We start from the raw sequence: 144,179 nt of genomic DNA on the forward strand, positions 1-144,179 counted from the left end.
TGCATTAACCACTAGGCTACTCCACTGCCCCATATTAATCATGCTGGGATCTATTTCACAGGAACTGTAAAAAAAAAACCATCTTGTGCAATCTATTTCAGAACCATTGCGACATAAAATCCTGATATCAGGTTTCAAGTTCCTGCTTCTATGCTTTTATGTTATATTTTGAGTAATATTCATTGAAGAATGAAAGCTAGAAAGACACAAATCTAACCTCCAATATTTACAAGTGCAGCTACAAGAACAACAATTAACTCATTAATGGCACTTGGAACTTCTAACAAGAGAGAACTAGACCAATACTATATTATGTAGGGGTGAAACGGTACACTGAAATATTAGAACCACGGTATATTGCATTCAGTTCAGTAGATCGTAATGCAATCCAAATGTCTGTATTTCTGTTTTATGTTATGTCATTTCTGTCTAGTCATAAAATGACCGTTATGTTCATTCAAAAATATTAAGGTTATTATTTTCCATTTTATTAAACATTGTAAAGTGTGGCTCTGGCTGTCAATTTTCTGCATTACGATATCTCAAATACTGAACCCAAACTGACCAAATCAAAGGTCTTGTACCTCAACATGTACCATACCATGATAAGGCCATACCATTTCAACCCCAATATTACTTTGGGGCAATAAATAAGCATCTACATACTGATGACTCTCCATCTCCACACACAATTATCTGTCAATATCATAAATAAATAAAACCATCATGCCCATTATAGGGAGATTTTTCTCCCACATATATTGTAGCAGTAAAAATAATGTGTTTAGGTCTCAGTGCTTTACCAACTGATCACACCATGAGTGTAGATATGTTGCTGACATGCAAAAATCTGAACATGAGACCAAGGATCCTGGTATAACTAAGAAACGTAACTGCACATTTATTCCAGTCGTCACTTATTCCAGTCGTCAGTGTATTTTGACATTAGCACTGTTATTTAAGATCTTACATACCTTGATTACCACTAGACATGATACACATTGAACACATGAGCTTCTAGTCCTACAATAAGTAAACACATCTTGCCTCTTTCAGCTTTAGCCTTGTGGTCATATCATAAGTATCAAGTGAAACCCCTTTGTAACATATTGCCCCTTAGCCGATAATAGTGTACATTTGACCAGCACCCTGCAATATACCCTATAACACTACCCTAATCCTCCAATTCACCATTACCCAGTTCATCCCTTCCTACACCATGACATCTCACTATCTACATACTAAATCTTCTTTTATAATAACAGCTTATTTGTTCCCATCCTACCACATGTAAACCTATCTTAAATCTACAGTATCTAGTAGACCTACTATCTACCTACCCTAACCTGAAACACCCCACCTTACCTCATACTAAAACTACTGTAGTTCCCTACCCAAAACAAAATGTGTCATACTTTACCAAATCTTAAGTCTACATTGTCCTCCTATCAATCTCTACCACTGGTACCAATCCTCCATAACAAATACCTCCTCTAGAGAGATGCCAACCCTAAATTAACCAAATTTTGACCCAAATAAAATTATGCAAACCTTTTGGGGCTAAATTTAGCATTACCTTTTACAAAGAATTTTCATATTAAATAAAAAATTTAAAACTACAGTCTAAGACCTTGTTATTAACACAGTACAAATGTACTCATATTCAACAGTAGTAAGTATGCACACATATACCGTGAATAGAAAGTTAAGCGCCACCCAGTATACATGTATTTTGCAAAAATATAGGATGGCACATAGGAAATCTTTCAGAAAATCATAATATGGTTTAGTACTTTTAATTTAAAAACAAAGCCATAATGGAAATTATCTTTTATTTCAAACAGGATGCATGTGCTTTTGGAAAACATGCATTTTGTTTTCAACAAAAAAGTTACCTTCTTTTGAAAAGGGAACATCAGAAATGACTGTGATATGATCACATGATTGTCACTTTTAACAAGTGAAACGTAAATTTAATAATCTTGTTTAAGCACAACAGGAATAGTTATTTTGCATTTTAAAAAGCAGTGTCCTCACATCTGTCACAATATTTCCTTTAATTGTAAATACAAATGACAGTGTATGAAATAGTGTCTGCCCGGCGGCCCGCTGCTTGCTAGTTACGTGGCGAGCTTACAACTTTGTTTCATAGCCAGCCCTATGGGCCAATACTTTTCCCAAGGATATATATTTGATTACATCACTGACTACGGGAAATATCTAGAAAATGATTTTCATCTGTGGTAGGGCTAGTTATATGTCAACATGGCCAGCAAACATTTTTCAGTTATCTGCCCCGCGAGCTTCTTTTTTTATTTAGGAGTTTCATACACTGCAAATGATTAAGACATCCCTAAAACAGTTACCAGATGAACCTTCTCTAAATGTGGATTGGTCTTCCCAATTAATTCAGCATAAAATTTCCGCAGCTTCACATCTTAGTTTTGAAATAGGATGGCGCTTAACTTTATATTCTCGGCATAGCTTGATGCTGAACAAAATGAGGTTGAAATTGATTATGTATGGTATGTATGCTAATTAATAATTTAACTTTACATAATTATTTTTTTTTAATTTCATATATTTTTACTGCTATCATACACAAATGACCCACACCATTAGACAATTCTCAATGCTATCCAACCCTTGTTCAATCCCACACAATGTCAACAAGTACCCGTTGTCTTCAAACAAACACAGTGTCAATTACTGACAAATTGGTTCCATAATGTGTAAGGCCATCAATGAAAGGTGTAACGCATAGTTAACATCAAGGTGTAATCAATAAATACAATGGCAGTAAAGAATAACAGCAGCCATGCGTAGAGCAGCGTCTCCAGAAACTTCTACCTGTAGCATTAGTTGATAAAATTTGTTTAACATTAACACTTGTTTTTATACAGTTTCCCTTAAAGTAATTCCTGGGAGGGAATGGTTACATATCAACTTGGCATAAGTTGGTAGTTCTTCAAAATGTCAATGAAAATATTGCAAATCATGTCAACTGCTGAGACAACTTGCCAAGCCTAGCATTTCCCACAGCTCATGAAACAATGAACAGGGGTCAAATGCCTTATTAGTTGTTTCTGGTATGACTTTCCGCCCTAACATTCTGTACTAACACACATCTACAGCAACATTTCATTGAAATCCTAGGGATACTCTGGAACAAAATACAGAATTCAAATGAAAAAAGTTACAGAAATATTACATATGCTTAAAACATATTGATCTTGTCATAATGATCACTGAGTAAAGCAGGAATGCATTTGGCTGACTATGTTCTGCCCCATAAATCTTAGGCTGATCATATAAAACAGCATAATGAATTCCTTCCATAAGATAAACATACAGTAGTATAGCTATAAGTGAAAAATATGCTTTCTGATTAAATAGTTGGCTCCTTTGCACAAACCAGCAAATTTCAATGATGGTCTGTGCTGAGCTCAAATTCAGAAGGGACACTTTCATATAGGTTGTTGATTTCAAGGTCAGGAAAAAAGTACAAAAAAATCTGTGATTTGAGGAAATATCATTTCAAACAAAACTCTGGTGAATTTGGGCTTTTCTCTCAATACTACCCATCAAAAGTTACACCTTACATAAAGCACTCACTACATGTTATGTGTATACATATATGGACACATCGAAAATGAATTTTTCCTTTAACTTTCCTACAAACGTTACGAGGATCATGCATCAAACTGCTAAAGGGCATGTGCAAATATTGTGCATGTGAAGAGCTCCATTTTGGTGTAAAGTTTGGTAGAGAATTTGCCTTTTTTCTCTGATTTTTATCATTTACTGAACAGCATTTTTTTCAACACTGAAACTTTTCAACATTTTCATGTGTAAAGAGTGCCTTTAAACAGAATGGAATATTTTGCAAAATCTTGTTTAGAACAGTTGACTGAAGTAAGTGGCTACACTTACAAAGGTAGGTCTATACTTTTGATGGGTAGGATAGACTGGCATCTAACACTGGAGAAACAAGAAGTGGCTATCAACAATGTAGCTCAGTACTGGAGACGACTGCAAGCCATTGCCTGTATGAATGTGACCTGACTTGTTTGTGGGATGGATGGATGGACATGGAATAGAGGATTCTGACTGACCAGTGCACAAGAGACACAGGACCACACCTTAAGGCACTGTGACACGGTAAATGCTTCTCAACACAAAAGAGTATTGGTAGTTCCATATTGCATAACTGCGTATTTCATTCAGCTTAACACTTGGCATGTGTCTATTTGTTCCTTTCTCAACCAACCATAAACAACAACTGTACACCTCATTCAAAATACAACATTTTCCTGATTTCTACAAAATTTAACTCCATGTTTATTTCAACGGCCCTCAGGAAAGTTGGCATATGGTTGTATTTCAAGAAAACATGGATTTATATCTTAACTGGGATATCATTTGTGTTTTATTGTGGATTTAGCAAAGGGCATTATATGCAACAGTTTTAAATTAGAGGATCCTAGGGTCACCAGGGTGTACTCTAGGCAATCCAGGTACTCCCTTGACTTTAAGACTTTACAATCATGGTCTTGTTACAAGGGACTGACAATCTGCTAATAATCACCTGGGTATGAACTCTTGTGATAATTCTCCACTATACTCGGGAGGTATCTATTGCCTCATCTACGGTGAACTAATACCAACTCACTTTTGCTTTTTTTAAACCAAAGAAACTTGTCAATAAAATAATATATTGCTGTTCTCATCACATAGGATTCAAGATCCATATTATTTTGGATGACTAGAAATTTTAACATTATTTTCAAAAGTGATGTTTTTGAGACTTACTAAAGCATAACCTCATGGAGAAACTGTTGTAAGAGTTAATGACTGATATCTGACTTACATGATGAGCATGTGTTTAACATTTCTACGTGAATTGAAGTCGATGGTTTAATAAAGTCAACAATAACAGATGCAGGGACCTATCTAAAGCCTGTCAGAGGCTGACAGTCAGCTCCAAGCAGAGATGCCAACCCCAAATTGGTGCAAGTAGGGATCTGAGCTCCCTAACATTTTTCAAACAAATTAGGGATCCCAATAGATTGCTGTACTCAAGGAACAAAACTTTTCATTACCAGTGCACAAAGTGATCCTTATACAACTGAAACCAGTTTGCAGTACTCACAGCAGCGTTTGTGAATGTTAAGTAAATAAAATAAACAGTGAGTGGAATTTATCAGGTAGCCTTCCAAAGTTCAGGATTACTTTCTTGTGTAAACAATTTGAGAACTTCTGTAATTAAAGCATAATATTTTTTTAAGTATCACTATTTATTGTCAAAGATGATCCTAGCCCTCTAGTAATTAAGACTATCTAAAACTTTGTTCTATTTTGAAAAACACATCTAAATGAATTTGGATCTATGGGAATGGTGGCACAGCCATGCAACTGTCTGGATGATTCTGATAAATTTGAGAGGGTTGGCATCTCTGTCCAAGTCAGCAGTACATGTCAGTTAAAATCCTGACATTGAAAACAGACATTCCTGGGCCATGATGCTGAGGCACTGTTGTCTTGTACATTCCTTGTAGAATCAATATTGAGAGAGAAACTTGATTACAGCAATGTTAAAACAGAATTTAAGAAATATCTTATATTATATTATATCAAAAAAATGAAATTTGAACAAAATAATGACTTTCCAGATTTGCCTTCTAAGGCTACTAAACTTAAAATCCTACATAAATCCCTGAGATAATCACAATACATATATACTTATTTATACGTTTGAGACAGTGAACAGAGACACCTTAAGATCAATACTGAGATTAGTCATCCTCAGTCCTCTACCAGTCCTGGGGCCCGTTTCACAAAACTCTCGTAAGCCTAAGGTCTCGTAACTTTTCTCGTAGCAATGGCACCTCCTATACTGAAACATAGAAAGCAGGAATGCTACGAGGAAAGTTACGAGATCTTAGGCTTACGAGAGTTTTGTGAAACGGGCCCCAGATGTGCAGTTTATTGGCTTTTAGTGAGTCATTGAGTTTAGTTTTATGCTGCTTTTAGCAATATTCCATCAATACCATGGCATGGGACACCAAACATGGTATTCGCATATTGTACCCATGTGGGAATCAAACCCACGTGAGAAGCAACTGATTTAACCCTTTGGCTACCCCACCACCCGTATTGGCTTTGAAATATTATCTTAAACTCTCAACCCATAAAATGAATCTGAAAACAACTTAGAACCCACTTGTTCACTTGTTCAAGGTAGACTAGCAGTAAACAGGTATATGCTTGTAATTGAAACATGGATTTTGATGCCGAGAAAACAATTTTTTTCCACAATCTTTTTAAATATAAGTATCTTTCCATATCATTACTATCAAGCTAAAGTAAATCATCTTTCTCTTCAACAAATTATTCACAAAAATAAAAGTGAAGCTGTTCACTAAGTCTGCTGTTTGCCATAAAAAATTTGGCAAATGTTTGGTTCCAAATAAACACATCCCAATGAATAAAGTTGATATCTTTGTAATAAGCTCATGTTCATCATATGACAATTTCATTCAAAACTTCAGTCACAAACAAACATAAATAATCCTACAATTCTATTGCCACAGAACAAAGATTGTCCAATATTTACTAAATGAATGCATTATGTAGCAGTAAACTGCTAGCCCAAAAGATGGTAACACATACACAAGCAAAATAAATAATTTGGTTTATATATTTAATGTGAAGTGTCAAAAGACTTATTGCTCATGGTAAGTCTACCAAGGCTGATTGGAAAATAATATACAATCTGCTGGTAAAATGTGAAGCTCATCTTCCAAAACTGCCCCTTTCATTCACATACAATTTGCCATGAAAATAAAACTCAAATATTTCAAGCATCCAAAAAACTTGCTATTAAAATATTGTTAAGAATGTTTATAATAAGTAAAATAATTATCATACAGGTTCGTTTCACATTATCAAGTTCACAAACTCATCTGAACAAGTAGGAATTACAATGATTAAAACTGACCACTTCAGTAGTTCTCAAAAATCAAGTTCCAATTGTTGCTAAATTTGGTCAAATTTCTCTACAAACCAATGAGATATATGATCATAACTACACAACATTCACGCAGGTCTTGAGATCAAGACAATCACCTTGGCTGACTCTTTTAAGCACAGCTCACATCCTAGTTGTCTGATTTGAAAGACTTATATTTTCACTTGTTCTTGAATTCTCTTCAGAACTTTTGATATGTCCATTGCCTTCACGTATATTTTTAGTTTCTCTCTCTCTGCCTGTCTGTCGAGACTCTTCAGTTGATGCTGCACCCATTGGGGTAAGTGTCCTATCACTGGAGCGGGTTGTCGTGGTGTCACGCTGTGCGTGCTTATCACAGTCAGACTGTTGGGTAATTGTGGAAATGCCTGCATCCTCAGGCTGATGCTCAGCGGTATTAAGTGGCTTGCCTACATTGGAACTGCATATATGACTTTGTGTCTCTGTATGAAGGCTGTCACAATGCAGCTCTCTCTCAAAATCGTTACCACTGCCCATGGATTCCCCATTGCTTCCTTCCAGGGTGGACTCGCTGCGAGGGGTGTCGGAGCTGTCTGAGAGAGAATGGCTATCGATGTCATGATAGTCTGATTTCAGTTTCCCAGCACAGTTGCCATCACAGCAGGTTTGGAGAAGTTCTTCCATCAACATATCGCTAGGACGAGTATCTGTGGCACTTTCACAGCTCTCAGTTTTGCTTGCCTGACGAGACATCTCACAGACGACACTTTCAGTTGCGGAGATACCAGCTTCACTCTGAGAAAGTTCTTCCACAATTGGTTGTTCGTCTCCCATGAAGCCCCACGTCTCTGTGCGACATCGGCGCAGGCTGGACATATCGGACAGCAAGGCATCAGGAGAAGCATCAGCATTTAGGTTCTTCATCTCTCTAGCCTTCTGTTCATAGTATAGCTGGAAAAGAAATATCTTTTTCCTTACTGATCTGTTTTCTGGGTGAATTTGTTTTCAATAACTGAAGAGAAATTTTAATGCATGAACTTTAATATTCCAGCCAGATCATGGCACAGAATTCCAGAGAGAATATGCATTCATCATGTACACCGTTATTATACTGGCAGGAAAGGTGAGTGAGTTTAGTTATACACCTCACTCACTAATATTTTGGATGAATGGCAGCTATCTGTAAATAATCAAGTCTAGACAAGACAATCCAGTGATCAACAGCATGAGCATCAATCTACCCAAATGGGATACAGTGACATGTCTACCAAGTCAACAGGTCTGACCACCCAATCCTGATAGTGGCCACTTACAACAAACATGGGTTCATGAAGACCAATTCTAACCCGGATCTTTAGTTACAAAGGCTTTCTCATTACCTTCCGGCCTTGAAGCTGTTCCAGAGAGGTCGGGATTTCCACTAGACTGGATGGAGCATTCAGGGTCAGTGAGGAGAACTGACTGATCACTTGGGGGGTATGGGTCACTGGCCTGGTCTGAAACAAGTATATGTAATGGTAGTATTAGCACATACACTGTCTCAATAATTACTATTACTACTGTTATTGTTAGGTTTTGTTATGTACTGTGTTTTGACCACATTTAAATTCAGATTTGGCATATGGATAATGCTCTTCAAATACCAAAAAAGTTGAGGGGTTAATGGGATGGAGAATAGTTTTGTAATCTCATTCATTGAGAACCTATTTAATATATGTATATTATATTGTTATTATGTTGTTCTTATATTGATTGTCCCATCTGTATTACATGTTCCCTGTAAACAATGTCTGCATTATACTGCAGAAACCTCTTTTGAGCAAAGTAGGTTTTTGCTTTTGAAGAAAATAAACACAGATTATTTCAGCCATGCTTTAAATATTTATAAAACCTTGTGTGTGAAATATACTGACCATGGATAGCTTGCGGCTACGACGGCGGCTCTTACTGGTACGGCGACCAAGGGGAGGGAATTCTTCCTCGTCTGATCTCCGGAGAAGGCGATACCCATCCTCGTTCTCAAGTGCAGGGGCACATGCTGTAATGAAACATATCAGGGATCGAAATTAAGTTTTTCTCAAGTGTGCCTTACAGGCACTGTCATGATAAGTTAAGTGTGCCATTTCATTTTTAGGTGTGCCATAAATTCTTGGTCTATTAAATGAACTTCAAAACATTACATGGCTTGAAGTGAATGGTAAAGTTATAACATTCACCAATAAATTATGAGTAATAAAACAATGCCAGGTATGTATTTTTCTTTATTCACTGACCTCAATCTCTAAAAAAACATTGATGATTAGTTGGCAGTCAGACCTCTATACAGTATCATTAGTCATGGTTCATAATGTCATTTTATATCAAGAAAGATAAAATACTAGTAAAACATTCTTTAATGCACTTTCGAAAACAAATTAAGTGCGCAATAATGGCATGCAGATAAGAATTTAACCATGTCATTTCAATCTTTGCTGTGCCATATGTAAGATGGCACTAATAATTTTGATCCCTGAATACAAAAGATTAATTTCTCATGTGAACTTTTTTTTTAGATCTGGTACTCACAAAATGCTATGAATACCAATCTTTCAAAATTTCATGAACACTTGCCTCAAACATTCTTCAGTCATGGACACAGTGTAAAAGACTTCTCATCAGTTTCTGGTGGTTTGGTTTTATTTCAAACACTGCATGCTAAAATATTCCGTGTGCAACAGGGGTCTGAAAATGCACTCTGTACCCAACCTTTAAAGTCTACAAACTAGATTTTTAGCATCCCTTTCAGAAAAATGTAGCATTGTTGTTAATTAGCTGATTCTACAACATCTACTCTTTAGATTAAATCAGACTGGTCAAGTCTGTACCAGACAAACGAGAACTTTCTTTGAGAATGGCACACAGGTTCAACTGTTACTGAATCGGAAACAAAACACCACCAGTTCTCTGTTTTCGTGTAAAAGACACTTATTATCACAGTGTTATTGGGCAGACTAGGACAACATTAGCACTTCATGATTTCACTGTGGGATGTCGCACCTTGACTGCTGCTCGCTGCCTCATCTGTGGGATGTGGGGAGGCGGACGCATCGGTGGTGTCACCACTGGGACCTATCTTCTGGAGGTACTGTATAAGAGTATTACACAGGCTCTTTTCCTCCTCAAAGGGCTCCTTCAGTGCCTCCATCTCCTCTCTAAAACATCAAGTTCATGAGTTTACTGATGTCATTCAAAAATCTAGATCTGTTCATCATAGCTGGTAACATTCAAGAAGAACCTGTCACATTTACAGTCCATCTTACTCAAAAGTGGACGGTGAATTGCACTTGAATACTAATAAACGTATACCGGTCATACATATCAGTTTTCGATCATAATCAAAGCATCAGACCAACTCTGTGAGGTTCTTGTAGAATTGATACGTCCAAATTAAAAAGTTGTTTAACAAATTATCACTGAAACATTGACACAAGTCACTATTTGTTACGTGAGGGGAGTGCAGAGAAAGGTACAGCCAGATGTTTGAGAAAGGATGGAGACAGCACAACACAGGTTATTGAATCAAAAACTTTGTCGCCATTTGTGCACGTTTCTAAAACACCTGGCTGTCCTTTTCTGTGTGCCCCTCCCTCACAACAAATGGTGAACTGTGTCAATATTTTAATGAGTACAGTCATCCCGCGCAATAACGCGCTTCGCGATACCACAGATTCGGTTAAACCGCGGGGTAATCCGTGGCTCCCATAAAAAGGTGGTACTGCGATCACACCCCTTCATGAAATCGAAAATAGCTCATCAACAAATCCACTGCTGCGCTCTTATAACTTACGTAAACTAGTGAAATCCAGTGGCAACTTACAGTGTTTATCATACATATCCATTGTGTTTCACATGCTTAAAACATGCACAGTTTTCTCAATAATAATCGTACCAACACCGTAGTAGTAACTTATGAAAGACAAGACATGCTATCAGTCGAGTTACGATGAGTGCTTACAATGTTTGCTGTGATGCAACACACCGTGCTTTAACGCGGCAAGACAGTCATCCCAGGATGTATGGCGTAAGAAACCACATTTTATTTGATTGAATTCAATCCCAATTTTATTTATTAAAACTGTTGACACAAACAACAGAAATACTGTGAGAGCATTACCTCATTCCATACGTGTACAACTTCCGCTTACCTCATTTGTGAGGGTCCGTTTTTCGCGCCTACCCTGATAGCACCAATTTCACATTATTCTTAGTCACCAACAGATTACAGTCTCGTAATCCATGGACTCTGAGACCCGTGTTATTGACTCATTGAAGTCAGTTTCAACAATTAAATGGGCAAAATTTTGTTTTTTTACAATCAAAGTTGCAAGTATCGCGGAAAGTCAGAGGTGATTTGTAAAACTGTCTCCTACGTAAATTGTATCAAGACAGGTGACGGTCTGTGTTCATTGTTATGTTAAATATGTTTGCAGAAAACTTGCATTATTTACTACAGATAGCAATGTAAAGTAATCTATTACAATAACAGCTTAATATGTAAAATATTCTGATAATGGAATAGAAGCTCTTTGATGTCATATTATCGGATCATTTTTACCTGAATCACCAAAACATTGGACCAAAACATCTGTGCACAGCTGATCGCTATTGCCGGCTTAGTTGAATAACAACAAAGACATATATTCACGTGAATATATGTCTTTGATAACAGGTAGTATAACTGGTACAACAATCAAGTTATCATGTCTAGTGATTTCTGATTGCAAGTTTCCCGTTCATATATATATATTTTCCTTTTCAAAGTTTGTTTATTTTCACCTTCAACGATATGATATATGTTTTACCTGACCCAATTCACGAAATAGTTTTGTTATGTCCTTGGAATATACGATCTAACTCGGCCTTTGTTCCACATTATGTAATAGGTACTATAATGCGGATGTCTAATAACGCAGGGGGTCATCCATGGACCCCAAGACCTGCGTTATGGCGAGGGATGACTGTACTAACCTTTTTACTTTTGGGACATAAATTGTGCAAAAAACATAACACTTGGTCCGATGTTTTGATTATGCTCAGCATTTCCTTGAACATTTTAAGTTTAACAGACTTCAAGTTAGAAAACATTTGTCTGTTCACTCTTGAGCAAAAAGGACTGTACCTGTTGACTACCATTCTTACCTAAAAGTAGACACTAACTGACAAAAGTCAGAAACACAAAAAAGTGCCAACTGTATCTGGATATAATGTATGATATTAACATCAATATCACTCACACACTCAGTTATCTACAGTGTAAAATAATGTGACGTAATAGTATGGCAAGAATAGAAAATGAATAAGTACTCTGAAGTATTCTGCTGCCTTCAAATCCCCATAAATAAAGTTAAAGGTGTTAGAAAGAGGGCATCTCCTTACATTTCCTTCTGCTGAGCCTCTAACTGTGCTCGTCTCTCCTCCTCTCTTCTTCTGAAACTCTCTGCCCGCTGTCTCTTCATGGTATCTTGAAATACATCCCGCTGCTTTCGGAATTCAGCAACAATACTACGCTTTCTCTCATACAATTCATTGATTTCTGAAAAATTGAATATCAAGGTGATGTTCACCAATTTTCAAACAGTAAAAGGAACAAGCTGATGATGACATTATTATCAAGGGGAGGCAATTCCTCATGTACTAACAAGCATTAAAAAATTGTACAGTCTACAACATACAAGTAATGTCATTCAGGCACACAATATCATACTTCATGAATTGATTTAAAGCAGCCCCAGAATGTATTGTACTTCTCATGAATCTCACTTAATGATACAATACACATGTCATTATTCTTCATCCTAATTAATACTTCTTGCAAAGCAAGGAATCTGAAATTGAAATTCTAATATGAAGATTCTTCAAACAAAGAATGAAATCAACAACAGAGAGGGTTGGAAGACTTTGAGGTTGGTTCCGTATAAATTATCTCCCTTTACATTACATTTTCTCCCCTTAGACCATACCTCTCACATGACCACACCGAATGATTTTCAGTCGTTACCTTTCTTAAGTACTTCAGCCCTGGATTTGTTGGCAGAGCTTTTCTTTCTGATATCCTCTTCCTTGGCCTTCAATTGGTTGACAGTACGGAAGTAGTGCTGTGACAAATCAATGTCAAATGATTGGCCAGATGTCAACGACAGAGCACACGCAGAAAATTTCACAAAGAAATTAAGTCATCCTTTTAATCAGTTAAGAAGTGTCCCAGGCTGATATATTGAATATTTCACACATAGAAAATCACAATGCTAGTAAATGTTCACTTTCATTTAACATTTCAGGGTTTTCAGCAATACTGCTGGACACACCAGAAATAGGCTTCATACATGTCCCATTTGTGGAGGCAAACTCAGGCATTCAGAGTGAAAAGCAAACACAGTAACCACTAAACTATCCTAATGCCCCTCAAAACATGACAGAAATGCACTCACGTCACGCTCCTCCCTCATACGTCGCTGTCTGTCCCGACTCTCGTCAATCTCCTTCTTCATAGACAGGTAGGAACTGAAACACAACACAGAGTTGAAGCGTGAGAGAGTGATTAAGCCTCTGTGATGATGACAATATTTCAGTAACATGGGGTAAATAGATGAGGATTCTGCTGTAAACAATCAGCTTTCTGATCATCAATCATCAAATAATAACAAAAGCCATATTACAACTTGAAAGTACATTTCAAATTAAACATAGCCTTTTGTGTGCTCATCAAAAATAGGAGAATGTATTGTATCATTTGATCCTTTTCCATCCAAACAATATGATGCAAGACAACAAATTATTACTGTAGAAGACCTATAATATCTGACATATGTAGACACATCATTCAATGGCTGTAACAATATGGTTGAATGTATGCTCAAATCCTGACAAGTACAAACACCTGATATAACAAACCTCAGCATTTTCTTGGATCTCTTCAAGCTGTCTATCTCAGCAACAATCTTCTTTTCTTGGGACAGTTTGAAGTTCTGTACCTTCATATTCCATTCCAGTTTCCTACAATAAATACGTCATTCAACAGACATTATTCAAAGCTGAAGCATCATACAGGGTTCTGTTGTACTATTAGTTTGTGTGCCTTACAAAACAACAGTGATTAACATGCAGTGCCTTTCCTTATAGATTTTGGTGCACCATCAACAAGTAATCAATACTCCAGTTTTGTACCAGGATTGATGCAACCGGCAATGTGGTCAAGGTTACCCACACTTACGTAATTCATCAAGTTTGACAATGCACTTCATTGAAATTAACTGCTATGACAAGCAGTAAGTTGCCTGGGCTTCTGAGGACAAAATGTAACACAGAAAAGTGACAGAGTTGTTATGTGGTAGCATAGCTCTGATAACCATGACATTACCTGATGGCATCATTGTGCTTCTCCTCTGTTGTGTAGTGGAGGCTGGACTGCAGCTTGGATAGGGCATTCATCTGAAAACACAACAATCAGTACATAGTCGACATATGCTTTACACATTTTGACTTGCTCCTCAGTTTATATATTCCTCAATGTTTCTTTCAACACAACTGTGTTCAAAATGCTAACATGGTACAGTCAACCCAATGCAAGATGGCGCACACACGCACAAGGTATGAACACACTCTGTTAAAGATAAATACAAATCAGAACAGGACTAACCTTTGCTGCTAAATTGAGGAAGATTAATTATCTCAGCATTCCCATTAACACAGCAAGTTCTTACAACTTAACAGCTGTTTTATGAATTAATCACAACTTTTATAGGCTTATCTTGCATGTTAACCATAACATCAATCTGCTTAGGTGGTCATCCATTCAAAACATACTTAACAGCGAAAGAAACACAACTATGTTTTGCTTTTTTTTTTTGTTTTGTTTTTTTTGTCAAGGTTTTATAAAGAAGACAAAAACATGAATACATAATTTTATGAGATTTCATTTTTTAAAAACTTGCATTTCTTTTGCTGTTCAGCATATGTTTGTATTGTTCCAACTATATGACAGCAGCCTGTATGTAATCAAGTGGTTCCTAAGTGGATAAGGCAGCTTAGTCTGAAAGTGTGGGTTCAAATCCAAACCAAAGTACTACTAACAATGCTGCAGTCTTACCTTCTGCGTTATGGCCTGATTGAGGGTTTTAAGGTCAGAATCTACCTTCTTCCTCCGCTCAAAGGTAGCGTCCTTCTCTGCTCTTATATTTTTCAGTGAATCCTCACCTCGACCTCCAATTGATTTCTGCTTCCTGTCAAGGCATCTCTACTGATGAATTTAAGCTCTACATATACCAATATACCCAGCATAATATATTATCCTTCAAATAATGTTAAAAGCTGAGCTATTAAAAAACTCTCATAATGAACCTTGAAGTAATAATACACTCAGAGTTCTCACAGTGTTTCTTACTGATAGAGGCCTATATTGTTCACCACCTGAAGAAAAATGAGCAAGTTGAGTTTTATGCCTCACTCAGCAATATTCCAACAATAAAGCATCAGTCTACCGATAATCGAATCTGGACCAGACAATGCAGTGATCAACAGCAGGAGCCTTGATCTGCGCAAATGGGACCTGATAACATGTCAACCTAGTCAGCAAGCCTGACCACCCGATCCCACTTGTCGCCTCTTACAACAAACATGGGTTACTGAAGATCAATTCTACCTCAGATCTTCATGGGTCTCCCTGCAGACAAAAACCCATTCCACTGACAAAAATACCTTAATCAAACAAACTTCTAATCGTCTGTTAAATGGATCATTTAGTCAGCTGTAAGTCCAATTCCGATTGCAAGGATACGAGTTCTGCTTCCCTCTCACGGATCTCTACCATGAGAGCATCCACCTCATCATCCAATCGTTTTTTACTTGGTGGGCGTGTCCGCCGTAATGGCTCTGAGGAGAGATAATAAGGATGATATTCAGTAAAACTTTTACATGATTAAGATTAAGAACAAAGAAATATATAGTTCAATGCAGAGATGCTCACCTCAAAGATTTGAAGTGAGTGTAGAACTGTGTGGCTTTAGCCTAGTCTGTCTCCCTTTTCCCAACTAGTGGCCCACTGAGCAATGGTAAAGCCTTTAACCCACTGGGTCTCCATTTCAATTTAAGTGGGCTTATCGTAAATAACAAAATCATATATATTCAGCAACTAGTCTACCACCAGTCCAGTACCTCAGTCTCCTCAAATATCTTCGTTCTATAAATTTCCTATTTGGACATGGTACAGACTGCAGATATACTTATCCATACTGACAAGAATATCCCTGTTGATAAGCAGCGTAAACTTTCTTATATGAGAGGAAGGTAAGTATCTAAGCTTAGTTTAGAGCCACTTTGTCAGGTTAAATCATAGCATGTCTGCTTCATGTGTCAGAACATTCTGAAGTACTGCAGCTGCTAAGCTATTTACCACTTTGTGGAAACCCATGAGCAACTGACTAAAGAACCATGGTCTGGGTGAACCTGGATTTGAACCCACATAATATTTCTTCTATGGCAAAGGGATGCAATTCTGTACAGCAAGTAATGAGCCCTTGTATGTCTTGGCAAGTGTCGCAAGAAGATCAGACAACTTTCAAGTAATATCCATTAAATTGAACGAACATTCATTTTTGTATTTTTGTAGAATGAAAATTGATTGATTGATTTTATTTTAGAAATGTAGGCTATCCAGCCAATAATTCACAAAGAGTCATTTAATAAACTTGACGGAGTAATTCTTATAGAACATACGACATATGATAATGTTTCTTTGTTTTGTAAACAGCGTTTAAATGTTTACATTACACATTTAAAACATTTACAATTATTGGTTAGATTGATTTTACTTCAGAAATGTAGGCCATCCTGGCCATAATTCACAAACATAGTCATTTAATAAACTTAACAGAGTCATTCTTATATAAAATAGGACATATGATAATGTTTCTTTGTTTTGCCAACAACATTTAAATTTGATTACATTACATGTTTAAATCATTTACAGTTGTTTTCAATCCAGTTATGTATCAATTTAAAGCTATAAAACATAAAGGCACCTAACTTCAAAACATGCTGCTATACACTGAAAATTATGCTTTCACAGTTGTAACAACACACTGTGGATATGATGGCAAAGTTGCAGATAATGTTGAAAAAGAAATTGACTATCTGACAATTAATCACATCATCAATACAACTTGATCACTACTCTACTTTTTAATAGGGAAAGGGGCAATATTGATTTGATATGATGTTAGTCTCTGTATTCAACATGTTTCATGCAAGTGTAGGAAATTATTTTGCTTAATTGTCAGAAATATTCCAGTTACATCATGGTGGCCTATATGACTGAATGTTGAACTGGCAAATCAGAGAATGATGTAAGCAATTTACCACAAACAGTAAACACTATCCCCAAGCCTAACCTCAAACACCTCTTGGTCAACTCCTACAGGGAGGAAAAGAGGTCAAGCGAGCATCATCACTGGGTTTTCTTAACAGAAAAAAACAACCCAGAAGGATGAAACTCAAGGGTACTGCAGGGTTTGCATTCAATGCGGGTGCAACAATATAAATAGATGAATGACCAAGCAACAGCTCCACAAAGCCCAAGCAATATTACATCATTACTATAATTAGTGACAGCATGACCTAGTTCTGCCCATGTGGCAGCTTTCAGCATGTGCTTGGCCAAGAGCCAAGTCAGTGTTGTCAAGGTCCAGGGTCAACATTTCATCAGCAAAGAGGAGCTTATCATTGAGCTTTGGTGATGTCGTGGAGTGACATTCATATAATCTTATAGAAATCTAACTTGGATTTAAATAGTCACTCAGGTATCCATTTCATCAAAAGCTTACCATACACATTTTTTCAACATGCTGATATCTCCTGCACATATCGATGATGAGAAAGAAATGGTACCACCAAATAAATTCAACCTTTTGCTTGTTTTAAACATTTTAAAATTTTCATAACTAATAAATGCTCCCTTCAACAAATCAATACAAAAATACCCTGATTAATACCCACATACCCCCCAAGCTCACAATTATATACCTGACCACATACCTATTCCACATACCTATTTATTCAATTGATATTGTGCAGATTTGCATGTACACAAGTACATGGATACATTTAAAATTAACAGTGCTTACTTAGGCCTTCAGGCTTTTGACCCTTTAATTTAGACGACTCTCTTAACATTTCTTTCTCAAATTTCAAACATTTCAAAGACTCATCCAATGTACATCTGCTCAATGAGAACATGCCCATGTACATTTACTGAAGGTGATAACATAAAGAAATTTTACACTTAGTATTTGTCTGTTGACATGTTTGTATAATTTTGTCTGCACATTATATAATTATCATAAAAATACATTTATGAATATTATGTGTACAGTTGGATTTAAATAATGTTTGAAATAACTACTGTCAAATAAGGTCATAATCCATATTTCAAAGATTATTTTTAAAGTACTGATAGTAAGAAAACGCCCAAATACATTAAGAAATATTACATTTCCCAGTATTTTGTGTTAAACAATATGCATTAAGTGTACTTTGTCAGCCAATTACAATGTCATACAATACATTTATCAGAAATAAGTGTGTTCATCTGAATATGAATAATGCTTCAAATAGTTATAGTCAAATTTGGTTGCCATGAGGTCTACTTCCACAAATTATAAGAAATACTGCCACAAAAGAGCACAGGTTACCTGACAGTTTTTAAACAAAATGCTGACATACTGCGCCACAGCTATAGTCACACATCAGGCTTACTTGCAGATGATGAAAGGTTAACCTCATTGCACCTCACACACCCTTCAAGCCTCAACCAAAGGTAACAGGAAATCAACAGAGTTGCATACCTCTTGCAGAAAGCATTGTGATAATGCGTCTTCTTTAAAGTTGATTTCCATTTACAAAACCAACAGGAACCTTGTCAATGAACCACCACAATCTCCTGCAGCTGATCAACACCGAAAACACTGCCGAGGAAGACCATCAATTGGCTATTTTTAGCTCTCTTACTGCATGACTCAGGCTGTGTACAGCCAATCAGGTATGAACACATTCTATGGGGAAATCCAAGGTATAGGGCGTGAACTAAGGCAACTCAAATGATGAAACAGGTCAAGAATTATCTTTGACTGAGCCCAAGAGGCAATCTTCCCCTTAGTTATGTCAAGCCCATGTGTATTTCCAAGCCATTGCATTGTGTGAGCTTCCTGGGATATGCTGAATTAATACCTCCTTTTTATTTATCATAAACAATGATCCCTGGATAAACAGCCAAGATTTTAAGCACTGGAATGGGCAAAGAATTGATAATTTTCTTGAAATTAAACAGGCAAGAGGTAGTTTTACCTTGCTATGATGTGCAGTGTCATGAGAAAGTCTTGATTCTACATTTACAAAATCTAACACTGAAAATCAAACGTCACCCCTTCAATAGTCCAACATTACTTATTTTGTTAGACAGAAGCAGAAATTGAAGCACATCATGTTTCAATCTAAGACTCAGATACCATAAAAAATGAGCCTTTAGTCCATCAACGCAACTTTTGGAACATGTTTTGTTCTTGCAAGTTACGTTTAAACGACAAAAGGTATCCAACTTTAATTCGTTCAGTCAATAATGACATCTGACTATCTTACTGGCTGTTGAATTTGTAAACTTTATTCAGCTATTAAAGATTTCACTTAAGAAACTATCATGTAAAGTTTCTAAGAACAACATTTTCACACTGGAGTACTGGAATAGCTATCAATATATAATTTAGCTACTTTATCTCAATTTGTCAACATTGTCAGTTTCCTCCTTGTTGCAAAACCAAACATTATGCATCAGGTGTATTCCATGTACTGTCTATGAAACAATCGTTTTCACTAATAGTCACTTGGGATTTAATTAGGCCAGCATTTACATACCCATTCAGCAGTATATTCTGCAAACAATATGAAATACCCCTGGAACACAGTCAGGTATGTTTTTCATATCATAAGGAGTGCTTATGGAGATTACCTGCAGACTGACTTTGAAGAAAACGAAGAAGTGCTAAGGGAACATGTATCTATTACAGCAGGGCTCCAGAAAGGGGCCGTATCTGTTCTGTTACTTTGACTACTCAGGGATTGGGATAGAGAACTTTGACAATTGGCCATTTTCAGAATTATTAGCCTTTTTCTGAATTAAGAATGGTCACTGTCCTTGTATTAATGGTAAACTTCAAAATTTTAATGGGTCATTTTTTATTCTAATATGTAAAATAGCCCATGGTCCCTGCCTTTCCCAATCTCTGAACACAATTCATGAACACTGTTGTAGGTTCATTGTCAATCATTGGGTTGTTTGGCCTTATGGAGATTGTTTAAATACCAGCATCAACTGGCAAATTGCAGAGTGGGGTATGAAAGAACAAGCAAACCAAAACAACAAACACAGAACAAGCCCTTCTGAATATGAAATCCCTTACTTGCCACCTCCTTGACAACACATGTCAACACTTTGAAGCAACAGCATCACAAAAATATGCCAATCATTACAGCACAGAAGTATGTCCTTACGTTATTCATCATTCCAAATACATGTGACCTGTGTTCATGATGAAACAGTATGATGCCGATGTGCATCATTGTTTAATGAGTCATCAACACCAGGGAAACTGCATGAGAATACAGGAGGTTCGTAACCCCACATTCACTATTCGGAAGTACCATTGCCAACATGACCCAGATTTACATCAAACCAGGTCATGGCTATTGGCTACAGAACAGAAAAGGTTCCTGGTTTGGTGCATACAAGCAGGTCACAGTTGGACAGAGATGTAAGGCAGCAGGCTTACGTTCATACACAGGCAAACTGTAGTGATAATGGGTTGTGCAGCATAGAGAAAATGACCAGTCTTCTTCCCTCGTTTCGGATGGAAAAATATTTTTCATGTCAAAATATAATATATAAAAAGGTACACTACCATTTTTTCAATTGGTTGATCTCTCAGATTTCCTACACCATGTCTGATGAAATATGTTTTATTCAACATTTTAAGCACCACTGACATCAGGCTATTCCGAACAATGACACAGATACAGACACAGATACAAGTCCTACAACAGTATAGTTTAATAGTGTAACTATAACTCATACAGTATGTACATTATTATGTATTAGAACATACATATTGTTGCAAATAAGGGTCAAATACGTTATTGTTTGATGCGTTATCTCAACATCCAGTTAATGATGATAACATTCTCCCCTAAACAACTACTGACATGGATGCATCATATGAAATCATTTATGCCAGTATATTTACGCAATTTACCCATATGAGTCAAACACACTTCACGTGTTACAAAAGGTACTTGTCAGGTGTGGTGCTGAGCAACTGCATACCAGATGACAATTGTTTCATACGTGTACAACGAAGGAGATTTCTTGTTTCGTATGAAACAAAGTTGTCATTAACGATTCTTCACATGACAGTGCTATCTACACCTTTGAAAGACACAGGTTACAGCCACCTCAACCAAAGTTATGGCATGACGCTGGGAATTATGGGGACTTACGGTCACCGGTTATTGACAAATACAAAAATCCTTTCAGTATTGATCTTAACCACCTGACTGAAAAATACCGAAACATGAAACATACTAGCATGTGAGAGAGCAATATGAAAGAACTACAAACTCTGAATCAGACCATATCGAGTACTTAAAGAAATAAAGATAGTTAAACCAGGTAAATCATATCTGATTCAACTTACGTATAATTTAAGGATGTCAGTTAAATAATTTGAAAAACACTGAGCCCAAACGTAGAAGAAATATTTGTTCATTTTTGTTCAAAATGCAGCAATTTGAAGGTAAGTATTCACTATTCGAAACATCAGCAGAAGAAAATATTCAGTAAGAAAGTCCAAGAAGAAGAGTCTTGTATTAATTTTTAACACTATCGCTTGATTGATGCATTTCTTATATTCACTTGAAAATCATATAACTGCCAGGTATCAAACAGGTATTCCTGAACACTGCACAAATGTGTTCCAGTGTGTATCTATTTATCAGGTTTTTCAAATGTAGATCACTTATAGTATCCTTATTTAATGATCTTTATTTTCATTGAGTTGACATATTTCTGGTCGCTTTCTTATTGAATGATTATTTCATTAAACGTATATTATGGAGAAAAATTAACTGTTTTGAATGCAGAGCTAGTTAATCACATATTGGCATTAATTCAGTCAGCCTCAGTGACATTTTCTATAATTCCATGTCTGAATACAAAAAGAAACATGGGGCATGCGGAACATGGAAATGCAGAACATAATGCACTTGAAGTCTGACATGTAAATGCATGATTAGCATGTATGTATTTTAGGATATGTCCACATATTTTATGAGAGAAACAATTAACTGGCCATGGAAAGTAATAGAACTACATATTTCAACAGGGACAAGGGTGAAATTAATTAACTGACGGGCAAGGTGTCCGTCACTCAGTCTAAGGGAAACCACTCTCAACAAAATTGTAAAATTAACTGCCCCTGAGGTTCCTATGAGGTCACGGTCGAATATCCTGATGTAAAAATACGTAGTTCCACGAACTAATGTTTGGAGTTGACGTCTGATTTGGCTTGGGAGAACGCAATAGCTTGTACAGTAAATCTGATTCCTTTACGAAATAATCATCATGTTTTTTTCAGCATGGTACAGGACAAGTTAAATTGTACCACCTACGACTAGAGAATGGAAACTCGCATGATTACCATGTTTTTTGTGTTTGTCTTGACACTTTATAAAGCAGATGGAGTAATTAATGCCGTTTGTTTTAGTATCAACAAATAAGTGACACAAACCGTCACAAATATAAAGTAGAGTAGGGAAAATTGCTGAGGTCAATGGCGCTTAGACAACAGGGCTGCACAATGAAGGGGTAGTGTTGATCGGACGGTACAGTCCATATATGGCTAACAAAATTTTTTACTATGGTTTGGAACTGCGTAATGCACTTAAATAGACATGTTGGTATATTTAGAATGGGGTATCCCAGTACTGACCAAGACTTGTTGGCTTAGCCATCTCATCGATGATATACACACAAGGTTTAAGGATGTGATGCCAGTTGCTTATCTTCTTGTCAGTTTTCTTCTCTGCATCTTTTGAAATATATTTACGGAACAGACAATCGTTTTTCCGGTAGAGGAAGTTTCCATTTCATGGCATGCGCATAAAACTTGCTGTATCGATCGGCAAATTGAGTAAACAATACAGAAATGGAATTTTGTTCGGTAATAGCTGCTTGTTCGGTAATACCCGACACCGCTCTATTCAGATTGTTCCTCGCCTCCATTACCCCTCTTATCTTCTGGCTGAACGGACTTCAGTAAATACAGGATTGTGATTGGCTAATCAAAGTCAAGCAGAGGTATGTAATCATGCTACATACCTCTGATTTTCAACACAGTATGCATTTTTTTTTAACCTATAATAATGCTGTTAGGGCAGAATGGAAATACTTCCTCAGTTGGAAAACCAGAGGTATATAACAAAATTATAATAGCTCTAAATTTAATTTCAATCCGAACACGTAAGTTAAAACAAAATTATTGTTGAAACTGTGAGACATACATTCCAACCTCCCCCCCCCCCAACCCCCACCCAAACTTTTGCAGGTAAATTTTATATCCTGACTGATGGACAAAACTGATAATGCACTTATTAAAACCACATACCATATGTGTTACATTTATTGTCATCTATTGACTGGTAGGGGATCACATGAATGAAACATCCACGATCTTTCAAATAACTGAAGTAAAGATACCAGGGATGTTTAGATCACTTCAGCACCGTTGTGTTTTCTGTCAAACATGTGCAATGTACCCATGGAAATAGGTACAGTATGGTTCAAAATTATTGAGAATAGCTAAAGCATTTCATATTATTAAACGAGAACAAATCAGATAAAATTGAATGTATTGTGAAAGTGAACTGACCTTTTCATGTTGTGTAGGTAACAATTTAATATTTTATCAAGTCTCCTTGAGCTTCACGGCACAGTCTAAGACAGGTAGGCATAATTCCTATCAGAGAGGTTAGTGTCTCGTGAGTTATGCTGTCCCAGTATCGGACCACTTCTCTCTTCATGTCTTCAATTTTTGTCAACCCCTTTTGATTCACACATTCCTTCATCATCCCCCAAATGTTCTCAATGGGATTTAAGTCAGGACTATATGCAGGAAATGGTAATGCAGTCACATTTTTCTCCTGAAACCACTGCTTGGCATGTTTTGCGGTGTGTTTAGGTTCATTATCTTGCTGCAAAATCCAGTCATTTCCATAAAACACACGTGCACTTGGAAGGAGAAAATTATCTAATATGTTAGTGTAGCGTTGACTTGTCAGATTTCCCTCAAACACACACAGCGGGGTCGTTCCTAATAAGGATATCCCTCCCCATACATGAAACTTTGGGCTGTATTTAGGTCGTCGATACAACGGTGCTGACGCAGACTTTGTCCATATTTTCACATTATTGGGATATACCCATATTGAGCTTTCATCAGTAAAAATCACATTTTCCCAGTCAAAGTTTTCATGTGCCAAACACCACTCAACACGCCTGTCTTTATGTTCTTGTTTCATGAGAGGAGAAGGAATTCCAGTCTTTTTCTCACATCCAAGATCAATCAAATTTCTTCTAACTGTAGATTTTGATACAACTGTTGATCCCCTTTCTATCATTTCATACCTGATGTTGGAGATGCTTGCCCTTTGCTTTTTAGACGCTAAAATTCCCAGCCGGACGCGATCTGAGAAGTCCAATTTTCTGGGTCTCCCTGCTCCTTTCTGGTGCCCAAAATCCTTTCCCTCTTTAAAATTCTTCCTAATCCTATACACAGTAGAAAGAGGAGTTCCTGTTCTCTCTACCAATGTATTTACATCACCAATTCCTTGATTACACAACTAAAAAATCAACCTTCTTTTATCTTCAGCAGACATTGTTGACAGTGCTGAGGAAAATGACGTCTGCTACAAATTCAGGGGAGGTAACTCTAATTGTACTATACTCAGTAGGCCAAGATGAGCTACCTCCCTTATACCATTACTTAGTTTTAAGTATCAGTGAATCAGTTGAGGTGTTAGGATAGCTCAAAGTAAGAAGAAAAATTCTCAATAATTATGAACCAGACTATACATTTTGAAGCTTACTACTGCATGTAAAGTTATCATTTACAATCAGTGAATGTCCCATGTAATGAATCTATGTAAAACCCTTTGGTTGGTCCTTACATTCAAATACCATAGCAACAATCCTCAAGGATTACAAGGTACTAGTACTGACAGATTCCACAGACTGCCATTCATTAAATGAACACCAGTGTTCAGGGGGATTAAGATGTTTACACTAGTGTTGGAATAAATATATTTCCCATATTGGTGAGTGTAATGATTAGCGTGTTTAGTCATTACGGTCAACTATATCCTGATTTACTTCCTCGCATTAATAAATCAACGCATTTTCGTTTTGAGGTTTGCATTTGCATTATTTCATACAATCATTTGTTTGCTGACTTACAGTATCTTTTTACTTGGCATTTTAGGGGATTCCCCAATAACGAAGGGAAGGTATTTTATGAATTTCTTACATTAACATGTGACATTTCAGCACAGGTTCTCAACCCTCAATGGGCAATCTTTTTGAATTTATCTTCCCGTCACTAATTCGCTGGTGCGCTGATCCAGACGGTCCAACCTTAAACTGACATGTGTCGTATGCATGATGTGAGCCATACACGATGTGAGCCATACACGTTACTATTACCCTTTGAAACAGTATAGCCTTCACCTTCACTGAGAATGTTTATGCTGGTGCATGGACAGCATATCTTTTCCCTTTCACGATGATATATCAAGTGTTATGTCCTGAAATATTTATTCCATGATTCTATGAAACACCTAGGATAGTCATGACTGCTTATATTGCAGGAAGGAATCGCGAAATAGCAGTTTGAAGTGTGACAGTGGAATCAGCTGATCATTTTCAGGTCATGTTTTGTCACTTTGTTGTTTTGCAATCGGTAATTTATGTCTCGCACTAGATGTCTCGATATCACACATTTAAAACTGCAGTGTATTTTCATTGTATACATACTCAAATCGCTTTAGTATTACGGCCGATATGGCTGCATTCACGTAATTCACTGTAGTGGGAAACTGATGCAGTGTGCAGAATGTGAAACAGTGCAAGTCTTGTTATGTAAATTTCATAAGGTCGTACAAGATGGGACTGAGAATTTTGACAACACAAATATTTAGCAGGTACAGAGAGCAGTGAGAAACAATGGTGAAGCAATTGTAAAATAACAGCAATGGACAAATTATATCAATCATCACCTGCATGTAGCCATGCAATGTTGAAATACAATAAACAGGGCATAACTAAAATCTGCTTTTTATGTCCGTAATGTTTTTAGATGCATGAAATATAAAATCACTGTATATATACATAAGGCAGCATAAAAATAAATAAATGTTTATCGGGCAACTTTTTTTTCAAAAGTGATGAGGGCGGTAGGACTTTGTTTTTTTCTAAGTGACAAGGGAGGAACACATTTATTTTTTTTTCTCTCAGAAATACAGCTTGGGAAGTTTAGCATGTGTTAATCAGTTGTAGATTCAGTCAAACTCGTTTTTACAGACACTGATTCTAATAGTGGACAAATAGATAATCGGGACGCAGCAACGTCAAAATTTTTTTTTTTTAAATGGCAATAAATAATTGTTACATGCACAAATGAAAGTGATGCGCCGATGCCCAAGAAATATTTCACTTTTTATATTTGGCCTAATGCACTGCAGATTTCTACAATGACTGCACCCTAATTATCCTGAATTAAGGGTTCAAATTAAAACATGTTGGTTTTTCTTAATTTTTTAATAAAAGGGAATAATATTAAAATATTCATTTATTAAATATAATATGTCGGACACAGAAGAAGCAATACCACTACTACACAATACGTACATATTCAAAAGCACTTTCCAATTCTGTTCTTTATTAGATAACCAGAAAACACATATATTCATACTAATAACAAATTTCAATCTCTAGTATAATAAATGGCACTGTTAAGTGTTGTAAGTATCAAATGGTTTACAATTTACTGTAGTGTCTACATACAGCTTGCATTCACAATAATCAGATTATTATAATAGTCATGAAAAAGCTTAAACTGTATTTATTAGATTTAGCTCTTTATGTTTTGCTGCAATAAACTGATTTTTCAAATTCTAAAACAAACATATCAATAAAGTCACTATCTTTTCCCACTTTACATTACTGCTGCAGTAACCTAACCTAAAGTTTTCTTTAAGAACTGTTGAAAGAAAATCAGAATACAAAGTTAAAGTTAGATAATATATGGCTTGACATGGGAGATATTTGTCAATATAATGTTATGAAAACAAGAAACACCTATATAAATCATATATATCATACACATCCTCTTGGGATGTCAGAATTATACGTTGTTTGTTGAGTAAAATCTCTGTTGTTGACTATTTATATTAAGAGCTTTAAGTTATGTTAAACTTTTCAAGAAATGAATCAATAAATTCACATATATAAAACGACACACACTTACTGAAGGACTTATTGTACAAGGGGTACATATACTCATGGAAAAATTTAAGGGAACGCATGAAATAGCTGTGACTTTGAATCAGTAAGAGAAAAGTTCATACAGATGAAAAAGGATTATGTCAAGTGATGAAAATCAATATCGAGTGTGTCCTCCATGTCTCAGGAGAACTGCTTGGCATCGTCGTAACATGCTGCGAATGAGTGTACAGATGGTACCAATCGGAATTCTACGCCATTTTTCCTGGAGAGCCATGAAAAGTTCATCCAAATTGTTGGGTTGAACAGGTCTGTCCCGAACATTGCGGCCAAGAACATCCCAAAGAAGTTTCGATGGGGTTAAGGTCAGGACTTTTAGCCAGTCATTGCAACACCAGGACACCTACAGCCCTCAGTCTGTCCTAACAAAGATGAGCGATGTGAGGGCGGGCATTGTCATGCTGGAACTCGAACATTTGACCTGCTGTACGCGCAAAGTGGATCACAATCGGGTTCAAGATCTCGTCACGATATCGTACACCTGTTATCCTGCCATCAACACCCACAAGATCTGTTTTTTGGTTAAAGGTAAACACGCCCTACACCACAACGATCATGCTGTTTGATGGAGCAGGCACTGTGGCATTCCCCAACGCATCTCCAAACTTGAATTCAACCTTCATTACAGTCTAGTGTGTCCTGCTCTCATCACTAAACATTGTGTTTCTCCACTGACGTACGGTTCTTCCTCCATGGTTCCGTGCCTACTGCAGTCTCAAGCGCTTGTGTTGCTCAGTCATGTTGATTCCAACCAATGGACGGCAGCTTTTTAGACCAGCCAATTTAAGACGATTACGCACTGTACGTGAACAAATTCTGACGTTTGCTCTTCGTCTGAATTCTGTATTAATTTTGGAGGAGGATTTGAACCTGCCTGGAAGAGCAATAAGGCGTAGGGTCCGGTCATCCCGTGGAGTGTTTTTCTTTTTCCATCCCCAACCACGCCTCATTTTGACGTCACCAGTCGCTCTATAGAGACTCAAAAGTCTGGATATCACGCTAACAGACTTGTGAAAAGTTGTTGCAACCTGTCGTAATGAGCTTCCACCATTAACCATGCCAATTGTCTCCCATTTCTGTGCCAAAGTTAAGTACTCTCTCTCCATGTTAAAAATGTTTTTAACCGTTGTGTTTGATAGTGCACATACATGTAATGTGTAAATCTAAGTGCATGTAACTTCAGAAGCATGTAGTGCACGTGCATGGACAGCATTATGGTGAGATTGAGTGAAATGCTCTTCACGAAAACGATAATACACGGCGCTGACCTTAGTGAACAGAAATTTGAATTGCCCTAAGAAACATGCATTCCCTTAAATTTTTCCATGAGTATATTTTATTGCAAACTATGATGACTGGTGTTTCAATGACCTACTAACTGCATGGATACTAGGTGTATAGCACTTATGTAAATATACCTAAAAATATGTAGCGTCAGAATTTAAAACCAAAATGGATTCAGGTGAGTGAGGAACTGCTGCTCAAACGTAATGAATATATTTCTAACTAACTGTCACATTCTATGCAGAATTTCGTCAAATGTCAGGAATGTGTAATGATAAAAAATTGGAGATAAAGACCTTCCAGGGGATACCAGTTGGTTGGACATGTTTCTCCTATTTTTTACATTGAAATCAGTGATAGTATGGGAACTATTTGTAAGATGTTAATGTGGCAATAGTTAAAAAATTACCGTTGGAAATAACATAGGGGTTGATAACACATAAAAAGAATTTTCAAAATGCTACGACACCCAAGACTTGCCCTGCTTCGTTCTCTGTCGTAGAACATGAGGAAATGCTGTGACAATATACCAATTTTTCATTGCATTTATCCTTTTCATCTATATCATGTCAATTTGTACTGCACTTGGAAACTAAACAAACAATGCTTTTCTGAAGCTAAACATGTGTCAGTTAATGGCTTTTCATCATAAACGATATTTTTTTATCAATGAATGTGACAAGGGCAACGCATAAGCTGGGTTCTGTCTTTGCATGTTGCAAGTTGTAGCAGCACACATTGAGTCAGGAACCCGACCGGAAGCTACCAGTTGGACCGTCGCTTGTATCATTTGAAAAGGAGATTCTTTTTTGAATTTTTTTTTATTTCCACATTTTTTCAGGGTATAGGTCACATGTTATATGTTGTTATCGACTAAAGCGGGAGAGTATACAGGGCTGAATTCAGGATTGCTATCCTGCTTGCACCAGGCGGGTGAAGCCTATGACAAGAACCCAGCTGCACCATCCAAATTTCAAAACTGTATGCTTATAATGTTAGACTTATTGCTGATGTATTTCTCAAAGATTGACTTGAACCCTGTGCAGGTTAGATTCATAAGTATGTTCATTTGGTGAAATTAGTGCCAGTGCAAGCAACAAAGCATTAAATCAAGCCCTGATATGTATTCACTGGTATGTGATGGTGTTACTGTAATAAACATACAAGTATATTGCTCTACAGTCTTTTCTTAAGTTCAGTGTTAGATATGGACTATATCCAAGCAGGTAGCACATTACTAGGCAAATACAGTATGTAGTGATGACCAAAATTTTGTAAACTTATCATATGAACACGTTGTAAATGCTATACATTTTGAAACATAATAGTACTGGCAGCAGATTCTAAAGACATTCTTTTGGTCTGGTATTATTCCATATTTTCGGTTGCAAACAATTGTTTGTTTAGTAAGAAGCAAAATTATATTCAAAGGATCATTTCAATTTTTCTTTAATCCAAATAGTATGGCTTGTGGGGTAAGTTTAATTCTTCCAAAGTCTATTCATCACATTGCAGTCCCCAAAAAGGTGTTAAATAGTTTCATTGGACATTTTACAATAGCTAGCTATCTAAATATTTTCCATTTTTATCCAGTAGATCTTTGACTGACATTACTCCTTTCTTGTACCAATCTGAGTAGAAAGGTGTTTGATTAAAAATCATTAGTTTGTTGTTGAACCACAAAAGGAGAGAAAAGGAGAGTTATTGCCCCTCGCAACAAAAAGATCACTCATTGTCATAATTTCTTAGGCTTGACATTTCCAACTGTGGATACTACCATAAATTACAGAAATGAATCATTTACTTATCTGACTAGCCTAGATTTGTAGAATTTAAGTGTTCGTGCTTCAGTTTTATGGATGTTTTGAATGAAAATTAAGAAGAGAAAGAAGCAAAGGTGGATGAAGACTTGTTTCACCATTCCCATATATATGCTGATAATAATTCATATTGTCATGCATGGATGGGCATCAAACATCCACAACAGTGGCAGATGACATTTCAGAGTGTTTTTATGTTCAATGCACGTTACATCATCATCGTCATGTGTCCCCAGTCAGTGGTAGCAGCCTTGTTTGTTCAATGTGTCAGTTTCAGCTTCAACTGGTAATGATTGCGACCTACATAACTCTGAGCTCTGATATTACACAACCAAGTGTAGGAAGCAGCACAGCCAGTACTGCGTATGGAGAAACCAACCTAAGCCAGTACCAGTACACATTCTGACATCATCCAGGCACTGACATCTAAGCAGAGCTGTGATGATATATATCGTAGTATCGATAATCATGATACTTTATCGGACGATAAATATATCAACACTTTTCTTCATATTGTGATACATATCACTGACCTTAAAATAGTTAGAAACCAGAAACTGACGGTTATATCCAAATTTATACTGCTACTTGATATCAAAATATACGCTTTTATAAAAAATAACTAAAGATAGCATAACGTGATGTGCACCGAATCATATCATATCGTTCCAAGATATCATGATACATATCATATTGTGAATTTTTTCATTTAAGATTTTATGCATCTGTGTTTCACCTTTGATACATTTGATTTACTGGACTGGGTGCAAACTGAGTTTTCACATCACCATGCATCTGGTCCATATTTAAACAAAGTCTTTCAATTAAGCCCAAAACAACATCTATCACAGCAGTATTCGGACCAAGGCCATGAGCACCATGGATATAGTAGAAGAGTTAAGGTACCACTACCTTAATCGTATTTTAATTTGGAACACAATTAGTGTTGGCAATGTCTGGTACTGATATGTATCTTGCTACATCGAGTCAGCACATGCATCCCAGCCTCAGGTAATACATGGAGGATCAAAATCCTGTATTGATTGGTTCCTGTACCATGCCATCTAAATAGGTTACGCATATAACATGTGCACAACTTTTTTGTAGGATTTTTAAACATAACATTTCATCATGCAAAGGCTGAAATCATCTAAAAAATAAACAGAAATTTCTTTTCAGAATGTGCCATTTTCACCATCAGATCCCTTGTAAACCAAGCATGATCTGTTACCTTTTTGTGCCATTCTTACTTGGGAATGTTTTCATATGGTGCTGTTTTTTCAATAACAACCTGGATACTAGCTCCAACAAAGGTATAACAAAAGCATGAATTCTGTCTGGCAGTTGACAACCAATCCACATCTACGGTAAACCACTAACATGATCACAAGATCCATTTAGCATTCAAAAGAAGGGAAAGGTTTTCACTTGCAAATGGGCATGTTTACAAGACAGTTGAGAACAGGTTCTTATTTCTCAGGGTGCCTACATCACAACTGCTCTTAAGTTTTACCTACCATGTCTTAGACATTACATTTTACATTGGCAGTCTATACAATGTTTAAATGTTACAGTCATGTTAGAAATTTACTATAATTAAAAGCAGACCGTGTGTTCTTGTATTATTTTTCAAAATCATACAAATATGGCAATAAACTAATTAGGGTTATGAGACAAAATATAAAGATATACATTTGCTTTGTTACTTTTCTGACCTAAGAGTTTTTTACCATTTCTACCACTTTCAGATGACTACCGTTTAAAGTGTTTCATTTGTTTTCATAATACATTTGTAATGAAGTAAAAATGACTTCACCTTAGTTGATCTGTCGATAATTAAAGGGGCACTGATGCGGAGCGAATAATGTTTCTCGCCAACGGTCGAATTACGAAACCAAACTGCAAATTGGTCAGCGCCCGCTCCTTCAACCGTGACGGACAAAGGAACTGGGCTCCTGTCCATATTAGCAGAATTTCTTCACCTTAACAGTCAGGAGGCCGGATGCCCATCATATGCCATTTGTTTAAAAATATCCATGGTATTCCTTGTCTGATCTTAACCAAATATCCCAGCAGTGTAGTTCTTTTCGGATGCTTGGATGGTATAGTTACTGATCCAATTTGATCCTATTTCTGTGTTTTTAACCTCGATATTTAATCATGTTACATGAAAGTATGATGTCTACAGGCATGTAGCAAGCCATTTGTTTCAGTACAGAAGATTGCAAAGCTTTATATATATATAGGTAATTTTGAGTGTTGGTTCAGCTCTGATAGCAAATATCATACGTAAATTTTGGTAGCTATGGTAGCTACAATGGTTTATTATTTATGATAATAAAAACACACAGTTGATTTATTTGAATTCGTAAACAAAAAACGATGACTTTGCCTTTGGTAGAGAAATCTGAAAATTTCTTACGTAAAAAAACCCTTATTTCACCTATTTACCCAAGTACACACCAAATGCCTGTGTGTATTCCTTATGTAACGAAATTCCGTTGGTATCCGCAAAACAGTTTCAGCCCATAAGTGTTTTCAGGCTGCATGCGACACAGAGATTACATCTTCCTTGCTGTAACTCGCGTTTGATGGTGTAAACCTACACGTGTTATTTGTCATCATTCTCTGGATGGTCAATTAGTGAATATATAACAGGTATAATTAGTAGTAACACCACTTCGGTTACTCAACAAAGGTTCCCATTTGGCATTTCTCCTGTCTGGAATAAATACTCAACATTATAAATTAAGGTCTGTAATGGCAAATGTATTGTATGTTATGTAATATGTGCATGTAAGTGATGCAAGAGGGTTTATCAGCTGAGTTACAAAAACAAACATCGATCAAAGGATTAACTGATAACACACTGATTGATTAATTACTTTTATCTTCTAGCGGATTTGTCAAAAGGCAGAGTGTGTAGATGACTACACCCTGTCGTAAAGAGTGAGTGCAAAAACAACATCCTCCCTTCAAAGAATTAACCACCCTTGCGTTGATTGATTGATTGCTCATTATTGGTTAACTAAATTACTTAGAATAGTGGACATCATACAATTAGTTGCCGGTGTGCTATCTTGGGAGACCAATGAGAGGTTTATCTGGTTTTCACCAACGAAAGACGTGAAACGATGTGTTACTTTTTCGCAAATGAGACAGTTGTAAGACACGAGACACAGAGCAGGACTATTTACCAGCTGCAGATGAATGGAATGCGATTTCTTTTACGTGGATATTGATGGATACATTCCTGAACAAGGTAGTAGCCTGACATTGTTGCTATAAAATTAGTCTGTTTTACATTCATTATTTGCATTTTGTTTTAATTTATTTGTTGTAGCATTCAGCAGAATCTGTATGACAGAAAACACACACTTGATCGCGTATGTGTGTGAAATAGGATCCACATTGGCAATTTATACAATGTTTAAATGTTGCTGTTATGAAATTTACTATGAGTATAAGCAGATCGTGTGTTCTTTTATTAATTTTCGGAATCATACAAATATGACAATAAACCAATTAGGGTTATGAGACAAAATATAGAGACGTACATTGGCTTCGTTATTTTTCCGTCCTAATAGTTTTTTACCATTTCTACCACTGGCAGATGATTAACCTTCAAAGTGTTTCATTCGTTTTCATAATACATTTGTTATGAAGTAAAAATGACTTCACCTAAGTTGATCTGTCTATAATTAAACTATCAATTGCGCTTACGGAATGCGCAGCAGAGGTCACGAACCAGTCACGAATTCTGGGATATCATCCGGGTACGCACGGGAGAAAAACAATAACAAAAGTTTACACCAGTCCACGGAAATTGCGCCGCATCAGTGCCCCTTTAAACTCTCAATTACGTATACGGACTGCGCAGCAGAGGTCACAAACTAGTCACGAATTCTGAGATAACATCCAGGTACTCTCCGGAGAAAAACGATAACAAAAGGAACAACCAGTCCACGGAAATTGCTCCGCATCAGTGTCCCTTTAAGTTTTACCTACCATGTCTTAGACATTACATTTTAAGGTAGGTATGTGGTAATGGTTGTTTTGTCAGTCCATGCGTGCACAAATGGATGAAAACAATGAATAATTGGTTTTCATTAGTCTGTTACCATTTACTGTTTACTGCAGTCGATAGCCTCCTGATAAGGAGGATGATTTGAAAAAATCAAGAATTGTATATTAAATGGCTTATAGTTATACTTTATATGGCACTGAATATCTTGACAATATCTGCCATTTGTTATTTTTAAACCCATCACTGGAAAATGCTGTTTGTTGAAATATTTAACAGACTGTGCAATTTGTCTATTTGCAGCAACTGACTGTTGCTAATGCTTGTCAACACTTCCTGGTTACATAGGGGTGGATAACCAATGCACTCTCCTGTTTATCGTTTCTCTTTACACAAGACCCTGTAATTTAATGTACCAATGTGCATGTATTCTCAAAACGAATACATCCAATAGAATGGGATTCTTTCAAACTTATCAAAGCAACGCATTGTGTTTTCTAATTATTACCTGGATTACTGCAAGATTATTCCTCTGGTCAGATAAACTTGTCAATAAACAACGTATGCATGACGCCTTACAAACTCCAAAACAAATGTGTAGCTACAAATACATTAAGTTTCACTGCACATCAGTACTTTATTCTTTTGCCTTTTGACTTCTCAACACATACGACTGATACGTGCAGACCCACTTCACACGACTTTATCAACAGTCTGGAACATATTTCAACGAGGCAGACTATTAAAAAGGCGTTCTCACCAGAGTCCTCTTTTGCATTTTCGTCCTCCTGTGCATCAGTCATGCTTGATTAATCCTGATGGAGTGGTGGGATACACACATGCTGATGCATCACTTGATGACATAACAAGCATGCATATGACAGTCATGTACAGTTATTTCCGCGGCCATCTTAGGTCACGTGACTTGTCTCACGAGATGCGTTGCGGGCGAGGTTTCAAGGTCATCATAAGTAACGAAAGCCAACGACCTCCATCACAACTGCATCCAAATAGTAATAATTTGAACAAAACATAACATATTTTTCTTTAAAATATTTATTATAAACTCAAAGCGCAATGTATCTGTTCCTGATCAATGAATATCTGGGGCACCTGCATATTTTTGACTACGTGTATAAGTCCGCATTCTATAAATAATTATCAAATGTACAATTTTGTGTGTATCAGATGTATAAATGATAAGAGCGTTTCGCAACAGTGAACACTGTAAGATACATAAATTACTGGGACATTGCAGGCGCTTCTGTGAAAACAGTTGCAATGTCCCAATGGACTAATTTTCATTGCGCCTTAACTTTGTAGTGACTCAGCTCAATTCGAACAACTTGTTTGGGCGGGAAACAAAAGGGACGCCATCTTGTTAGTTTACTTCTGATGTGGATAATATGCGGAGTTTTTGTAGAAATTGTATAGATAGACCGCCTGATAGGCGATTTTATATCATTTGTAAGGACTAATACCATCGCTGGAATAATATTTCGGTAATTTGGAGGTAAGTAAGCCTTGATGCACGTTGTAAATTCAAAAAATGTCGTACAAGCTTGCACTCGCGGTATTTCTGAGTCCGTTCCGATTTGTGCACACTGTTGATTCCCATACACGGAAGCTACAGGCATATACCTCGTAATTTAGCGTTCGTTTGTTCGCTGCACATTTTGTTCGGCGTATTAAGCCACTTAACATTGTGGTTGATGCTACTGTTTGTAAATATGACACGTTGTTGATCGATGCAGCGTAGTATCATTTAGTAATATTTGGGACGTGAAACGATGCGATCATTATCGAAGCGTGCTTGTAGGACTCGATCAATGACCTACGTGTTTTCTGAATGAGGAAATAGATATTTCAGAAACAGACGAAATATGCTCGATGCAAGCTTTTGACTGAAGCGGGTGGCAAACAGGTTAGACTCGGCTCGTGTTTCTATTTCATTTTCGAAAGTTTGATTTTGACGAGACCCAGACCACTATACACGTAATAATGCTTCTTTCTGTGATTGAGCATTCGGTCATGCGCCGATATACTTCTACCCACAATGTCAGAATTGCTGAAAATATATTTAAACTATTATTTAAGGCTTAATGGTGATATAGTGTGTGTACAATCTGGAAAAAATGGATTCAGAAGGTGTCGGTTTTTTTCACCTTTGACCGTGTGCTTTATAGTCTTTCAGGTCATCATATTGTTTGTACAGTGTTCTTACTGACGTGTCTTAGAATAAGAGTTATCCACCTTGTGTGTTTTTTTTCGATTACTTTGCACATTACTTGTATCTTTCAAATCACATGATGAATTGTAAAACATATCACAAACTTATTGGTCAGCGTTTTCTTCATGGAATTCACACACCAACATTTGAGAATTTACACCACCTGCCCCAGTAAAACATGGGTACTTTTTGCAGAAATATTAAAAATATATCCAGACGATGACCTTGTCCACAAATTTTCAATGACCTGTGATCTGATGAAATTATGTCTTTCACCCTCCAGTGAGTGAAATATTACAATTGTGATGAATAATTATGCAATATGTCAGTGCCAGCACAATGCAAGATAGCTGGGCAGATGTCAATCCAACAATCAAATGTTTCTGTCATTGGTAGACCCCACCCACCCCCAATACTGTTATGTATAAGGTTGATGTGTTGTAGATTTTGAGCCTTATCACCATCAAGCAACTTGTATTCCTCCAAAATATTGATGCGGAAAACCTGCATATATGATGCAGTGTAAACTGAAAATGTGCTTTAAAAAATGTTGATTTTGATGCAATAAAATCACTGATCAAAACCACTCAACTCGGTGCAATCAAGTAGGTAATAAATGTAACTAACTTAAGTAATTTTCTGCATCACAGTTTCATCTCAGATCACTGGCAAGTCACAGGAACGTGCACAGCTGATAGCTATTTCTGTTTCTGAAAAGGAGTAAAATAAATAATCATAATCCCCACATATAATACAATGCAAAACAACTGAAATGGTAAACAGTCTTGTCTATTGATGTTTTATTGTATTTTACTGTCTTTGTTGACAAAGTCGTCATCTGTTGTTCATTAAATAAAGAGATATGTTATGTCGTTTTCTTGCACCCCCTTAAAAAAGCTTCATGAAAGTGAACTCGTAGGTAATGACTACATAGGGTTGGATCTAAGGGAGTTCCCTATGCTGCTGCACAATGCATTGTCATAACAGAATCAGCATGACAGTAAATACCTCTGCTTACTCAATATCTGAGCTTCTGCGTCACTTGCATGTTTCTTAATCAGTGGCCACATGGCTTTGGATAAATAGTCTAATAAGTAAGTTAAATCTTTCATTTTGTGTAACCTTTATTTAAAGGTCACATGCAACGCAAAACACAACTTTGCAGATTCTGATTCCATTTGGTATGGACTTGCAGTAACAAATTATCAAAAACGCCAGTTCAATTTATAATGTTGAAAAATAACGGGATTAACAACAGAAATATTGTAACTGGATTAACTGACTTCCAGTTGTGTATAATTGGTATGTGGTTACATTAGTTTTGATAGTGTGTGCGTGTGTGTGTATCATCAGAAGAGTTCGGAATTCCCAGCGGTGTACATTAAAAATAATACATCGCCTGTAAGCGGGGCACATTGAAAATAATAGAATAGCGCAAAGCCAGTCAGAAAATGACATTTATGTGTGAGGTAAGATAATTTACATAATTAGATTATTTTGGATATAATATTGGTTCCTAATTCCACCAATAAATATTAAAAGTGTGTACTGACTCTTCTTTTCCTGTTTCTTATTTTCGTAACAAAAATTTATGTATTTATTTTTTTCTGAATTTTTTTTTTCCCTGATGCTTATTTTCTTGGTTACTCGCCCGTAGTACATGAATAGTGATTTGGTTCAGACTGGTTGTACAGGGAAGGTAGCTAGGTAAAAACACAGCGAGTGATGCGTGCAAGGATTATCGCTACAGTCATAGTTGGAGAACAAGACATTGTTCCCATACCTGCAAATTTGCAAACCAAGTATTCAAGAAAGCGTAACATTAGAAATATTCATTTCATTCCTAAAATTGCTCAGCTTGAAAATTGAAATATTTAATACATGTCTTACAGAAACAGAAAATAATGTTGATTGTGACATGCTGTCTCTATTACAGACTAAACTCAGTGTCACCTATGTGTCAGCCTGCTTGTGTGCTAATAACAATATGCAAATACACAAGTTATATCATTGACCAACCCGTGAGGGTCTCGGGGTAGAATCCTTGCTTGCCATGAAAGGTGAATGCTTGTTGTTAGAGGCGACTAACAGGATCGGGTGGTCAGGCCCGCTAACTTGATTGACACATGTTATTGATTACCAATTGTGCAGATGGATGCGTGTGATGCTGATCACTGGATTGTCTGTTCCAGACACAATTATTTACAGACCGCTGCAATACAAGCTGTCCGTGAGGGCCTTCTCTTAAATATATGGGCAAACTGGGGTCATTTGTCATGTCATAGCTCATGTAATACTGGTTCATCAGTATGACTTTTATCATTATGTTTGCAAAACTCAGTTTGCAATATAGTACTTTAATCATTCTACATTAAAGGCTATGTATCATTTTATTTTATTTGTAAGCCATTAGCACTACAATGATCACAACTCTGATACTTTTAACATTGACTTGAGACAGTTGTAGCGCTACAATCGCTTTGAGGAACTGGGCCCAGATTACTTGCTGCCTGCTTGTCACAAATGCATTCACTGCACTGGCTCATCTAATACTTCTCAAGCAGTAGCATGATAAAACAATCATAACACAATTCGCAAAAAGAAATCAACCTTTTAGATGACAACCTGTTTCCCCCTTGTTTCAAATGGAATGTTCTGGAGGGTATTCCCATATGTGCAAATTGGGTCATTTGTCAGGTCGTGGCTCTCCTAATGCTTGTCAAGGAACCTGTGAAGGTCCTGGGGTAGAATAGGCCTTCAGCGACCCGTGCTTGCCATAAAAGGCGACTATGCTTGTTGTAAGAGGCGACTAACGGGATCGTGTGGTCAGACTCGCTGACTTGGTTGACACATGTCATCGGTTCCCATTTGCGCAGATCGATGTTCATGTTGTTGATCACTGAATTGTCTGGTCCAGACTATTATTTACAGACTACCGCCATATAGCTGGAATATTGCTAAGTGCGGCGTAAAACTAAACCCATTCACTCACTCACTCACTCACTTGTCAAGCAGTAGGTTCATCTTATTAAAAGACAGGTGTCTGTCAGATTTGGTGACCTCTACCTTCATTTCAAGGTCACAAGGGGACTTGAACCTTTTACCATTGTCTGCGAGATATCTCAAGAAACATTCCCAAAATTTTCTTCATATTCAGCACAAAGCTGATTCTTGGGAAGGTGCACAGTCGGTTTTGGTGACCTGCACATAATTTTAAGGTCATGGTGACACTTTGAAGATTGCAACATGTTCGCCTGCATGTTATGCTTGTCAAAACGATATCTCAAGAACTGGTCATTGGATTTTCTTTATCACCAAGCTTCATCTCGGGAAGGTGCATTTAGCTTGATCCTAAACTACTACCTTCATTTTAATTACTTCTAAGTTTATTTTGATACTTTGCGGCAGGGGGAGTATGTCATCTTATTGAAAATGCTTGTTATCTTCTACCGCACCATCCCACCCCCAAACATAAAATGTCTAAAAGGAATCCTGACTGTTAAAGGGGTTTTGTTTCATCAAATTTATATAAAAATCCTCCTAAAAAAGCCAGGAAGCCCACAGGGCTTACTAGAAAAATGTTGTTGACCCTGTTAACATGTAACCAGCCCTGTATTAAAAATAGGAAGTTAAGATATTAGTTAAAATAAAGTAATTATTGAATTACTTCTAGTGAGGTTAACTTTGCATGTGCAAAACCAAATTTAATAAGTGACCACTTGGTGGTCACTGTTGATTCATTTAGTGTTGGATAAATGGGAAGGTTGATTTGTTACTGCTTGTTCGATCATGAACTATACTGACATCTAGCTACCACAATGTGTAAATTATTTTCGAAATATTTCCTGTAGGCAATGGCAAGGTCAAATATGTATCCTTGGAAAATGTATTGGCACACAGAGCAGGCTATGAAGTAAAGTTTTGATTACTATCAAGCAGCGGGCCGCTGGACAGATACTATTTCATACACTCCTTTAAAGGTCACATGCAACGTAAAACACAACTTTGCAGATTCTGGTACCTTTCGGTATGCACTTACCGAAACAAATCATAAAAATTGCCAATTCAACCTATAAAGTTGAAAAAAACGCGATGAAAAAAAAGCCCGCGAAATCGGAGTTCAAACGTTTCACTAAATTCCCCCCAGCGCTGGGGGGAAAACTGGTTTCAACAGTTGTGCTGCGCTGCGTCCATAACGCATGCGCAGTGAATAGGTTCGCGGAGCTTGAAACAGTATGCATGCCCAGCGTCTGAGGTTGTGAGCAGTAGTCTAATGTTGGTTGTGTACACAAACAAGTAAATGATCTACTCGTTACGTAAAAAAAACTTGTTGATTGTGGTAAGCAGTCTCTGTCACAGAGCTCATTGTCTGGTTTATTCACACCTATATGTCTGCCTGCCTGTCTGCTAAAGACAACATGCAGTACACAGCTTCAATCATTGACCACGTGTAATTTGAACTTAACACCTATCAGAGTATACAACATAAAGAAAATAAGTTGATTTATGACTCGCGCCCCCGCGTCCCGTCTCTGCCACATTATGTAATTAGGCACGTGTGATACACATGACATGTTTTTATGTCAGTGGGTTGCAAACAAACTACATTCACTTTTTTCGGATGACTGGATCTGACGGAAACTGGCGCAAACTCTTGTCATTTTCAAGTCCTGCTTTGTACTTGGACGAATGACAGATTCCAGCCACGCAGTAGTTTACCATCTCTACTGATGTCATTTTTGATTGGATCGAGCGCAAATTCGGAGAACATGTATTTTCAAAATCCAACATCTCTATATACATTCTTCATGGATAACGACTTGTTTTAGTGTGTATGAGTTTGTTTGACAACAGTATATGAATCCATACTGAAACGACGCATCAAGTACACAAAAAGAAGTTGTTATCCATAAAGAATCTTACTTTCTTGTGACTCGCTATACTTCTAAAATGCCCATCAAACAGATCATCTGTCTGTACACACAATGAACCCTCAGCAGATCAGCAAATGAAACAGCCAATCAGAATCCGTCGTTACACTTGAGTGCACATCCAGGTGCTAAGACTGGGCTCGGTCTCCCGAGGGCTTCGTTTCGGGGGAAGTAAGCCCAAGTACAAAATATTGCACTTTTGAATCGCGATTGTACGCTTATAATTTTGTTTATTTGTTTTTTTAAAAGCAGCAATGTATATTATATGTCATGAATAAGTGATAAATGTGTTTTAATTATGTTTGATTTTTTGGTTGCATGTGACCTTTAAGTCCTGTTGCGAAAATTAAAATGTGATAAAGCAAAGCTTCGGGATAGAAGAATGAACATGTTTAGAAGTCCAGTTTGATCTGACGTAATGAGTAGAACGTTTAAATGCATGCTACAAGGAAAAGGTTTGTAGGACTGCTTTGGCAAGCATTTTAGTTCAATACAATCTGATACATACTTCTGTATTGCCATACATGCTGCTGTGTGTTGGAATGGAAAGTGTTCGACAGTGGGACACTGATTGTATATGCATATATATTTTACATGCCAAAATACAATGAAACCAAATGGCATTGTTTTGATGGGTCCTAGTCAAAATATATCTAGCAAAACTGTTTACAACACATTAACAAATATTTCTTCAACAAATAAGACATTGGCTGAAAACCAGGGTTTTCTGTGTCACTTCAACCTAATTTGGTGAGAATGCCCTCGAACTATTGAAATCTGATTTTCTTACCTCTTGCCTGTCCCAGCCCTACCTACAACCTCTACCAATAACCACTGCTTTTCAGCAGTGGAGCAGACAGACTTTGCCATGGCTGCTTCCTTGACCTGAAAGGTATATGAACAAATACAATAAAGTCAAAGGTTAACAATAAATTGATCAATTACAGCTAAATTAGTTAACAAGGAATTTCTGGATTCACATCTTAAGAGGTCACATGCAACAAAAAGACCAAACATAATTTAAAAACAGTCATTGCTTATTCATGATATATAAAATGTAATGCTGAATACAAAAGAAACAAACAAAATTATTAGGGTATAATCGCATATCAAAAGTGCAATATTTTGTACTTAGGTTTACCAGTGTTGGTTCAAGAGAGGGTTTTGGAGTGTTTTGACTCATCAAATTCAGTGAGGACCCCGCTATTTTACATCTGCCCATCTATTTAACAATGGAGGGGGTCCAGAAACATAATTTTCATGAATTTGGACCCACTCAAAATTTCATCCAAATCTAACACTCTAACATTGGTTTACCTTTCTAGAAATCAGACAGCAGCGATACTGAACCCAGTCAGAGCTGCTTGGTGTGCACTCAAGTGTAACAACTTTTTCATTGGTCTCTGGTTCATTTGCCGATACACTTAGCTGGCTCTTTGTTTATGGAGAGAATTGGCGTGAAAATAATGACCCAAAGGTTTTCATATGAAGGAACCTGATTGTCATTTATATGCAAGAACTGCAAATGTAAATCTGGATTTCACAATTTGAAAGCAACCATAGGATTGGTGTAAAAATATTTGATTGCTCTCACCAGTGTTCCAGTCACATGAAAATCTTCTGCAAAGAATTAAGTCTGTCCCAGACAGTTCACCTTAGTGGTTGTTATCTTGGGCAAAATTGAGAAATGGTTACGTCCATCAAACATGTAGGAAGTATTACCACCTAATGCCAATAGTTACCTCCTATCACAAGTGTGCTTTGCTGAAGGCAAGATCTTCGCAATTGTATTTTATGTAAAAGTCATTATTTGATTTAGATTTTCTTTAATTTTCAGACATCAAGTAGCAAGTCAAGATGTTTTACGCACACTTTGTGCTCAGCAAGAAAGGGCCTCTGGCCAGGATATGGCTTGCAGCTCACTGGGACAAAAAGCTTACGAAAGCTCATGTGTTTGAAACAAATATAGATAGCAGTGTCGAAGCTATTCTGCAGCCAAAGGTAACCTGATCTTTTCATCCAAGTAGTTGTTGCTAATTGTGTGTTGCTCCAGTATTTGACTTAGGCCAGGGGTCTACTGCAAATGTGAGGAAAGAAATAAGATTTCTTATTATTGTTTCTTCCAGCAAAACAAATAAATGCTAAATTAGTTTTTCACAATTAAGGAAAAGCAGACTTCTTGTTTGGTTTGGTTTTGCGGTATCTACGTTTTTTCCTAAAACTAGTGAAATTAGTATGCTGCTTTGTAATGACTTGTAATTTTCTCACCAGTGATGTTAAGACCACATTTCTGCACCAAAACATTATGTTGTATTTTCAGTAAATGCTAGTGTTTATATGGATTGGTTTAAGTTGATCAGAAGAGCTTGACCAAATTTTCAGATACTGAGGTTCAAAAAAACTTTTTAAAAAATGAAAGACAGATTACTGCAAAAATGTTTTTAATATTCTGTTTCAGGTGAAAATGGCATTGAGAACATCTGGTCATCTTTTGTTGGGCGTGGTTCGAATCTATTCAAGAAAAGCTAAATACTTGTTAGCTGATTGCAATGAAGCATTCGTGAAGATAAAGATGGCTTTCCGTCCTGGTGTTGTTGATTTGCCTGAAGAAAACAGGGAGGCTGCTGTGGCAGCCATTACTTTACAAGAAAATTTCCATGACTTTGAGACCACGTTAGCAGATTTAGAGTGAGCCCCTTGAATACTTATTACTTATCAACTATTTTAACTCATTTCATTTATGTTCAAAATTGCTCTTCCAGTTTTAAAATGTTAATTATTCACATCATCATACCAAGTGTTGCCACTGAACTGAGACAATTTTACTGATTTTAACTGTCAACAGTGACACAATGATCTTCATTACTGTAGAGTAATTGAATAATGTCTGGTGGGTGATAGAATTCCACCTTGATGGTAATTAAGACATTCTGTATTACAGGGATATTGATGTTCAAGCCCAATTCTCAGTGAATCAAAGTCGACCAGAGGAAATCACCATGAGAGAAGATTTGGGCAGTATTCAGTTAATGGGAGATGATGGTTTTGGTAAGCTTTTTTTCCTTAAGATGTTTGTGATTTGTATGCATTAAACACTGCAGGTTAACTGTTGCAGCATTTTGTTACTTCTAAGTGTGGTTTTGTTCATTGGGGTTTTTCTGCATGAAGAAATGTTACATTATTTAAATAGAAAGAAACGTTTATTTTGTATATTTTATGTTTACTAACAAAATGTTGCAAAGTGTTTGTATTTCTTCCAGTGATCTTGTTTCAGAGTGTGGAAAGCATCAATGTATGTTTCTCTATTCTGTTCTTGCCTTTTTATTATTAGGTGACATGTTTGAAGACGACTTTGGAGGGGAAATTTCTGAGGATGAAATTTGCCTCATTATTTATGGATTTAAGACAGATTTAACTAAACACCCTCTCGATTTTGATCTTCTTATGCAAACATTGGATATGACATTAGCTCGTTGTAAATCTCCTGTAAATAAGGACCTTAGCCCGGGGCTTCGTCACAGCGTGGACAGTGGTATTGAACTCGACGTAGAACAAGACAACTGTGATATTAGTGAAAGTCTTGAAACTGACAGTGGTATCCGCACACCTTCTGAAAGTGCTTCAAGTAAAAGTGCAGCTATTTCTTGCAAATCTAGTGCTACTTGTGACAGTGCTATTGCTCACTCAGGGAATTCTAGAAACTCTCAGGACAAAGTTTCCTTGGAAAAGCTGGACAGTGGAATAGGTCTGGACAGCGATCCAGGTTTCTATGACTGGGATGAATCCGAACATAATTCTGTGATAGAAGATGGAAACTCCCATTGGGATGACCCCCATGCTTCTCCGTGTTCAGCAGGACCGGGTAAGAAGTAATCCTTGTGGGGTCAAAGGTGAAATTTTCTCCATTCCAATTGGAGTTTGTATGATCGAATTTCCAGCATCTCAATTGTTCATTTGTGCCTAATAAGCAAATACGTGTATGTAAATCATTTCAAATATGGTCTTTTATATATTCTGAAGGCAGTGTTTTAGGAAGACTGCAAGGAATAGGGGAGTTAGCAGAAATAACAATCGATGCTGGAAGTCTTGATTTTTATGTTGAAACATTCTGTCGTGACCGTCCTTAATGTGCTGGCTGCATTTTTACTGTTTGTTCCTCTTGACCTTTGACCCCTCAAGGATGGCTTCTTGACCAATGGTCTGTGATACTTAAAGATTTACTAATGCTTCTGCTCATGTTTCAGAGCTTTACTCCAATTGGAATGTGTCTGCTTTATTTACAAGGCTTTTGATCCTACATGATAATTTCAAAGCACCAGTAGTTTGTACATCAAAAGTCTTGTAAATTCAAATAGAAATATGAAGTGGCATGGCGTGTATAGTAGAGAAAAAAAGAAACGAAATAATTTGATTTCATTATAAAAATATTAATATGGATTATATTTCAGGGAATTTGTTTAATGTAGTGCTGAAAAGAATTCACACTTGACTGAAAGGTCATTTAGTTTACAAGTTGTAAGTATTAAACACACTTTTCAATATTATTAGGTGATGTTGGGTTTGATGAACGGGAAATCCTCAGAGATGCATCAAATCTTGACGACACACTCTACAAGAATCAAGATATATCAGCTGCTCCTATTGATGACCATGAAAAAACTTTTGGAAATCACAGCACGTCTCTGGAAAAGTCTATGGATGTTGACATGGAGGCACCTATCACAGATGATGGATTTGGTGCAGTTGGCGATGGATTCATGGGTACGAATTTCAAATTTTGTTTAAGTTGCTGCTGTCGTTCTTATGTCTTTCATTTATCTTTAAAGTTTTGCCTTTCATGTTCAGTTGAATTTACCCTGTTTGTTTTTCAAGTTCATGTTTGTTCGTAATTTACAAAATTAACAGATGCAGATGACGACGACGATGATGATAATGGAGATTTTGGTGATGTTGGAGAGGTTGATCAGGCATTTTTTGGTGAGAATATGGATTATGATTTTATACTCTTGTCCGTATTGTTTGAGAAAAGTTGAATCATTGTAATAATGTGCTACAAGTCAAACCTTGCTCAATTTTGTATAACAGGTGATGTGAAGGAAATGTAAATGTGTTTCTGATAAGAACCTTTGTAACAGTTGCTTATCCAGTGTCTTATTGTGTGGGTATATGTTGTAATTAGGTCAAGAATTCATGGAACCTGCAGGTCTTTTTGAAGACACACCTATGCCAGAGGTTCCATTGCCAACCGAGGCTGAAGGAGAACCTGTACCTAAAGACAATGAAGGTGTGTGTGTGTTTAATGTATAAGTGTAAAATTTAAGTCAGTTATTTACATATTGAGGGTACTTCTGAATACATCTTTCACTTGACCCATGAAGGTCCCAGGGTAGAATAGGCCTGCAGCAACCCATGCTTGCCATAAAAGGCGACTATGCTTGTCTCAAAAGGCGACTAACGGGATCAGGTGGTCAGGCTCACTAACTTGGTTGACACATGTCATCGGTACCCAGATGTGCAGATTGATACTAATGTTGTCGATTACTGGATTGTCTGGTCCAGACTCAATTATTTACAGACTGCCGCCATGTAGCTGGAATATTGCTGAGTGCGGCGTAAAACTAAAAACTCACTCACATATTTCACTGACATGAAAACAATACCTACAATAGTTGTCTTTTCAGCTTAATGTGTGATTTTTGTATTTTCCAAAAGTAAATATAGACTGTAATGATGTTGATGTCTGTTAATTTGCTCCATATTTGGTCAGGTGGGAGTATGATACCTTCTTGTTAAAACTTTCGATATCGAACATAACAAGGTGGCATTGAAGGTTTATTTCACTGTTTTCAAGCTGTTCCCAATACGAGAGACGGTAAGATACGGTCATTGCATCTGAAAGTGCAGGTAAAAGACATTTATGATTTTTTGTAATTTCAGAAACACAGAAGGCAGTGGAGACATCACATAATGAGGCGGAGGTGACACAACCAACAAATACAACTAACAGCACAGCTGGTGAACAAACCACACTTGTACATAATGAAGAAGAAGCATTTGCCCTTGAACCTCTAGATGTCACTGCTGTACCAGGTACAAAATATCACCAGCTAGCAAAAAAACCCAAAAAACCCTGACACTCCTTCATGCTAAGTTTCTGTTAAGTAAAATGTTACTTGAGTCATGTAAGATAAACAAAGTAAATGCATCAGGACGGTGTTTCAAGAATAAGAGTGTAAACCAGTAACTATGGTGATGACTTACTTTGATATCTGAGAAAGATGTTAGGATATTTAATGTCCAGAATGATTCAGTTTGTATTCATACAATTCTTAGTGACTGCATAGTGCCAATTTCACCTTGTGTTGATACAGGTGCTGAAAAGAAAGCCAAGAGGAAAAGAAAACTAATTGTTGATGAACATAAGGGCATTCCTGGTGAGACAATGAAGCTCCAGCTGTCTGACACGAGTGATATCGTGACAACACTGGATCTTGCTCCTCCCACCAAGAAGCTCATGCATTGGAAGGAAACTGGTGGTGTTGAAAAACTTTTTGCCCTACCTGGAAGACCAATAGTCTCCAAGACGTTGTCAAAGGTAAGTTGGAGTGGGTTGTATAGCTTTTACTTACTACTGATTACTGGAAGTCTGAGATCTCAATCACTCTCTCTATCTCTATCTCTCGATCTCTCTATCTCTCTCTCCATATTTCAGTGTTCACGAATGGTGTTTTTAAGTAACAGGACATTGGGTCCTGTAAGTTTCAGATGTGTGTCTGACCCACTGAAAATTCACCGTACCCACAGAATAAAGTTAAACACACGTTTCAGATGTAACATTTGTCATGATTGGCATTGAAATTATTAACATTATATAATGAAAAACATTATAAACAAAAACTTATAAACAGTGAACAAGTGTCACATGCCATAAATAACAACTTCAGACAAAGTCATTGTGATATATTCAGTCAGACACTGGGGCCAGAAGGTTGGGGACTTCTGTCTGACCATTGGCAAGTCTACCAGATTTGTCAGAGGGTCAGACACTATCCGTGAACACTGATATTTTAGATTTCATTAGTTGTCATATTTAGATGCCTTTGTACACCTTGAATTTGCAGATGTTCTCGAAGAACCTGGTGACAAAACAAGTGAAGGAGGAGGAGGATTTTTGTGGAATAGAGAAACTGGTGCTTGAATCCCCTGAAGTGTCCCGAGAAGAGGATAAACAAGGTAAACAATACCTTCTTGAGGTCTGAGGTGTCATGGTAGCCAAAAAAATATTTAAAAAACAATTCCTTCAATCACTTTTTCAAGGTGTAGAGATTAAGACATAGGATTTGATATATTGATTCAGTAACCTGTCTATATTTAGATATTAGAATGCTATATGTGTATGATTTGTGCAAAACTATTGATTTTATTCTACAGTTGATAGATCAAGACAGTCAGACATGTCAACAATCATTGAAGAACCATCAATCAACTTGGACAACAGCAAAACTTTGTCACGTTCAAGGCGCAGCGAGAAGTCTTTTGTGGAAAAACCGAAAGAAGTTGCTCCTGAAGAGCCAACAAATAATGCACAAGATCTGTTTGCCCAGTCCTTCAACAATGGCATTGTTGATATGCCTCCTGATCCGACACTGGATCCAACACTAGATCCGACACTGGATCCAACACTTGAACCAAGTATATCTACTGTGGACCCAACTGCCATAGATCCCAACCTCATTGACCCCAACATGGAAGATGGGCCTCCATCAATTGCTCCTTTCTCTGTTCCTCCTCAGTCTGTTGGTCCACCATCTGTTGCACCCCCTTCTGTTGCACCAGTAAGTTCAGTAATGTTGGCATTTACGATAAGGAAACATGTCATTTTTATAAACAGCTTTTTACCTGAAACTTTTCTCAAGTAACAGACAGTTACCAAACCATTTTTTGCATCATTGTAGCGTTTCATGGATAAATACTACCAAATAGTAACAGAGTAGCCAAGTTCAAGTTACTATATGATTGGTGGTTGATGCTTATGCTGTTGATCATTGGTTTGTCTGGTGCAGACTTGATTGTTTACAGACCGCTGCTATATAGTTGGAATATTGCTGATTGCGGTGTAAACTAAACTCACTCACTACAATAATGTTTTCTCTCGTCGCAACACAGAACAGGGGAGGACTGTACTCAGCAGCATCTGTATGTACATGCATTCTGATTCTTGTTAACACGATGATATCTCATGAACAGGTGTACCCAGTGTCTTCAAATTTGCTGACAGCTTTCATTGGGGAATCATGCAGATACCAGTTGATTTTGGTGACCTACACCTTATCTTCAAGGTCACCATAACATTTTGACCTCTTTGCAATCTTTTTTAACATGATATCTCATGAACTGTTGACCCCATGTTCCCAAATTTTGTGACAGCCTACACTCTTCTTAGCGGTGAGGGGACATTGCCACATTAATGGCAAACACTTATCAGTTTTAGATGAGTCCTGTAGTGTTATTAATTTGTCTACTCTTTTCCACTCAGGCCTTTGACGACCTAGAAGCGGAGAATGAACCGATGCCGGAGAATTTGGAGCAAGAAGAGATCCGGTGGAGCAAGCGAACTCAGCAAATGCAGCACACATTTGATCTGGCTTTCAGATATTCAGACTCTTTAAGCTTCAAGGACATGGCCAGACGGCATAATCGTAAACAAGCATCATCTCGTTTCTACACTTTGTTAGTGTTAAAGAAGCACCAGTGTGTTGAGGTGCAGCAGGATGAACCTTATGGTGACATTATCATCAGCAAAGGACCTAATTTTGGAATGGCTTGCTGAGACAGACACTGTACAGAAGTGTAAATATTCATGACACAGTGGTCAAGTAAAATAACATGAACTTGACAGTGGATCATCAGATCATCCTCAACATTACCTGAACTGTGCTATCATTAGCAGTTATACCACTGACTGATATGCCAAGTCAAATCTGCATCTGTCACTCATCTGTTAAAGGTTACTTTGTTGTCGGTGGCTGTGTGTTTTTGTCCAGTATTGTATAATTGTTACCTGGGTGTGTGTTTCAATGCCAGTCTGAACATTAGTGCTGGGACCTTGTCTCATGAATCCTTAAAGGCTATCTTAAGTTAAAGTTCACATTAGATAAACTATCAAGCAGCTGTTTCCAATTTATGTCAGGACTGGTCCTAAAATATTTTACACATACAATGTCCATTGTATTGTCAGCAATTTCAGTGCAAGGCATTTTGATTGTTTGTGATGGAACATGGCATGTTTTAAGTCATCATAAAGATAACAAGTATTTAATGGATCTAGATACATCCAATAGGTAAGGCAAAAAGTTTTTAGTAATAATTTATGGTAGTATTTCGTCAGTGTCTCAAGTTTAAAATGTGCAATATTTCAAAGGAAGGTGTTTTTCAAAAAAGCAGAAGACAAAGTGTTTTTGTATGGTAGAAAGACTTTCTGTACCTAAGGCTCTGCATATGTTTGAAACAGATTTTTTTAATTAAGGTTATTGGTACTCTTCTCAGCTGTTCTTTTTGTATGTATTTAGAATGGATTAAGGTGGCATACTTCATTTTCTTTCATTCATTGTCATTAAACCTGATAAAATCCAGGCAGCATTCATACAAGATGCTGGCTCACAGCAATTTTAGAGAAACATTTATATTGAAATACTACAAGCTTGTGTTCATTGTTGAAGTTTGCAAAACTTTGCAAAAGAAACCATCATATGTTTATCCCATAATGTAAATTCATTGCCATTTGTCATCCTATCTAGTTCCTAGTATCATTATCATTGTATAAATTTTGTTCACTTGTTCCTGGTTTAAGACTAGCATCAATCTCAATAGTTGCACTTAGCCACGTTTTTACATCACATTTCATTGGTGACTCCTGGAGTCCACTCGTGGCTTGTAGCATTTATTTTGTACAAATAAAGTCATTGAATATAACAGTTGTGTTTGTCAAGTGAGTCATTGTATGACAAAGGACATTTTCATGATGTCTATGGAATCTTAAAAAAAATAGATACATTATATATAGTTGTTATCCTTTTTCTCATCAAGACACATTTTTTATTGAAGAAAAAAATACATACATCAGGCTAAACATTCTGATGGGTCTAAGAGCTGTTACTTTACCCATTTTGCCTTGGTGTGTTCTGTAAGCCATATCCAGTGATTAAGCACTTTCAGATGATTCATGATGCATGGTTTGGTAGGACAGTATTAAAGGTATTATGAATTCAGCCATTACCTTGAACCAATTCCCCAATAAAACATCGTTTGGTTGGAGGGACCATGTAGTCAGCAGCCTACATTCCTTATTCTTGTTGACGAGATAACATTAACTGTCATGCCCAATGTCTTTAGATTTGGTGACAGCCTTTTGGCACCAGTAAATTTTGTTAACCGTGGCCTTATTTTCAAGGCCACAAAGACACTGACCAATTTTCAAAGTCTTTGTTAAAGCAATACCTCATGGACTGTTGTACCCAGTGTCTTCAAATTTAATGACAACCTACATTAGGGGATTACGCAAACACCAGTTGAGTTAGGTGAAATTTGACCCTGTCTTAAGATCACCACAATCACTTAGATCACTTTTTCAAACTTGCATAAATACAATACCTAAAAAAATTGCACCCAATGTCTTCAATATTTCGACAGCCAATGACGGGTGGTCATGCAGACACCAGTCATTTCAAGCATCTATGTGACCAAATAATAAAAAGAAGGAAAGTTTGTTATAAATATTTCATTATTTTATAGTGGGGTGAGACATTGCCAAATTACTGGCTAACATTATTACGTCCATTCTTCATTTTGTCATAACAATTAAACAGGACTGTGCATAAGCATCCCCTGCCATTCAATTACACACTTGTATACAGATGGTTATACAGTCATGCACAGCATTTTAACAGTTCTGAGTACTTCCACCATTTCAGCACAAGACAATAATTGTGATCAGAACACTTAAACAGCTGGTCACCAGTTGTGGACAAGCCATGGCTTGCCTCTTTCATTATTCTGAGACATTTTGATTGTCAGGACCCACTAGTGAAAAACACAATGCATTGCATCAAGACTTAACGTACAATTTCACTTCTTCTGTCCCAGCTCTCTAGCTCGTAGTGTTGCCACTTCCACTGCATCTATCAAAGCCCCTCTAAACCCAGCCTTCTCAAGTTTATGCATAGCAGCAATGGTGGTTCCCCCAGGGGAGCAGACTTCATCTTTCAGTTGTCCAGGATGTTTTCCAGACTCCAGAACCATCTTGGCAGCTCCCTGAAAAGCAAAGACAAATCCGGTCCAATGAAGTTCCAACGGTTTATCACTCTGCAGCCCACAGCCACTGTTTTGGAAGGCTGTAGTAGAATAATGTTAAATCTTGTGGGCTGAAATAGTAGAAGTACAATAACAGGTAAGACTAAGTTTGCTCGAGCTATGTACTGAAATTCAGGTACATTTACATCAGTGTGTTATTGATATATTAGGTTTTTTTTCTATTTATTAACGCCTTAAAAGTGCATGAAAACGATATGGTTTATTTATGTGTTGCATGCTGTAATTCATGAGGTAAGACGTTACATTATTACAGCAATTTAAAAGTAGCTTCCAGCCATATGGCCTAAGAGAGAAATATCAGTTCAAAAAAACTTGGGTAATAAAATCACATGGAAATCAAGGAAACCTCAGGAAGATTTCTTAGAATATAAATTTAACAGCTTCATAAACATTGTTAAAGAAATAGGTATCAATAAAATTTAAAAGCATATTGCACTATTCCAATAAGTCAAAGTATAATTATATTTAACAACGGACACAAATTTATGGTCAATAAAAGTGTGAAGAGTTATCTCCCTTTTGTCAAGTTGCTGCTCAATGCCTGTTTAGAAAAGAAACTAAGCTAAAAAAAATTCCATATTTTCTTGGTAGGATTACAAGAATACAAGACAAAAAAAGAAGACAGAGTCGTCAATATCCCCCCACGACAGCAAAATATCCTTTCTTGCTAAAGAAAAAGTGAACAGGGTTAGAGTTCTGCTCAGGAAAAGAGCTCTACTACCAATTTCATTTTTTAAAAGTCAAAGCTGATGCCATGGAAATGCCAAAAATATTTTATTCAGAATACCCAAACTACCAAAAGGCACCAGTACACCAGCAGATCTAAGTTTGGTGAAGAAATAGTGAATGGCTTTAAAGTTCTGCACAGAAAAGATAAATGTGCAAGGACCGACAGAGGGCATTTCAATACCCACTTTCAGCAACCCATGCTTGCCATAAAAGGCGACTCACCTGAGGCGACTAACGGGATCGGGTGGTCAGGCTCGCTGACTTGGTTGACACATGTCATCGGTTCCCAATTGCGCAGATCGATGCTCATGTTGTTGATCACTGGATTGTCTGGTCCAGACTCGATTATTTACAGCCCGCCGTCATATAGCTGGAATATTGCTGAGTGCGGCGTAAAACTAAACTCACTCACTCACTCAATACCCACTGCAAAACGCGTTGCGGGGGATAAAAATAGGCAGTTTATTAATCCAAACAGACTTGCTTCCTGTGTGTATCCAAATAAAGCATCATATGTAAATTTAAATAAAGTTAATTTACATTGGTAATGCAGATAGAGGAAGTAAATCTTATTCATGCAACAAGTTTCCAAGTTTTGAGGCAAAAGTATTGATCCAAACTGCATCTGAAATAACTTTCCTTTCCAGTGAGTGTGATGGTCCAGTTACTCTGTATGTCACCGGACTCTTTTGACAGCTGCAGGCATGTGTTTGTGACTACATCCTGGAGATTTTTATCATTTATCTTAAGTGCAATTTTCTGTGCCTTTCAGGTGCAAGCTCAAAGTGTAAGCTCTTGCTCTCAGGAGCATTGTTTGTCTGTATGTTGATCTAACCCTGTCAGTGTCTTGATAAGTAGTGCAATTTTTCTGAGACTAATTTGGGCAGGCTGGTAGATTCCTTACATGAGTACAATCTGTGAAGCCTATTTCTTGTGTCCCTGCTGTGATATTGCTGGAATATTGCTAAAAGTGGTGTAAAACTAAACACACACTCTGAGACTGTTGAATGTTGGAATGAATTCCGACTGTAACAACAGTCTAACCAACTACAGAATACTGGGAGGCAACTGTTTCTGTCACCAATGTCATGTATGTTTTGTATGTCACTGTAAAATATGAAACTATCATTTCTCTGCAAATTACACTTGCATTAAATTATAATCAAACTATGGTCATGTTGCTATGTCAGGTCAAGTATACTCTCTCACCAACATGGTCTGAGCTGCAAGTTTCATGGCCAGGTCTCTAGGTAGCCCCATTTTCACACCTCCATCTGATAGGGCCTCAATTGCTGCAAATGCCTGCAAATGTCAAGATATGCTATTACTGGTAACAAGGGCAGTGGGGTAGACTAGTGGTTAAAGCGTTTGCTCGTCACACCGAAGACCCATGTTCGTTTTCCCACATGGGTAAAATGTGTGAGGCCCCTTTCTGGTGTCCTTTGCCATGACATTGCTGGAATATTGACAAGAGTATGTGTAATTACTGATTATAAAGATGGAAAGACTTCCATTCATATTCCCTCTTCTGATAACAGATAAAAAGCCTCACCATAATCATTTAAATGTGTTTACCTCACTTCAGTTAGTTAATATAAAATGAGTTTTCACTGCGTCATTTTTTTAAGTGGACCAGCAGAAAACAGCTTGGACCAGTAAGATTTTATGCCAACTGGACCGTAGACCTGTCTGAAAATATGGTTAATTTCTATCACTGCTATACTGGCTCTTAAAACATGACAGAACCTAACTTCAAAGAATGCAGAATACATCCTTAACCAAATTAGGCGTATTAAGTACAGTACCTCAAATTTCCTATCCCTAAGCTAAAAGGCAACAAGTTCATTTTAGCAAAAATGATAATACCCATTTCTGCTGAAAATAACCATTTCTTATACCAGCCATAACTTTCTACACCAGTTGATAGAAAATTGAACGGCAACCCCAGTGAGCTTGGACATTTGCACCTTAAGAATTCAGGACTTACTTCATATAGGGATTTTTCAGTGCAGAAAATGTTGAGTATAAGGGAAAATTAATGGTGTTGATTGACCATGAGACTGACTAATGCATACCACCTCCACCCTCTGTTAATAAGCTCCCTCCACTTACATATGCTGGTCCGCTGCCACTGACTCCTGTTACAACATCAAGCAGCATCTCCTGGCTCTCCTCACACAGCCCAACACTGTTCATCAGCGCTGTCACCAGTGATGTGTCCCCTTCCTCCACCGCTGACCCTCGTGACACCACTGCTGCACCAGCCCTCACCAAAGCTGGTGTGTTCGGCATCACACGTAGCACTCTGGTTCCTTTTGGCAGATTCTGAAATTGGAAAGATATTAATCACCACTGAGCTTACTCCACTTGGTAAATCAGCTGACTTTTCACAAATTCAATAAAATTGCCAAAGCAACCCATATCCAACATTGTAAACCTTCCCATCATTGTCCCTATTGAAGATACCATCCACTTCCCCTGCAACTGCATCACCAAGATAAGCACCAGCCTCTCCACAGATTCCATCATCACCATAACCTCTACCCACACATCACAACTTCTTACCTCACCTACGGAAATGACAACTACCGGTATGAACAGAACCATGTCCTGCTCATGGACTTCCCCTACCCAGTCATCCCTAGTCCTCATGGAAATCTAAATTATGATGTGGTATAGTGGTCAGAGCATCTGCCCAGAGGGTCCAAACCCCAGCACAATCATACCAAAAATTGCTAAAACATGGTACTTGTTGTTTCTTGCCTGGTGCTTTGCATTAATTGGTGAAACAAGGACTTGCCACTCTGATTCAGCATAATGTGTCTTGATTGGATAGAAATTCAGCCATGGGAGGTAATAAAATTATCAGGCTGAGACGTTGATGCAGCCAGAGTAAGGTGGAGATTTATCAGAATGTATACCCTGGAGGTATCGAGGATGTGCTAGTACAAGCAGCGATACATACACATACATGCACATCATCATATGAGCCAAATATTCTGAAACGCATTGTGTAACCCCATTTCACCTCCCCTCACCTAAATCACATTCTTGGAAAAGCAAGCCCTCAGCACCTCTTCTATCAAACCTATCTGCTGGTATAGGCACGTTGATAGACTAATATTTTGTCTCTGAGTATATAATTTTTATTGTAGCATATAAGTGTCAAGTTTAGCAAAGAAACAGGCAAAAATGGTTCAATTTCTAGTAACAAGATGAAAACAAATGTCAACAGAAAACCAACCCACTTGAACCAATCATACATTTCAAATCGAATCACCTTTTGAGAATGAAAACTGGCATAACATCCAATCTCACAAAAGCAGCCATCAACCTCTCCTCTACCACCTCTCTACAGAAATCCAGCACCTTCGCAAGGTTTTAATCCAGTTAAATTACTACATCATCAGTACCACCCTCCACCGAGCAAGTAAACTGACCAACAAATCCTAAAACAAGCACCAGCCCATATCCTCTCCCCTTCATAGGAAAGACCTCCCACCATGTAAGCAGCAGCTGTAGCCCCATAAACCCTCCAAAAAGACAATGGCAGGGAGACTTAAAATCATGTTTTTGTTAAATCCTCCCCTCTGTGTGTGTGTGTGTGTGTGTGTGTGTGTGTGTGTGTGTGTGTGTGTGTGTGTGAGAGAGAGAGAGAGAGAGAGAGTTCTGTACTCTCCTTCACTCTTGCTTGACAAGGATCTAACAATCTATTACAAAACATATCATAATATAATAATGAAGTTATAATATTAGAATTTATGGATGTCAAGTTCTTGTATTCCTGATTATAAAGAAGCTGATATCCATAAATTCCCACATTTTATGTTTATCACTTATAAATGCCATTCAAACACTTTATAAAGAAGGTATCCCCCAGGAAGTGTCCTACCTTTCTTACTTTTCAGTGCAAATGACACATATCAGACACCAACTTGTTCTAACACGGAGTTTCATCTCGAGGTGTTAAAGAACTACTGTGCCTTATGACAAAGAATAGAATTGTGTCAGAACAATGTATGGAGGGACAAGGATCATAATTGTGTTTTAGCCCGAGGTATAGCAGAAATCAATTGGTTCTGTAATAGATTCAATGTGATGACATTCTGGGTATGAACTAGTTTGGTAAAGTCAAACTCACTCAACACTCACCTGCTCTATGGTCCTCAGTGGAGTTCCTAGTTTAGAATTTCCACAATCACAAACTATTGAGTGTTTGAACAGTTTTTAGAAATAACAAACATATAGGCAAGAATTAATGGATGTCAACTCCTATATTTTGATGGACATGCATTTTGGAGTATATTCTTACTCCTGCATCAAATGAATGACAAAGGAGTAAGAATGTACTTAGAATTGTTGAGTCCATCAGTTCTCCAAACAAAGAAGTTGACATCCACAAATTCTTAACTTTAGCAAACTATTCTATCATGAATGAGCATTGTGTCATGAGGCATGTTGAGCATGTGATCATGCCCAGACAGTATCAATCATGGCTTACAGCACCAATCACTGGATTGTCTGGTCCAGAACTATGACAGTTAGTATATCATCCAGGGGTAAGGTAAGCAATAAACAAACCTGCTCTATTGTAGATATTGAGATTCCACTTGCTATGGACATGAACAGATTGTTCTGGGACACAACAGGTGAGACTTCTTTCAAAACGGGTTCCACGACTTGCGGCTTGACAGCGATGACAACCAAACTGCTATGACTGACAATCTCCTTGTTGTCTCTGGTAACAGACACGCCAAGCTCCTGTGACATAGAAACTGGTATTAGTAATTACTACACTTATATAAAAAAAAATACAAATTAATGCTGAAAAAATTAATGTTGGCACCAGCTCGTGCACAGATCTTTCATCTGTGAGGCAGTGTAAGTTTCTCATACTTTCTATTCTAATGTAACATGCACTGATACTTCCACCTAAATTTGCTCAGCAGATGCCCAGTAAGGTACTGCAGAGCTGCAGACCTTGAGCAATCCAGGACCCTGTGATTGGTTGTGATGCCAGTTCACACAATTGCATGTTTGCCAGGATCATACCTATGGCCAACATATCAGATTTTCACAGTCTAAGTAAACTTACGATCGTATCCTCAGTACTTTTCGTTACACTCCACCACTGAGTCTAACAAAACCTTATGGGAGGTCGCGTCAGGTAACCTTTGAGACTGACCAATCAGAACACAGCTTACCAAATCGCATAAGCGCACATTCACACATCCCTTATGAACTTTTCATCTTGAAAAGGTTCGTACCCGAACGATTCCAAATGCTATTTAGTGTGCGATCGCTTCCGGGTGATGCACATGGCATACGTACAGCCACGACAACAGTGAGAAAACAGTCACTGAAAATAGTGTTTTTGACATTATTCATGGATGTTATCTTGTGGAAATATTAGCTAATGGTAACCATGTCATCAGAAACCCTAAAGCGTATATACTGCAGGTCAAAAAACTGTGTTATATGCTAATTTTAGTTTGGGGAGAGATCTGTGTCGGTGACCTGAATATTTAGAAAGTACCTCTGATCCATAAATAGTAGCCATTGTCTGATTGGTTAAATCTATTTAACCGTCTCGCATTTGATTGGACTGTCATTGGTTGCTCATAGGTTACCTGACGCGACCTTCTACTAGGTTTTGTTAGACTCAGTGGTGGAGTGTAATGACATACACTGAGATGAAGTTTACTTAGACTGAGATTTTCATTTCTTTTTCACAACAATCTCACACATGGTGAATACTGCTCAAAGTGTTGCTAAAAGCACTTACTCTCACTCACTACCTATTGAAAAAAAAATGTAAAGCTGTGATTTGACTACGAGAGCCAGTGAAGCCAGCTCGTGTACCCCAACAACAGTGGCCATGATACTCTACAGGCCTGTGAAAATCCTGGGTCAAATTGGTTTTCATCAACTCATGCTTGTCGTAAGAGGCCTCTAAGAGGATCAGAGGGGGAGGCTCACTGACTTGGCTGACATGTCATTGTGCCACAAATGTTTCGATTAATGCTCATGATGTCGATCAGTGGATTGACTTGCATACTTACAGACCACTTCCCCCTAGCTTGAATATTCCTGAATGTGGTGTTAGACAGCAAACCAAGCAAAATAACACTCTATCTGCAACTTTCTGATCCAGACCTAACGTCTTCAGAATCACGACGGACAAGGTTTTGAAGCAACGGCACATGATCATGAGTTCTATTTCTGATGTGGGTGCAATGAATAATACCCAGTCTTGCTGTCGCCTTACATATGATACTAGCAGTGGTTCAAACTTCATCTCTCTCACCTTTATACGGTTGAGAGACTTCGGATCAGGGTCACTGGCTCTGATATTGGCAGCTCGAACCAACCCTGCAATGAAAGAGTCTCAAACTTTAGTTTCTAATACATGATTCCAAGTGGCACTGTATTTTAACAAATGTCCAGATTAATGATATCCTCCTTGAAAAGAGTGTATTATGTTATAGGGGCAGCATGGCTCAAAATCACCATCACAGACAGGAATCACAAAGAACAACTTTCCAAATCAACATGATCAAAGCAAAGCTCACAAAATCCAAGCCCTGCGACAAGTATGGATACATGAACTTCAGGATTCATGAAACAAGAAAATGGCAACTTGCCAATCAAAATCCAACTTCCATTTGCATGAGTGAGTGAGTGAGTAAGTTTAGTTTTACGCAGCACTCGGCAATATTCCAGCTATATGGCGGCAGTCTGTAAATAATCAAGTCTGGACCAGACAATCCAGTGATCAACAACATGAGGATCGATCTGCACAATTGGGAACCGATGACATGTGTCAACCAAGTCAGCGAGCCTGACCACCCAATCCCATTAGTCGCCTCTTACAAGCATAGTCACCTTTTGTGGCAAGCATGGGTTGCTGAAGGCCTATTCTACCCAGGGACCTTCACGAGTCCCATATGCATGAAGATCATACCAACTTTGAGGACCTGTACCCTGCAGGACCTAGACTAAAGCTTATACTCTGAATATTATATATAGTGAGTGAGAGAATTTAGTTTTATGCCACACACAGCAATATTCCAGCTATATGGCAGCAGTCCGTAAATAATGCAATCTGGACATGACAATCCAGTGATCAACAGCATGAGCATCGATCTGCACAATAGGTAACCGATGACGTGTCAACCAAGCCAGCAAGCCTGACCACCCAATCTCGTTAGTTACCTTTTACGATAAGGATAGTCGCCTTTTATGGCAAGCATGGGTTGCTGAAGGCCCATTCTACCCCTGACCTTCACGGGTCCTGAATATATATAAGTTTGACAGTACCAAAGAACCCCAATTACATTTAAAAGACATCCCAAAGAGATCAGAGATCCTGAACCTGAGGAAATCTAGACTTGCTTCATTTAAGGCTTTAACATTGCAGTGAGGGTAAATAATGAAATCTGTAGGGAAAATAATGTGGTTCAGGGTCTGTGAAATCCTTTGCTAGGTGATTGGAAGCCAGTTTGGTGGGTGAGAGGGGAGGATGAGGCTTCCTGAAGTGGCAGAAACTGAAGCGAAGTTGACCATTTGAATCCTTGTGTTCTAGAGCGAGTATTAGAGGCTGTCTCTTGCTGTATGCAATATTCCAGCAATACCATTATAGGGGCCCTCAGAAATGACCCACTTCCACTGTACCTATGTAGGAACCTCGACTCAAGTCTTTAGCATGACCCTCACGTACACAAGCAGAAACAACTACATGAAACTTCATTATGACTTCATTGTTCCGGTGGTGTCTGGGCTGATGAAGTACATCATACTGGGATGGTATATCATCCTGATAAAATTTACTTACAAATCATGAATTCAAAGTCAAAACATATATACATGTATAATGAATGAAACACTCAACAACCAAATGAAAAAAATCTTCTTTTCACTTCAACAGAAATTGTTCAGTAAGGCATAAATACATATCATTTAAAAATGTAAGGGATATTCCATTTTGCAAGCATACCACTAGCTAATGCTAATGCATATCCGGACAAGTATTATACATCTGCGCAGATGAAACATTTCCAAAGGAATGGAATAAATTGTGGCATCTCCCCTTAATTTCTCTTCATCATCTCCTTCCTCCTTGGCTTCATCATTTGCATTTTATTTTATCAAACTTGTAAATCCAATATCCCCTTTTTTTTAATGGTATACACATCAAATGGAACTACACAACTAAGTACTACATACCATATATCAGTCTGTTAACAGTCTATAACAAAATGTATACCACACATCACAGAATTTAATTGGCATGTTTATGTGTACCTGGCCAACATGATGTCACATGTTGTCCAGCTGGAGGAGGTTCTAGACATTAATTGTGTGTAAGGAGAACGTGTAGACAGACAATCAATATTTCCTGAAAGCCACCATTGTACACCATGTGCTCAACAGACTGTCAAAGGTTTCATCATCCAAGCGTCACGCAGCTGTCTGACCTTGAAAATGTCAAATTCCTTTTCAGAATCTTGTTATGATGCAATCTGTTTGGTGTGAATAACTGTGAATAATAAAATATAATGAAAAGGAGCCCTGAGACTTTCTTCATTTTCAGAAGCAATGGAAATCTTGACTTACCACATTTTCTAGACTTGCACAGGCTTTTTTTGGGGTAGGTGGGTGCGGTATGATTGCTTCAGGGTTTATGTTAGACTATTTTGAAATCTAAATCAACAATGGTGCAGAATAATCATAACAGAATACCAGTGCCTACACAGCATTCTTCATTACCACATGTCTACATTACAGCAGCCTTCAGTTATACTACAGCTACACATTATAACAGCCTTCAGTTATACTGCAGATCTACATTATAGCAGCCTTCAGTTATACTACAGCTCTACATCATAGCAACCTTCAGTTATACTACAGTTTTACATTATAGCAGCCTTCAGTTATACTACAGCTCTACATCATAGCAGCCTTCAGTTATACTGCAGATCTACATTATAGCAGCCTTCAGCTATACTACAGCTACACATCATAGCAGCCTTCAGTTATACTGCAGATCTACATTATAGCAGCCTTCACTTATACAACAGCTACACATTATAGCAGCCTTCAGTTATACTACAGCTACACATTATAGCAGCCTTCAGGCATACTACAGATCTACATTATAGCAGCCTTCAGGCATACTACAGATCTAGATTAAAGCAGCCTTCAGGCATACTACGGCTCTACATTATAGCAGCCTTCAGGCATACTACAGCAATACATTATAGCACCCTTCAGTTATACTACAGCTACGCATTATAGCAGCCTTCAGTTATACTACAGCAATACATTATAGCAGCCTTCAGTTATACTACAGCTATACATTATAACAGCCTTCAGTTATACTACAGCAATACATTATAGCAGCCTTCAGTTATACTACAGCTACACATTATAACAGCCTTCAGTTATACTACAGCAATACATTATAGCAGCCTTCAGTTATACTACAGCTATACATTCTAGCACCCTTCAGTTATACTACAGCAATACATTATAGCAGTCTTCAGTTATACTAAAGCAATACATTATAGCAGCCTTCAGTTATACTACAGCAATACATTATAGCAGCCTTCAGTTATACTATAGCTCTACATTATAGCTGCCTTCAGTTATAGAATGATACACCAAAAGTAAATTCAAAGGACCTACTTGCACCCCATCACCGTTGAATACATTTTCCCCCTTTTTGAATATTACTGAATGCAACATCAAACTAAACTCACTCAACTTGAAATTCAGATTTTGGAAATACCAATTAATCAGAAAAGTATTTACGTGCAACAAATAGAAATACGTATCATATGGGACTAACTGACAGGCTGGAAGAAATTTACAAGCAAAGATCTGTGATAAAAAAAACAAACTTATTCTCAGCAATAAGACATTCCACATGAATATTTACAAACTCTGAAACAATGGAGGTTTTAAGAATGTATGAAGGACTGGAAGTGCTGATTGTTTTAAAACTAGGTCAGTAAACACTGTTGAATTCAAAGATTTTACTCATCAAATTTAAAAATAATATTGTAAAAGTCTGGGAACATTTTTTTGTATGATATTAATATGGCCACATCTTGTTATCTTCTTCAGATCTTCCATTTCAGTGTTTAGATTTGGTCAGATCCATTATGATCACAGACAAGTTTATAAAACATGCACTACATGCATATTTCAATCTTGTGAGCATGTTGAGAGGAACAGCAAGGAACAGCAAAAACCTGCAACATAACAACTCCCTAAATCAAACTATTGTCAACCAACATGCGGCTAGAATAGGTCTTAAGCAACCTGTGCTTGTGACAAAAAGCGACTAAGCTTGTCATAAGAGGCGACTAACAGGATCAGGTGGTCAGGCTCGCTGACTTGGTTGACACATCATTGGTTCCCAAATGCAAAGATCAAAGCGCAAGCTGTTGATCACTGAATCATCTGGTCCAGACTCGATTATTTACATTCCGTCACCATATAGCTGGAATATCGCTCACTGTGTCATAAAACTAACTCTCTCACTATTGTCAATTGTAGCATATTAAATACTATTGTTTGAATATCGGCTTATCTTGCAATGTCAATTAAGGGAAGGCAAAATAATTTAAGTCAATATGTTTCAGTTTTGAGACAAAAGGGTGTGATCCTTGTATAATAATTTAAATTAGTACATGTACTTTAATCCGCTATTTACAAATGAAAGAATTGTATTCTTTGGCACACAATTAAATTGAAATTAGGTCTGATGAAAACTGAAAAGAAATCGGAAATATGTACCCGCTCTCCCAAGATTATCATGCAGCGATAATGGTATCTAGTGTTTATGACATATCACCACGGATACATTCTGGCAACAGATGACAAATGTGAAGAAGGTTATATTCACCAATAAAACACGATATGACTAGCATCCACAGAACATCCACAACATAATGCAGTTCGTATAACCAGAAGCTAACAAATCAACATTTGACACTGCTGTGTGAATGTATAAACAATGCAATCAAGGCTAATGAATGAACTACACTGAATCAAGCATGGTAAGTTTGACATTTTTAACTAAAATATGTTTCTGTAGTTATTGCAGTGTGTATGTCATTTGTGTGTAAGTTTGTGTGTGATTCTTTGTTCTGTGGCGGGAGGGTGAATAGACCAGTAACATGCGGCTGTGGTTTAACATGAATACTACTCGGTGTGTGTTTCTGTGTTTCTTGATCTGTGTGTGTGTTGCACTCTCTTTCTGTGTTTCTGTGTGCTTCCTCGATCTGTGTGTGTGTTGCTGTGTGTGTGAATGTGTTTCTGGACACCTGTGTCCATCCTCAATATCTCCTGGGTATATATTCCTATGAGTCTCCACTATACCTTGGATGCATCTATGGCGCAGCCCAAAAAACTTATTACCTCCCTTGGCAGATTTTTTATCCAGTCAGGTGTCTATGCTGGGAAACTGAGCGAATCAATCACTGCTCATTTTTGCTTTTTAAATTATCTAACTGATTAATCTTGGCAACACAAAACATGCATAGGTTCTTTGAAAGACATAGGAGTTCATGTGTGTATTTAAGATATGTTTCGGACCTATCAGTTCATCACTATAATTTCCCCAAAACCTGAGTCGCACTGCGAACAAAAGTTTGCTGCAGCGACCGCTATCTTTGTAGACGCTGGCAATCTTGGCTGTAACAGTGGCTTAGCTGATTGGCTACTGTGAGAATGCAGTGCCAGGAAAGGGAGGTAATAAGTTTATCGAGCCAAGCTGTAGATGCATCAAGGGTATAGTGGAGACTTATCGGAACGTATACCCTGGAGATATCGAGGATGACCTGTGAGATATCATGCTGCAGTTTAGCATGAATACCCCATTCACACATAGAATAAACCACAAGTCTTTGTTTTATTATGTTCCCGTCAAACACCAGGCAGGGTATCAACAAGTACATCTTCATACACCACATAGATGGGGTCAAGCCATGAAGCAGGCTGACAGCCATATTTCCAGGAGACCAGAAGTTTCTGGGTTATCTGGATGTCAACAAAGTCTCTCAGCATATGCACACACAAATCTGTTACATTGGCTGAACTTTGAAACCTGTTGTGTCTCATGAACTAGTTCCTGCTTAAATGAACAAAAGACCTACGAACAATTCTCTTTTCAAATTGTTTTTTTTTTCAGCAATATGGATGTGTGTGGTGTGTGGTGTGTGGGTGGGTGGTGTGTGGGTGAGTGAGAGAGAGAAAGAGAGAGAGGGAGAGAAAATGTGTCTAAGTGTGATTTTGCAGTTTTAACATGAATATCTGTATCAGACAAAACATACAAACTGCATTAGTCCTTGTTTCACCCTACAATGCTTAGCAGAAAGTAGCAAATTTTAAGGCATTGGTATGATCTACCAGGGATCTAGCATCTGCCTTCTGGGCAAACACTCTATCAACTGGACCACAGTGGGTGAGTGATTTTAGTTTGTAGGCTGTTTTTAGCAAACATTCCAGCAATATCACAGTGGTGGACATCAGAAATGGGCTTCACACATTGTATCCATGGGGGAAAATGAACCTGGGTCTTCAAGTGAACGCTTTAACCAGTGGGCCATTCTACCCACCCACTGGATCACAGAAACAGTCCAAATAACATACATAACTCATAGTATGAATATACAAGAAGGCCAAATGAGTTTCCACAACCTTAATTCTTATAAGCATCTGTATGTGACACAAGCAGAAAGAAACCCTTGAATGGCATTTTGAAGTGATTCACATGAACTTCATGATGAAGGGGTAACATGATGTCACCAATTGTATTATCAACACATTTTGGGGTATATCCTTACACAATGGTGAATGATTAGACAGTAAAGATAAAAGGGTAAATATGTGTTCCCCATAATGCAGAAATTCACCCTTTCTACTGAGATAATAAACAAGAAGATGGAATTAGAGTGTGATTTTATTCACAATGACCATACAAAAAGGTTGTGCCTGGATAGTGTTTTGACCAGACGTGCTTTTGAAATCTTTGTTTGGAAACATTTTTTATGTAAATGTTTATGCTGCTTTTCTCCACCATATACTGGTTTGGAGCAAGCAATAGCTATGGTTTAGACACAAGGATTTTAAACGTGTCACTATAAGGGTCAATATAGAAACAGAATACTTATATTCTGAAGAAAACCTATGTTTTAACCATGTGTGTAGCTTCTCTTCATTACCTTGACATGATGACAAGTTCTTATACTTAAATAAATAAGGTGTTGTTATTAGAACTGCTTTTTTTTATCTTGGAGGAGGTGGTAAAACTTGACATGGGGCGAATAAGAACCGTGTATGTAAGATCATTTCAAATGATCTGAACTTGAACATAGAATAAATAGGATTAATAATAAAGTACGTATAGTTCCTCAGTTATTATTAATTCGGAATTTTAAACCACATGTGCCATTTGAAAGTAACTACATAGACATACGTTATTGTCACACGTGTTACGTTATTCCGAGTCGGGGCCTACCTGAAGAGATAAAGCCGCTGGCCAGGGCCTGCGCCATCCGCCCCGCCCCAATGAAGCCCACCATTATGTCTCCCGGAACATTACCCACAGACTTCACTTCATCAACACAAGCCATGATAAGAAATCTCAAAACTTATAAACCCACGAGGTATTAATCAATAAATCACCAAGTGATTGCTATTCGTCGCCCAACATGTGTAAGGGGTTCCAAACGGGAATCTTTGCGCAGGTGCTAACATTTATGAATTTGATTGGCTGATTCCAGCCAACCGATCCGCCCACTTGTATTATAAGCATTGGTTTTTACCTCGGCGAGACATTTGAGAATTTCATGTTGTACAGGAGTAAACTGTCCTTGTTTACAAAACTGAGCTAGGATCAGATGGGTGAGTGACCGGTTAACTTTTACAAGGTCAGGTCTGATAACGAGTTCTCAACATGCCAGATATAACACTTCCGAAAAGGGAATCTTCCCTTGTGCTTTCTGATAGCAAATGTAGCGACACGAGTTAATAACGGTGTTTAATTAACATTTATCGACGTGTGTTGATATATAATGTTAAGATACATGCGATTCTTTTTAATCAAAATATTTTACTGTTTATTTTACAAGTTTAATATGCGTACATCATGAAACAACTTGATGCCAGGTTACATAAATAAAATTAAAATATAACCTATACTGGAACCTAAATCTACTTTTTAGTACATGTTAAACAATGTATATAAGCCTCTTTTTTTTGGAAGTTGTTGACACACCAATGTCAGTGAGTGAATGAATTCAGTTTTACGCCACACCCAGCAATATTCCAGCTATATGACGGCGGTCTGTATTAATCAAGTCTGGACCAGACAATCCAGTGATCAATAATAGGAGCATCGTTCTGCGCAACTGGTAACCGATCACATGTGTCTAACCAAGTCAGCGAGTCTGACCACCCGTTCCCGTTAGTCGCCTCTTACGACAAGCATAGTCGCCTTTTATGGCAAGCATGGCTTGCTTATTACCTTCAGGGTCGACACACCTATGTAATAATGGAAGTATGTCATCAATATCCAATAATATACTCTTGGGAATAACTGATCGCCCGTCATTTGGCGGAATATAGATGTAAATGTTGCTACAAACATACTTCGGCTTGACTTGGCTTTAGGCAGGATTTCACAAATGGAGTGTTAGCACGATATGAGTGGAAAGGCCGAAATGGTGCGGACCGGATGTTTTGACGTTTACAATAAACAGAAAGTATATAATAAAATGTAAAGACAAACAAAAACGTCTTTGAGAAAATTCGCTGGATCAGCTAAAACGCCCTGGAGGTTTGAATGCGTTAATAACATTTCATGTATGGCTGATGCAACACATGATGCAACCTTCCTGAAACACTTTCCTCTTTCTCATAAAATCTGCACTTAATGTACGTGCCGCTCTACTTATCCAAATAAAAACATCCTGAGAGACTCGGGTTCACTGTAACACAGCTAACGCAAGATTAATTTGGACTTTGCCCTTTTGAAATATATTGACCGTTGACAGAGCACACTACACTGATACATGTCTGCAGCAGTAAGTGCAGTGTCAATATCATATGGGAATCAACCCTGCGCCGCCTCCATATACGTTGACGATATGAGAATTTATAACACCGTCCAGCCCTTTTTGTTTTTTGTTTTTTTGATATTTAATTATTTGTTATCATGCCCCTAGAAGGTCACTTTACTTGTTCTTTATACATGTTTACCACCGCACTCAGCAATAGTCCGTCTACATGGCGGGAGTTTGTAATTAATCGAGTCAGGTCCCGACAATCAAGTGGTCAACAGTATGAGCAACGATCTGCACAATTGTGATGCGATGACATATGTCAACCCGAACCTGACCACCCGATCCCGTTAGTCGCCTCTCACGACAAGCATGGGTTACTAAAGGCCAATTCTAACCCGAATCCTCAACTGTATGAAAAGAATGTAACGCACTTACGAAAATGTCTCAGCTTGTTTCCAGCTTAAAATCAATCACTCCACGGTACGGCAAAAAGTTTACGGTGCATGCAAATTGTCACCGTTTCCCTCTTGCATCTATAAGTGACGTATGGGCACAACAGACGTATAACATTAATTTAGTATGCTTCTCTCCACATGTGCAGTTAATGCCAAACTTCTTAACTCTTAATAAAATTGATTTCTGTTTGACAGGTACATTTAAGATAACACACAAGACAAATTTATGATAGTATACAAGCTTTGGCTTAGAGTGAAGCTAACGCTCCTGGGGTATGTTCTTTATCGACTTTGTGTAAGTGTTACACTCTCATGTCTGGCCTTTACTTTCTTTATACATACATGATCCCTCAAAACTGTATTCACCACCTAGATATATCAGCGTCTTAGTTTTTTACAGTGGAAGTTGTGTAAACCGGCACTCATCGGGACTGAATACATGTACATAATCCATTTTAGACAATGTGCCGGATTGGAGAGCTGATGATAATGTAAAAGCCACAAATGGGACTGAGATTTTATGCCGGTGTTGCCAACTTACCGGAATGGACAGATGCCGGTTTTTGACAGCTTCCACGGTATATTTCTTGTACTCGAATTTGGTGAAATATTTGAGAAACAATATTTGATTACAAACGGAAGTATGTCTCCTGAAGAGAGGCTGTAGACAAGGTAATGCCCTCTCCCTTCATATTTTCATGAATGTGATGTCAATTCGGTGATCACATTGGCAAAAGATTTCTACATTATAAGGATATCATTCAGTGAGCTATTACAGACCCGACATTAACTTACCTGTTCTTCGGATATAATTTGCAGAAACTGTTGATACTGTGATGTTTTGTTTCAGGTGCTTGTGACGCGTGAAGATGCTGGTTAGAATTTGATCTTCAGTAACCTGTACTTGTCGTAAGAGGCGACTAACGAGACCGGATGGTTATTTACATCCCGCCGCCATATAACTGGACTATTGCTGAGTGCGGCATAAAACTACATCCCCTCACTCACTCAGGTGCCAGATCAGTCATAAGTAGCTTGGATCGGTGTAATGAAACACAGTTACATGTTTACCAGAATTTGAAGCTAACATTTAAGATCACTTCCATAGGGTTCCCTTTACGTTAAGCAATGACACCTGGCCATCAGCTCCACATACCGCCCAAGCAGGTATAATCGGGGCAGTGAATCTCCACAGTCACTGGTCCAACTGGCTATTGAATTTTCATGGGGTCACCGGTTTTGGATGGTACTCTTTCGTAATGATTTGCTTAGTTTCTACATTCAGATTTGGCCATAGTGAAGTATTTTTGTGGGCAAGTTACCTTCAGGAACAGCTACTCCGAATGACCAACAAAATTTGGAAACTACGTGTATTTCGTACACTGGGTGACTCCAGTAATGATATCATTCTCTAACATATATTCAGTACCGCCATCATAAACTTTGATCACATACATATAATAGCATTCATTTGTATAACATACATGCAGCCCGAATTTCTGCCAGTGCCATTATTCTTCAAGCTGACTGGTAGCCTACTGGTTAAAGTGTTCACTCGTCACGCCGAAGACCCCGGTTCCAATCCCCACATGGGTACAATGTGTGAAGCCCATCCCTGGTGTATCCCGGCATGATATTGCTGGAATATTGTTGAAAGCGTAAAAACCATACCAACTCACTCATATCTCATTGTGCCAATCATTGGATTGTCTGGTCCAATATCGATTTGTTTACAAACATCATACAGCTGTACTACTGCTGAAACAAACATAGGCTCATGATACATGTACAATTGTATAATCGACTCTGCTTTTAGCTTGTGTGGACATGGAGGCGGTTTTGTTGCTTTTATCTACTTGAAATCATGGGTTCAAACTCCCATCGCCAGACGCCCGGGGCAAATCGGTTTTTATTTCGGGCAATCAAACAATGGTATCGTACCTGTCCGTTGGCTACTAGATAATTTCTGCTTACGGTTTCAAACTGCAAATACACTTCGATTTCATTTCATATCTGCTAAACATGTACCCACTGAATTTCACAATGATAATAAAGTTGAGTTATTTTTGTTTGCCATTTATCGCTTCTTAATAAATAGTCCACTAAACATTAACATCAAATAACATGTCGATTTATTCTTTCATATTTAAATTATCATAATTATGTCATTAAAATAATGGCAAGTGGAAAATTTGTCAGGACTACTCTCAAAAAGTCACTTGTCCTGTGACAATTTAAGTGGTTTTTAAAAAAACTTGAACCCCTGGAAATAGGTATCATAACTAGCATTCTAAATGATAAGTCGCCTGCACCTATCACCACACGCCCACGACCCATTTCTTGTTCTTATTTCTAAAACATATCTTTTTCCGTATTCATCTTGAATAATCAATAATACCCACATAGGTATGTTTTATAGTCTCTGTTATAATAACATGAATATATTCGCCGCAGGTGTAATTAAAAACCCATATGCACACGGAGTAAATAGTACATACATATGTTACAGTCCCATTGTGAAAATATTCATTCATTTCGTGAAATGACTAAGAGGGTCAGTCATTTCTCGTCACATTGTGTGACAACAATCAGTATACTTCAGTCATTTCATTAAATGTCATGTCATTCATATGTGGCGGACAAGGGTTTGTAAGCTGTGGCTGCTATGGACACGGCAAGTGTCAAACAAACAGGTGTAAATGTTTTAAAGCCAAGCTGAGGTTCTGCTGCAATAGTTTTAACTTTTAGTGACAATAAGTGATATTGTAATTGTTATCCGCTTTTGTAGATTAGGTCATTAAGTGAACTTTCATAAACTGACTGAAGTATATTGATTGTTGTTACACAGACTGACGCGAAATGGTTGACCCTCGTAGACGAAAATGACTGAATTCACGACATGACTGATATCACAGTCTGACTCTAACATATATACATTGTATTTTGTTTGTTCATTCAGTCAAAATTCGCACTTGCGTTCCTCAGTTGTGTTGAAGGTAGATATATATTGAGTAAACTATTTACACCACAAACAGTAATAATCCCGCAAACATTGTTGTCATCATATCCCTATTAAAGGCGTCTATTAAACGACAGTGCCTGTGTGCATGCGTGCGTGCGTGTGTACGTACCTACGTGCGTGCGATGTGTGTGTGTCTGTGCAATGCTTTACTTTCTGTTTCAGATCCACATGTTCCGGGTCTCTTAAGAGGAGACATTCAATAACACAGCAACAAGATAAGAAACGCCCGTAGTCAAGCGGTATACACGAGTCTAAAAGCTAAGTTCACGAGAAACTCGGCATTGCATCCTCAACAAATATCACATTAACAAGAGCTATACACGTATTATCGTAGTGGAATACATTAGCCTATAAATCGTCGCACTTGCTAAAAGTGGGTTCACAAAACGACTGTTTCAAAACAGAGTACTACGCGATTGGAACGTGTCGACAACCCGATCCTGTTAGTCCCCTCTTAGGACACTGTATTGTTCAACTGCAATACTGTGATAAAGAATATCAAATATATAGAAATAATATATAATACTGCGTTACATGAAGAAAAGAATGTTCTTGAATCCATGACAATTAAAAATAGAAATCGATGGCAAATGGAAACTCAATGACTCATGAGTCTTAAGTTCACTCACACCCAGAAAGCGTGCAAAATATGACGTCATGAATGAGCAAGTGAACGAGTATGGTTCCACTCCGCTGTTAACAATATCCCAGCAATATCACGACACAAGAAATGGGCTTCACACATTGTCCCCTTATGGCGAATCGAACCGGAGACTTCGGTGTGATGAGAGAACGCTTTAAGCACTAAGCCCCGTCATGAATGACTTTCCATGTGAGACTGTATCACCCATTTTCAATGAATCGGAAAGCAAGTGTTGTTTCAGATGACGAGTAAGTCAGTCTTGATTCTACTGACATTGTGAATCCAGCTTAAAACACGTGTGTCGTGTGAATAAATCAGTACACAAATACGCAAAAGATAAAAAAAATATCGCTCATAAATTATTTATTATGCTAATATAAAGACAGTCACAATAAATCTCAAGTGGATAAACAAAAGTGGAACACCGAATGCGAGAATGATATAGCGATTTGATTCAACTGCATAAATCTGAGATTCTTCTATCAAGTCGACACGCTCGCCATGTCAAAGAGCTTCCCCATGCAGTAACGCCCGACGGTCGTGCGGCATCACATTTGTTCACATTTGCTCATGTAACTTTCTGAGCCTTCGCTTTTGTTATTTCGTTACCACCTTAAGTCCAGCCTTCTGTAATACCCGTTCACATTTCGGTGGCCCAGTTGATACTATATGTTCGGGTTGTCATTTGTATTGCATATACTGAGACCCTTTCAGTATACTTCAGTATACAGCTCTTAGCTTACACAATAAGTACATAAACAATAAATATGTTAAGAAAATAGGTATCATTGTTGTATCATAAATAACTGAATGTCAAATAATGACGAAAGCCTATTAAATTTGTATCATCCCGATTCATTTGAATTTAAAGAATTTCAGTTTTTGAGCATTTCTTTCACTGGTTGATGGTCAAAAGGTTATACATGTCATGAGTGGCCCCATACAGTGCAATGGTACTTTACAAATTCACTAAGTGGCTTCTAAAACCACCCAGTTGTGTTGTGCCGCAAATAAACTTTGAGAAGATTGTCCTTTCTAACTGAAGCTCTGATCACCTGGACATTTCATTTTTTCGTTAATCATAGTAGTTGAGTTGAGGGAACACTATATACACTGTTCACTTCTTCTGTCCCAGCTCTCTAGCTCGAAGTGTTGCCACTTCCACTGCATCTATCAAAGCCCCCCTAAACCCAGCCTTCTCAAGTTTATGCATGGCAGCAATGGTGGTTCCCCCGGGGGAGCAGACTTCATCTTTTAGTTGACCAGGGTGTTTTCCAGACTCCAGAACCATCTTGGCAGCTCCCTGGAAATCAAGGACAAATCTCGAGAACGTGGTAGAGTTTCCATGCTTTGCTAAGTTTAGTAGGCTTGCAAGAAAGGATGGCGAGTTATCTCCCTTATGTGGACTAGCACATGGACTGCCGTTTGGAAATGGCCATACTCTCTCACCATCATGGTCTGTGCTGCAAGCTTCATGGCCAGGTCTCTGGGGATCCCCATCTTCACGCCTCCGTCTGATAGGGCCTCGATTGCTGTAAATGCCTGGAAATGTGATTTAGTAGTATCACAGGAGTGGGACTAAAGTCCAACAGGAAAAAAAACATTTCATGGTGTATGATTAATGTATGTATTCCAGAGAGCAGACGATCTGATAGACTAACAACTAAAGTCTCTGACATATTCTATTGCAAAAGGTCATTGTAAATACAACAACATAATGAAATGGATCCATAGGACTTTCTTCATTTTCAGAAGCTAAGGAAATCTAGACGTGCCACTTTTTCTAGACTTGCGTGGGCTTTCTTGGATATATTTGCTTCAAGGTCTGTACTAGATTTGCCACATTTTCTAGACTTCCGTGTGCTTTCTTGGACATATTTGCTTCAGGGTCTGTACGACAGATTATAGATTCGACAGTGTCCTTAATTTGCATTATAATAAACAGCATATTACTCAGTGTAGGCTGTTATAGACAGACGGGGTAAAATCCACATACTTTCAGTCCTTCTTAATTAATTAACATACGAGAAACCAGGATTGTTCGATATTTGGGTAGGTGAAAAACCATCCTAGAGATTCAGATTGCCCAACTCTATCTCATTCAGCAGGAATGCTGATGCAAGAAATAAACAAACGAAATCGTTTAGAGTTACTAATAAGTGGCGAGATGAAATGTATTCGACTTTAATTATTACTTCAGGTAAATCACAACAGGTTAACGGCTTTCAAATCGCATGTTACAGAAAGGTCTCCTTGAGCAATGGTAGGGGTGGCAGTGTTCAGTTTTACACCGCTTTGGCAATATTCTAGCACCATCACGGGGGGAGACACCCAAAGTGGGCTTCACATGTTGTATCCATATGAGGAATCGAACTCATGTCTTCTGGCGACGAGCGAAGCAGTGTTAGTAATAAGGCCACGAGCTCATTTGTCTAATAAGCTCGTGGCCTTATTACTAATACTACTAACGACCTGTAACCACTGGGCTACCCCATCGGGTTCACAGTACATTATTAAGTGCAGGGGTGGTCCATTATATGTGTATTTTAATTAGTAGGCATAATGGGAGTAGGCATAATGGGAAGATACCGTCCATAATATGATTATTTTTTTAGTAGTCAGAATAGGAGTAGTCATAATGGGAAGATACCGTCCATTACATGTGTATTTTAATTAGTAGTCATAATGGGAGTAGTCATAATGGGAAGATACCCCCATCGCCCCTGCTGTGGTGATAGTGATGGTGCTTACATATGCTGGACCGCTGCCGCTGACTCCGGTGGCACAGTCTTGTAGACTTTCTGGTACTTCCTCGCACTGCCCTACGCTCCTCACCAACGTCATCACCAACGACACATCCTCACCCCGTGCCGTTATTCCCCGTGACAATACCGCCGCCCCCTGACCTACCAGGGCGGGAAGATTTGGAACAACCCGTATAAGACGAGTCCCGGTGGGCAACCCCTGGAAGGGAAAATGAAAGTCCACAAACATTGAACATTGTTCATCGGTACACAATACACAATCATACGAAGCAATATGAGCACGGAAAAAACACGACGTGGGAAAAGACTGACTGACAGAATGATGTATCCTAACGTAAGAAATAACAGTATCTATCGTTATACCTTCTCTAGGGTATCCATGGTGATTCCCGCGGCTATGGAAATTATCACCTTATCGGCTGTGACAGTTTCTGCTACTTCTTCTAACACAGCGGTCACCATGTATGGCTTGACAGCAATGAAAACCAAGTTGCTGCGTCTAACGACCTCCTGGTTATCCCCCGTTACCATGACACCCATGTCCTGCAAATCATGCAATGCATATTCTTCAAAATTCGAAAAGGTCACGCCCGTGTACTTCATATTAAGAGCGACATAATGAGGGCGCCTTGCAAGGGTTAGTTTTACACGGCAATAAGCAGTGTTCCAGCTGACTGTACGCAAAAGCAGACAATCTGGTTTCACCCTGTCATCGAACGAGCTCGGTCCGCTCCAAGATCCTGGAAAATTAATCATACGCTCCTGAATCGCTTCTTTCGAAAAGAATGGTTTGCAAAGAATTAATCTGCAATCCAGAATCCTAGCTACGTTTTGAAAACTGATGATTCAGTGGCGGAAATTAACGTCTGTCATACTCTACCTTGAGAATATTCGGGGCCTCGGGGTGTCGGCGGCTGGCTGTAACGTTGCACGCTTTTACGAGCCCTGGAAGGTATTACACTATAATAGCAACTGCGTGTATTCTTTTTTATTAATACCTACAAGAGCGAACATATCGGGAGTCATATTTTTCATACGATGTCCTAGGGCACAATATCACTTTGTCATGGTGACATGACGTCATGTACAATGCTATGACGTCACGTTTCATCCATGACGTTGCGTTTTATATGCGGAGGCGGCGACGGCGGGTAGACAGTCTGTTTGAAAGTAGGATTGGGTATATTTTCCTCAATTTGATGGCTTCGGTAATAAATAGAATATTACATTCGTGCCTATATCATACCATGTTTACGACCATCGTGCCTAAATATCGGTACATCCCTCGCTCTTGCTCGAGAAATATCGGCATTTAGGCACTTGTGTCGTAAATATGATCTGATATGGGTACCCATATAGTATCCTCTATATACAATACCTTTCATGCGAATATATTATAACGTTAAATCTTACAAGACTGAATACGTCACGTGTCAGTTTAAAAATAATGAGAAATGGATATTCATTGGTAATCCAGTTGTAGCTAACGTATATACATGTATCTTAGCTAATCCAGCGGAAGATGTTTTCAAAGGTTTTCCCTAGATTTCATCGTTATATGCACATGAATGATTTCGTTATGTAAGGATGCACTAAGCCCTATGATAGCGTCCTGTTGATAATCGAGTTTGTCCCGCTTCGTCGGGTTGAGTCTGTCATCAAGATCTATACAAGTATCTCGTTCGACAAACAGCTAGGGATGTTTTCCAAAACCATACTGTACCTCTACGAGGTGCTTTTACACTACAGGTCTCATTGAATAATCGCTGTCTATACACTTAATCAGCTGTTCTTGTATTGGTCTGTGCTATTCACACAAAGTCACGCTACATCAAAATAACGCTGATTGCATACAAAACCATACATAAGAATACAAATAGGAAGAACTACACAACTCACCTGTCTTAACGAAGCCGCTCGCGAGTGCTTGAGCCATCTTTCCTGCTCCCAAAAAACCTACCCGTAAATCTGGAGGTAGAGTGTTCGCTGCCATTCTGACTTCTCTAATTTAGACGAAAGAATATAAGACGTTCTTACACTTACAGTGTAAGATCAGTTTAAGAAGGGAAAGGTATAATCTCTCGTGACGAGACAAAACCTACCATGTGTGGTCGATACTACGTGCAAAGGGTTATTCACAATGTTAGTGCGGTTGATCTAACAATGGCCTTATCGGAATATTACAGCAAAAACGAAGGAACTGTTGTGCATGTAGTGGGCTTTCTAACGGACGTTAACTAGTGTGTGTAAAACTCTCTATTAGCTAGAGAAGCAACTCCAAGAAAACGCGAAAGGTTGTGCGATACATGTGTGAGCAAAGGGAAGTAACTGGTCACTGATATACCTTTGGAATACCACAAATAACTTTTTTTTGTTTGCTGTAGAAAGTGCATATCCAACGGAAAGATGACGGTGGAAGCTATGAACCCAGGGATATGCAAATATGAGTACCTGACATGATGAACAAACGTATACCTATAATTCTATTCTACACAATATATCGCATCACTAAGACATGCCGTAGAATCTAATCACTAAAGATGTGAAACAGGCATTCCAGGTCAGAGTATTGGTCCAAGGAGGCGACTTAAACCATCGGGTCGTCAGGCCTAGAGAACAGACTGGGTTGTTTGGCATCTCATCCCAACTGCACAGACCAATGACACGTATCAATGACATGTGTCACATTACAGTGAGTGAGTATCGTTTTACGCCGCTTTCGGCAATATTCCAGTAATATCACGTCAGTGGACACCAGAAATGGACTGCACACAATGTACCCATGTCGGGAATCGAACTCTGGTCTTCGGTGTGAAGAGCGAACGCTTTAACCATTGGGCTACCTCACCATCCCTCGATCATTTACAGATCCCCTGTAAATAGTTAGAATACAACCTAAGGTTTCATGAGAACAAGGATCGTTATTGTAGTGGTTTACATGTATTTATCTAAAGATATATTACTTTTCACTTGTATTTATAAATGTCATATTGGTATTTTTCAGTGTTGATAAACATTGGTGCAGAATGTGACATTTTATTAGGATTTGTGTACATTCCACGAAGGCATGCATCCTTCTGTGGTGACAATGTTAATAATAATGGCATAACTGTTTTGGAAGAAACTCTTTTGGAAACAGCTAAAATCAGACCCCTTAATCATGCTATGTGGTGACTTCATCCCAAGGACTGATCAACTACCTGATTATGTCGAACCAAACAGTCATGTGGATGTTTCCAAGGCATACAGACAACGCCGTTACCTGCCAGGTAGTGTGCCAGGTAGTTGACGTTTACCTGTCAGTATCCCACACCTGTTGACGACGTGCCTTTACCTGACCTACGGTATACCCAGTACTTCCAGCTTGACGATAGGGGGTGAGCAAGAGGTATAGTGTCTGTACCCGGGGTCCCTTGGAGTTTTACCGTAGTTCCTCCAGCAACCACAAGACGATGAATCGGATGCCTAACAAATAACCCTAGCGATTCGTAAAGTGGGGTGTATAACCCAAATGATTGTAAAGAAGTGTTTAACTAGTTTGTGGTGCCCATTCCGTTGTAATCGTTAATCATGTAGGGGTGTGTAGTCGGAAGACTCGATCATTTATCGCCTTTTTTAAGCCTAAACAACATGCAGTCAGCAAGACTCTTAGAGGTGGGTTAGGGACAAAATACTTTTCAGGAATTCATCTTTATTTATTTTACTCTTTGCCGATGACCCGGGTTCGATTCCCCACATGGGTACAATATGTGAAGCCCATTTTCGGGTGTCCCCCGCTGTGATTGTGCTGGAATATTGCTAAAACGCGGCGTAAAACTAAACTCACTCACGCGTTGTTTTACTCTTTGCTGAGTGGCTTGTTTGTAGAGGTACAGTTGTTTTCACTGTCTGTGAAGAGCAATATCAGCGTGGGGTCACGTGGACTCTATATTGCAAATAATTTGAAGGCGAAGTCTGCTGTTTATGACATCACAAACGATTAAAAAATAGACCATCTGAGTTGATGCTTTCGATTTCAAATTTCGAAGAACAATGAGCTAAAGGGGTATGTACAAAATCTACTCGCAACCCACAGTTACGGATTATCATGTCCCATGTATGTTCCTCGAAGTTCATCTTAACTGGGCCTGTTGTGTATTGCCAGGATAGTTAGCCCATGAACATGGTTTCTGAACACAGATGTCACAAAACGTACAAAACTGCCCTTCTCCAGATACTGAAACACACAAAGACACACAGACAGACACACGCACACTTTTCAATAACGCAAGCCTTTTCAGTATCAAGAAACCACACTGAACACTAATGATGCTTTTGTGGTATCTGATTTGAAGAACAAAAAGAAAGAGAGATTACTGGACATCAAAAGTATTTTCACTTCTCATATCAAATTGTAGTTTTAAGATCCAAAGAATGAACAATTAAGTGTTGTTTGTTTTTATTGTTATTGTTGTTTGTTAAGTGAAAATATAGAGGATATGACTGAATTATTTGGAAGCGAATAGCCATGTTTCAGTGGTTCGAATTCAGTCGCAAGGGAGACAACTCAATCAAACCTGAAGTCATCTGCAGACCAGTGAGTGAACATTGTATGATGTTCGTTGCACATTCGTCCATGCAGAGACCATATAATTTATTATATGGTCTCTGGGTCATGCCAGTAATTATCCATAAAATATATGACGAAGGTAAAGAGATGAAACTGGTTTAATAGACAGGTGTCTGAAATATTGTGGGTGCAGCATTGATAAGCATTATATCATTGTGTGTATTTTAACATGAAAACGGAAGGAAAGTCTGAAGACACGGGTCTAAAAGGTGAGTTTAGTTTTAGTCTGCTACCATAACACGACAGGGGCCACCAGAAATGGTCTTCGCGCATTCAGGGGTGTAGCTACCATTATACAAAACCCATTCTTACACATGGTTTCTGCTATTGAACTATACTATGTAAACTTAAAACTTTGCAACCTGTCGGGCTTACACGACAAAATGCACCTGGGAAAGTGAACCCAACAACATTAATCACTTGGTTACCTCACAGCCCAGGTGACCGTGAAGATCCAGGGTAGAACAGACCTTCAGCAAGCCAAGCTTGCCACAAAAGGCGACTATGCTTGTTGTGAGAAGCGATCAGCTGGTCAGGCTCACTGACTTGGTATGGTTCCCAGATCAATGCTCATGCTGTTGATTACTGAACTGTCTGGCCCAGATTCGATTATTTACAGACCGCTGCCATATAGCTGGAATATTGCCAAATGTGATGTAAAATTAAATTCACTCACTCACTCACATCCCTGGTCTGAAAGTTTACCACTTTGGTGAGTCTCAGGAACATGGGTACAGCACTGACACCCCAAAAACTTTCGTTGTTTATTGGCATCCTCAAGGGAAACAACTGTAGGTACCAAATTTCAAGAGGTTTAGAATGGACAAAAATAAGTTTTGTACTGAAGACAAGAAACAAGCACATGAGATGTGATGATGAGATGAGAGGCACATCATGATACAGGCTTTTACAAAAGTTCAGTTTCTGACAAGAGTGAGCGAGTGAGTTTAGTTTTACACTACTTTTAGCAACATTCCCTTCAATATCACGGTTGGGGACACCAAAATGAACTTCACACATTTTACCCATGTGGGGAATCAAACGGGATCTTCAGTGTGATGAGCAAACACCTTAATTACTATGCTAACCACCATCCTGGTTTCTGTCAAGACATGCCACCTCAAGTATTAACTGTTCACACTTGCTGTAACCCATTATCATGAACTTGCGATTGGGGATTATCTGAGATCAGCACATACTGACATCACACTAAGTGACACACTCTGCATTAAACATCTGCACATCCATCAAGAATAGTGCTTGAATGGGATTCAACAGCTCCAGACATGACTAGCTTATTGCCTTAAAAATACAGATTTGTCTCATGTAGAGTCTAATACAGAACTAATGGTGATAATGAACCATATTATATACAACAAGGGAAACAGTTGTTTTTGGTCAGGTAAGTTTATTATAAAAACGAAATGGGTATACAAATGATGGGAAATGGTCTAGGATTACAATGTGTCTGTAAATGTGTTTTTATAAAACTGTAAGAAAAAATTAAGAATATTAACGTTGACCTTCGTTTAGATGTTATTCAGACGGAATTTTCACGAAGTTCCATCACATTAATCACAAGATTAAAAGGCTCTGTTTAACAAACTAAATTTCAACTTACTGTCGTCAACTGCAAATTTCACTCCTTAACAAAAATCAGCTTTAAAGTATTTTAGATAAAACATGTTTGGGTAATCATGCAATTGATCCAGCTGAAAATGGTCAACATGGGTATATGAATGTATAAAATCATTATATACAGACGGAATGTTAATGAATCTTGTCCATCATGAAAATGGATCTACTAGCATCTCATTTAAAAAAATAGTGTAGAGAATCATAAACACTCCTATCAATGAATATATACAATGCATTGGTTAATCAACACTCTATTTACACTGATAAATATGAGCAACACACTCTGAGATTTCACAATGCATCAAGGCAAATACGGAATTCTCATTAAAATAGTTTTTTGTTTGAATTCATTTTTCTTTTGCATAGTCATTTGTTGATCATGATGTGAAACATAATGTTTATGTTTATAGCTATTGTTTCATTAGAGTAAACACTTACACACTTTTATTGCAGTCACTAGCACAATTACAAAAAACGTAAAATGAATAATGATATTAATCAAAATATGGGCTTTTCATCCCGTGATTTAAAAAGTCATGTCTCTATGGATCATGATGAGTTACATTTATGTTTCTTGACTGCTTATACCACTTCTTGATTCTATACTGTACAAGAATAATACAAAATAGTCGGCCTATTACTAATATCCATCATCCTTAGTTTTCTTAGATGCCTTATACAGCAGGTAGCCTGACACCAAAGATGCCAGCCCAGAAATGCAGCACAGACCATAAGACCAGGACAGGAAGTTCATGTCGGGTCGCGGCACCCATGAACGGTCTTCTTTCTTCACCCCAAACACTATGAGGGCAATCAGAATGAGGACAACTGAAACACAATCAAACAGCTATGAAATAAAGTAAAGTGGGTGAGTATTGTTTTACAACGCACTCAGCAATATTCTAGCTACATGGCAGTGTTCTGTAAATGATCTTCGTTTGGACCAGATAATCCAGTGATCAACAGCATAAGCACTGATCTACACAACTGGGATACCATGACATGTAAACCAAGTTTACATGACAATGGTCTTTAACTATTCAGGTCTGGACCAGACAATCCAGTGGTTTACATCTACACAATTTGGGATACAATGACATACATCCACAAAGAGTCTGACAACTCAATCCACATTAACTGCCTCTTAAGACAAGCATGGGACTCTGACGGCAACTTCTATTGTTCTAACTGAGATATTAAGACAGTTGGTCGAGGAAAAGTACTTTTTCCACTTTGTTCTTCAGATCTCAATGAGTTGTCTGCTCACACAGAACATTAACCGTAACACCTATGTACTTACAGGCAAACAGATTGACAGCAGATGTAGTTATCAGAATCAGCTCTTCAAGGGCTTTGGGAAAGAGCTTGAACAAGAAGAGGACAAGTGCGATGACATTGAGGCCTTGGACCAACAGGGTGAAACTGACCATCACCTGCACCGAGATGAACCATGCTGCAACAGAGAGGACACAATCAGACAGATGGGTCGGGACTCTGGGTTAGATGGGATTCATATAATAATGATTTCATTCAGAAGTGAATATGTCAGCAGCAAAAATAGTTTCAAATCATATAACAAAATACTAATAGTATGTGCACTGGATGTGCTCATGGATTTCAGTTAGACTACCTAGAGCTGCATCAAGGATCAAACTCATGCTGCAAGCTTGAACAGTTGGTCTAGGCTAATGAACATGATCAGTATGATCAACCGACTAAAGTGCAGTTTACCGGGCGCGCTACCTGAGGACTACTGAGCTGCTGCTGTATCCATAGCCCTTGGGCACCCAGCTTCTAGATCCTTAGCCCTTGGGCACCCCCCTTCTAGATCTTTAGGGTTAGTGAGTAAAGGTTAGGGTTGTCTTACCTGTGGTGCGAGTATATCCATCCGAAAAAAAATCGGAAATATTGCACCTGGTAAAGTGCACTACTCCCGATCAACCTACAATTATGCACTACCACCAACAATTAGTTCGCAGAGCGCAGTAGCCACTGTCTCTAGATTAATATTTCTTACACTTGATTAATGTTTCTTACGAAATCCATACCCTCCTTCCCAATTAGCCCTGAGAATCAAAAAAGGGGTGTCTAACCCAAGAGATTGTAAAGGGGTGTTCAACCATAAGCATAATAAGGGTCAAGAATGGATCTTTGATGGGTTAAGTGTTTATTCAGAATGGGAGCTTAATGAGGTACTTAAACTGGAAACTAACTGTAGACAGGTTCACTTGACAAATTTCAATTAATCTCCTTAGAAATGACATAAAATTTGAGTGCTGATCAGACTGAACAACATCTTGTAAACCAATGAAGGTGAAAAACTTCATCGAAGCCTTGACAATCACAGGAGCAACAATCCCATGAAGTGGAATTGCTTCAGGAAATCTGGTAGAAGCACACATGATAGAGAGAAGATATAATGGTTACTAGACTTAGTCTTAGGCAGAGTACCAGCACAATCAATAATAACTCTACGGAAAGGTTCCTCAAAAGCCAGAATATAGGTTTCAGAGGAGCAGTAGGAATTTTCGGAAAGAGTTCCGCCCATTCCACCGTACTCCCCTCTTTTGACATAGAATGTTTCCACCTTCCCCGGTGTAAATTTCCAACACTAAATAAGTTCATTGATTGTTTTTTTTAATACCTGTTCTTGTTTACTGAATGTATATTTAGGGTAAGGTTTGTTTACTGAATATATATTTAGGGGAAGGTATGCATGTCATTTTGATATGTGTGGGGGTACGGGCGGAACTCTTACCGAATTTTCTAATGTGGTTTTCTTTCCACATCTTTTCAAATCTTCATGAACTGGAAATAAGGAAATATTGAGTGTCGCTCAAGTGTAATATTTATTTGACCTTTTCTGAACGATGTAATCATATAGAGTTATCAAGTTTAGAAAGAGGGGCGACATAGAGGACCCGCCAAATCCTAACAAATATGAAAACAGAGTAAACGTTAACCTACAAGGCTGCTATTTGGTTTGAGGGAATGTACGGGAATGTCTGTCTGTAGATTAGTCACCAAACCGTGGACTTCCGTCCTCCATTTTGAAATTCGTTCAATTGTTTACTACCTGAACAGGTACATCAAATCACGAATATTTCAAACTCTAACACCTTAAAACATTGACACATACACCTAGATACTTACGTGGTGACAGCCATTCCCAAATCGGGCGAATCTGTTGCGAGAATATGTACCAACATCCAAGGTAACGCTTGCCATTGTAATCCTTGTAGAAAGTGTAGTCGTTAAAACAGACTTCCCATAAACCGATTTTTGTGAATCTTCCTTGGAATTTATCGAATGATTCCACCCAATATGGACTGGCGAAGGCTAGAACCATGCATCCGACGGCAACAGCGGCGAAAATAAAGCCAAGAATGGCCTCTTTCCCCATTTTTGTGTTGATTTACCTGTCGCAAGCCTTTCGAATTAGGTCATCTCACCTTTTACGAGGGAGTGGACGAGTCTATTTATTGTCATCTGCAGGGAAGATAGGTTGTCGCGGGACAGGTATGCAAGTTCTGTGCTAGTCAATGTACAAGACCACTACTTTCCAGACCTGACAGATAGTAAATGTTGCCTTTTGTTACAAAGAAAAATTCTAATGACTTAATTTGTGTTATGCATTAACTGATTTTCCGAAGAACTATAACTACTGATTGGACGAGTCCAAGTATATCTAACGTTCCAACATATCCAGAGCGAGTCTTCCGATATGAACAGGAAACTCAAATCAGTAGACTTATCTCGGGTTGAACACACACATGTCCTCATTTATGCAAATGAAAAAGTTCGTGGAAATGAAGCTTGCACCCCCTCTTTCTCTAGAGACGTGATTGTACTGTACAAATATGTGAATATTGTTTCTCGAGCTCGTGGCTTAACCAGGGAGACTAAACAGAGAAAATCCCTGGTTTAACTAAACTATTTTAAACATATCGACAACAGATTTGTACGGAAGGGGTATTGATAAACGCTCACTGTGAAAGACCAAAGATCCACATCAGTTTCATCAAAACGCTTCTTTTCATCCGTTGCTAAAACTCTCTCAATAAAAAGAGCTGTTTTTTCACATTGGATTGTGAACGTCTCAGAATTTGAAAGCTTCTCATTGTAATAACAACAGTGAAATGGAATCTGCTAGCCTTTAACCTCTTATACATTCATTTTCCTGAATCATATACATAAAATAAGATAAGAAAGGTAATACAAGATATAACTTTATTATTCCGGAGGAAATTCTTTTTGTACCCCAAACGGCCTTAAAATGAAATGAACATATACCACATAAATAAACACAATAATTATAAACACAAAATGATTGTTGGTAATTCCACATAATTAACCATATAATTAACAAGACTGCGTTAGTAGTTATTGCATGCATGATGACTATTCAAAAACATTTGTTGCATTAATAACACGAATACTGGGTGGTATGAAGGACGGTAGAGTTCTGTTTGCTTCAAGGGAAAGTAATCGAACGCGGCGCCCAGACGAAGTAGTTTTTGATGGTGAGATCAAGTACGGAAACTATTAGTTATAATTTTAGTTGCCTTTTTGACAGTGTGGGAATATTCTCGAAAGACACTGGCAGAATAACAATTTTGAAGAGTTTGTTTTATTTGGGAGCAGACAGCTAGACTCCCATTCCAGCATAAAACAAATAAATTGTAGATCACCACACTTTGAATAAAAGAGTGTCAATTGTCAAGAGAAAGGTTCCTCAAGCGGCGAAGAAAATAAGGTCGTTGTTCCCCCTTTTGGTAAATGTGATTGATTAGTTCTGAAAACGAAAGTTTTGAATATAAAATAACACCCAGATATTTGTAATGGTTCACTTTTTTCAGCATTATCAATTATAAGAGGATGTAGAGATTCCTTATTTCTCCGAAAATCAACTACCATTTCCTTAGTTTTCTTTACATTCAGAAAAAGAAAATTGTTTTTACACGAAGATAGAAATGTTTCAATACCTTTACGATAATTACGTTCAGAATGAGAAAATTAGGCTAGTAACAGCGGTGTCATCTGCGATTTTTACAGTAAACACGTTACTAAACGACAAATAATAGTCACTGGTACAAAACGAAGAGTAAGGGTGAAAGAACAGAACCCTGTGGAGATCCAGTAGTACTAGTAGACGCTGAGAGAAAGCACGACTGATAACCATTGACACTGACATATACTGAGTTCTATGTACCGTGAACTCTTTTCAGAGTTTGCAAGCCCCCAAAGAAAAAAAAATGAGAAGCTGGGGTCCAGGGGCCTCTGGACCCCGGGCGGAGACCTGGTTGGGGGTTGAGGGGGGCGATGCGCCCCCCTGAAGCTGAAGAAAAAAGTGGAACTGATAGGCGAAAAATGAGTGAAAAAGTGGCTTTGATTGATTTACGTTAATTTTTTTTTAAAAAAAGCGTGAGATTATCAATGTCTGCCGTGAGAGCGTGACAAATGCTTAAAAACCGTGCGTCTCAAGCCAAAGGCGTGAGGGTTGGCAGGTCTGTCTTTCACCCATTCGACAATGTTGCTGTTAACGCCTACACAAAACAGTATACTCATCAAAAGGTGTGGTTGGATGGTAATGAATGCGGAAGAAAATCAGTGTAGGAGGACTCATACATTGTTGTTACTATCTCTAGATGAGAGTACATATTTTGCAGGCGGTTTAATGTTGCGTCCCCCGTCCCACGCTCTGGTCTATATGCAATCTGTAAACACTTGAACACTTGCGCCAAGAAGAAATACAACCAAAATGATATCTTGTGTAACATCTAATACACAACGATGTCTCTTCAGAAGTATGACAGATTAACATCGGCTCAATATTACATTTGAACACTTGCGCAAAGAATACAACCAAAAATGCATACGAAATGTGACATATGTATTTGATGGCGCTTTTCCCCTAAAACGCGTCCAGGCATAATATCAAAATATCAGAATGCAATGAATCGAGTCTGGACCAGACATCCCAGTAACTGAAATCATCACTGATATTCGCAATTGTGACGCGATGACATGCATCACATGGTTCAAACTGGGGCATCGGGTTTGAGTGTATGATTTTACGCCACTTCAAGTTCAAGCAATATTCAGTCAACTTCACAACCGGGTGGGTTTACGCATTTTCCCAAGGCGATAGCGGCCCCTGGCAGTATCAGAAGCTATGTTTTCTGTAGCCGTTTTGACAGCTTAACACACGTGCCTATTTAAGGAATCCAATCTTATCCACCTCCCAGCGTAGTTACCTACTTCCTATAGGCACATCAATGTGCATTGGCCTTTCAAATCCAGAGCTTCCCATTGGCTTTTTTTTATATTAAACTGTTCAAATAATCGTACCCTTTTTCGATTCAGATTCCGCACAGCTGTTTATCATGTATCAGTGTTTACACTGGGAATTCTCTCCATGTTTACATTGTATCTTTGCTTTAATGTGGATTGATAGAGTGTTGGAAAGAAGTACATGCGTTTACTTGAGGAAATACATTGTAACTGAACCTGTTGGGGACATACTTTTCTCCAGTATTTCCCCACAGGCCACCTGCTGTGTTGAGTATGGCAGGGACTTCCTCATATACATATCATATACCAAAGCATGCCATTATCTGTGACCAAGGTCTTCGCCACTTTCATGGTAGCCGACTGTATAATGATGACAAACCACAAACACAGGTTTGGACCCATGATAATTGGTTTCTGACACACCCTAAGGGACAGAACTCTAACCACAGAACTGCAGCATCCAGGATAACTTGGCCAGCAGTGCCTCCCAACGTGCTGACAACCCTTTGGTACCTATTGCCAACTATGACCAACTAACTACAGTGTTGTGTAAAAAAATACTGACACAGCTTTATCTAATACTCTTTAATTTACCAGTAACAATATGTACATAGGATATATTTACAATAGTATTAACAACAAATCACATGTGAAACAACACTCCAAGAAAATAGACCATTTACCGTTCATGCCTTCAAATAAACATACAAATGGCGCATACATTCTTTAAATAAAACAAAAAGAAAAGCTTATGTCCTCTTGAGCAAATCTTAATGCATACTCAACAGATAAGATAATGCACAAGTAGGTGTATATATGTAATATACTGTCACCTTCGTGAGTCAATATACAAACAGGACTGACACTCACATCTTTGATATGACTTCACAATCACTGTAGTACAAAGTAAAACCTGAGTATATACAAGCATAAAGGTGCATAGCTAGTAATATTCTCCAACACAACCTATCTAGAATCATCACGTGCAGTGCTGACATCACTATTTGGCTGTGTAAAGTAATATTGGCATATACTAATGTATCTCTACCTTCTACAAAGCTTAATGTACACAAAGAGTTTTTCGGAAGGTTTTCACAGACACAGTTGGAATGAGTGAGTGGATTTACACCTCTTTCAGCATTAGTTCAGCAATATTACAGCAGGGGCACACCAGAAATGGTTTCACATTGTACCTATATGAGGAACTGACCCGAGGTCTTCAGTGTGATGATGCTTTTGAGTGCAAAAGCTGGGCTTGATACATCTAATACAGCAGAATGTGTGAAAACAGCTCAAAGTAATACAGGTCTTAGACATATACACGTACAAGCAGGGTTTTACTTCAACTTACAAACGTACAGGTCAAAGGCACCCCCATAAAAATAGGTAATGTAGCGTAAAATATTGAAATGATGCTGTGTAGCTTACTGTCAGATGATTACATCAGAGCCTTGAATGAACTGGTGGTCATGACAGTAGTTATGACTGATTGGTAAAAGTAATGGACACAGGTAGCTACTCTATGTGCTGTAGGAACACTCTCAGTATTCTTGCACATCTCTCCGGACACGGAATTTTGGATCTTCAGCATCCATTCTCTACATTTGTGTGTACTGGATGAACATATGTGTGTCATATATAACTCTGCATATTCCTAGACAATTTCAAAATCTGCAGTTTCTCTTCAATTTTATGATGAAGTCTTTATGCAAAGAAGCAGTGTAAAGATATCTGGTCCCTGTTGTAACTCTATAGTCTATCATTGGTTTGCGAATGCTGTAGCACTATGAATGCTTGTCGGATCAGGACCCAAGCCCTCCTATGTTGTCAAGCCCAAAAGATCACGACTGACACAGATGTGGTAAGGCAAAATTACTGTGAAACTCAGGGGATTGCCTCCCCTTGAACTCTCACCTTTTGTGCTACACACTCCTTCACCCAGTTTCCTATTGCAGGGACCCCTATTGTGGATGTCAAGTGAGTGAGTGAATGTAGTTTTATGCTGCTTTTACCCATATTCCAGCAACATCGCAGTGGGGAGACCAGAAATGGGCTTGACATATTGTCCCCATGTGGGGAATCTAACCCAAGTCTTCAGCGAGATGAATGAATGCTTTAACCTTGACGCTGGCCCACCATTCTTGGGGTAATCAAGCTTCATAGTAGCAGAGTGTGTTTCGTAAATGTTACAGTATAGAAGTTCGAATTAAAAAGAAAATATGCACAGAACCCATTGAGATTTTAAACTAAAAGCTAAACACAACCTGCATAGAAATAATATCAATAATATTCACTTGTTCATAAAAAAAAATATGCATCACTGAGTAACAAATATACACAAGAAATGCCATTTTGTAAATTCATACACTTGCAGATGTACAAGTAACAAATGCACTAACATTCTACACATTACTACAGGAACACTACTGTGGATTTATTTGGCACATATTCATAAACACAACCTTTCAGTCTAGCCCATGCCTTGCTGCCAGCTCTATTCTGCTGATACAATGAACAAAAACATGGCACAGATTTATAGGATTGCAGATTTGGAGGTAATGGGGAAAATATGCTAATTTGTTCGAAACTGGGGTGTGTTCTCAAATTCAGAGGTAAATGTGTACATGTAATTCTGTGAAAAAACATAAAACTAGGCTTAGAGACTTGTTTTTCAGTTGTGCTAAAAATGTGCATGGCACGTCTTGAAAACTAATATTTGCTATAACTGTTGTGACTGAGACATTTTTAATTCTGTAAGGAATAGAAAGAACATCTTTTATTTTATGAATGAAGGACCAGTGCATATTCCTTGTTAACAGGCATTCTCATTTTCTATCAGAATTCAATGTCAAAAGAACAGAGCTTAGATATAGTTTACAAGCAGCATCAGTTTTGATAGTGTTCAGTTACAGACCTTGTCTGATAATGTTTGGCAATCTTCTTCATCTATGTCATGGTTGTGCTTTCAGAAAATGCCAACTCACTTGACATGACAGTGAAAAGCCACTCAGATTGCTGAGGGAATCAGATAACTGCGGTTTATCACGGATAATGTCATAATATGTCAACAAAATATTTCATCAACTTGGTTTCATCAATCCTTTTAACAACGCATGCTGGTACATTGTACTTCAATAATTTTCTTATGAACAATATGTATCTCTAAAATATTATGACATCTTTGGTTGGGTATTCAAAGCCAAATCTTTCTGTTCGCATGTTTGGGTGTTACATGTAGTTCAATGTTAGGCATTACTTTGTATGTTATCAATGAGCAGGTAGCTGAAACTTTGGATGCAATGATACAAATACAAAGATGTTAAATACAGATGATATTCATGAATTTATGCCTAGGTTTGTAAAACATGAGATCAAGGTTATCCAGTTAACTGCCATTGTCATATTTGGAAGTTATATAATGGCTCTGTGGCTCACATGACCATTTCTGGAATACATTTGGTGTAAGGTCACAATACGATAAGACAAGAAAACAAAATAGCACATTTCCTAATTTCACACTGCAGAGGACTCATCAAAACTGCATTGGATGCTATTCTGCATAACATACATACTGTAAATCAAATTTCAAAATGAAAGATATATTAAATATTTTTAAAAAATGCCTGCCATGGCAACCATGTTTGAAAATGGATGATGAATCTCTGAACAGACCACAATACAAGGATGATTATAAGCTAAGTTTCAGTTTCATCAACATCATAGAACAATTTTATGGGTAACAACTTCCCTTAATTATAAAAGAAGTCGCTATACATAAAGTTTTTTCAATATTGTACTTTCCATCTTCTAAAATGCCACTCAAAGAAGTTATTTATGAACACTGTGGTTTAACATAAACTGATGTCCTGAATACAATGTATCCAGATAAATCAGATCAAAGGTCAGGGCAAGAAATGTCAGCGTTCAAAGCTGGGCAAGAAATCTTCGATTCTAATTCTACATATAATATATCTTCATTGTTATACATTCACAGATGGCTGAGAAATTGACTGAAATGACAACATGACTGCCATGTTGGAAACCAGATCAGGATTCTGTGAGCAGCATTTAGAAACATTCATGCTGGAAACACACATGCAAAGTTTTTAGCATTGTTGTTTCAGGGGAAATGTCAGTAATGTAGAAGTTGAAGAGGTGGCCTTAACCAAGATACTGGCTCATAAAAGTCATAGGTTCAAACAAACTAAATATTCATAATTTGCGTAATAATTGATTAAAGCAAACCCTCAAACTATGTTTCTATAAATTTCAATTTCTATATATGAGCATGTCACAACTGCACACAGTTGATATGTATAGATCTTTCTGAGCAGGGAGAAATATAATAGAACAGCTCTGTAGATAACATCATTATCAACAACAGATTTTAAAACGAGTCTTTTAAATATGTGGGGTTGCCTCCCTTTGGATAGAAGACGGTGAGTATAAGAGCTTATTGAGCCCTGTCCATATCGATAAGCTTGTATCTGTAGGTCTCCTTGGTGGTGAGGGTGTCATAACATTTGGACTTGTCTCCCTTTGGTCTGACAGCTGCGCAGAGTGGAGCAAGCTTTTCAGACCAGTGAACATTGTGTTATGAGCCTCTTGTGCTGTGGTTTGCGGAGAGGATGAAAACACACCCTGGTAGGCAGCTTCAGCCTGGAATAAGAAAAACATTTTTATGAGAAAACTTATTTCTTCATGATATAGACAAAATACTGAATTTGTAATGGTATTTGAACAATGGACAAGATTGTAGGCTGAGGTTTCGGGTGTGCAGGCTGTTTTACAAGGTGATTCATTACATCACTTCAGAAAATGATTTACTTTACCAGTGTTCATAGTGATGTGCTTTTCAAGGTTGATGGTGACTGAGTGAATTTCGTTTTACACTGCTTCAACAATATTCCAGGGATATCATGGTTGGGACACAAGATATCAGCTTCACACATTGTACCCATGTGGGGAACCGAACCTGGGTTTTAGGAGGTTTTAGGTGTAATGACTAAAAGTTTAAATCACTAGGCTACTCAGCACCCCATGTTGATAATGACATACACATTTCACAAAATGAACCTTCTGGTATGAACATCTTTGAAAATAAGGGTAATCCTTTGGTCTTTGAAGCCCTATCTTGGTAGCAAATGATCTCTTCATCTATATTATCAGGTTAATGACACAAGACTGGATCATTTTCAAAAACAATGTGCCTTAAATTAAATGTGTTCCATACCTTGCACTATGATATAAACAATGTGCCTTGGGAACATTTTAGTATGACCCAGTTTGTCATCATTCAACAGCTGGTAATATGAGGTGTGTTTATGTGACCTTGATATATCGTGCAATGTCACCTCCAGGTCACATGAGTCATCTTTCACATCAATAACAGATCGTATCATCCATATGGTCCAAAAGAATAGTGCAAATAAATCTTTACAGCAAAATGAAGTGAGAACGAGGTCAGTAAATGGGAACATTTATCAATAAAGAAATATTTTAGTAATTGTGTAGTATCATGAGGATACCAAATCAGGTCAGGAAATTAAGTAATTTCAAATCTTGACCATGCAATTGTATCAGGGATAAAAGTCTTTTTCATTAATTTTTAGCTGAACAATAACTGTTGATAATGTAATATCTAAATTCTATTATGACAAATCCCTGGGATTTGAATGCAACCAAAGCTTTGGTTAAGAAGTGTCTTTAATGCCTTTAGTTATATTCATTACCTTAACAGAGAACTTCTCATGTACACGAGTATAATTTGATCAGACAGCTAGTGACAGGGAATAATCAAACATCACATATGGTAATCCACAATCTGTACCTCAACAGCCATATGTTTCATTTCTTACTGATGATATATATAAATTTTGTTTTTTGTTTGGTTGTTGTTTAATGTTTAAAGCTGAACTCAGCAATATTCCAGCTATATATCAGCAGCCTGGTTTATCTTATTGGTAACAATGTCCTTCAGAATATTAACCTTTGTTGTGATCTGCCTTGAATACTGAGTATGGCATCTTCAGGTCTCAAATCTCTACACAAACACGGCCAGTCACAAACAGGTTGATTTCAGTTTCACATGATATCATATCAGATTATAAGAAAGGCTGACATCTTTTCAGCGAGTTAAGCTGTTGGCAAACAGATGAGCCTCAAGTGGGTCAAAAATACTGAGCACAATACACAAGATAAACAAAGGTAAACCTGAGTTGGAGGACATGCATACTGATGGGTTCTAATTTTAATTCTTGAAAGATTCAATTGCTTGGCTAGTTTCTCTTAGAATTGTCATTGTGTACATCTAATAGCATAACCATGGAAATAAGCAAAATCAAACATAAGCCATGAATACATTTTGGGTAAAATAATTTGTTGCCAAAAGCCCAAACTGGTATTTGGGACAACTTTAAAGCTGTCTGCCACTTTGCTGTTGCTGACAACATTGATCAGCAGCCTGGTCACCAATAGTTACCCTCTTTTCACTAACAGGATTTGTGGTAATATCAGTTCTACCATGACTTCAGTAAAAACTGGATTGTGATTGATTAATCAAAGTCATTCAGAGGCATATAATCACGTATCTCTGATTTTCCAACACTTTAGGTATTTGTTTAAATCTGAGTAACACTGTTATGGTAGAATGGAGATAAACGTATTGTGTTGGACAATCAGACGTATATAATGAATTCTGTATTTAGAGCTATTATAATTTTGTTATATACCTCTGATTTTCTAACACAGTATGTTCATCTCCTAAGTACTACATTCTAGTATTTTTCTGAAGATAATAATCAGTATTCATTAGAATGAATTCTGTATTGCAGCATACTGGTCATATCATAAACATTTGATGTTTTAGGTCAAATACTAGTATATTCAGTGGTGTTCGATGAAAGGGGTTTTCCGCCAGGAACATCTCACATTATGGCACCTTTTTAGAATAAAGAAACATAATGTTATATCAAAACAACCTTCATTGTTGCCATTAACATACTGCACAACAATACTTCATTTGAAGGTCAAATTTAACTCCACCTCCCTTTACATTTCCTCAAGCTACAATGCAACATGCTCAGCATAGGAGAAGAAGAACCATGGAACACCACTGTCATCACATACAAAATGTGCTAATGTCATCAGCTGCTCATCGCAGTTCACAGACTCTCTGAATCATGCCTGAGGTTGATACATTGTTTGAGGCATGGAAGCAAACATTCCTACCATGTCCAGTCCGTTCACTTATATCACAGGGAGTTATTACTGTAGAATCATTGGGTACATCTTGGTTCGCCATTCTAAGTGCATCATGAGAAAATAATGTCATAAACACTGGCAAACTGCAGCTTCATGACAATTTCCACGACACACCTTCTGAAAACATCATTAACCACCTTGCTCTAATAGCCATATTTGCTTGTCAATACAAATACAACAGACACCTGTTACAGAACATGCTGCAACAATGGAGTATATGAATTACTTGCTGCATGATTATCACTGATGAAGCTTTTGTACACAGATGTTTGAACAAAGTCTGAGGACTTGTTTATCAACAAATGATAATCAGGGCTTCTCCTTGTCCATTATCAAGTATTCATGTTCTGTTAAGTTCAAAGTTCTTCACATTTTACATATAGACTTCAATTAAAATGAAACATGTTAATTATTTACTGTAATTAGGAGAAAGAAGATCCACGGGTAAGTTTGGATATTCAGTTCAATGTGAAAATACAAGCAGTCCTTCTGAGGCTTTGTCACTGATTTCTTATCCCACCCAGGCAATAAATTACTCCTGGTTTGCAACCTGACAAGAATGAGCCATGCTATGGCTGTCTACATTCCTTCTAACATACTTGATGGTGAACCAATGACACTGGACAGCAGCATAATTCAGTCATTATAATGTGTACATCCACAGGTCAGAGGTATATTTGGAACTGCTTATGAAACAAAATCTCATCATTGTTATCTTAAGATACTAATACACAACCTGTGTAAATAGAAAATCATGTTTAATGACAGATGCACTTTCATGGATATATAATAAGACAATATACATCTATCTGAATATCACTTTTAATCACTGCATGTTTACAATCTTTTGAGCCCACTGATTCCAGCTCAGCTTAGTGCCTAGCAACCTGGGGTAGTAATTAAAGGCAAGGGTAAGGTGATATGGCAGGTGGAATGGTTGACGTGGGATCATTGTACTCTGAAGGTGTACAGCAAAATGTGTTTACAATGAAATGACAAATATAACAGATTGTATATTTTATCCTCGACACTTGCTACATATTTCTTCAAACAGCTAATGACCCAGCCTAAAGAGACTCCTTAGAGTTAAAGGAAAACCAAGTTTTCAGGACAGTCAACTTCTTTATTCCAATGTTTTCGACGTTTCAGTGCACTTCAGTTTCACTTGCTTAATAACGGTGTTAGAGACTGAACCGAAACATCCCACCCATTGCAATAAAGAAATTGACTATCCATAGAACTTGGTTTTCCTTCATCTACACAACTTCTGAAATCCCTATCAAATAAGTTATCCTTACAGTTCATTATAATCATAGTTTACTGTCATTACTCATGCTATAGTATCATTCACAGGACTGTCTGATGCTGACTTAGTTACTTCCATGCTTCAAGCTACATTTCTCAAACTTTTCCAGTGCAACAAATAAAACCTTTGGTGCACTGAATTTAGAAATGATTGACTATTGTATGAAACATGTAAAGAACATTTAGTACTGATGGAGGAATGCCCTCTTACATAACAAGTGCATCTCTGTATCTTTCATATTTTAACAAACACTGAAAAAACACAAACCTGATCACTCCAACTAACACCATATTTCCAGTTTGTGACATAATGTTCACTGTTCCTGGTCATTAAATTATGTGTCACAATCTTTCCCACCATGCTATGTGCCCGGCTCACTGTGACGTCACAAGGCAATGACGCGTAGCCGCGCTCACGAGCGGGAACTAGTTTGTTGTTTATTCGGACTAAACTGCCGTCCGCAACATCAATTAGTTTGCATTTGATCACTTTAGCCTCCGAAGATGGAATGTCCGAGTCAGGTCCAGCGACATGAACGACATCGTCATCACCAATGTAGAGCACCCAATGCGAATATATGATGCGATCGATTTCGACAATATCACCCAACGACAGTCGCCCGCTTTCTAAAAGTTCTCGTGCAGTAATAAAGTTATCCAGTTGTGTAAGCATTCTTGGCAGTTACTTCTTCAACCCAGACAGTGTTTTTGTTACAGTTAGTCTGCTGGAGTGTTGTTATTAAGATAGCGTTCAAGTCGGTCACCCTCTCTGACCGATAGCAACTGGGTGAATGAAAACACCGCAGATCGTGGGGAATTTCCATGTGGAAAATTCCAGTGGGTAAGGGAGCATTCATTGATTTTGTTTACGTTCTCGTTTGGTGCTTTGCTGCAGATAGGTGGATTTTTAATCATGTCTTTATGCATCGGTATTATTATTTCTTAATAGTAGATACTGTAAATGGAATACGCCATATGAATGATGTTTGTTTTTTACGGTTCTGTAAAAACATAAATGTATGTCACTGATTACTCCCTATAGTGTTACATGAATGTATTTTCTCAGGTTCGACTGAATTCATAATGCATATTTAATGTATGCTTGTAAAGTGGTGGATCTTATTACATCGTTGTCATGCTCATGGGGCAGGAAATGTTTTATTTGCGGGCCGACGAGTGATTTAGTTTTCAAATTGGAAGAGTAAACCCGTTTTACTGAAATTGTTTTCTCATGCCTGACATATAAAGGAAGAAATATTGCGCCATGGGTGCAAGTTCGTTGTTTTCATCTATTTCCAAAAACAATTATGAAATTAGCACGTCGGGACTGTTTAGACTAAAACAAATAATTGAACCTACATTAAAAATGGATACTCACGCTAAAATCACAAATATGAAATGGCGAATAAACAACCATGCAAATTTGTTCAAGAAAAAGATGCCAATTTTTAAAATCAATGGTTCGACAGTGAAGTTAACCAAATCAGTAACACATACCTATTCCGATATTCTTCACGTAATTGAACGATCGGATGGTTACACAAATACATTTGATACTATGCACTATACGTTTGTAATTAATGTTACAGTAAGTCAGTGATTCATTTAGATACATCTCCTACGGGAACTATTGCGAACTGAAAAAAATGATTTAGGTGAACTACTTGAGCTTAAAATCTCATGTGACCCCCAATAACTAAGATCCTTTACTAGAATGTCATTATAGTCCCACCCAAAAATAAGACTTTGGCCTTCATGATAAATTGGTGGCATATGTTCCGTTTTAAAACAAACGAAATGGTCTATTAGTTAATCCCCACCAAAATATCAAATCTTTGAAGGGATTTTTGAAGTTAAATGTAGGAAAGAAAAGCAAGACGTGGTTGTCATATTCTTTATTGTGATTAGGACGACGTTTCGGAGTGTATACTGGCTCCATCATGGCCTGATGAAGGGGCAAGCTGACACTCCAAAATATCGTGATATTCACAACGAGAAGTTGACATCCATCAATCTTGTATTTCATTGAACATTGGTCCGTTTGATTAATCTTAATTCCTCTAAAAAGTCCGAAGCTGCGCATCCTTGCACCCCGCTCAGTATCCGCCTATGTTACCGGTAATATTGCACAGCAAGCAAGGGCGGTGTTTAAACCGACACAGAAATAGGAAGTAATCATATTTTACTATGGATGAACATGTTTTTGCTCACAGCAACAAGACATTATCTAAATAAGTACAACCCTCATTTAGTGCTGAAAGAAGTGGAGTACAAAACCCGCTTGGTTGTCAGGAGCCACGGGTGACTAAAGAAATTATCCTTAAAATATGCATTAAATATACTAAAGTATCATAATTCTTTAAATGCATAATCCTATCCCTTCATTGGGATTACGGAATTGTTGTCTTAACTTTCGTTGTCTTTCTTTCTAAGTTAAGGACTCTCTAGATAAAAACTGTGATGTTATTGAACACCATAAAAACTACAGTCGAACCTCGTGTATCTCAAAACTATGTCAGTGAAGAATAATTGACAGAAACGCAATATGCCTGTGATACTATTATCGGTATTACAGGTCGTGCATCATTCTATGTGACTTTTCTTAGAGGTATATGAATGCTATGAAGGATACTGATATATGGATAACAATTTCCTTACTACACTAAACGCTTTTAGAAGTTGAAGAAGTATACCAAGGATAGAATGCATGCACATGTAGTCTAATGGCTAAACAACGTCATGTTACAACAGGACCACTTACAGTATGTGTTTGGATCAAGCAAGGATACGTCTACACGGATGATCAACGTCTTTGTTGTTTATATTTAGGAACTCCTACTATATGAATTGTACGAAAGCACATTTAGCTTTTGTGTGATGTCTTAGAAGATGATGATATTACAACACCATGTAATATCCTGAAGAGAGTGTAGCATAGGAGAGTCACCTCTTCACAATGCTTATTCAAGTTCAAGTGCAATAATTATATTATGTAATTCCTTAGCTTCCGTGATCGTTCGATTCAGGTGTTGTGGGCGACAAGACAACATTATGCAGCAACGCACCTGTAATGCACATGCATGCATTTGGTATTTTTTGCTATATTTATGCTAATATCGTATAAAATACCCCCGTTGTCGTGCTCGAAGTTCCTCATGGTTAGGGCTCGTTAACAAAATTGAGATTCGTCAACCCCGATGACCTCGGTTGTCTGAGGTCACTCTTTTTTTTTTCAAATAGAATGGACACGTGACAGTAATAAACATGTCATCACCATCCAACACAGCCCATACGCGACATTATACGGCAATACACGCAGGGCCATCTCCCTTTTTGTCCAGATTATAAACGCTGTTTACATGAACTATGGCGAGTAAGTAAACATGTCGGCATGTTTTCTTCTCGGCGTAAATGTCGATATGCCTTTTAAGCCGACGAACGTTAGCAGGCTCCGATATGCGCCAGGTTAATCTCCGGTGCGGAGTGAGATACATAACTTCCGCCCTTTTCCATACACCCAACGTTTCCTCCCCGATAATATCGGATCCCACCTCAGTGCGCGTGGCGTCAGCTCACTGTCCAATGATACGCGCTGGGGTCCGCCCGGTAAACCGTGCACGAGCGACCGGCCGCACGAGGAGCAGCTATTTCATCGGATCCAGATACCGAGCAAGAAAATTTCGGATCCTTCCGCGGAGCAATGTTACCTTCGGATCGCGTGGTGGTCATAGCCATAAAGTGCTCATCTCGGATCGGTTTCAGGTTAACCGTTGGCTAAGCCACGTAAATGCCCTGCGCAACTTCACACGCAAAGGTTTGTTTACACACACTTGGTTTGTTGTGCACAACCTGCTCGCGGATCACTATTATTAATTAGGTTCGTCTTAGGCCCATGCCTCGATTGTACTGGGCGCAGCATAGTATTAGTGACGGTAGCTTGGTCGTGTGTGCACAACGAGGAAGATAGTTTGTTTTGTACTGGCAACTGCAGATCAGGCAGCTAGACATGCTCAGCGTTTCCTTGTGGCGACTGGCGATAAAATCAATTCATTCAGCCCTTGCAAATGATACGGTAGTAAGGTTATTTTAACGTACTGCACAACTTTTACGCATATATATATACGTTAGCGACGTGTATGTTATGACTGAACCTAAAACACAAAACACTAGAGTGTCTTTGCCAAATCAGACAGGACATTATTTTAATGTATTTAGGAGATAATGTGTAATATTGTGAATACACATGTATTTAAATGTACACGAACATTAAAGTTCTTCCTCATAGTGTTCGTTCCGTTACAGGTATTTCTTATGTGACCACTGCATCTTTCAACATTAAAAAAAAATTATATGGCATATATAGCCCTTATATGAGAGGATATTTCAAATATTATCCATGTCATCGGTTCCCAAGTGCGCAGATCGATGCTCACGCTGTTTATCACTGGATTGTCTGGTCCAGACTATGTGTTTATACTGATGAACGCTGGCACAATGTGTGGGGTTGTCGCAATAACGTATGATAATAGGGAGGCAAATATTTTGGGATATTTTGGATTTAACTGTTTTGGGTCTGAATAAGAGAAGAAACCCGAAACCGGTAGAGGACATTTAAAGTTATAATGCCTGGTGTATCAACATTAAAAGGCTGCAAAAGAAGAACTGTTTTACCCTCTTTTTTGCATTCTCTTCCATCAGATGTTACTTGTCATTATCTTCGTACGGACGTTCGTTGGGAGTTATGAGCAGTAACGTCTGTGGGAAGGGAATGCCCTTTTCATATGGAGGTCTCCAAGTCATTTTGGCGTGTACAAATAAGGACATAAAGCATGCATTAAGAACTGTAGGAGGTGTGCATTATCAAACAGCCTTTGACTGAATACATCAACTTTGCGTCGAACTATCAGATTGGCAAATCGTTTTAAGTATATGTCAGAACTGCTACACCAACTGAGACAAACCATAAACGTATTGGAGAGACTGAGATGTGTGTACTCTCTACTCCATTCACTGTATCATTTACCTAAACGTTCCTGCAACCTTTCAGCAAGGAGCGAAAATAGAAATAAACGAACTGTAAGTGGGAAATAAAAACTGTGATGAGAAGAATAGTAATTTTCGTTTTGTATGCATTATTCGTTCACTACTTCCTCTTTTATAAGTGTTTCTAAGGTTACCACTTCTCAAACGCGTTTACCCATGTACTTTCGGAAATCACAAACTGCGTTGGAGTCGCGTTGAATCTACGCGGTATACTTTCAGGATCACTGATCACTTTCAGTATTGTGGCAATTTTCTTCAGATGTTTTATTTATTTAGAGGTTTTAAAATACAACCGAACAAATAACTCTATAACAGATATGTGTAAGGTACGTATGCCAAACATTGATCACTGCAGTCAACATCAGAAATGCATGCATGCCCTATTAATTATCCACGACATACTTCATTAGACAATTTTCATATCCCTTGGCGAATAACTGACGGGCGAAATCGGTGTAGTCGACTATAGCAATGAACAAGTTCATAAATCTGAGATTAATATGACAAATAGAAGAGAATTGGTTGACAACAGTTGTGAAAACGCTTATAAATCTGAGGTTAACATTAATATTATATATAGTGGAAGATGGGTTGACACTCGGGCACTTGTAAGTTTTTACACTTTTCTCACACCCTTTCACACTATATTTAAAGGTCACATGCAACCAAAAAATCATACATAATTAGAATACAATTATCACTTATTCATGACATATAATATACATTGCTGCTTTTAAAAAAAACAAATAAACAAAATTATAAGGGTACAATCGCGATTCAAAAGTGCAATATTTTGTACTTCGGCTTACTTCCCCCGAAACGAAGCCCTCGGGAGACCGAACCCAGTCATAGCGGGAGGATACGCACTCAAGTGTAACGACGGCTTTGGATTGGTTGTTTAATTTGCTGATATGCTGAGGGTTCATTGTGTATACAGAAAGATGATCTATTTGATGGCCATTTTAGAAATATGGCGAGTCACAAGAAAGTAAGATTCTTTATGGATAACAACTTCTTTTTGTGTACTTGATGTGTCGTTTCAGTATGGATTCAAATACTGTTGTCAAACAAAGAATCATATACACTGAAAGAAGTTGTTATCCAGGAAGAATGTATATAGAGATGTTACGTTTTGAAAATACATGTTCTCTGCGCTCGATTCAATCAAAAATCATGTCAGTAGAGATGGTAAACTACTGCGAGGCTGGAATCTGTCATTCGACCAAGAACAAAGCAGGACTTGAAACTGACAAGAGTTTGCACCAGTCTCCGTCAGATCCACTCATCCGAAAAAAATGAATGTTTGCAACCCACAGACATAAAAAACATGTCATGTGTATCAACCCTTCCTAATTACATAATGTGTCAGAGACGGGACTCGGGTGCACGAGTCATAAATCAATTTATTTTCTCTATGTCGTATAGTCTGATAGGTGTTAAGTTCAAACTGCACGTGGTCAATGATTGAAGCTGTGTACTGCATGTTGTCTTTAGCAGACAGGCAGGCAGACATATAGGTGTCAATAAACCAGACACTCAGCTTTCTCTGAGACAGAGACTGCTTACCACAGTCAACAAGTTCTTTTACGTAACGAGTAGATTATGTACTTGTTTGTGTACACAACCGAGATTAGACTACTGCTCACGACCTCAGACTCTGGGCATACATACTGTTTCAAGCTCCGCGAACCTATTCACTTCGCATGCGTTATGGACGCAGCGCAGCACAGATGTTGAAACCAGTTTTCCCCACAGCGCAGGGGGGAATTTAGTGAAACGTTTGAACACCGATTTCGCGGGCTTTTTTTTCATCGCGATTTTTCCACTTTATAGGTTGAATTGACATTTTTTATGATTTGTTTCGGTAAGTGCATACCGAAAGGTACCAGAATCTACAAAGTTGTGTTTTACCAGAGACCATATAATAGTAATCTTTGACTGTCAGTCGCAACCGGTGAAATCCAGCTAAGGAATTAACTCTCGGTCCGGATATTACGCAATATTGTTTACGTGGTTACCAGAGTGTTCATTTGCGAATGTCTGCGCATATGCTGCGCATGTGTTCCGGTAACAGGAAGTTAGCAGCAGGGTGTCGATGTGTATCAGTTACATGCCAGACTGTAGCGCTGATGTTTAATGATGAACTGTTGGAGAGGGCCGTCCCTCTATTATATGGTCTCTGGTTTTACGTTCCACGTGACCTTTAAACATGGTCAAAAACTGTATCAACGACAGCTTCCGGGACAAGGGACCTAACCAATCATAAATATATATAGTTTCATATCGGGTTAACTCCCTTGTAACTCGCCATGCTTCAAGATGCCTCGTGCTAGTCCACTTGAATGATCGTTTACGGCGGAAGAGATTTTTGTTGTTGTTTGTTGTATCCTGTGGTTAAAGACGGGTTTCAAACCACAAAGCAGGGTTTCATTGTCCGCAAGATGATGTTTGTTAGAGTAGCGACGGCAGCTGTATGTTCTGAATATATACATTTCAATATCCACAAGGTGGGATTGGTTTAGGGAATCAGTGCGAAACACAGCGTCCAATTATTCCGAATACTCGTATCAATATTCACTGGGTGATACTAGTTATGTGGCAGAATAGAAAGTATCACCACATTATTCATAACAGTTACTGGGTGATATAAGCTGAAATAACAGACCATACACATATTCAAAATATATATTTCCATCTCTACAGAGTGATAATGGTTGAGTAACAGGGTGGAACAAACAACATTATTCCTTATTCCTTACGTTTAAATATTGATAGGGTGATATCGGTTGAGAAACAGGGCGGAACAGTGCAGCAAGTGATCAATGATGATACGTGTCAATATTCACAAGTATTAATTCATGCAACATATGTCATATTTGGCATTGTGTAATCATATTTATTCATAATATATGCATTTGTTGAATAGAAGAGTATCATCATGTTCGAAATACACACTTCAATATTTGCATAGTAGCACTACATCCACAGAAGACGACAAGGTACTTGATACACACGTAGTCTGATTTCATTACCTATTATAGACTTTCTGCAGCTGCAGGGTTTGGTTGTCACTGTACCTAAGGTGATGATGGTAACATGCCTTCCTAGCATCCCAGTTATTTAACACACTGATAAACCTTGATGGTGAAGGTAACTCAAAGTCTGGATGTCGGAAGTTACAGTTTTGGGTTGGTTCCATTTTATTTGGTTGAAACCTGCCACGTACGGGCCCATCGTCAAATTCTATCTAGGTCATTGTAGGTAGCAACGACTGCTGGATCGTCTATGATAATATACAATGGGGTGTCATCTGCAAAGAGACAAATGTTACTTCAGTATCACATACAATATCATTGATGTCTTTCAGAAAAAGAAGTGGTCCAACGACAGTACTCTGGGGTACTCCTTCTAGTACAGTTTTCTTGTCAGATTTATACCCGTTAATTGCCATCCGTATACTTTATTTTCTAAGTAACTTTCAAACCATTTTAATAGTTCGCCTTGGATACCACAAGTTTTCATTAGAATCATGTGTTCAAGTGATAGTTGCACATTACTGTCCTGTGTTGTGCTAAACATGTATTTATGAATTTTATCATGAAGAGAAAATGTACCCAAAATGTTGACAAAAACGTCCGGCAAAACGGGAACCCCCTGTGTAGTGTGTCGGATGTTTTAATTATATTTCGATATGCTGCTTTGGAGTGTAAATTTCATATTTGGACACAAAAATGAGAAATATATTTTAAACATTTATACCTCCACATCCTCCATGGATCCGACGATGAAGAAATACGAACTGTAATAGTAGGCCTATTTTGACATTGTTTATGTTTAGAATGTCAGTCATTCAACCTCTGCCCTAGAATTCATCCCAGTTTCACTTTGTTGGTTTTGAGTAAATAGATGTTTTCCCATCCTTTACGCGTTCTCCGTTCACCCCTTCCTTATGCCAGGTGACAGTGCATGTATCTCCCTTAGCTCCGTCCTTGAATGTTGATAAATGCCCTCTTGGGGGTAACGCTGACATATACACGTATTACAAGTCACGAATTTAGTTCCTTACCACTAGTAACCTGCTCCAAGTTTGGACAGCGGTTTAGACCTCATTAGTGGCGTACTTGCATGCATTAAAAGTTGACTGTTATCTATGGACACGTGTATCAGTTCTGTTGTCTTATATCAGGGGCTCCTCTGACCAAGCAACATTTGCTAAGGTTAACTTTATCACCCATTCTCTAACATTGCACTAAGGTTATCTTAGTGTCAGTGACTTGCGATCACATTAGTGCCTTTGTGAAAGGGGCCCAGGCCTAAACATTTTCATAGGCAGGTCTGTGTTAGATAATCACACTGGCCTTTACAAATGACGTGCAGTCTTTACTGTCACATGCGGGAACATAATCTAATCTAACATCATAATTATGACTCAGGTTTATGACCGTAAACACATGGCTATGCTGAAAAACAAACCATTTCTCTTTTTTATGACCTTGATGTCGGGAATGCGCTTGCGCCACGAGCCAGAGTGCCCCGCCTTCGTTTTAAACCAATCAAAATCAAGCACCGCATTGGTTCAAGGACTCTGAAAGGTCATAAGATCTCGTACAAATAAACTTCCGGAAAATCATCTGCTACAGTGAGGAGGCTGTTCTGATCATCATGCGTATGTTATGTGTGCAAAACTTCATCAATGGAGAGTTTTTGCCGACAGACAGCTACATTGACAGTTACAACCCGGCGACAGGCGATGTTTGGGCGCAGATCCCAGACAGTGGGAGAGAAGAGGTTGAAGCCGCAGTACTGGCAGCAAAGCAAGCGTTTACAGGGTAATTTCACATTATCGTTATGTTTTGGCTTTACGACCCCGTCGTGGTGTAATTTAACACACTGACAGTTGTAAAACATATCCCTAAACTACTGAAGACAATTTCTTTTTAAACAGAAAATATCGTCCATTTCTTATCAATGTCTTTGTGATTTCTTATCAATGTCTTTGTGGAGCAGCCCGCCCTGTTTCAAGCGCAAATACACATCACGTCCGAAAAACGATGATATTTTCCTGAATTGAAAACTCGTAACACAAGAGAGGAAATACGACCAATATTATTTAGAAGTATTGTTGCTACTTATGAAACTTATTTAGTGTTATAATTGTGTAGTAAAACAGGGTTTTTAGGCTTCTCTAACTCGTCAATGCTTACATGTACTGATGAGAGTTGCAGCTCGTATGTATCGGTTGCGGTGTTGAGTGCTTCGGATATTCAGTTCAGTCAGTCCGTCCGTCAGTCAGTCTATCAGTTCGTCTGTTGTGGATAATTGTCACATGTTTTAGCTATCCAACTGAGCGTATACTAGGCGAGACATTTATAAAACAGTAGAGGTTAGAGCAAGTAGGAAAGTAAAAATCGCATATGTACAGACTGATCTTGTTAGGTTTTTGCCTGAGGATTTTATGCACCTTTATTCTTTTTTTTTAACATGGTGCATTGCAAGTATTACATGATTTAGTGGAGTTGGCATGAGAGTAAGACACAGTTCTCAGGCTTCATTTGCAGTTCAACCCGCTCCGTTATATTGTAGCAGTCGTGAGTTGTTGTCTCATAGCAGTTAGTTGTTTACTGCAGAGTTTGGTCGGGTTGAACTTTTATAAGTGACACGTAGAAGTTGCGAGTTGTTGATGCACGTTGCTGTTTTATTCAAATTGGGAAGAGGTGTGACTCTTGAATATTATCAGTGAGACATTGTGGCAGATTGGTGTATTTACTGCAGAACTTGTAGTCAGGTTGGCATTTGATGTGGGAAGTGTATACTTACTTGCTTCTGTGTGATGTTTTTGTGCTACTCGTAATGCAGAGCATTAACGATCCAATAAGTGAAATTATCTATACTGTGTTATTATGATAAATATTCTTTGTTAAAACTATGTTGTGTTCATGATTACACGATGCCATTTAGAAAGTGGTCAAATGCAACATATGTCATATTTGGGATTTCACTTTCTTAATAAAGTACAAATTCTAGTACTTTTTTCGGTTGAGTCCCATCCGGGATTCGAACCCGCACCCTCAGAGTCAGGCACCTAATCGCCAGCACACAAAGTCAGCCGCCTAGCCCGCTCAGCCACCGCGACTTCCACAGGTGTATTCCAAATATGACATATGTTGTATGTTGTGTTCAGTTGTCGTTCATCCTGCAACAAAGTGTGGAAAGAACCTGGGTCAGTAGTTCGAGCTTGGCCGTTAGAGTTTCTATATAACACCTTTTAAAAAAACACAACGCAAAGTCCACTGATGGCCAGACTCGTCCTGTTACAATTTAAATGACTAATACTACAGCAGCGTTCGAAATATCTGCCTGCCCGACACCTCCAGGATGGGTTATTAATTAACCTATTTTCCACATGGACTCTGAGATTCTCAAATGCACCTGACAGAAAACTAAACTTCAATGCCCATTGGCACCGCTAGCACCCCGAAACAACATACAGTGATAAACTGAATGCAGAACCATGTATGTATATTGCAGTGTTCAGTGCACAAGTTACTGATTATCATATTACATCTGATGTTCATATTGGAGACATTTTTATCTTAAAGTATTTACACAACACAATTCATTCTAGTGGAGTAAACCCAACATTATTACCATAGTTAACTAAAAAAAATGTAGTGAATAGTGGGTATCATCAAGATATATATTAGAAAATGTATGGTATTGTCATAGTGTCTTATTCAGGAGAGCCATCGTGCAAATATTACTACAGACCAAAAACTGAGGTTTTGAAGCCATATGAGAGTTAATTGTACATATTTATTTGAGGCCAATCTGTATTCCCCATCATTACCACTACCATAGTGTACATTGTGTTGTCAGCAAACCTGTTCCACTTTGTCACTTTCATTAATTCTGGTACTGTGTATGACATTTATGGTCATCCACCTTGGCTGTGTCTGTCATCTCATCAACTGTTCAAGGAAGTGCTATTGTTCTATATGTCCATTGTTGAATCTTCACCTGACCATTGTAGTAAAAAACTCTATATGCTCACATCTGTATTGTCAAAAGTAGTTGGTATTCCAACCGTCTGTGTAGGGATTACCTCATGTAGGATTATGCTGCTTGTAGAAAATGCCCTGGGGTTGAGCTGGAACTCTGCTCACCTCATTCGTGTGTGCTCGTTTGTCATGTCTTGTGTAAGCATCTAAAGAAGTTTGAACTCAACTATTCTTTTGTCTTCATCAATACACTCTTTATCTTAATTAAGAGCCAATTCCCCAGATGACCATATACTACGCATTTACAGTATTGGCAAATTCCATATGCACATAACAAAAGTACTGTTAGCAATCGTAGTTGGTATTGGCTGCGTGCAGTAGTTGTTTTTGTATCATCGACTGTTCATGCCCTGAAGGAATTGAGTTTAAACAAGCAAAACCAGTTTGTGCCCACAGTTAATAACCCAGATATAAGTGGCTTCAAGGTATATACTGTCTGTGAGAGGGCCTACAAGCTGTGGTTTAAACCTCTAAACAGTGTCTGGTCAAAGCTGTCTTTAGATGCAGAGCAAAGCAGTACTCATGTACATTCCCTGAAAATTAGTGAAAGATCACAGATTTGATATTAAGTCATAGTATAAGGAAGTGTCTTATGAAGACACACAGCAGAAAGTTGTGGACATTTACTGTAAGGTTTTTCTTGTAGTAAATTCCAAGGTTAATCTTTGACATTGTCAGGCTTAGTGCCAGGTACCCATAGCCCTTACAGCCCTGTGACTCTTGAACAGATGTATATATCTTAGCTGCTGGGAAACCCATGGTGTTTTTTTTTTTTTTTTTAGGTGTGCACCCTGGCGTTTAACTCTATTCTTTCATATAGTCCAGAGACCCCTTCAGTGACAGTATATATATACTACCGACAAGAAATAAGGGAACTAATGAAATAATAGCGAATTTGAAACTGCTTTAAATATCCACTAAATCAATTTTAGGCGTCAAGTTCAATATCTGGTGTGTCCACCATGTTGGGCAACACATTTCACGGCACCTTGATGGCATGCTGTTAATCAATTTCCGGATGGTTGCCCGTAGTATTGCCCGCCATTCCTCTTGGAGAGCTGCACCAAGCTGGGCCAGGTTGGCGGGTCCTGGGTCCCTGGCGTACACCCTTCGACCAAGAACGTCCCAGAGATGTTCAATTGGGGACAGGTTCCAGGGGAGAGGGCCAGTCCAATGTCTGGATACCTTCTTGTCGGAGATAAGCGGAGACAATTCGGGCCCGATGTGGTCTGGCATTATCATCTTGGAATACAAAATTTCGGCCGATAACTCTAGCCAATGGAGCCACAACAGGACGCAATATTTGGTCAACGTATCGCTGACAGGTCATGGCTCCGTTAATGATGACCAAATCTGATCGTCTGTCATGTGTAATCCCACCCCACACCATGACACTAACACCTCCATATCGCTCATGGTCAAGAATTGCTGCTCTGGCATATCGCTCCCCGTTCCGACGCCAACAACGTTTTCTGCCATCTGTGAATCGTAGCCAAAACCTTGACTCATCAGAGAACATGGTGTAACGCCAGTGGCGCATAGCCCGTCCCTGATGCTGCCTAGCCCATGCCAATCTTTGGCGCTTATGGTGAGCTGAAAGGGTGACACCCTTAAAAGGCCGTCTTGCTTTCAGACGAGCTTGATAGAGTCGGTTTTTAACGGTTGAGGTTGAAATGTGTCTTCCAGTGAGTGTGCGGAATTCTCTATTGATGGCAGGGGCCAATTTAAACCTATCGCGTAGAGCAATTAACGTAATGAGACGATCCTGTCGTGGTGTCGTTGATTTTGGTCTACCACGCCAAGGTCTCATTGCAACCCCACCTGTTTGACGGTACGTATCCCACAAGCGTGAAGTTATACTTTTTGATTTACCCATCTGCCGGGCAACTTCACATAATGATGTCCCCCCGTCTATCATCCCCATCCATTTTGTTGCTTCACCGAGATACTGCCTCGGAGGCATTTCTGTCAGTAAGTGTCAATCTCTATTGCATTAGTGATTGCGACTTCTCCAGTACATTTACACGAGTTAACTTCTGTATGCACGTGTAGCACGTGCTGGGCATGCATTATGCGAAATTCCATTGTCATTGGATGTTGCGTTTGGGAGATACGCCACAATAACGGACCGTTGTACAGTCAAAGTCATCTACATTCAATTTCTTGGTTCCCATATTTTCTGTCGGTAGGATATATATTAATGCCATTCTTTTTGGATCACAAGTCTTTGTGTTTACAACCAGGTTTGAAGTATTTATCAAAGCACAGACACATTTGCATACACACATTACACACAAACACATTAATAAAATCTTAGATGTCTGGTGACTGTATCACTGCCTGGATGTCAAAATGTCAAAATGTGTACTGGTACTGGCCTAGGTTGGTTTCTCCATACTCAGTACTGGCTGTGCTGCTTCCTACACTGTTGTATGATGTCAGAACTCAGTGTTAAATAGGTCACCAGCATTATTGGTCCCAGCTGAAACTCAGTGTGTGGGGAACCACAACTTAAAAGTTTGAATCATGACATTGCATCTAAACCTTTTATTATATATAGTTTTAACATTCAAAGGTGTACTACATGATGTCCATAAGATTACCCTCAATGATGAAATGTCATTTTTTCACTTTGATTTATAAAAAAATACTTCCATGGTGGTTAATAAAGTGTTCAAAATGGGCTTAGTGTATAATAATTTCTGTCACATGCCCGGGGTCAGTATGTCACGTAGTCCTCCTATCACAGTTACTTTAAGGGTCAAGGTTGGAAAACTGACTGAAGGCTGTGGAAGAAAAAGGCACGCGGCCATATCATCCTCCTGGGTACCCAGTCAGAGCTGTGTGAAGAGAGGCATATCTAGAACACCCATCCATACCATGTGTTATACTCTTAGGAGATAAACATCATGTGTTGGCCAATTTCCGGGTGTTATTGAGTAAATGAAATATTCCCGTGCTTCAAATACTCAATAACACCCGGAAATTGGCCAACACATGATGTTTATCGACATTGTAAACAAAAAAGTAAACCAAAGGGGTTTTACTGTCTGCACTCGTTTACATCGAGTATGAGTACAGCAGTAAAGTGTCATCAGCTGGCCGTTTCAGCTGGTTCCCATGGTAGCATCTGGAGTTGCTCATTTGTGACGTCATTCTAACTTTACGTCACAATATGATTTGAATGACGTCACCACTGTTGATGGCACAACAAAACAATTGTTTACGTGTAAATACGCGGTGAATAGTCTTTCAGTTTCCGGGAATCTAATACCATTTGATCATGTTTTTCAACCAATCAGATTACAGAACACAGTGACTTTTGGTTTACAATGTACTGTAAATTTGTTGTACAGACAATCCTGGTCAGCTCTCAGTCAGCATTCATGTCGAGTATCATCAGCACTTTACCCTACTGTCAGCATTCTGGTATGGCATCTACGCTGTTGCTGATGTTACCCACTGTGATATTGCTGGAATAAAGTCATATTCACCTTGCTGTAGTTTCAAACTATGTGGGTATGTTTGTTGTTGAACATCACACACAGTATTTCAGCTATGTGGCAGTTCTTATCAAGTGTCAATATTAGTGTCTCGCATCAAAACTCTGGTCTTGTGTCAGCACTACAGTATAGCATCAACTCTGGTCTAGTGTCAGCACTACGGTATAGTGTCAACTCTGGTCTAGTGTCAGCACTACGGTATAGTGTCATCTCTGGTCTAGTGTCAGCACTACAGTATAGTGTCAACTCTGGTCTAGTGTCACCAATACAGTATAGTGTCATCTCTGGTCTAGTGTCATCAGTACAGTTAGTGTCAGCAGTTCAGTGTAATATGAACTTCAAGTAAAGGAGACATTTGGTATCAAAAGCTGTGTGTGTCATTATGTTCTCACCCTTTAGCTGGTACGGCACACTACTTTAATTAAGTATCTACAGAAATTCTGTGTATAATTTGTCAGAACAGTACATGGTACATTTTATGCCTTTTTTTCAGTATGGAAAACAGAAACAAATTTCATTTAGCCATATTTATTTTGTGATTTAGCTGGTCACAAACACCTGTAGAGGAGCGTTCCAAGATTGTGAACAAGATAGCTGACATTTTGGAGACCAGAATTGATGAGTTTGCTGAGCTAGAGTCACATGACCAGGGCAAACCAGTCTGGTTGGCTAAAGCTGTGGACATCCCTCGAGCTGTCCATAACTTCCGATTCTTTGCATCATGTATTCTCCATGATCTGAACAGGTGAATTCATTATTTTGATTCTTTGCACGATATATTCTCCACATCTGATCAGGTGACTGGCTTGTCCTCATTGTTTGCTTGATGTATTATTTATGCTTTGAAGAGGTGAATGACAAATCCTCATTGTGTGCTTGATGTATTATCTATTATCTGAATAGGTGAATGACTAGTCCTCATTGTTTGCATGGTGTGTTTTCTATTATCTGAATAGGTGAATGACTAGTCCTCATTGTTTGCATGGTGTGTTTTCTATTATCTGAATAGGTGAATGACTAGTCCTCATTGTTTGCATGGTGTGTTTTCTATTATCTGAATAGGTGAATGACTAGTCCTCATTGTTTGCATGGTGTGTTTTCTATTATCTGAATAGGTGAATGACTAGTCCTCATTGTTTGCATGGTGTGTTTTCTATTATCTGAATAGGTGAATGACTAGTCCTCATTGTTTGCATGGTGTGTTTTCTATTATCTGAATAGGTGAATGACTAGTCCTCATTGTTTGCATGGTGTGTTTTCTATTATCTGAATAGGTGAATGACTAGTCCTCATTTTTTGCATGGTGTGTTTTCTATTATCTGAATAGGTGAATGACTTGTCTTGACCGTATGAATGATTGTATTTTCTGTGGCCTAAACAGGTGAATGTCTTCTCCCAGTTGTTTGCATGATGTATTCAGCATGATTTGAATAGGTGTATAATATGTACCCTTCAATGACTGAATAGATGCTCTTCTTGTTAATATTTTAACTTAGTTTTAAAAGCCAGAAACGCGTCAGTGGTTTTGCGACAAATATATTTGTAAATATCGAAACATCACTTTCTCATCTGAACGGTATTAGTTATTGACAGTTTTACTTCTTCAGCAAGAAATCAAGTATTGTTGGTCTTCTACAGATCCAGCGTAATGGACCGTGCTGATGCTGTCAACTACACTATTAAGCAACCGGTGGGCGTGGCGGGCCTCATCAGCCCCTGGAACCTCCCTATGTACCTCCTTACATTCAAACTGGCTCCAGCAATCATCACTGGCAACACTGTGGTAGCCAAACCCAGCGAGATGACCTCCGTGACAGCGTTCAAGCTGTGTGAAGTCTTCAGAGCTGCAGGTTAGTAGGCGTTAAATCTAAATCCAAGGGAGGTGTGGCAGCTTAGCACTGAAGGCACAGAAGGCACAGGTTTGATTCCCTAAATAGGTACAATTTGCGAAACCCATTTCTGGTGTTCCCTGTTGTAATGTAGCTGGAATGTTGCTAAATAAGTTAAAGCGGAGCTCACTCTCTAAATACATGTTCTGAATGTCGGCTGGTATATAGGCATTGGGATTAACATTTCACTTGTGACTTTATGTGAGTTGAGCTAACATGTTGATGTGTTATAAATAAAGGGACACAACCCACATTCTCTTGGATGATATTTATGATTATGAATATTCATAAAAAAACAACTTATTCCCCCTAGCTTGTTCTTGATTATGAATCTAAGAAAAGGCTCACAACTCGCTTTCCCTAATCACTGATGTTTTCCTATGTTTTGTGTTCTATATATTACATGTCTAGTTTCCTTATTATCTTGATTAAGAAAAGGAACCAACATGTATTCCTTAGCAGATCCTTATGATCATGTATGTAATGAAGGGAGTTAATATGTGCGCCATTATCTGTTTCATATGCTTATAAAATGTGGTAAAGGAATGACACTGAGTATGATTTAACAATCTCAATAACATTAGTAAGGAATAACACGAATTTGGCAGGCGCACTGGCTCTTCTTGTGGATAGATTGTAAACAAAGGAAATATATGTAGGATGCCAAAGTCAGTGATAGATAGTTGACACAATGTAGTGTGAATTTGTGAAAAAATCAGCATACTTGCATGTTGATTATATGATATTGCATTGTAAACATTTATATACCTTTATATGAGGTTCATGCTGGCAGACATCCTAAATAGTTTTTACTTTGAGAAGGAGCTTATATCAATGACTATTTGGTTGTAACTTGTTAACTGTTTGCAAGCTGAAGGTTTTGAATTCTAAATAATTTGTTTGTTCACTGAAAGGGGTGGGAAAGGCAGGGACCATGGGCCATTTTGCACATTAGAAGAAAAAATGTCCCATTAAAATTTTCAAGTTTACTATTAACACAAGGGCAGTGACCCTTTCTAAATTCAGAAAATCACTGATGATCCAGAAAATGGCCCATTATCAAACTTCTCTATCCCAATGCCTGATTGGAATAGTATTGCAATAGTTGGTTGCAAAATACTATCACTATTGCAATAGTATGTTACAATAGACCATTGCTATAGTTGTTTCCCCCTCAGTAGCCCAATGATATTGCTTGAGAAAAGGGAACAAACTGTAAAGTCTGGAGGTAATGTTTCAGGTCTGCCTCCTGGAGTTATTAACTTCGTGTTTGGCTTGGGACCCAAAGCTGGGGAGGCGATTGTGACACACCCTGATGTCCCCATTGTGTCATTTACTGGGGGCACTGTCACAGCAGAAAGACTCCGCAAGGCTGCAGCACCACTCAGCAAAAAACTGTCCCTGGAGGTACGATAGTGAAGTGTGGATTGGTGGTGCTACCTCCTTAGACAGATTCTTTTCCAAAATCATCAACAACTAGCTTTACGTATTTTCATTTATCCTTCAGATATACATTCTGATACAGACCCGTGAAGGTCCTTGGTAGAATAGGCCTTCAGCAACCCATGCTTGCTATAAAAGGCGACAATGGTTGTTGTAAGAGGTGACTAACAGGATCGGGTGGTCAGACTCGCTGACTTTGTTGTTGTCGGTTACCATTTGCGCAGATCGATGCTCATGGTGTTGATCACTTGATTGTTTGGTCCAGATTTGATTATTTACAGGCCGCTGCCATATAGCTGGAATATTACTTGGTGTGGCGTAAAACTAAACTCACTCACTCATTCTGGTTCATCCTTGTAGGATAATTTGTCAAGAATGTGCTGAACTTTCTCCTGGTCAAAGGGGAGATAATTTCATAAAACAGATCTCATTACCTCCCCTGACCTGTTGCCAATGAGGTACGGGATTGAGACCATTTCATATTTATAGGTGGTTGGTAGGTGCTGAGATGAAGTAATTAGTAAGTATTCAAGAAAGATTCCCTGTCATTACTTATTTATTGATGGTGTGCTGATGTATTATGAAAATGGAATCGTTTATTGTTTGTATATTGTCAACAACTTTATTCACCCTTTCAAGGCCCATTAAGTCTTGAGTGAGTGAGCGAGTTTAGTTTTGCACACTCAGCAATATTCCAGCTATATGGCAGGGTCTGTAAATAATCGAGTCTGGACCAGACAATCCAGTAATCAACAACACGAGCATCGATCTGCACAATTGGGAACCGATGACATGCGTCAACCAAGTCAGCGAGCCTGACCACCCGATCTCATTAGTCGCCTCTTACGACAAGCACAGTTGCCTTTTATAGCAAGCATGGGTTGCTGAAGGCCTATTCTACAAGGACCTTCACAGGTCTATATCAGAATGTATATCTGAAGGATAAATGAAAATATGTATTTTACCCCTTGACCTTCAGGAGTCCCATTAAGTCTTGGCACTTATAAGAAAACTTGTGAGATATCAGAAAAAGTGCTGACATTAGCAAGTATCCATTTACATTTGTCTTCAGTATTTCAAACCTGAGGTAGCAAATATTTGAGGTTCATTTAAGGGTCTGCATTTAGGTCGGAGATCAGATGGGGGGCTTAATTATGTGCTTTTCAGCATTGTAGATGCTCAAAGCTTTTATGCTCCCAGTATGTGTTGCAGGTTCCTAATACTCAAACCTAAAAACTAACATCAAAAACATTTTGTTCTTTTGAAGAGGGAAGTAGTTGTATCTCGACTTGCAAACATCACATTTTTCCCCTGATATGAGTAATGCGTTTACCAAGATTGATGAAATATTTGATCTTGTTTACAGATATGCATCATATAGCTGGAGAATTGCTGAATGCAGCCACAAACAAACAAACAAACAAACAAACAAACAAACAGCAGCCAGAAACAAACCAACAAACAAACAATCTATTATTCATTCAGCTCATGCCCTTACACTACGTAGAGTCTCTTGATTATTCTGCTGATCTTACACAAATTGAAAGTCAGCTCTTAAATAATGCACATGGATGAACATTACTCGATCCAATAAATGAAATTATTTGTGCAATATTGATAACCAAGCATTTTATTGTGTTTTATTGTGTTTCTAATGTTTACTATGATAACCAATTTTCTATTTTCTATATCTCCAAAACTGACATTGTGTTGAAGCTGTTTTGTATTTTAACTCTGACGCAGCAAAATGACTGTTCAACAGTGAAAACTCGCGCCATCTGTATGTATTTAAACAACCTTCTAAACTTGAAACAATGGTTTCTACTGTCAGCTTGGAGGCAAAAACCCAGCTGTTATATTCAGTGACGCTGACCTGGACAAGTGTATTCTGACCACCATCAGGTAATGCCTGCACACTCGATCACATACTGCCAACACTGTCTCAAAAACAATGTGCAATCCTCATTTAGTAATGAAATCAAAGCTCTATCTTAAAGTTAAGTTAAAAGAAAATACTTAAACAAAGTAGTTGGTGTATTTCAACATTTGAAAAGTCCATTTGAAAAAGAGGCCCCTGTAAGTTATCCCTTTCTTGAATTACCAGGGTATTTTTGTTTCCATGTTTCGATGAATACCCAGATTGCTCTGAGAAGAGATTGGTGACTGTGTTAATTGTATCAGAAAAAGGCATAAATGCATAAAATAGGTTATTTGTTTCCAAACCTACTGGTCACTTTTTGATTATACGTTTTACCAGAGAATCAGTAAAGTGGTCATTGATATCCATCTATTGCATTCTGGGTAATGATCAAAGCAACATGGCAGTAAAATTATTATGGTAATTTGAGGATTTTCCCTTTTTCGTCATCAGAGTTCTTAGTATGTGGCAGTGTTTGTATAATGTCTGCTTGTAAAATTCTTGTCTTCTTAAAGACATTTTCCTGGCCTTATAGCCTGTGTATCAAGATGTAGCCTATATCTTTGTGTTTTAAATGTCACAGGTCTAGCTTCCTCAACCAGGGGGAGATTTGCCTCTGCACCAGCCGGCTTTATGTTCAGCAGGACATCTATCAGGACTTTGTAGGCAGATTTGTCCAGGCTGCAAGGTAAGTTGTTCTTCTAGGATGGATTTGCCCTTGAAGACAGGTAAATTGGCTTTCAAGGACAGATTTGTTCTTGAATTTAGGTGAGCTGCTGTTCACAAGACTGATTTATCATAGGAGCCAAGAGAGGTAGTCAGAGAGGCCAGATACAGAGCACTTGAGGATTTGTCTTGTCTATTTTAATTGATATATTGTCAGGGACTCAGATTCATGCTGTCCTAAGGGTGGTTTTAGGCAATACTTATGTCATGGAAAATACTTTTTAACACGAAAATGAATGGGTAAAGAAATTGACCCCCCAAAATTCAGTGTTTGAATCGGATATGAAAGTCCTGCCACCTCTCTGTTTAATTTTTGAAGTATGCCAGTGCTGGTCTAAAACAAATGAAATTCTGAACTTTGCAAATTTCAAGTTCCCAAAATGTTTATTTTACAAGCTGAATAAAACAAGGTTTAGGTGTGATTATAACATATGGCCTATGTGATTATAACACTCCTACAGGAGTGCCTAACCGAGTTGGAGATCCCTCAAAAGGTCCTGATGATGAACATGCAATTTCAATGAGCTGACTGTTAACAGATCCCAAAGGTCCATATTGTGACTCTCCCAATCATGACCATGTAATTTCAGTGAGCTGATTGTTGGAGATCCTAAAGATGTCAACACTTTCACCGGTGCCCTCATCAGCAAGGAACACCTAGCCAAGGTCAAAGGATATGTGGAGCTTGCAAGGTCAGATGGAGCCACTGTCCTGTGTGGGGATGGTGTCAAGGAACTGGATCTGCCAGAGAAATGCAGAAACGTAAGCTTTGCAATAGCATAAGGAGTGCTGCTGATTAGCCTATTCTGTGGATTGGCTGATTGTCATAATATAAGTCTGTGCTGGGGTAGTCCTGCAGTTAAAGGTTGAGATAACTGACCAGGTTTGATGTCACCAGTGGACCTTACGCAACCAATTGTCTGTTTTCTCATCATGGAATGGTCTCGAACTTTCTAAGACCGAAGTCACTTAGGTCCGACCATTTGGTTTGTGTATATGATAAGAAAACAATAGTGAGTGAGTGAATGAGTGGTGTGAGTGAGTGAGTTAAGATTTATTGTCACATCGGCAATATAGAAAACAATAACAGTTTAGTGAAATAATGTAATTATGTGCTACTGAAGATTTTATCTTATAATATCCTTTCTCCTCCCTCTTTAAGATCCCAGTACAGTGAAAGCTGTGAAAACTGGCATCTGTCCAATCTGGCAAGTTGTGAACAATGGCGTAAAAGTTCAGTCCCATTCGTGGCTTGTACATTTATCGTCAGCTCTACAATCCGGCACATTGTTTAAAGTGGATTATTTCTTTAGTCCCAATGAGTGCTGGTGTAGACAGCTTCCACTGTACTAAAAAATGATTTGAAGTTTGGACCTTTTAATATTGTATTCCTCACTCTTATGGAAATCTGGGTGAACCTTGTGTAATAGATTTCAGATGTCTTTCTGTTTTCTTTGAAATGAGAATTATTTTAGGGTCTGATCGCCTCTAAATATAATAGCAAAAATAAAGTACTAGTGAGAGATTTGGTTGTTAAAGCTTTAGGTCATCACACTGAGAATCCAGTTTTATTCCCATGTGGAAGCGGTTTGTCAAGTCCAGGTTTTGTCCACCAATATGCAGTTTATGAAACTCCCCAAAGTTTCTGCCAGACCAAGGGACATAGTTTATCATCCGTTGGAATTCATCATTTATTTTTGAATGAATAAATAATGATGAATATCTTCATGAACAAATTTTAACCAGACCATCAGGCAAGTGAATTTGAGAATCTGGCAATCCATGTTGAAAATAACCTGTGCTGGCCAGTTGGTCTGGCAGATAATTTGAATGCTGTGATATGACAGTACTGCTAAAAGCTATCAACTGATTGTTCCAGGGTTACTTCATGAGGCCAACTGTCATCACGAACATCACTGATGATTCTCGCCTCATGACGGAAGAAATCTTTGGCCCTGTTGTCTGTATTGTACCATTTGAAACAGAAGAAGAGGTGAGGTTTTGCCTTGAAGGTTTTTGCCATGATTCATCAGCAGAAAAGCAGAGAGACTTTGCGGTGTTTTACTGTGTGAATCAGCTTGTAGTCTTACCACTGGCAAACAGGAGAATGCAGAAAATGTGTTTACAAGACGAAGACAGTGCATGAAAAGGAGCAAACCAGTTTGGTTTGTGAAAGTGAGAGCAGATGTAGCCTAGTGCAGGTGCAGTGCATGACAATGAAATTGATTGCACATGCCTTACACATAAGACTCTCACGTTGTCAGTGTAGCAAGACGGTAATATCTGGACAACCTGGGGCCCCTTCATACGCAATGGGCAAGCGCCAGTGGGTGGCACTATACATGCTGATGAGGATCAATTGTCAGGTCGATGCTCAACTTCACCTTGTTTGCCAGTACATAGTGATGAAAATCTAATAATATATTTTGGCCTTATTGCAGGTAAAGTAGTGAAAGAAATAAACGTTTTAATAAAGACATGTTCCAAATGTAGACTGACCACCGCTGTTTGACTTGTCTGTTGTTATTTTGTAGGTTGTGCGGCGTGCGAACAGTGTGAAGTATGGTCTGTGTGCAACTCTCTGGACCCAAAATCTCAGCCGCATGCACCGTATGGCTCAGAAGTTACAGGTGGGTGTCTGTATCATCACTAGTGATCACCATCAATCATAGCATCATACACTTTGGATTAAAATAATCATGATTATGTGCAGTACTTGTCAGTCTAAGTAAACTTAGTCTCAGTGTATTTTGTTACACTCCACCACTGAGTCTAACAAAACCTAGTAGAAAGTTGCATCAGGTAACCTTTGAGTGACCAATGACCGTCCAATCAAATGCGAGATGGTTGAACAGATTTAACCCATCAGACCATGACTACTATTTAGGGATTGGAGGGACTTTCAATATATTCAGGTCACTGACAGGGATCTCTCCACAAACAAAAATCTGCATATAACACAGTTATTTGACCTGCAGTATATACCCTTTGGGGTTTCTGTTGACATGGTTACCATCAGCTAATATTTCCACAAGATAACATCCTTGAATATTGCCAAAAACGCTATTTTCGGCGACTGTTTACTCACCGTTGTCATGGTTGTATGTACGCCGTGTGCATCACCCAGAAGCAAGCATATGTTAAATAATTCGGAATCGTTCGAGTACGAATCTTTTCGAGATAAAAAGTTCAAAAGGTATGTGTGAAGGTCCACTTTTGCGATTTGTTAAGCTGTGTTCTGATTGGTCAATCTCAAAGGTTACCTGACGCGACCTCCCATAAGGTTTTGTTAGACTCAGTAGTGGAGTGTAACGAAAAGTACTGAGGATAAGTTTACTTACACTGAGTACTTGTGGTTGTAGAATGTAAGATGTAAATGTAGTTGGGTTTGAAAGTGAGCCGTTTCAATTGTCAGTTGTGAAATTTGAGTGAAAATGTAAGTTTGTTTCAAGAAATCATCATCACCATCATCACCATCACCATCATCACCATCATCATCACTGTCATTAAGGGCCATGGTTTACCCTGATTATGTGTTGGCATTACAGGGCACTAAAGAACTAAAACTGTTCCTCAACACTGAGCTGACACAGTAGTGTATAACTGGAGAACACATTGGTGTATAACAGGATTACTATCCACAGCAAGATGAACGGAATATAATCCCTGACATACTTTCATTTCTTTTCACAGTCTTACTGGCATAATGCTCCCTCTGCCATTTATCAAATAAATAAATCAACAGGGTTTCATGTAACCAGTACCCACCTATGATCCAAATCATAAGTACAGTTGACTTATGGGTATACACTTCTGTCTGCAAGATATTGATTGCAAGACAAAGCATCAGCAACATTTGTCGATTAAAACATTTATGAAACTATAAACAGTTTACATTTGTGACCCTTGTATGTTTTGTAGGATTGGGTAATCACTGTGTCAGTTATAAATAATACAGATTGTTTGGATCCTTAATAGATATACGAGGGCTGGCTGAAAAGTTCTAAGCCTCACTGTGAAAAAAAGTTACAAAGTCCACATTTGTAATTTATTTTTCTACATAGTCCCCTTCCAAGTTCACACACTTTTGCCAGCGATGCTGCAAGGCCCGAATCCCGGTCAGGAAGAAATCTTCTTCAGCTACCCTAAAAAAATCAGTCACAGCGGAAATGACGTCATCAGTACTTGGAAAATGGCGACCGGCGAGTTCCTTTTTCATTTTGGGGAACAGGTGGAAGTCAGTAGGAGCCAAATCAGGTGAATAAGGAGGATGGTCAATGAGTTCAAAGCCACAATCGCGGATTGTTGACATGGCCACCACCGATTTGTGAACAGGCGCATTGTCTTGGTGGAAGAGGACACCTTTAGCGATCATCCTCGTCGTTTGGCTTTGATTGCTTCTCGCAACTGGTTCAGTAGATCAGCATAGTATCTGCCGTTGATAGTTTGACCTTTTTCAAGATAATCAATGAGCAGAATACCCCTGGAATCCCAAAAGACTGATGCCATCACCTTTCCAGCTGAAGGAACAGACTTGGCTTTCTTCGGAGCTGGTGAATCAGGATGCTTCCACTGTTTTGACTGTAGTTTTGTTTCTGGATGAAAGTGATGTATCCAGGTCTCATCCATGGTTACAAATCGTGCCACAAAATCATCGGGATCTGCTTCAAAACGACGCAAATTGTCAAGGGACGTCTGGAACGTCTGTTCTGCTGTCAAGAGCTTTGGCACCCATCTTGCAGAAACTTTAGTCATTCCTAATTCGTTGGTGATAATATGCTCAACCCTCTCATGAGAGATGCCCACTACACTAGCAATATGTCGAGTAGTCAATCGTCGATCATCCATCAACATATCGAGCACTCGCGTGATGTTTTCTGGAGTGGTTGCTGTTGAAGGCCTTCCTGAGCGTGGGTCATCATCAAGGCTTTGTCTGCCACGCTTAAATTCTGCAGCCCACTTCTTTACTGTGGAAAATGAAGGAGCATCATCCCCTAGAGTGGAGACCATGTCAGCATGTATCTGTGTTGGGGACATCCATTTCTTTTGCAAGTACTTGATGACTGCCCTGTATTCAGTTTTGTCCATTTCTGATGATTTCAGAGGGTAGGTTTACCAAAAGAGCTGTAGTTGAGATAAAACTATTAGTACGTTTGTAGTTCTTGTGTCTATGATTCACTAAATGTTTGTCCTCATTGGTGGCAAACACCTGTCTCTAGCTGGTGGGGAAAAACCACTCAGGCTGAGAACTTTTCAGCCAACCCTCATACGTGGAATATTGATGAATGCAGCTTTTACTTTCCATGGATAGCTGTTTAAGTTGGTGGACTGTTTGTGAGTCGACTGCCCAGCCCTGTGACAGGAATTAGAAACACAGAAGAAGTTGGTAGGGTAATACAACACACTTGTCATGGATGTGCAACTTCTTTATTACTTGCACACAAGGTTTCTTGGCAAATATTTATCCCTTCATCTGATGAAGGTGTCTTGTATCATCCCAATGGTGTTGGTAGATTTTATGAATGCTTTTATATGGTGGACTGTTTGTGAGTCGGCTGCCCAGCCCTGTGACAGGAATTAGAAACACAGAAGAAGTTGGTAGGGTAATACAACACACTTGTCATGGATGTGCAACTTCTTTATTACTTACACACAAGGTTTCTTGGCAAATATTTACCCCTTCATCTGATGAAGGTGTCTTGTATCATCCCAATGGTGTTGGTAGATTTTATGAATGCTTTTATAAATATTACTTACTTGGTTGGTTTGTTGTTAAATGCCATTCTCAGCAGTATTGCAGCCATGTGGCAGTGGTCTATAGATAATCTTGTCTGGAATAGACCACCCAGTGATCAACAGCATGAACATCAATTTGCGCAATAGGGATGTGATAACATATCAACCTAGTAAGCAGGCCTGACCACCCAATCCAGTTCGTCACCTCATATGGGTTACTGAAGATCTGTTCTACACAGGATCTGTTGTATAATCTATATAATGTCTTCATGGGATATTATGTTTTGCTAGTTGTGACCTCTGATGTATATCCATAATTGTGCGATTAGATGATATTCAACAATGATCTCCTCAGTAAAATTTGATAACGTTGTGTTGTTTTAGTAACCATACAACCTTTCTTAATCAGACATGCAACCTTAGGATAAAAAATTTAAGAATGGCTTCAACAAATTAACAAAAGCAAAGAAAATAATAATTAAAAGAACAGCAGACCCACACCAATCCTTATGCATGGCAAATCATCAGTTTGTATCATGAATTACTTGCCATTCACCATGTCTTCTAGCTCTATCTGCATCCAAAGAAGACTTTGTTCTGTACAGTATACAGTTTTCAGGATTTTACATGACGGATGATTCCTGCATATATGATGCAACGTTTTTGTTAAAGACTCTCAAAATGTCATATTACCAGTCATGCTTGATGCAAGTTTATGAATGACCGCAGTGAAATAGATTTGATAAGCAAACAATGATAGTTTTCACTGGTATCAGCATTTCTTTTGATTCTTCTTAATTGTATGCTACAGTCAATATAGTATTCCCAGAAATTATTGAGAATCATGTTGCGTCATGTAACTCATTACGTTTATTAACTTCCGGCGTTTTACTTACATAAACATGTTAAAACATCATCCTTTTACAGTCTCAGTCTTGTTTTAGTACTTTGTTAGACCTCCTCGCTCAGCAATGCATGCCTGAATACGCCTAGGCACACTACCCATCAAAGTTTGTAGGTAATCGTGTGACAGGGTATCCCAATATTGGACCACCTCGGCCTCCATATCTTCAATATTTCTCAGTCCCTTTTGGTTTATTCTGTCCTTCATGACTCCCCACACATTCTCAATTTGGTTTAGGTCTGGGCTGTAACTGGGCCAGTCTAAAACTTGAACATTTTTGCCCGACAACCACTGTTTTGTGTAGCGCGCAGTGTTTTTTGGGTCATTATCATGCTGGAAAATCCAATCATCTTCATACAATGTTTGTGCTGTCGGAAGAAGGTGACCATTTAGAATGTCAACGTATCTTTCTTTTGTCAAGTTTCCCGTGAAAACACACAATGGCGTCACTCCGCGAGCCACATGTCCACCCCACATGTGAAACTTCGGGCTATGTTTTGGTCGCTGGTAGATAGGTTTGACAGTATCTTTGGTCCAAATTTTCACACAATTAGGGAAAAGCCAAACAGAACTTTCATCCGAAAAGAAAACATTATCCCAATCTTGATTTTCATGAGCCCGACACCAGTTTAAACGTTTTTCCTTTTGTGCATCTTTCATCAACGGCGAGGGAATTCCACGTTTTTTCACCCAATTAAGTCTCTGTAATTCCTCCCTAACTGTTTCATTGCATACCTGAGGACTTCCTCTGCTAATCATTTCATTTCTGATGTTCTCAGCACTTTTCAATTTGCCCCTACTCACAATCTGCCCAAGTCTTCGGCGATCCACAACACTGAATTTCCTAGGCCGACCTGCCCCTGCTTTGTGCTCTATCCCGGTTCCTGTTTGAATATTCTTCAAAGTTCTGTATACTGTAGACAGAGGAATACCATGTCTACAAGCTACCACTTTAGCATCAGCCTCACCCCTTTCAAAATCATCTAGAATGAGCTTTCTTTTCTCTCTTGCTGTAAATTCTGCCATGTCAACACAGGAAGCCGTCTGCTCAGACAAGGGAGATAACTCTTGACGTAATGAGCTGCCTTCTAAGCCTTCAAGACTTGTCTCCCTTATTTAGTATGCTTAGTGCATAGTGAAAGCCCTTTTTCCAATCTTAGCATCATTAGAAAAAAAGCAAAGATTTTCTCAATAATTTCTGGGAACACTGTATATCATAAGCATGGTTATTTGTTCAGAATACTGGAGTTTGTTATGACTGAATTGCACAGTAAAAAATATACCATTTACTAACTAACATATAAACAGCAATGCAACAAAATTGTTGTTTATGGATAAACACAAATAAATATTTCACAAAAATTCACTCTTATAGTTCGAAAATCACTCTCCAAAATAAATACTGTGAGTCACCATGACTCTTTTTTCAAAGTCTGTGTAAAACCCTGAGTATTGGTGATGCTACCCCGTCACATTGGTTTCCGTTATCAGGAGATTTATGAATTGTGACTTTCAGGTTGGGACTGTGTGGGCAAACTGCTGGCTTGTGAGAGATCTCAACATGCCCTTCGGTGGAACAAAGGAGTCTGGTATAGGACGAGAGGGAGCCAAAGACTCCATTGAGTTCTTCACAGAGGAGAAGACAGTATGCCTCAAGCTGTGAATGCTACAGGAACCGAGACAAGAGATTAAATCATCTCTAGACAAGAACATGGATACTTCAGAGAAGCTCACACAGAAATAATGTTTCAAAGTCATGCCTGAAGTCGATAGGCATACTCATCCTAAGTAATCTTTACTTTATCAGTAATAAATCATTTCTGTTTTCAAAGGTGCATGTTTATAGTATATATTATGTTAATTGTTTTATTGTTAGTACTGTGTTCATGAGTTTATGAAGATGGGTTATTGTTCATGTACAGTGTCTTATGACACAGCGGTATGTCCACATCTTTAGACCTTAGATGAGTTCATATCTATAAAAGCCATGTTACCAAACCCTCCTTTTACCTCCTGGAAGGTTTGAGCGCAGGGTGACCACCAATGATGTGCCAAATGTTTGTTCGGTCTGTATTTTGGCTAGCAGAGTAGCTGAATCATGATGTACATTCCAGGTCAGAACTAGGGGCACACATGGTGCAGGGGATGGTCAGTCGACCATGTGTTCATGGGTTTCAAGACTGTAGTCACCTAATGATGATCATCGTTCTTGACACCATGTACCTGCTGGTTAGAATTGTCTATGACACTATCTGCCTATGTCTGTATCATTCAACATTAACCTGTCATTGATGAAGCACGGTTATAGTAACAGACCCAACACAGAACACAGAACTTGGAGATCTGTCAGTGGGACACAGTTACTTCTTGATAATAATAATACTGACATGTGAAAAAATGTGTCATTAATCATTTGATGATGTGTTTTCAGCTTACCATTTCACTGGCAAATGAAAGCTATTCGTGATCTATGTCCTTCCATTTGTAGTCAACCATTCTGTGAACCATTCCTATTATTTTCTCCATTATTTTGGAGAAATTTGTGACCAGCTGAATGTATTTTGCAAATAAGACTGGTATTAAGACTGATTTTTCATCTTACATTTTCAGTGTGGTGTTGGGGCAGAATAATACTTAGATTGTTTGCTCATCACACCGAAGACCCGGGTTTGATCCCCAACATGGGTACAATGTGTAAACCCCATTACTAGTGTCCTCCGCCATGATATTGCTGTAATTCGGCTATATGTGACATAGACCATACTACTCACAGAATCAATTTTGAAAAATCTCTTTCTATGCTCAGATTTCTTTTAGGGGTGAAACGGTATACCGTGGTATTCGTAGAACTGTGGTATTTGTCCTTTGGTTTGTAATACCGTAGTGGAATCCAAAAATTGAGTATTTTTGGTTTACTTACTGTCATTTTGACAATCTGTTTACAGACCTTTCTAAAGTTTCTAAAAATTGGATCATGTCCAAATCTATGCATTCCAAAACAGCCGCCAGTTTCCTGGGAAGTAAGTTCGGAATCGTAGTGAATGTTGTCTACTCAGATCTACAAGTCAGCATGAAATCTGTACCTGGGTTCCTTTTTCAGTTATTTCAAATTAAAATATTTGTCCAATCATGTAACTGTGTACATTATGCAAACATATTATTTGCATAAATGAGGACTTGTTACATGTCGTAGACATAAAAATCCCGCTGTTTTCATCCAAATACGACTGGAAGAATACATAAGAATAAATGCAAAAATAATCTGATACATAAAAAAACTAATGGGACGTCTGTCTTCCACATGCACTACTTGTGTGTTGTGATCAGGGGTTTGACTCAAACATGGTGCTGGGTTGTGGTTCAGCATCCTTGTTTTTCGCTGTTTTTGACACTGTTTCATTTCATTCAAATTCAAGGAATATTGAATCAGTTACATCACTGAAAGCTTTATCATATCATTCAAACAGCCCATTACGCACACAAAAAGTTGCTTTTACCTAAAAGTATCAATGACCTCACCACATTTCAGTAAATGTGTAGCTATCATATTTAGGGTGTTTCCATATTTTTTGTTTGTAATGTATATATAGATAACAGCTAGAGATGTTCTTAACCATCAAATGGGTAGTTTGTCCAGTGAAAACATGAACAGAGACTTGTGTTCTTGAAAAAAACGTGAATAGAGACTTGTGTTCTTGAAGAAAACATGAACAGAGACTTGTGTTCTTGAAAAAAATGTGAACAGAGACTTGTGTTCTTGAAAAAAACATGAACATACCTGGTGATTTGCCAAACCTGCAGTAATTCATGTTTGTGAGGATCACTTGCCATTTGCTATCCAGTGTTGTGTGTTGTGTTAGTTATGTAATTTATTTAATATCAATTATGTAATGGCAGTTTTTTTCATTCAGAATAACACACATTATGATAAAGTTTTATGAAACATGGTAAGGTTTAGTTTGGATCTTGTCAATTATCTGCATTGTGATCATATCTCATGTACTGAGCCAAAACGGACCGAACCGAAGGCCTTGTACCGCAATACATACTGTACCGTGGAGAGAGTGTACCGTTTTACCCCTAATTTCTTTGCAATGTGTATCAAATCAACTATGCTACCATCCCAAAAAGGGGAAGAGGCTTTTGGGATAACCATCACACTGATGGCTGGGTTTTACACCCAACCCCACAAAGCCCTCAGCAGAGTAGGTACCATGAACAACGGAACTTGGTTTGAAACAATTTCACATGGTTGTGGTTATACAGCTAAACCAGTCCAAGTGAAATCGTGTAGATTAATATATTTCCTGTCTGACAAGAGGGTTGATGGGGTAGCTTAGTGGTTTAAGTGTTCACTCGTCAAGCCAAAGACCCAGGTTTGGTTTCCCATGTATGTAAATATATGAAGCCCATTTCCGGTCTTCCCTGCCCTGATATTGCTGGAATATTGCTAAAAGTGGCATAAAACCCAATTCACTCACTCACTCCTGACTGACAAATCAAGTTCTGCCTAGTCAGTAATATCAAGGTTTCTTTTATTGTAAGTATTTGCTGTTCAAAGATCATGCCTTGGTTTCAGCATTGTGTTTGTCTAGAAAGTGTTACAACTAATAGTAGGGGTAATATTATAATACAGACATTCTACAGTAACCCAGACTGGAATGTAGGGACGACTTGATCCAGTCATTAGTGTTTTTGTCATTGTAACAGTCTTGACTTCATGTAGTCCTAGTTGTCTTATCTCATGTTGTCATGTTCATGTACTGGAAACATTGAAGTGTTGCAGTCTTTGTTATGTGTTTATATAGGTGCGGGTGCAGTTGTGGTTGTGAAAGGAAATGAATGTTTTGTAACCTTTTGGGTTTTGTTCTGTGTGTGTGTGTGTGCGCGTGTGTGTTCTGTATGTGTGTGGTTGTCTATGAGTGTAGTTGTGTTTTTAAATGCTGTTTTGTGCCTTATTGAATGTTTATTCAGTGTGTACTTGCATTCTGTGTTTACTACATTTTGATTATGTAATATCCCAGTATTAATTTCTACATAGCAATGTAAGCATGCTGATGTAAATATTTTGAACTACCATTTTATATTTTGTGTCAATTTAGAAGGGTTTATGTTTCATATATGCCATTAAAGCTCATGTATATATATATCTATGTGATATGTTTATCTGTCCATTTATTCGTCTCAGGGTCAGTTACTGTAAACATATTAGGTATCAATCAGGTTTTATGTTGTGCTCTTCATGCAAAATATTTTACTGCAAAATGTTATACACAGTGAATAAACCTTTCATTGATTCAGTCTAACCACACTTGTCTCTGAGTTATTACTGTAACACATCAGTGTGAAGACAGAAATCTACGGGAATCTTAAAATGACAACTGATACCTGTAGTAGCATAAAGAATCATGATGCACTGACACTGCATTGAATTTCCCAAATCATTTGCTGAAAGTAATTAATGAGCCAAATCCAATTGTCAAATTAGAGAAAATGGCAATGTGTGTCGTGGCACCTATTGAAATTGGTCACAAGGTCAGTTATATCTTAGATGTAGTCATGTTCATGTCTTAAGTATTGCATCCAATTCTCAGGTTCAGTTATATCTTAGAGTGAGTGAGTTTAGTTTTACGCCGCACCCAGCAATATTCCAGCTATATGGCGGTGGTCTGTAAATAATCGAGTCTGGACCAGACAATCCAGTGATCAACAACATGAACATTGATCTGCCTCACTTAGGCACCGATAACATGTGTCAACCATGTCAGCGAGCCTGACAACCAGATCCCGTTAGTCGCCCCTTACGACAAGCATAGTCACCTTTTGTGGCAAGCATGGGTTGCTGAAGGTCTGTTCTACCCAGGGACCTTCACGGGTCTATATGTTAGATGTTGCCATGTTCTAAGTACTAATCTCAGCTATTTATGTTTTAGATTCTTCACACAAAGTACATGTCCTTATAGCATATGGAGTCCTAGACCATTGGGATAGATATGTCCCTTTTCTAGACATATTAAACAGTAACTATGTCTTCTGTATATACATGTAGCTGTACACATGGGATTCTACTATGTTATGACCCAATATTTTCCAAGGGCACGGTACTAGAGCTTGAACTGAATGGTAATTATGTTCTGGGTAGTTTATAATTCAGTAATAAAATAATACACTAACTGCCCTATATGGCATAATTAATGAGCCCCATGCTTGGAGATGGTCATTGATGCCCGAGTAACATTTCCGTTTGCCTTCAGCAGTAGAATTCTGAATATCGAAGCAGACGCTGTTTGGGCTTCATTTAAATTGTAGAGATGAATATTATATAACATGAGTCTGAGTTACAGGAAGACCAGAAGCTACATCAGCACTCAGTGATACAGCACAGGTCACGTTATTAATTGATTTTTACGAAACCCCACGAAAACTTCAGGTCCTACTCCAAGTTGTTTATATCTTGTTATGGGTACAATGTCGTTGCAAAAGAAAACCCAGTCTTTAATCTCCCCAGAAACAAATCCCGTGTGGTGGAAAGGGCTAATGCTGTGAAAATTATATGAAAGGATCACTGAAAATCAGTAATGACACCAGGTGTTCGCTGAAAGGACAAGCATATCCTGCCTAAAGAAATCCAGTGAGCTCCAAAACCAAGCTACTGGTTGACCGTATCCTCTCTTCGGCCGTGTACATGTGTTCGGTGAGTGAGTGAGTTTTACGCCGCACTCAACAAAATTCCAGCTACATGGCGGCGGTCTGTAAATAATCGAGTCTGGAACAGACAATCCAGATCTTGACAATCAATAGCATGATCACATCGATCTGCGCAAATAGGAACCAATGACGTGTCAACCAAATCAGCAAGCCTGATCACCCGATCCCAATAGTCGCCTCTTACGACAAGCAAGAGTAACTGAAGACGAGTGTTTTAACCTTATGACCTTCACGAGTAACGTGTTCAAAGGTCTAGATCTCAAAGCTAGATTAACGCTTAATCTCTGAATATATATCATTTTGATTGTAACAAACAAACCCATTTATACTGAAAAGGTACCCCAGGGAGACCAGATATTCGGCAAATCTAGACTTGCTTCATTTAAAGGCTTTAGCACCATAGGAAGGGCTAAGCAGTAGGGATGATAATGTGGTTCAGGGACTGTGAGACAGACTATTCTCCCAGTCTGTGATGTGTTGACTCTCGGCCCACCCATGTAACACGTTACTGCAGCCTCTTCTTTTCAAACAAATGACACACGTTGTAACACCCACAGCAATTTGTCAGTCCCTGTCTGCGTTCAGCACGCTTGACCGATGAGAACACTGACCAGTCACCATTTATAGATACCATTAAGTAGAGACAGAGAGTCTTCCAGCATAATATATTGTTTAGTATGAATAATTGTGTAATACAATCTTGTGACAGGGCTACTGTGATAGCCCCACGCTGAACTGTTGATACATATCTTGTATAATCACTTCACTATTGGGCACGTGGTTGATGCGTGTAACTAGTCAACACACACTGGTTCCATTGTTTTGTGTCTGGATTTATGTACACCTGCTAAATAAATAAATATGCTGACTTGCAGGGCGATCTTCTTAATATGCATGCATTAGTTTCAAAACTTGTCAAACTTGTTCATCATCCCTGATCCTTCAATGACATGAGCGTTGACAAATTTACCGTCGTGATGGAGGTGTTAAATGCCAGAATATGGTAAACAGCCAACACTGTCGTGCATTTAATGGAATTATTTGGCCTTGTTTTGATTCTCTCATAGTCGAACGCCTTATTCGGTAGAAGAAAATCTTCATCTGTAGAAAATGTTCAGTAGTGTAAGACTTTCACTTGTACAAGATGACGCAGTGTGCTGTGACTGAAGCTGCAATTTGATTTATAGTGTTGCACTCTTAGGTAAGGATAAAGTGACGATTGCCAGAATCATTTTACGAATTACAATCACTGGATGGTTTACACCACCCTCAACCCCTCGGGGTTTCGCCAACATAATACTACACGTGTCAAATGATTTTCATTGCCATCAGTGTGAAGTAACACAGTAACAGTAGCATTTCAGTTGTGTTATTCACGGAAGTATTCCCTTCACAAAAGTAACAAGGTTCTTATTCACAAAAGCAAAGGTCATTCAATTGTGCCAGTCACTAAAGTAACGGAATATTTTAGGCATTCACAAAAAGTAACAATCATTCAATGGTGTCATACACAAAAGTACCAAGTCATTTTTGGCATCCTTCACAAAAGCAACAAACAATTTTAGTCATTATTCTCAAAGAGTTACATACGTTCAAGGGTGTCATTCACAAAAGAATACACTGAAGTGGGCTCGGCGCCTAAGCCCTTTGAGGTTGAATTTCAAGTCCATTTCTTGTCAGACTCAATCTGTAATATACTACTCAAAGGAAGTAAAGGATACCCGATTCTTTCATACTGACCTAACTATCAACGCGAGGTTCTTGTCATAAACTGATGTTCAACAAGAATACTCCCTTAGCATAAACATGAATATATCAACTAGAAACATGGGTGTCTTATAATCATTTGTACAACCACTTGAATGATCGTGTCATGAGATGAGATGGGTAGCATCTGTTGCGAGTAGTCTCATCACTGGCTGAACTCTAAATGTATCACTCAGTGAAAACAGGAAACAGCTCCATTTACACTATACTGAACAACAAAAGAAACGCAAGTCTGGCTTTTTGTCAAGCCTTTGAATAGAAGACATGAACATAAACGCTTACTATTATGAGAAATTTGTTTTCGAAACTTGCGTTTCTTTTGTTGTTCAGTATAGTTTAAATGTAGCTGTCGGAGCTCTCTGAGTGATACAATTAGGGTTCAGCCAGTGAGCCACAACCCCCAACCCATCCCCACGTTAGAAGGATGATTCTGATCCAGAGGCAATTTGGTCCAGCTTCAGTTTTCGTGTTTGTCTTTCAGAAAGGGATGGTTTGTAGGAATAATGATATGTTTCAGGGGCCGTGAACCGTGAATCCATCTGTGATCAGAAGGGAGTGAGAAGAACTGGCATTCCAACAATGTCGCACCAAGGTCAGTTACATTATCTTCAGTTACATCTCCATGTGGATTCGTTGATTCATCGAAGGCGGTTCCTGGTAATTATCACCGTCTCAAGTCTGCATTGTGTTACAACAACGAGTTTTCCTGGACAAAACACTGTAATGGGAATCTAGACCCCATGCGTTCGCATGTGTAAGAGGATTACACTAGGGTTAGGGCTATCCACGTGTCACCTGTCACATTCATTGTCCTATCAGTCTGAGCCAGTCACACCGAGTACATCTTGCGCGGACCATCTGTTGGAACTCTCACCTCAGTTAACGGAACATTCGGTTTATGTTCCTGTCCTGTCTATGTAATCATGGTAATGTTTAGTGCCAGACCTTAATCACTGAGTGATATAACATTTACGGCCTTTTCAAGAAGTCTTCAAGAAAATACCTACAGAAGTCACCAGAAACAGCGTTGAGTCGAAGCCGTGTCTTCAGAGTGACGGGCGGATGCTTGAACATCTATTGTCCAGGAGGAGGCAGCTGAAAAATCTGATGTCGTAGCCTCCCCAGTTCTGATTTTGTTTGACACTGTTTTCAGTTAGTGTGCTGTCTTGGGCTCATGAAAAGGCCTGCAATACTCTCAGTGATATCTTTTTTTTTTCACAGGCCATTTTATGCGGTGGGGGTCTGTAAGCATTTTCATGACATTTGGTTTGCTGCCCGTCAACATCTCAAAGTTAATCATGGATAGTTTTACAACTATCAATCTGATCCCTTTCATTTTGACTTTTGTGTATTGTTAAAGGATGAATAAAATTTTTAACATGTTTTCGCTCTTAAAAATAATCAAAATGGCCGCCATTTTGGCCGCCATCTTGTATTGTCGTGTGTTGCCTTCTCGGCAGTTAAATGTACACAAAAAGTAACACCGAATGTGTCCATTTACATCCAATGTTGAAATTTTTTATGTTTTTGACACTTGTGTCTTCTAGAGTGGTGGCTTGGGGACAAAACAAGTAATTTTGTATGGTCATGTCGTGGTAATACAATGTTTTACAGTTTATTCTTTGAGGCAGGGGATTTTAACGATTCTCCGACTTTTCACAGAAATGTGTGGGGATGATTTATTTATTGAAAGTTTACCTTATTCTTGTAACTAGAATCAGTTATTTTTGTTTCCTGTTTATAGTTTGGCAGAAAATGTTTCAGGACGGTGTTTGGTAACTTTACTTTAAAACTATAAGAGTTCTCCGTTTCCAATTCAGTCTAAGTAAACTTAGTCTCAGTGTATTTCGTTACACTCCACCACTGAGTCTAACAAAACCTAGTAGAAGGTTGCATCAGGTAACCTTTGAGTGACCAATGACCGTCCAATCAAATGCGAGATGGTTGAACAGATTTAACCCATCAGACAACGACTACTATTTAGGGATTGGAGGGACTTTCAAAATATTCAGGTCACTGACAGGGATCTCTCCACAAACAAAAATCTGCATATAACACAGTTATTTGACCTGCAATATATACGCTTTGGGGTTTCTGTTGACATGGTTACCATTAGCTAATATTTCCACAAGATAACGTGCTTGAATATTGCCAAAAACACTATTTTCGGCGACTGTTTAGTCACCGTTGTCATGGTTGTATGTACGCCGTGTGCATCACCCGGAAGCGAGCGTACGTTATATAGCATTCGGAATCGTTCGGGTACGAATCTTTTCGAGGTAAAAAGTTCAAAAGGTATGTGCGAATGTCCACTTTTGCGATTTGTTAAGCTGTGTTCTGATTGGTCAATCTCAAAGGTTACCTGACGCGACCTCCCGTAAGGTTTTGTTAGACTCAGTAGTGGAGTGTAACGAAAAGTACTGAGGATAAGTTTACTTAGTCTGGTTTCCAGTTTGGCATGAGGCATTATGATTCTTCTACCATTGAGGATTTTAATTGTCATAATTTATCACTAGATAATAAAAAAGTTGTCTATAAGAGATTATTAGCCCGTGTCATTATTTCAAGTGACAACAACATCTCACATGTCAAGGGTGTTGAGCTACTTACCGGAACAGCGACCCGGTCATGCAAATAGGCAGGTCGCATTCTTATATTATGTTCGGAAGGTCATGTCACTGTCACGTGACTTAAAGCACGTGCACTTTGCATTAGTTAACGGTGTCAATACAGGTGTAGGACAGAAAGGGGTCATCTCAAAATCAAATATGTCACATAATTTATATGATGTTTTCAAATTGCTATTGCGATGTCTTTTCATGCACATGTACCGGAGAATTTGGTGTGATGGTCTCTTCTCTAATACCATCTAGTTTCCAGTACTTATTTTCAACTGCCAATGCATGTTTGACACAGACTTCCCATCAACTGTTATGAATCTTCTGTATTGCCGTGTAAACAATTTTTTCAACGTCAGATACCCCAGATAACTTGAATGTCGTGTTGTAGCGTGATACCTTCCCCTTGATGATGGGGCCAAGATGACCGCCATTGTAGTTTTACTGCTTATGCACAGGGGAGAACTAACTTTGTCCTGATATATAGAACAGACAATTCATTTGGTGTCACATGTTTAACACAGTATAGAAAAAACTAAATTTCAAAGTTATGGTTGATAAAAGCTTCACATTCGTAAACTATTTGATGAAATAACATTATCCAAATGATTAGAAAACGATGCTTCACGGTCCATAACTGCGTCTAAGCTCTTGTTGTAGCTTATCAAATGGCCTGTCAGATAACTCTTAATCAATTTTGATACATTCAGCTAATTACAATTAGCTCTCCTCTTCACTTTCTTTCATATCATATGTTACATCATGTCAGAATTGGAGTCATCTACAAGCCAAAGCTGTTCGGGCAACAGTCACTCGGGTGTGTGTGAGAGAGAGTTTTTCATTTAATGTCTTGTCTCATCTACAGACAACACTGGATTGTTTGATACATACATTAAACTAATAGTCTGTGCGATGTGATCTGGTACTGTTGATAGGCTTTTGTATTGTAAGTTCTGGTTTGTAGATATTATAATACGCCCGTGTACAGATATATTTTTGTTTTAATATTGGACTTGTTTCTTGGTGTGTTTTTGTTTCTGTTTAGCAGTGTATGGCAGTGTATGGCAAAAACAAACACCCCTACTCGGCGATAACGTCGAGCACATCCGATTTCCATGGACAAAAACAAAAACAAAAACAGTCGTCCTGCCTCTGGGGGACTTCAGGGTCCATTTCCGGCCCCAGGACGATGGCATCCACGCCCTTGATAATAAAGGTAATTACTTTTTTACATCATTGGTACCGTGTGTATGAATGCCAAATATATGCCTACACGAGAAAAAAGCTCAAACATGAAACTCAAGTTGTGGCTTTGTAGCAGGGCAGTGAATGTACAGACGACAAACACACGCTACGGGTGTGAGCTATTGCCAGAGCAATCTTTATTTTCGTGGTCGATAAGTCAGCATACCCCAGAACTGGAGGCATAGAAAGGCATGTCTTGATCCTATCAAAGGCATGTTGCTGGTCCTGACCCCACTTGAAACCCATAGTCTTTGAGGTTTGTTTCCTTGATCTTTTGACAGTCTTTGGCATCAAGTCAGACAGAGGTCTGGCAATACTAGAAAAATTCTTCACAAATTTACGGTAATAACCAGCAAATCCGAGAAACTTCCTAACTTCCTCAGGTGTTGATGGTGTAGGCCAGTTTTTTATCCTGTCCACCTTCTCTGGGTCTGCCTCAATACCCTCAGCGGAAACGATATATCCAACATATCTCACTCGGTGTTTGAAAAACTTGCACTTTTTGGGAGCAAGTTTGAGACCACATTCTTGAAGTCGCTTGAAAACCATCTCCAGACGTTTAATATGTTCCTCATAAGTCTTGGAAAAGATGATGAGGTCATCAAGGTAGATGAGGCAAATCTTCAGATGGAGACCCTCTAGACATTGTTCCATAAGACGCTGATACGTTGCTGGGGCATTGGAGAGTCCAAATGGCATTCTGTTATATTCGAAGAAGCCCAGAGGTCCAACAGTAAAGGCAGTCCTTTCCTTATGGCTCTCCTCGATCTCAACCTGGTGGTACCCGCTCTTCATGTCCAGAACTGAGAAATAGGTCATACCTCCTAAACAGTCTAACAGCTCCTCGATACGTGGTAGGGCATAAGCATCCTTGATGGTACGTCTATTCAGCTGTCTAAAATCTATACACATCCTCAGAGTTCCATTTTTCTTTCTTGCTAAGACGACATTAGATGCCCAAGGACTGTCAAAAGATCAAGGAAACAAACCTCAAAGACTATGGGTTTCAAGTGGGGTCAGGACCAGCAACATGCCTTTGATAGGATCAAGACATGCCTTTCTATGCCTCCAGTTCTGGGGTATGCTGACTTATCGACCACGAAAATAAAGATTGCTCTGGCAATAGCTCACACCCGTAGCGTGTGTTTGTCGTCTGTACATTCACTGCCCTGCTACAAATGGAGCCCCCAGTGAGGACATTGCCACCATGTAGGACATAGATTGAACGCCAGCAACATCCTGTGGATATTCCTGGAATATCAGCACCTGTTCTGACTACATTTGACATTGTCACGTGACATTTGCGTTATATCTGTGTTTTGAATGTGACTTTTCCAATATTGGATACGTGGTATTTCTCAAAAAAACCCTGGAAACGTTTCACGTGAGTTGAATGAATGTTTGACTGTTCAACATCATTGCTAGCTAGCATCTTTCATTGTATTCTGTAAACGTAATTACCTGGCGCCAGGTCTCTAAAATGTAACTTTGTTTATAACTTGTGTTTGGTAACCTTGCATTTTGCATTTACTTGATTATATTGTGCTTCTGTGTCAGCTCCTGATCAGGATACTGTTGGTACCAACTTTGTGTATATAGCTATATTGTATTTCATCAGTTATTTGCCACAATTTAGTTCTGTATTGCTTTAGTTATGTGAGCTTCGTTTAGTTGAATTTAGTTCAGTTTAGTTTAAATACATTTAGTTAACTCTTGTTTATCTTCAGTTAACTTGGTATTCAGAGTGCTTGTGTGTATGAAAGTGACTTCATTTCATTTCTACTTTCTGTTCGTCTCTAATCAAATAAAAGGTAAGCAAGTACAACTACATAGCAAGCATAAAAGGAATTAAATATGTTTTAATGTACTAACTGAATGACGACAGACTAGCGCACCTTCTTGATACACTTGACATTCTTAATAATCTGCCCCTCCCAATCCCTCATGTTGTCCTACATACTTATGTTGTAGCTTTAGTATTAGTTTTGCAAATCCACATTGTAAACTTAGGAAATGCATTGTCTTATACCTAAATATGTGTCAGCTCCAACTTGTGTACACCTGCTTGGGCTTCTTACTTTGGTAATTCCCTTTGCAGCTTGCGCTGTTTTGGAGTGGTGTTAAACACAATTCACCCACTCACTCCTTCGCCCTTTCGCGCAAATATTTATACATTTCTTACAGTGTGCTGTATTGTCTCTGAACTTTTCAGACATTCCACTCGTTCTTGGAGCCCCGACTATCGTTCTTTTGTCGTCAAAGCAGTTTGGGAACTATTTTAAACTGATATCAGCTGACATGTAGATATCATTGTGGTTTCCCTTTATTCTGATGTGGACAGCATAAGTTCACTTTGTTATTGCATATCATAGTGGTGTCTTAACTTGGAACACTACCTCATTTTGCCTTTGGGCAATTAAATTTCGTTTACTTCTGCTACCTCAATTAACCATGGAGTTCAAGGATGAAGAGTTGGAAGGAATGGCCACGCTCTTTAAGAGGCTTGGGATGCACCCAAAGGCCGACACACCTGAGGATTTTAAAGCCTGGATTAAGGGAATGTATTCCCAAGAAGGTCCTCTCAAAAGAGAGGAGGAAGAGGCATCTGTACCTCCTGCTACCAATACCCCTCAGTCAGTAACACCAGATGTTAGGCCTGTAGCTGTCGCTTACCATCAGTTTCCAAAGCTACCCTTGTTTAGCGGTGATTTCCAGGGCAAGGACACTTCATTTGACCTTTGGACTTATGAAGTCGATTGTCTCTTGAAATCAACGAACTAAACCCCCGATGTTATGGATCAGGCCATCAGGCATTCCTTGAAGGGAGAAGCAGCAAGAGTAGCAATGAGATTAGGATCCAAGGCTTCAACACAGGATTTGCTGAACAAGCTCTACAGTATTTATGGTACTGTTCAACGCAAGGAAGCTCTGTTAGCCCAATTTTATAGTGCCTCCCAAGGTGAAACTGAGGATGTGGCCACTTGGGGATGCCGGTTGGAACACCTGTTATCGAAAGTCACCGATCATCACACCATCTCTTTTCAGGATCAGGATGACATGCTGAGGAACATGTTATGGGGTGGTCTTAGGCCATCACTCAAGAGTGTATCTGGTCATAAGTTCGATTCAATACCAACTTTTGATGGTCTAAGGATATCCTTGAGGGAGATTGAATACGACAAGAAGCAAGGAAGAGATCCGATGCCATCAGCTAGGAATAGGACAGCTACTGCTAAGATGGCAGCCGAGTCGAATATGGTGACAAAGAAGGATATTGATAGGATATTAACAGTTACAAAGTGAGGTCTCAGATATGAAGATCAAGCAACAGGAGACAGCCCATGTCTACCAACACCAGTCATTTGCCTCCAGTCAACAAAGTTACCCTAAAGGCAAATACCAACATATTTTACCATCTGACTCTCAGGATGAGATTGCTACCCCATTAGGATCCTACTTGCCTTCAAGGTCGGGTAAAGGACCGGATCACAGAATGCCACCAGGCACAGGTGATGGAGCTAACTCTTACTACAGAGGTACAGGAACGGACTCTAATCATAGGCGATTTGGACCTACATTACCTAAGCCTAATTCACAAGTTGGTGCACCAAGAAACCAGTATCCACCACCACCAAATGAGAGCATTAATCCTCGAAGGTCACAGGAAGTTGTCTGCTTCCGATGTGGTTACCCAGGACACATTGCAATTGGATGTAGGGTTCGTCTAGACCATCTTCGCCATCCTTTAAACTGGCAAGGGTCTATGGGCAGGGGTCACCACTAGACTTACTTCAGAGCCCCAACAGAGTACCTGAAGGATTGGTTGGTTGTGCAAATGAAGATGACATCCTGCTTGATGGTAAACCGGTCCGAGCCTTGCTGGACACGGGAGCGACTGTGTCTTTGGTATCTGAAGCTTTTTATGAGGAACAGTTACAACACATTGCCTTAGAGCCACTAGGAAACATACTGGACATAGAGTGTGCTGGCGGTGAGACATTACCCTATAAAGGATTCATCAAAGTGGATGTAACACTCACCGGAGGAGGGACTGATGTTGATGCTATTCCATGTTTATTTCTTGTAGTACCTGCTACTAGATACAGTGCCAGAGTACCAGTGCTTCTAGGAACAAACATCTTAAACTGTTTATTGAATACCTGCAGGAATCAACATGGAGACAAGTTTTTACAGAAGGCCCCATTACGGACTCCATGGTATTTAACCTACAGGACTATTGCTCTAGGAGAAAAAGAGCTCGAACGGAACAGGTGGAGACTTGGACTGGTGAGGAGCGCTGAGGAGAAGAATGTCCGGATCCCTCCTAATAGTAGAATTGTGGTGAAGGGTCAGGTAACCAAGGGACTGAAGACACCTAGACTATGTGCTCTTCTTCAAAACACATCCCAGGCTTCCATTTCTTCTGATGTTGAAATAGCTCCAACCGTCATCACTTATGATAAGGACAATCCTGATGTAATTGAAGTCCATGGACTGTGAGATCTTCGGATGACTCCAGCAGACAACAACTGTTGTAAGTGACTCCGAACCTCATCAAACATGGCTGGTGGTATTCGACGATGTCTCTGTTTGAAAGGATGGTCATCTGTTAAATCAATTCTGTGTCGAACAGCTGAAGAGTGGCCAAGGTCCTCTTCATGTTTGGAAAAAATATCTTTGAACCTCAGGATAACATCAAGGCCTTGCTCTATCTCCTGAGATGTCAAGTTATCCTTCTCTATTCCCAATTGTTCAATCAGAGCCTCCTCATCTAAAGGTTGTCCACGTGGTGCTTCTTGTATGGTTACGGGTTGAAGTTCACAAAGTAACGATCGGGGAGGTATAACTATGGTACGGGTGGTCCTGAAAAGAGATGGTGTGATGATCGGTGACTTTCGATAACCAGTACATATAGACACCACAGCCACCGACACAAGATGGGACGCAACACAGCCACCACTAATTACGACACAACTACATCCACCACTACATCACTGGAACAGCCAAACCAGATCTATCACTGTATGGATGTCATCATCGAGACTGTAGGTTGAACAGTTGTGGATTTAGATCTGGTTTTGAATAATCGTACATTGCCTATGCATGTATTAAGATCCGGTTGCTGACAATAGAACATATAAATTAATACATGTTTGATATAATTGTATCAAATCTCGATTTATTCCCTTAAAATTTAAAGATATTCTTGTGACATTCAGATGTTTTAATGACCTTTTTGTGTCTTGTTTCAGGGAAGGGCATATTCGATAGACTGGATCAACTGCACAAAGTCAGGACATAATAATTTAGGACTTCACTAAACATGAGAATATTTGCGAATGGTTACAGGATGCCATTTAGAAAGTGGTCAAATGCAACATACGTCATATTTGGGATTTCACTTTCTCGGTAAAGTACGAATTCTAGTACTTGTTTGGTTTAGTCCCATCAATGATTCGAACCCGCACCCTCAGAGTCAGACACCTAATCGCCAGCACTCAGAGACTCTGAGAGTGCGGGTTCGAATCCCGGATGGGATTTGGGACGGTTTTATATTCAAACTGTCCACAAGATATAATGACCGACAAAATCCTGATTGTCACCTAATTGTGTGAATGTACTTGGTGAGTTTTAGATGGCTTCAGTAAAACACTTCCCATTGTCCAATGTTCTACATGTTCTAAAATGGGACGGAGTGATAACACACCTTAAACAAGATTGCCGCATGACGTACTTCAAACGTGATGGGGATGTGTGCAGACATAATATAGCTGGACATTAGTTGCAATACGTTTGTACACAGTTTCCACCAGGTCAACTCCGTTCGCAGACAGACGAAACTCGACCGCATTATGTTCTTAGTTACATTGGTATTCCATGGTATTCTCAAAACCAAATGAATTGTTCTTAAGAGTGAGTGAGTGAAAGAGTGAGAGAGTGAGTTTAGTTTTACGCCGCACTCAGCAATATTCCAGCTATATGGCGGCGGTCTGTAAATCGAATCTGGACCCGACAATCCAGTGATCAACAACATGAGCATCGATCTGCGCAATTGGGAACCGATAACATGTGTCAACCAAGTCATCGAGCCTGACCCTCCGATCCCGTTAGTCGCCTCTTACGACAAGCATGAGTTGCTGAAGGCCTATTCTACCCCGGGACCTTCACGGGTCTGTTCTTAAGACGTTTGTAGTACATTTCTACTCGGTTCTGAAAGAGCGCTATGGATTCTCACCAAGTTCTACTCGTTCTGTGTTTGTGTAGGTCTCACACAGGTCTTACTATGTCAACGCAGTGTGCATTAAGATATGACACGGTAGGGTATTCAGGCATGCGTTTTTAACATGTTCTTTTGGGATACAAATTCCTACCTGTGAAACATGAACAAATTTGCAGCTGTCAACATCTGAATGCTCATTTCCTGCAATTTGTACAGGAAGCAGAACAAGAGTACAATGGGTTGGTAGTGCAAGAAAGGAGGA

General features: G+C 38.6%; 7 protein-coding genes and 1 pseudogene across 8 annotated transcripts; 3 read left to right on the forward strand and 5 right to left on the reverse strand.

Moving 5' to 3' along the window:
* Positions 1 to 4,427: 4,427 nt before the first annotated feature.
* Positions 4,428 to 35,742, reverse strand: LOC137277991 (uncharacterized). Its single transcript, XM_067810019.1, has 12 exons — positions 35,572 to 35,742; positions 15,804 to 15,898; positions 15,117 to 15,242; positions 14,388 to 14,458; positions 13,922 to 14,023; positions 13,459 to 13,531; positions 13,029 to 13,125; positions 12,407 to 12,563; positions 10,028 to 10,182; positions 8,905 to 9,029; positions 8,371 to 8,487; positions 4,428 to 7,942 (listed from the first exon to the last, which is right to left on the reverse strand). Exons 1-12 carry the CDS (start codon positions 35,612 to 35,614, stop codon positions 7,154 to 7,156), a joined length of 1,950 nt encoding a protein of 649 aa, XP_067666120.1. The 5' UTR covers positions 35,615 to 35,742; the 3' UTR covers positions 4,428 to 7,153.
* A 154-nt stretch (positions 35,743 to 35,896) lies between these two features.
* LOC137277992 (double-strand-break repair protein rad21 homolog) lies at positions 35,897 to 51,944 on the forward strand. Of its 2 annotated transcripts, XM_067810020.1 has the most exons (13): positions 36,151 to 36,324; positions 43,810 to 43,973; positions 44,431 to 44,660; positions 44,914 to 45,020; positions 45,304 to 45,834; positions 46,521 to 46,733; positions 46,878 to 46,949; positions 47,152 to 47,256; positions 47,910 to 48,062; positions 48,344 to 48,567; positions 49,094 to 49,205; positions 49,404 to 49,807; positions 50,509 to 51,944. In XM_067810020.1, the coding sequence occupies exons 2-13, from the start codon at positions 43,830 to 43,832 to the stop codon at positions 50,800 to 50,802; spliced, it is 2,589 nt and encodes an 862-aa protein (XP_067666121.1). In that variant the 5' UTR covers positions 36,151 to 36,324; positions 43,810 to 43,829; the 3' UTR covers positions 50,803 to 51,944. The 2 variants fall into 2 exon arrangements, with proteins under 2 accessions (XP_067666122.1, XP_067666121.1); XM_067810021.1 differs by lacking the exon at positions 45,304 to 45,834 and having other exon boundaries at positions 35,897 to 36,324.
* Positions 51,945 to 52,019: 75 nt separating this feature from the next.
* On the reverse strand, positions 52,020 to 67,824 carry LOC137277994 (pyrroline-5-carboxylate reductase 2-like). The gene is made up of 6 exons (XM_067810022.1): positions 67,600 to 67,824; positions 60,379 to 60,443; positions 58,653 to 58,832; positions 56,184 to 56,396; positions 55,281 to 55,373; positions 52,020 to 53,282 (listed from the first exon to the last, which is right to left on the reverse strand). The coding sequence occupies exons 1-6, from the start codon at positions 67,712 to 67,714 to the stop codon at positions 53,097 to 53,099; spliced, it is 852 nt and encodes a 283-aa protein (XP_067666123.1). The 5' UTR covers positions 67,715 to 67,824; the 3' UTR covers positions 52,020 to 53,096.
* A 5,787-nt stretch (positions 67,825 to 73,611) lies between these two features.
* On the reverse strand, positions 73,612 to 78,356 carry LOC137277995 (pyrroline-5-carboxylate reductase 2-like). The gene is made up of 6 exons (XM_067810023.1): positions 77,930 to 78,356; positions 76,911 to 76,975; positions 76,394 to 76,573; positions 76,017 to 76,229; positions 74,715 to 74,807; positions 73,612 to 74,568 (listed from the first exon to the last, which is right to left on the reverse strand). Exons 1-6 carry the CDS (start codon positions 78,021 to 78,023, stop codon positions 74,383 to 74,385), a joined length of 831 nt encoding a protein of 276 aa, XP_067666124.1. The 5' UTR covers positions 78,024 to 78,356; the 3' UTR covers positions 73,612 to 74,382.
* Positions 78,357 to 82,026: 3,670 nt separating this feature from the next.
* On the reverse strand, positions 82,027 to 85,758 carry LOC137277996 (uncharacterized). The gene is made up of 3 exons (XM_067810025.1): positions 85,431 to 85,758; positions 83,578 to 83,730; positions 82,027 to 83,105 (listed from the first exon to the last, which is right to left on the reverse strand). The coding sequence occupies exons 1-3, from the start codon at positions 85,678 to 85,680 to the stop codon at positions 82,918 to 82,920; spliced, it is 591 nt and encodes a 196-aa protein (XP_067666126.1). The 5' UTR covers positions 85,681 to 85,758; the 3' UTR covers positions 82,027 to 82,917.
* A 3,552-nt stretch (positions 85,759 to 89,310) lies between these two features.
* LOC137277997 (phospholipase A and acyltransferase 2-like) lies at positions 89,311 to 97,902 on the reverse strand. Its single transcript, XM_067810026.1, has 2 exons — positions 97,408 to 97,902; positions 89,311 to 93,230 (listed from the first exon to the last, which is right to left on the reverse strand). The coding sequence occupies exons 1-2, from the start codon at positions 97,810 to 97,812 to the stop codon at positions 92,973 to 92,975; spliced, it is 663 nt and encodes a 220-aa protein (XP_067666127.1). The 5' UTR covers positions 97,813 to 97,902; the 3' UTR covers positions 89,311 to 92,972.
* Positions 97,903 to 106,770: 8,868 nt separating this feature from the next.
* Positions 106,771 to 130,665, forward strand: LOC137277998 (2-aminomuconic semialdehyde dehydrogenase-like). Its single transcript, XM_067810027.1, has 10 exons — positions 106,771 to 107,011; positions 113,288 to 113,488; positions 114,382 to 114,593; positions 115,873 to 116,039; positions 117,907 to 117,977; positions 118,577 to 118,681; positions 119,310 to 119,481; positions 120,599 to 120,712; positions 121,254 to 121,349; positions 126,876 to 130,665. The coding sequence occupies exons 1-10, from the start codon at positions 106,845 to 106,847 to the stop codon at positions 127,020 to 127,022; spliced, it is 1,452 nt and encodes a 483-aa protein (XP_067666128.1). The 5' UTR covers positions 106,771 to 106,844; the 3' UTR covers positions 127,023 to 130,665.
* An 8,031-nt stretch (positions 130,666 to 138,696) lies between these two features.
* LOC137278885 (uncharacterized) lies at positions 138,697 to 141,960 on the forward strand (annotated as a pseudogene).
* The last annotated feature ends 2,219 nt before the right edge of the window (positions 141,961 to 144,179 follow it).

Source organism: Haliotis asinina, chromosome 3 (genome assembly GCF_037392515.1).
Source record: "Haliotis asinina isolate JCU_RB_2024 chromosome 3, JCU_Hal_asi_v2, whole genome shotgun sequence".
Classification (NCBI taxonomy): domain Eukaryota; kingdom Metazoa; phylum Mollusca; class Gastropoda; order Lepetellida; family Haliotidae; genus Haliotis; species Haliotis asinina.

What these genes read in the sequence shown, in the direction of transcription:
- LOC137277991 (XM_067810019.1), bottom strand. Translation starts at nt 35,614, where the DNA reads ATGACTGATGCACAGGAGGACGAAAATGCAAAAGAGGACTCTG. An exon ending in GTAGCCGCAAGCTATCCATG is followed by an intron (nt 8,488 to 8,904) that starts GTCAGTATATTT and finishes TACTTGTTTCAG; the next exon opens with ACCAGGCCAGTGACCCATAC. An exon ending in AACAGCTTCAAGGCCGGAAG is followed by an intron (nt 7,943 to 8,370) that starts GTAATGAGAAAG and finishes TTTCTTTTCCAG; the next exon opens with CTATACTATGAACAGAAGGC.
- LOC137277992 (XM_067810020.1), top strand. Translation starts at nt 43,830, where the DNA reads ATGTTTTACGCACACTTTGTGCTCAGCAAGAAAGGGCCTCTGGCCAGG. An exon ending in TGTACCTAAAGACAATGAAG is followed by an intron (nt 47,257 to 47,909) that starts GTGTGTGTGTGT and finishes TTGTAATTTCAG; the next exon opens with AAACACAGAAGGCAGTGGAG. An exon ending in CCGAGAAGAGGATAAACAAG is followed by an intron (nt 49,206 to 49,403) that starts GTAAACAATACC and finishes TTTATTCTACAG; the next exon opens with TTGATAGATCAAGACAGTCA.
- LOC137277994 (XM_067810022.1), bottom strand. Translation starts at nt 67,714, where the DNA reads ATGGCTTGTGTTGATGAAGTGAAGTCTGTGGGTAATGTTCCGGGAGAC. An exon ending in CAGCGGCTTTATCTCTTCAG is followed by an intron (nt 60,444 to 67,599) that starts GTAGGCCCCGAC and finishes CTTTCATTGCAG; the next exon opens with GGTTGGTTCGAGCTGCCAAT. An exon ending in AGTCTCTCAACCGTATAAAG is followed by an intron (nt 58,833 to 60,378) that starts GTGAGAGAGATG and finishes TCTATGTCACAG; the next exon opens with GAGCTTGGCGTGTCTGTTAC.
- LOC137277995 (XM_067810023.1), bottom strand. Translation starts at nt 78,023, where the DNA reads ATGGCAGCGAACACTCTACCTCCAGATTTACGGGTAGGTTTTTTGGGA. An exon ending in AGGCCCCGAATATTCTCAAG is followed by an intron (nt 76,574 to 76,910) that starts GTAGAGTATGAC and finishes CATGATTTGCAG; the next exon opens with GACATGGGTGTCATGGTAAC. An exon ending in CCATGGATACCCTAGAGAAG is followed by an intron (nt 76,230 to 76,393) that starts GTATAACGATAG and finishes TTTCCCTTCCAG; the next exon opens with GGGTTGCCCACCGGGACTCG.
- LOC137277996 (XM_067810025.1), bottom strand. Translation starts at nt 85,680, where the DNA reads ATGGGGAAAGAGGCCATTCTTGGCTTTATTTTCGCCGCTGTTGCCGTC. An exon ending in TTGGGAATGGCTGTCACCAC is followed by an intron (nt 83,731 to 85,430) that starts GTAAGTATCTAG and finishes TCTCTGTTGCAG; the next exon opens with CATGGTTCATCTCGGTGCAG. An exon ending in TGCTGTCAATCTGTTTGCCT is followed by an intron (nt 83,106 to 83,577) that starts GTAAGTACATAG and finishes ATTGTGTTTCAG; the next exon opens with TTGTCCTCATTCTGATTGCC.
- LOC137277997 (XM_067810026.1), bottom strand. Translation starts at nt 97,812, where the DNA reads ATGCTTACACAACTGGATAACTTTATTACTGCACGAGAACTTTTAGAA. An exon ending in GTGTTAGTTGGAGTGATCAG is followed by an intron (nt 93,231 to 97,407) that starts GTTTGTGTTTTT and finishes TTCTTATTCCAG; the next exon opens with GCTGAAGCTGCCTACCAGGG.
- LOC137277998 (XM_067810027.1), top strand. Translation starts at nt 106,845, where the DNA reads ATGCGTATGTTATGTGTGCAAAACTTCATCAATGGAGAGTTTTTGCCG. An exon ending in ATTCTCCATGATCTGAACAG is followed by an intron (nt 113,489 to 114,381) that starts GTGAATTCATTA and finishes GGTCTTCTACAG; the next exon opens with ATCCAGCGTAATGGACCGTG. An exon ending in TGCCAGAGAAATGCAGAAAC is followed by an intron (nt 119,482 to 120,598) that starts GTAAGCTTTGCA and finishes TGATTGTTCCAG; the next exon opens with GGTTACTTCATGAGGCCAAC.